Below are 111506 nucleotides of genomic sequence, written 5' to 3' on the forward strand. Positions count from 1 at the left end.
ATGAACTATTGTTTCACGCAATGCTCCCAAATGCAAAAAATATCGGCACGTGTGCAAAAAAAAAATTGCACGAGATGCATATGAAAAACCCAATATTCACGTGCAGCATTGTATGTGAGCCCTTTAAAAGCATGTTTTCAACTTAATGTGCAGTACATGAACTGTGAAACGTCAATCTGTCGTAATTTGTTGTTGGACGTGTGAAGGAATCGAGCTAGAGATGCCGAGACTTACTGAAAATCAACGGAATGAAGCCATGGGAATGTCCAGGGCTGGCATGTCTACACGTGCTATTGCCAGACACTTCAATTGTCATCAGTCCACTATTGTAAGGTTGGTGGAATGTGTTCGAGTTACTGGATCAACACGTGATCGTCAACGTCCTGGTCCACAACACGTTACAACCCAGGCTGAAGACCGCTACATCCGGGTCACTCATCTGCGTGACAGATTCCGCCCAGCGACTCGAACAGGTGCAGCAGTCGTCGGAAGACAAGGACCAGTAAGTGCCAACACTGTAAGACGTCGTCTAAGAGAAGTAGGACTCCGTGCACGACAACCTTATGTTGGAGCTATCCTCAGGGATCATCAACGTCAGCGGCATTTGATAGGGGCTCAAGGACACCAGACATGGAAAAGAGTAGACTGGCAAAGTGTGCTCTTCAGTGATGAGCGTCGCTTTCATCTTTATCACGCTGATGGCCGTCAACGTGTGTGGAGACGTCTTGGGGAACGTCTTGCAGACTGCTGCATCTTCGAAACAAATCGATGGGGTGAGGGAAGTGTAATGGTGTGGGGAGGCTTCACATTTCATCACCGTACCGCCCTACACATTTGCAGGGGTCGCGTTAATGCTGTAGCCTACAGTGATGATGGCCCGTGGAGGACACACGCGCTACTGACATCTGTGTCGTACTTTTGGTTTTGACCCCTCTGACTTTGTACCCTTGATTACAGATTAAACATCCATGAGTGTACAAATGTGTTGTTATTGATGTGTTCCCATTTGAATATTGTTCACAATAAGAAGCAAAATAAATAAGATATGTTTACAGGATCATTTTGTTATATGAAAAACTAAGTGATGCGTTTTCCATGGCGCTCAGTATATTAGGGTTTTGTTGGTCTTGTCTGTAGTCATATAGGCAGCATGTTAAAGATGACCCCTGGGGTCAGAGTAGGTCATAGTGCCAGAGTAGACCATAGTGCCACTGTCAGCACAAGATTTCCCTTATAGCCCACAGAATGGCATATGTCTGTTCACAATAACCAGGATTGAGCAGAAAAGTAGCACAAGGCTCTGTGTTGGGTCAAAAAAGTGCTAACACTCAAAGTAACAATGCAATAAATAGATTATATTCAAGTGTTTGTTTTATTGATTTTAGTGTTATTTTATGTTTCTGTTATTTTAGTGTCATTAACAACATCCAGTGATGTACCACCAACATCACTTGATCATTTTACAAACTTAGATCATGTTGAAAGATACTCAGTAAGTTTTCACCATTTTTTAAGAATGTGTTTCCCAACCTGGGATCCATGCAAAAATGTTTTGAGTGGCTGCGATGTCTAAAGTGGTCCTCAGTGGGAATGGGGGATCAGTGAAAATATGGTAGCCAATTTTGCAACATTCATCATCTTATGCGATATTAAAATCAAGCCGGGACATTATCAAACATTAATACTTTTGTTTTGTTTTCAAAATTAAAAGTTGAATAAACAATGGAAGAACATTATAGCATGGATTAAGTAGTGAAAAATTAAATATTGTCCAAAAAAGTCACGTTCATTGGTGGAAAAGCTGGATTTAATATCACTGCCTTGTGAACAAACTGTTGTTGTACTACTGTATTTATAGTGAGACTTGTATCTATAACATTATTATCTATATATACGCAGGAAACTGATGAAGACATGATTCTGGGATATCAACTATTGGTACCGTGTTCAGGAAATAATTCAGCCTACGTTTACAACAAGAAGACTATATTTATGGTGCAGTCTGATGGTACGTTTAACTAAATTAAAAATCAGTATTAAAACATATAAAAGTGGTAGAAGACTACAACAACTCTCGTAAAGTAGGTCTAAAGTAGCTGGAGGCTAGTAGTCGGAGGACATTTAAACAGGGATCTCAGCGATACACAAGGATTTAGTCCGAAACGTTTAGAATAAATTAGTTTATAATCTACCAGGAGTTCGTATATCTTCACTTTTTAAGGGGGTTGCCTTTCTACCTATTAAAACATATAATTGAAAGCAATGCTCTTGGTCAGTGGAACAGTACAACATTAAACCCCATTTCATTTCATTTTCTTGATCAGTAAAAAGGAGGTGTTGTGGAGTGGGGGGGGGGGGTAGTCTTGCACTTGAGGGGTTGGGTGGGAGAATGGTTAGCACATGCATGCTGTATCATAAGGTCTGTCATTGAGTCAACTGGCATGGTTTCAATTCCCCGCTGACAAGGAGTAGGGTCGCCTGTCAAACCTCGTGTGTTTTCTCTGGGTCCTCCGGTTTCCTCCCACTGCTGAAGACCTCTACACAGAAGCGAATTATGGAAATAAAATTGAACCATATGTTAGTCCCAAAAAGATCTAGTTTGTGTCGAGTGGACGTTAAACTCTCTCTCTCTCTCTCTCTCTCTCTCTCTCGTCTTGCACTTTAGATCCTAAGGTCTGTCATTGATTCAAGTGGCATGGTTTTGATCTCGATATTTTTGTTTTTCAAGAAGAGGGTTCAACTACAGATTGTAATGTGTTTTGTTTCTCTAGGGGAAGGTTCAACTACAGATTGTAATGTTGTTGTATTTTGTTTTTCTAGGAGAAGGTTCAACTGCAAACTTGAATGTTGTTGTACTTTGTTTTTCTAGGAGAAGGTTCAACTACAGATTGTAATGTTGTTGTATTTTGTTTTTCTAGGAGAAGGTTCAACTATAGATTGTAATGTTGTTGTATTTTGTTTTTCTAGAAGAATCTTCAACTACAGATTGTAATGTTGTTTTATTTTGTTTTTCTATGAGAAGGTTCAACTATAGATTGTAATGTTGTTGTATTTTGTTTTTCTAGAAGAATGTTCAACTATAGATTGTAATGTTGTTGTATTTTGTTTTTCTAGAAGGTTCAACTACAGATTGTAATGTTGTTTTATTTTGTTTTTCTAGGAGAAGGTTCTGCTACAGATAGAATGGAGTTACAAGGTGTACATGATTCTTATCTAGGAGCAGGTAAAAATACATTTAATTTAACAAGTAGATGTTAAAGATTTATTAATATCTGAATACATGTACATTTTATATCAAATCCAAATCTTTACAAGTGATATGGAGAGACATGGTGGCTCAGTACATATAGGGGGTTGGATGACTGAATGGTTAGCGCGTGCGTGTAGTATCATAAGGTCTGTCATTGTGACAACTGGCATGGTTTCGAAGCCCCGGTTGTACGTGATAAGGAGTAGGGTCGCATTCCAATCTGATTAAAATACAGATCTATATTTGTTTTTTTTATATACTTTTGATGGCCTACACTACATGAAGATCTGACAAGTTGTAGTTGGAGATCGCATCAGGGGTCATACAAGCTGCTTTTGACTGTATGACGTCAAGACATTGATTAATCAATCAGCGTTGATGTTTCTAATAGTGTACTCACAGTTCCGTGCACAGGACGCCAAAAACTCGCAGTAACAGACCGTTTCATTGGCTAATTCCTTACATCAACTAGAACACGAGTTAAATAACAACTCTTCCAGATCCTAGTGTTGTGAAGACAAGTAAAATGAAATTTTGAACTATTAAAAATGAAACGAAATAGGATCTTTGTCTTAATCAGATTGTGTAACTTTTGAACCGAAGTTAATCATTTGGGATTGATGTTTAAAAGTGTTTAAAAATCCCTCTAAAAACACTGAGATCCTTTACAGTTGGTGTTTCTCTATTTTTTCAGGTAGTACCGATGGCAAGGCCCTGTTTTTCTCCAATACACATGGTTTATTCTGTGTGTCACCTTTAAATCATGTTGATAACAGGTCAGTTGTAATTTTTAATGTCAGATATGTGTTCCATACGTACTACTAGTACTGTTTCTTATTGTAGTCAGGTGTAGTGCTTGTCAGGCTGACAAGGATAGTGTTACCTAGTCATTAGGATGGGAAGAAAAAAACAAACTCAAACCTTGTTATACATTGGAGATCACTAAAAAGAACCCTAGATTGTTAGACTATCATTTAATCTTGTGTATCTAGCACTAATTTCTTTCCCAGCCTGACAAGGAAAGTTTTACCTAGTCGTTAGGATGGGAAGAAAACCCAAACTCAAACCGTGTTATACAATGGAGTTCACGTCAACGAATCCTAGATTGTTGAAAATGAAATAAAATGGGGTTTACTGGACTAATGGAAACGGACATACGCCATACAGTGTGCTATGAGGGAAATTTTGCCCCGACAGCGGCACTACGGCCTACTCTTATATCAAATTACAACTGTCAAGGGATCTTTTATGTGCACGCCAATGTGTACACAGGACCTCTGTTTGTTGTCCCATCCAAAGGACTGTACTTGGTCCCATACCTGACCCTATGTCCTGTAGATTGTTGGACTTCAACAGAATGTTTTCTGTTCAAAATTCACCTCACTAGCATATGTGAGAAACCATATGTTAGTCTCAGAAATGACTTCTTTCTTTAAAGATACATTATGGAAGATTCGGTAACGAGTTGGCAGTTCTCACTATAATAGTTAAAAACTAGTTAATGTAAAGGCAATTTGGTGAAAATTTCATTCAAATTGATCCACTATGAACCGAGAACTAAGCAACTGAAATTCCCATAAGCCTCGGTCATCATTACTAAAGTCAGTACGATAAACAGCATAGTCTCGATTATCCATTTAATCATTTAATCGAGAAGGAAAGTTTTGCAGTAAATCGGCTTACAATCCACTAAAGATCGCAGGCTAGCACTGCCATCTAGAGTTGATTATGGTCTGGATAGGTTAATTAATGTCTAGTTAATAATTTAGATAAGATTTCAGGCCTAAAGAAAGACCTGAAATAGGCAGATTTAGCTCTTGCATAATGTATTTTTAACTTACCAGTCTGTTAACGGTTTAGCCGATAAATATCTCTGTGACTTATATGTACATCCTCTAGTGGTTTACCCAAAGTTCCGTGCGCCTCACGCCAAAAACTCTTCCAAATTCTAGTATAGTAAAGACAAATAAAAGGAAATTTTAAACTATAAAAAACAAAATAGGATCTGTGATTTAATCAGATTGGCTCTGTTCCTGCTTTGAGTCTAAAGACATACCTGTTTGAACTCTGTTATTAAATATTAGCATAAACTGTGGTGTCGTAACCCTTGAATAGGATGAGTCGGGCACTTCGAGCAGGCTTTCGGAATATATTGTTATAAATTCCATTCCTTTCAAAGATGAATTATAAATATTATAATATGATGTTTTTTTTATATTTTCAGTATATCAGAAGAATCAGGACATGATGTGTTTTCACAGAATGATGGGGTCAGTATTATCATGATTTATAGTAGACCTATTAAAACCGACGGGCCTTCAAATTTCCCCGGAGCTATTTCTTTAGTCTATTTCCCCATTTTGACTAACTAGGCTGGCAAGCTCATGTCGATGTTTCGCTACAAACAATCCTAGGGATTTATTTCTTCATAATTTAAGCAACGTTTCCACTTTAATTGGATTCAATCAAATTTAAAAAAGATCTATTAAAAGATTTTTTCCAACACTTATATGTGACGCTGGCTTGTTCATATCATCTACACAGAGATCGCTGAAAATGTTCAATTCTTCGTATCTTTGTATACTGAATGAATCTGAACTGTTTCCGGACTGGTATTTTTTCTAGGGATTCAACTTTTACAATATTGCAGTTGGTAAGGGATTCAAAATCCCTCAAATGACCTTCAGCTTCTTTTAATTTGTCAGTACATATATATAGAGTCAATACAGAAATGAAATGAAATGGGGTTTAACATCCTACTGTTCTGCTCCGACTGGGCTAATGAAGACGGACATATACCATACAGTGTGCTATGAGGGAAATTTGCCTGGACATCGGTGCTACAGCCTACTCTTATATCGAATTCCAACTGCTGAGGGATCTTTTATGTGCACGCCAATGTGTATATGGGACCTCGGTTTTTGCCCCATCCAAATGACTATACAGCTGTCCTTGTCGGGTCATCCGTCCTGCACCACTGACAATGGGAAACCACACCTGAAAATCCTGATGAACTTTCTCGACCTATACCAGGAGCGAACCTCCAGGATCTCCAGACCAGCGAGGCAGCATCTTACTCACTTAGCCACTGTTGTTCCACAGTCAATACAGAATGTTGTCTCTTTTTTCCAGTCTATTCTAGGAACTAATTTACCACAGGTTGTAGAGTTAAGTCAGAGTGAAGATAAATCGTCCAGACTGAAAGCAGCATTTCTTAGTTCTATCAGCGGAAACATGGTTGGTATTAAACAAATTGTCTTTGGGGCAGTTGTCCTGCTCCCAACGGAATCATATAGAAATGTCATGATGTTAATTCAGTTAAATACTTTTTAAAAGGCAGAGGTGTTTTAATGCCTATTTTTATTTCTTAAAAATGAAAAGGAAAGAAGTTTAATGTCAACACTCTACTTTGGACAGTTTAAGTCTTGCATATGTAGGGTACCCTACCATAAATAAATATCTCCAAATATCTCGACAATTACACCATAATATTTATATATATACCAATCCTTAAATCTGTTTGGCACATTTATAGTCCCTAAATAAACAGCCATGTTGTATTTAATAAGCTATGATCATTTAACCATCGATAAATAATAGACTGAATTAAAATCGTTCCGAGTGTCGTCCATAACAGTCAAGGGTACTTTTACATTCACACCAATGTGCAAATGGGTTCACCTCAGTTTTCGTCACCACTGCCCAACAACAGCAGCCTCTGACAAATTACAACTGGGCTTGAAAAATCCTTCAGTATCTTCTTGGCATATGCTAGTTGAGCTGCCCCATATGTGGACTGGATTCGTTCTAAACAAGAGTAGTCTTTCTGTAATTCTGTTTTTCATAATTAATGAATTGTTTTCCACAGCAACAAGCACAAGCCATATTAACAGATCTACTTCCTGCCGACACAGGAAGTGATGAAAGTAGAGGAAGTGAGGTGGATCAACTTGTTGTTGGTTTAAGTCGTGATGTCATAGATGATTATCCAGCTTCGGATCCAAGATGGGCCAAAAATCTCAGACATGGTAAATTTATCTCATTTTTAGGGAGAAGTCACCGGGGGGGGGGGGGGGGGGGGGTATTTTCTTTTTTGAATAATATGACAATTTTCATCTTATCCTAACCATAAAAATGTTTTTATATTTAAAATATATTTTTACATGATTATATATAAAATATATTTTTACATGTTTTTATATATTAAATATATTTTTGCATGTTTTTATATATTAAATATATTTTTCATATTTTTTATATATAAAATATATTATTACATGTTTTTATATTTATAAAAAAAAGTAAATTTAACTGTAGTCATTGTGTTCAAAGCTTAAATTCTTTGAACTTATAGTTTTATGCCATGTAAGTTCTTCAGCTGGTCAATTTCACTGTAGTTCAGACAAGAGGAAGAGCCACGCTGTCTAAGTGACTAAGACTCTGGCTCACTGGCCTGGAGGTCGTAGGTTCGCTCCCAGTGCTGAAAAAATTCATCAGGAATTTCCTGTGTGGTTTACCCGAGTCAGTGGTGCAGGACGAGGGCTTGACAAAGATAGTTGTCTAATCGTTCAAATGGGACAAAAATCATGGTCCTGTGTACACATTGGTGTGCACGTAAAAGGTCCCTTGGCAGTTGGAATTCGATATAAGAGTAGGTCGTAGCACTGCTGACTGGGCAAAATTTTCCCCGTAGCACACTATATGGCGTTTGTCCGTCTTTATTAGCTCAGTTGGAGCAGAACAGTAGGATGTTAAACCCTATTTCATTTCAATTCAAGACTGGTACGTGAAAGCAGGATTGAAAAGACAGGCCTTGATTTAACAACCAGTTTGAGGTCCATGCAATCCGATTAAAATACAGATCTATATGTCGATCTGACCGGTTATAGTGGAAGGTGGCGTCAGAGGAAATAATAGCGGCTTTTGACCCTATGACGTCAGACATTTGATTTATCAATTGGCGTCGATGTTTGAAGTGGGACATACCCGCAGTTCTGTGCACCTCAAGCCAATAACTTGCTGTAAAAAAACGTTTTATTGGCTAATCCCTCCCATCATCAAGAACTCAGGTTATATAACAACTCTTCCAGATCCTAGTGTAGTAAAGACAAGTAAAATGAAATTTTGACGTGTAGTAACTTTATTGTTAATTTTTAGGGGGGTTGGATGGCTGAATGGTTAGCGTGCGCGCGCTGTATCATAAAGTCTGTCATTGAGTCGACTGGCGTGGTTTCGAATCCCCGGTTGTACGTGACAAGGAGTAGGGTCGCCTCTCCAACCTCATGGGTTTTCTCCGGGTCCTCCGGTTTCCTCCCACTGCTAAAGACCCCTATGCACAACGAATTATTGAAATAAAATTAAACCATATGTTAGTCCTGAAATGACCTAGTTTGTGTCGAGTGGACGTTAAACCCCATTTCTCTCTCTGTTAATTTTGATTGTATTTTAGGGGAGATAACCGGTGGTTCAAGTTCACTGATTATAATACAACAATTAAAAGATAAAGAAAAAGCTCACAGTTATCTGATAGCATTCCTGAAAAAACTACATATATGGGAACGGGTAAGTTGTAATACTTTTCACAAACTTTATTATGTAAGGCAAGAGCTGAAAGTTATTCTTGAGCGGGTCTGCGATGTCAAGAGGCAACAGGTGAAAAATTGAGTCCATGAAGAATATATAACAAAAGTATAATTTTTTATGAAATTATTGGTATTCAGGCATTGAGTTTCAGCATGATATGTTAAAGGTCACGGAAAAGCTTCATAATTTTTTTAAAATGATGCAAGTATAGTACGAACCCAAATGTCAATATTACCTGCAACAGGTAAATTTCAACTTTGGTAATGGCGGAAATTACCAACGTTGAAATTTACCTTAGGCAGGTTACATTGACATTCGGGATCGTGCTGTACTTATGGAAAGGATATGTTGACATAATTACTTGCATTAATTACAGTTAACCCTATACATGATATATTTATTATTTACAGTTAACCCTAAACATGATTTATTTATTATTTATAGTTAACCCTAAACATGATATATTTATTATTTACAGTTAACCCAAAACATGATATATTTATTATTTACAGTTAACCCTAAACATGATATATTTATTATTTATCGTTATCCCTAAACATGATTTATTTATTATTTACAGTTAACCATTGTTCCAGAACATGGTAGTTATATGTCAACAACGTCTCTTCTGTGTGAACACGCTGAGAAATTAACAGCTGCCATCGCTCTTAGACAGCTACATAGCGAGTAAGTTAACAAACACTCCCTAAATGAACAGATTTGATTTGAGGACTGACAGATAATGTTAGAATCTTGATCTAGCTCAGAAGGGCTTCTCTCATAAAACTGATGAAAATATATCACTACCAAGAAAATTACCGGCAACTTGAATAGAGTTACTTCCCTTATGGCCATATCAAATTCGAAAAGGACAACGTAAAATAGAATGTTATCTCTTTAATCTTGTGATCTCTTATTTGATACACCTGTCTTGGTGACCATAAGATTAACATAAATTTATAGAGAGAGAGAGAGAGAGAGTAGAGAGAGAGAGAGAGGGCTTAATGTCCACTGGACAAAAACTATGTCATTTCGGGACTAACATTCAATTTTATTTCAACAATTAGCTTACTCGTAGGGGTCTTCAGCAGTGGGAGGAAACCGGAGAAAGCCATTGCTTTCATCTTTTTATTATAATGACTGCTTTTGGTGGTTGAGAAATATGTCTTTTGATTATCAATTTGATTACAAGCCTTAGATTTTGTAAAACAGAGTGGCTATTCTTACGACGAGTCTGAGCCAAGTTTAGAACAAATTCCAAAATGGCTGCCAATCTCCCCAACACCAGCTTTGAAAAAGGAGCAGTATTTTCAACATTTTCAGAACTGAAGGCAGCAATTAAGAGATGGTAAGGGTTAGGGTTAGAACTATTTTTACGACTATTCAGTTTTTAACTTCGCCGATGGAGGGCTGTGAAAGCATCGCCGTAACAATAGCCTGAGGACTATTTTTACGACTCGTCGTAACAATAGCCACTGCCTTTGTAAAAATACATTTCACTGCCCAATTTATGATCTGATTATCATGGAAAAATTAACCCACGTTTCTCTTTTAGTCATCATACAGATATTATAGATGAATGTATCGCCCATGTGTTTAAAATGAGGAGAGAGAGTATGGCTACTTTACCTGTTGGTCTTACACCTCAAGATGTCTTTTATAGACAGGTAGGTTTAAATGTTTATACTGTTGTTTAAATACAGGTAGGTTTATCACCCCAAGATGGCTTCTATAGACAGGTAGATTTTAATGGTAGTTGTCTTCAGTAATGCTACATGTTCTTAGTTTTTTTATATTTCTGTCCAACCTCATGAGTTTTCTCCGGGTCCTCCTGTCTCCTCCCACTGCTAAAGAACCCTACGCGCAAATGAAATATTGAAATAAAATTGAACCATAGGTTAGTCCCGAAATGACCTAGTTTGTGTCGTGGATGTTAAACTCTATCTCTCTCTCTGTCTCTCTCTCTCTCATATTTATTTGGAGCCATGGTGGCTCAGCGTGTAAGACGTTGGTTCACTAACTTGGATGTACCGTCTTCGTTCCCTGTGTTGACAGAGAAAGTTCATTGGAATTTTCCGGCGTTGTTCCCCCTGGTCATTGGTGCAGGATGGAGGGCCTGGCTAGGGACAACGTATAGTCCTTCGAATGGGATGAAAAACTGGGGTCCCGTGTACACATTTGCATGCACGTAAAAACAAACCTTTCACAGTTTAAATTCGATATAAGAGTAGTCTCCAGGGGTGGATCCAGGATTTTCAGAAAGGGGGGGAGCGTGGCTTTCTCGCGAGAATATATGGGGTAAAAAATTGTTCGCCACCGCAAAAAATAGTGGGGGGGGGGGCCCAAGTTTTGTGTTGATCAAGTTGATGTGAAACCCAGTTTCTCTCTTTTAAAATCGCAATGATTATTAAATGTTTGATTATATTATATTTAAGGTGTCTAAGATGATTTAATCCCCACGATTGTTAAATGGTTTATATTATATTGTTTTTAAGGTGTCTAAGATAGAAGATATAATAGAAGCTCTTGTGGAGCTTGAATCTGATACTTTAGAAAGAGAACAATCACCACATAAACGTGTTACTTTAATAACAGCCGTTAATGCTGTTATAGAGGTCAGAATTTATATTTTTATATCCACATGTCATGGTGGCTTAGACGTGTAGGACTGGTTTCGATACCAGCATTAGTCGATATACCTTGGAATTTGGGAGCCTTGCTTCCTCTTGTCATTGGTGCTGGACGAAGGGGCCTGGCAGCAGAGGTGGGAATTCGAGTCCGACTTAAAGCAGATCAATGACCCGAGGGTGCATAACTCTAACTTATCTTGTTTGCCATGAATTGCTGACTCATTTGATGAGGGGGGTTGGATGGCCAAATGGTTAGCACTTATATTTTTATATCCACATGTTATGTCGTGGGAGCCATGGTGGCTCAGTGTGTAGGACTGGGTGCGATACCAGAATTAGTTGAGATAGTACTGTAACCCAAGTATCATTTAATCTTGTGTATTTACCATTAATTTCTTTCAAATCATTGTTTAAAAACACCAAAAATCATTTAATTTGTACCTGTGTCCAGCAATTGTGCATAACTCTTACTTACCTTATTTGCTATGAATTGTGAACTCATTTGATGAACTGGGAACTTGAACGGGACGCAGGCTTTGTGAAGACTTGGGACTCGACTCGGATTCAAGGTGTGGCAACTTGTTCCGAACTCTGTCTGGCTTGTTAGCCTGGAGGTCGGGTGTTCGATCCCTGCATTGGCCGAGAAAGTTCATCCAGATTTTCCGGCTTGGTTCTCCCTTGTCAGTGATGCAGGACGAATGGCTAGACGTTCGGATGGGACAAAAAACTGAGGTTCCATGTACACATTGGTGTGTACGTAAAAGATCCCTTGACGGTTGGAATTCGATATAAGAGTAGGCCGTAGTGCCGCTGTCCGGGCAAAATTTCCCTCATAGCACACTGTATGGCGTATGCCCATCTTCATTAGCCCAGTTCGGAGCAGAATAGTAGGAGGAAGTTAAACCCCATTTCATTTCATTTCATAGGTAGATATAGGAATTTTCAAAGGGTGTGGTGGGGTCCATAGTTGGACCAGTTTGTGACATATTTCCATTTCAAAATTTGCGGTACAATGGTACAATATTTCTGACAAAGATGTAGGAATTTAGGACTTTTTGAAGCTTGTACCTTTTTATACACCCACATTGAAATGTGCGAACTTTCCTGTCATTAGAAGGGGGGTTGGATGGCTGAATGGTTAGCGTGTGCGCGCTGTATCATACAGTCTGTCATTGAGTCGACTGGCGTGGTTGCGAATCCCCGGTTGTACGTGGCAGGGAGCAGCTTCTAGTTATTTGAATGGGAAAATAACCCAAGGTCCTCCATGTAAAGAAAACCTTTGCAGCTGGAACTACAAGGAATCGCAGATTGTGCACATGAAGAAGACATTTAATCTCCATGGCATTTTTAAAAAAATGCAGTATTAAGGTTGGACCTAGACCTCACCCTGGGGGCTGATGAAATAGCTAGATATAACTCAATCATGTTCAAACTTACTAAAATACTTTATTCGTTAAAAGAACAATTGGATCAAAACCTTAGCACCATTCTACTCTAAAACTTGTGCAAATAAGAGACTGATAGTGTAATGTCGACCCTTCTGCATAAATTATGCAATTTAGGTAATTTGCATATTTTTGTAAAATATGTATTTTGATCTAATAAAGTATTGAACATGATTGAGTTTTTTTATAGACACCAGGCTTTGGTCTAACCTTAAAGCAGGTATAAATAACTGTTTGATTTTTTTACAGGGTATGTTAACATCGGCCTTACAGTATCGTCAATCTAAGGCTGAGACGTATACCTCACCCACTATGATAGGATTACAACAGGAATACATACCATGGACATCCACTGGTGGGGCTAGAGGATTACGTACTCTACTACTGAAACAGGTAACTTTGTCATGTTGATTAATGGGAGATTAGATAACGAGTTGGCAGTTCAGATGTATCGATTCTTGAATCCATCATGGGAAAAGAAATAAAATACAATTAAATTGGAGTTTAACGTTTTAGTTTACTATATGATTTGTTGAGATATTTTCTCATGCAGTCGGTGCATGCGTTCTAGCCCCAGGTTCCCATTTTTACTCGATTGTCACTATTTTTGGGTTTGACAGAATTCAATTCCGGAACGTTGTAAAGTTTGTAAAAATATAATAATCTCAGGTTTTCAGTTTCAACAATGGGCAAAAGAACACTTTAATGTGTGTCAATTGTATTACATTCTGATTAAAGCACAGATCCTATTTCATTTCAGTTTTATAGTTCAAACTTTTGTTTTACTTGTCTTTACTACACTAGGATCTGGAAGAGTTGTTATCATTGACGTGTTCTGAATGATGTGAGTGATTAGCCAATGAAACGATCTGTCATGGCGAGCTTTCGGCGTGTTTTTCACGGAACTGTGGGTAATCCACTAGTGACTTCAATGCTGATTGGTTAATCAAATGTCTGACGTCATAGGGTAAAAAACCGCTCGTATGACCTCTGGCACGAACTCCCACTACAACCGGTCAGATCTTTATGTAGTGTAGGCCATCGAAAGTATAAAAAAAACGAAACGAAATATAGATCTGTATTTTAATCAGATTGTTTGTATTATAGAAAATTGTTTGAACAAACATGGTGAGTTTCTATCATGAGTTATCTTCTCTTATCTAGATAAATCTAACATGAGTAATCTTCTCTTATCTAGATAAATCTAACGTGAGTTTTCTTATCTTGTCTAGATGAATCTAACATGAGTTATCTTCTCTTATCTAGATAAATCTAACATGAGTTATCTTCTCTTATCTAGATAAATCTAACTATGGGTGGCGCTGTACCTGAGATAAAGGATGATGATACAAGGATGGTTATATTTCAACAACTGTTAGTTTTATCAGATATTATACTAGATGGTTATAGTAATCAACTTGAGTCATTACGACGATCAGACGGACGAGAAGACGTATATCTTCTTCTAGATCAAAAATATCAACAGGAACGAACTAATCTCATCTCTCCTTTTGGTAAGAATACCATTATTTTGAGCGAGCTATATTCACGGTCAGAATGCAAAATGAAAAAATCCTTATTGAGTCGATTGTGGGTTTTCTCCGAGTCCTCCTGTTTCCTCCCACTGCCAAAAACACGTCAAGCAAATTAATTATTGAAATAAAATGAACCAAGTGGTGTGGTTTCGATTCCCAGCTTGTATGTGACAAGGAGTAATGTCGCCTGCCCAACCTCATGGGTATTCTCCGGGTCCTCCATTTCCTCCCACTGCTAAAGACCAATACTGCACGAACAAATTATTGAAGTAAAATTGAACCATGCGTTAGTCCCGAAAAGACCTAGTTTGTGTCGAGTGGACGTTCAACCCCATTCTCCCTCTCTCCCGTGTCATCTCCTTTAAACACCTGAAAAACTTGCATGAAACAGTAACTTGATCAATTATTTATTTCCTGGCAAACCTTTTAAAGGGGCATTATGGGAGATTAGATAAAGAGTTGACAGTTCTCGCTATAATAGTTATAAAATAGATAACGTAAAGAGAATATGCTGAAAATTTTAGTTAAATTTCTCCACTCTGAACCGAGATAATTTGAATTTTAGGCCTAGCATCGATCATCATAACTGAAGTCGGTACAATAAAAAACAAGTCTTGATTATCCATTTTAACATTTAATTATTTTTCAAAAAATGTATTCCAATCCGCTAAATATCGCAGACTAGCGATACTAAATGTCTAATTAATAGTTTAGATAACATTTCAGGCCTAATATCATTATTGCTGTTTATTATGAAGAATACGAAAGAGCGATGTCTTTTGCAGAGAAATATTACGATTTTGACTCGTTAATTTTAGTTAATTAATGTGTAATTAATAATTAAGATAACATTTCATCCCTAAAGAAAGACCTTCAATAGGCAGATTTTGCTCTTGTATAATGTTTGTTTAAAAATCATTATTGCAGTTGAGTATGAAGAATACGAAAGAGCGATGTCTTTTGCTGAGAAATATTACGATTTTGAATCGTTAATTTTGGTTTGTGAGAAGACTAATAATGACGAACGTCTGCAGAGATACGTTGATCAATTTTCTGAACAGGTACTTTCTTTAAATGGTTTCTATTTATGTGATGTTCGTAACACTCGATCATCCAAGTAATTTCTATTTCTATGTAAATTTAATCATTCTGTGGAATTATTGATGTCTCAACAGTTCGACTGAGTTATATAGTTTAGTTTATTACACGAAAGTAGATTTTGTATAGACTATATGTGATTGCTTTTATCAATCTGGGGATCCAGGGCAGTCATTGAGTCAAGTGGGGTGGTTTTGATCCCCAACTTCTACCTGACAGTGAGAGGGGTCGCTTTTCCAACCTCGTGGGTTTTTTCCTTGTCCGTCGGCTTTCTTCCACTACACCCAAGTGAATTATTGAAATACAATTGTACCATATATGGTAGTCGTGAAATGTTCTAGTTTGTATTGAGTGGATGTCAAACCCCATTTCTCTCACTGTTTATCTATGCTAATAAGGGAGTCCCAGTTCCGATTCCATTGTTGGCCTAGTTTCTCTTCTTCTTCTCCTGAGATGGGTTGGATGGCCGAATGGTTAGCATGTGCTCTTTTGATCATAAGGTCTGTCATTGAGTCAACTGGCGTTGGATCGATTCCCCGGTTGTACGTGACAAGGAGTAGGGTCACCTGCCCAACCTCGTGGATTGTCTCCAGGTACTTCGGTTTCCTCCCACTGCTAAAGACCCCTACACACAAGCAAATTATTGAAATAAAATTTAACCAGATGTTAGTCCTGAAATGACCTAGTTTGTGTTGAGTGGACGTTAAACCTCATCCCTCTCTTTTTTCTGATTCTAATTATTTATTTATTATTATTCAGGGTTTTTCCAACTTTCTGTTTGATTGGTATATGAAACATGGTAAGTCACGTCTCTTTCCTTTAAAATTGTAACTTAATTCAAATCATCCTTTTTATATTTTATGATGTCATGTTAGGATACTTTATGCTTCAAAATGTTTTTTTAAAATTCAAATAACTCAATTCGAATTCTGCTTTTTATACTTTTTTTAAATACACAAACAGAGTAAAGTTTGTATATTTTTGTGTAGCAGTATTTTGAGGTTTGACTGTGAAGGAGATTTATCTTTAGGTTTTTAAGTTTATGTTTAATATTTTACCCATTACTGCAGTAGATTATAGATACATTCATTAGTGCTGTACAATTAATAACATATATGATTTATTATATGCATAAAGTATTCAGTACAAATTAATCAATCAGCTTTAAACTGGACACAAGTACAAATTAGATGATTTTGGGTGATTTTAAATGATTTTTACCAGTTTTTAAACAAAGATTTGATATTAAATGAATGTGAAAGAAATTAGTGTTAGATACACAAGATTAAATGATATCCAGGTTACAGTGGAAGGACCTAGCTGCCAATAGTTTTCGAACAAATAAGGCCAAGCTGTTTGAAGGTGGTTCAAATATCAGTTGGGATTAATTTAAATCAATCGAGTACTGGAGAGAATGATTTTAATAATATATTTACAATCAGGGCTGCCGACAACCAGTATCGTAGCGCAATTTGCGATACATATTTTGTCCGTTGCTAACCAAGATTTTAATAATATCATTTACAATATGTCTTCCATTTATCAGGTCGTAGAGGTCGTCTTCTATCACAACCTGTCGGAGATTCAAGAGAATTGGGTCAGTTTTTAGAATCGGAGAATAATAAATATCTCAGCTGGTTACATGATATAAATAATCAGAACTTCACACAGGTAAAAAAAATAATATTTGGTATAATATTGTTGTCTGTTCAATCAGATTAAAATACCCATCTATATTTTGTTTTGTTTTTTTTATACTTTCGATGACCAGTTGTAGTGGGAGGTTGCGTCAGGGGTCAAACAAGCGGCTTTTGACCCTATGACGTCAGACATTTGATTATCGGCGTTGATGTTTCTAGTAGAATACCCACAGTTAGGTGCACTTCATGCCAAAATCTTGTTGTAACAGACCGCTTCATTGGCTAATCCCTCACAACATCCAGAATACGGGTTATATAACAACTCGTCCAGCTCCTAGTATAGTAAAGACAAGTAAAAAGAAATTTTGAATTATAAAAAACCGAAATAGGATCTGTGTTTTAATCAGATTAGTTTCAGTGTTGATGTAGCAAAATTCATCGGGGCCTGAAGTAAGGTTCATGTTTCAGTCTGTAGGGTGGGTGTGGTCCAGTGGTCTGATGCATGCACTTTAGATCATAAGGTTTGTCATTGAGTCAAGTGGTGTCGTTAAAGACCCTAACCCCAAGTGGATTATTTACTTGTTCATACCAGGGGGGTTGGATGGCCGAATGGTTAGCATGTGCATGCTGTATCATAAGACCTGTCATTGAGTCATCTGGCGTGGTTTCGAATCCCCGGTTGTACGTGACATGGAGTAGGGTCGCCTGTCCAACCTCGTGGGTTTTCTCCGGGTCCTCCAGTTTCCTCCCACTGCTAAAGACCCCTACGCGCAAGCGAATTATTGAAATAAAATTAAACCACACGTTAGTCCCGAAATGACTTAGTTTGTGTCGAGTGGACGTTAAACCCCATTTCTCTCTCTCTCTCTCTCACTTGTTCATACCAGTTTATGTATTTAGGATAGTTATATTATAAATTGGACATGCAGCGTTTTGATGATTATACATGACTTGTGCTTGATAGAGATGAGAGTATCATCAACGAAACATTGCATGTTAATAAACCAGTAATTGTTATTCCATAAATAGTGTTAGTTTTATATTGTTATTCCATAAATAGTGTTAGTTTTATATTGTTCAATTAATAAAGGCCACTTAAAGAAGATATCATATTTGATTTTCATACGTATTTTTTACAGGCTCATGTAACACTACTTGATCTAGCTAAAGTTGAAACAACATTTTTGTCGAAGAAAAAGGTGAATATAGAAATTCATTTACTTTTATAATTAATTTTGAATTTTATTTTTAAGTTTTGATGACATAGTATAGGCTTTCTTATGGACTTGCCAAATCGATTTGAATTTAGTGGAGATGTCATGTGACAGTATAGTCGATTTCAAAGTACTTTGGCGAGTTCGTTAAATGCTCCGATTAGCTGTAAACAATTGTTGTGGCTGGACACAGTTGAAAAAAACGTGATCACCCGATCAAATCGTCAAATCGCACCCTGAAGTGATTGTGCGATTTGATGTAATCGCTTCGGAAATTGGTGTCGATAAATTTGTTGATTAGGGTAACCAATTTGAATTAGACGGACCTTAAAGATGAAAATTTGATTGAATGCAAATCACTTTGACTAATCAGTGGTCGATAAAAACGCCTTTTATATTTCTTCGACATTTATATGATTTATGGATTATATACTAGATTATTATTTACTGTATTTGATCTCTTTCTTCCAGACACTTCTAAGTATTAGTAAATTAACTGCACTAGCCTCTGACAACAAGTCACCTGATATGCAGGAAAGATTACATGGTAAGTAGACATGTAACATACACACAGACCACATGTAAATGTGAAACTTGAAAAAATAAATGTGAAACTTGATAAAGTAACGAGGTCCTGTTTGACATTGACGTGCACCTAAAAGATACCTTGGCAGTTGGAATTTGATATGAAAGTAGGCCATGGTGCCACTGCCAAGGCAAAATTTCCCTCATAGTACACTGTATGGCATATGCCCGTCTTCATTAGCCCAGCATAGGAGCAGAACAGTAGGATGTTAAACCCCATTTCATTTCATTTTCTACATTCTGCATGCAGAACTGGATATTTTCCGATAGGGACTTGAAAATATCTTTTGATTCTATTATTGTCCTATGCATTTTACTGATAATATTCTGACGTGGTTCAATTAGATAAACAGTTGTGAATGATTTATATTGGTAGGAAATGGTTTGTTGTATCATAACAAGCTCATAGAAGCTCGTTAGTACTCATTAGTAACGGAATATTGATTCTCATTCTAATCAGCGAATAAATATTACATGTAACACAATAATAACGACGGCAAGTTAAAAAAAAAAAAAATGTTTTTATAGCTATTAAAGGAGATAAAACATCAAATTTAATATTTTCCATAATATAAAAATTTTTTAAAAAAATGATTTAGAATTCAATATTTGATCATTACAATCAATATTAATGTTGTTATCTTTCCATGAAAATATGGGATCTTAATATCCAATATTTAAGACACAATGAACATTTCATAATGAATACACGAGGAGTATTGTATGGTTTCAATCGCCATTTGTAATGAACTAAGAAATCCATATCTTACAAGAAAATGTGGAAGCAATTAGTAATAATAAGAATAAAAAACGTGTAGAATGGACTGAGCAGGCATAAGCAACTGTTGTTCAAGCATTCTATCGAACATAGTTGATTAGAAATTACAAAAATATTTTTAAAAATAGAAAATAAATCACTTATATGCATTCAAATTACGTTAATATGTGTTTAAGAGTTTCATCGCTTTAAGGGTTCCAAAGACTAGCGGTTGTACATGACAAGGAGTAGGGTTCCCTGTCCAACCTCATGGGTTTTATCCGGGTCCTCCTGTTACTTTCCACTGCTAAAGACCCCTACGCGGAAGTGGACATTAAACTCCATTTCCTTCTTTCCAGAGAATAGAGCCCTATGCCCTTTAACGGAGAGTACAAAGTGCAAACATAAAAAAATCAATTTAGATGATGGTAAAAGAAGTCGATAGACCGAAAAATAATATTTCCTGTGTGTCTTGAAATATTTATAATATAGTTTAATTAACATGTTTACTTTTTTGCTAATTATTTCAAATCAGTTATAATTTTTGATTAATAAAAAAACCAATGAAAATTGATGTATAAAGCAAGTAATTGGTTTTATTACATAAATAATTTATTGAATTTCTGATGGAAAAAACAAATGAGACCTATGCATGTTTTTGAAAGAAATTAAGGTTAATGGCTTCATTAAGAGAGAAAGAGAGGAGAAGAGAGAAAGAAAGAGAGAGAGTGTGTTTAACATTCACTGGACATAAACTAGGTCATTTCGGGACTGACATGGTTCAATTTTATTTCAATAATTCACTTATGTGTAAAGGTCTTTAGCAGTGGGATGAAACCGGAAGACCCTGAAAAAACACACGAGGTTAGACAGGCGACCCTACTCCTTGTCACATACAACAAGGGAATCGAAATCCAGGCAGTTGACACAATTAGAGACCTTATGATACAACATGCATGTGGTTAACATTCGGCCATGCCCCCCACCCCACCCCCAACCCCCATTAAAAAGCAAACGAAATTGAGGTTAATGCCATAATGATTCATTGTGTAAGATTTAGATAAAGAACTGGACGTTCTTGCTACATGTATAATATTTCAAAAATAGATAATGAAAAATGAATATATTGAAAATTTTATTCAAGTTACTTTATTCTGAGCAAAGTTATGAGTGTTTTAAGATGTAGCGTTGATTGTTTATTATCGTTACAACGGTACTTATTCATTTTATCATTAAATTTTGAAATCTTGCGAGTAGCTCGCTAGCCTGGAGGTCAGGTGTTTGATCCCTGCATTGGCCGAGAAAGTTCATCCAGATTTTCCAGTGTGGTTTCCCCTTGTCAGTGATGCAGGAGGGAGGGCCTGACAAGGAAAGCTGCCTAGTCGTTTGGATGGGACGAAAAATCGAGGTCCCGTGTACACATTGGTGTGCACGTAAAAGATCCCTTGGCAGTTGGAATTCGAAATATAAGAGTAGGCATAGTGACACTGCCTGGCAAAATTTCCCTAATAGCACACTGTATGGCTTATGACTGTCTTCATTAGCCCAGTTTAGGAGCTGAACCGTAGGAGGAAGTTAAACCCCATTTCATTTCATTTCACAGGTAGATATAGGAATTTTCAAAGGGTGTGGTGGGGTCCATAGTTGGACCAGTTCGTGACATATTTGTCCCCCGCCTTTCGAAGAAAGCAGGGGACTATTAAAATGGGTTCGTCCGTCTGTCTGTCCGTCACACTTTTTGGGACACAATAACTCTCTTCCTAATTGAGCTAGAATGTTCAAACTTGGTGTATGTGTTTATTAGGTCAATGCCTTGATGGAGTTCGAAGATGAGCATTTTCCGCTTAGGGTAAGCAGAGATAAGCAATTTGATTGGTTGATGCTTTGGGACACGATAACTCTCTTCCTAATTGGGCTAGAATGTTCAAACTTGGTGTATGTGTTGATTAGGTCAATGCCTTGATGGAGTTCGAAGATGAGCATTTTCCGCTTAGGGTAAGCAGAGATAAGCAATTTGATTGGTTGATGCTTTGGGACACGATAACTTTTAATTGAGCTAGAATGTTCAAACTTGGTGTATGTGTTGATTAGGTCAATGCCTTGATGGAGTTCGAAGATGAGCATTTTCCGCTTAGGGTAGGCAGAGATAAGCAATTTGATTGGTTGATGCTTTGGGACACGATAACTTTTAATTGAGCTAGAATGTTCAAACTTGGTGTATGTGTTTATTAGGTCAATGCCTTGATGGAGTTCGAAGATGAGCATTTTCCGCTTAGGGTAAGCAGAGATAAGCAATTTGATTGGTTGATACTTTGGGGCACGATAACTCTCTTCCTAATTGAGCTAGAATGTTCAAACTTGGTGTATGTGTTGATTAGGTCAATGCCTTGATGGAGTTCGAAGATGAGCATTTTCCGCTTAGGGTAAGCAGAGATAAGCAATTTGATTGGTTGATGCTTTGGGACACGATAACTTTAGTTCTAATTAAGTGAGATTGATGAAACTTGGTGTATAGTTTCATTACATCAATACCTTGACTAAGTTCGATAATGAGCATTTTCTGCTCAGGGTAAGCAGAGCGATACGCAATTTGATTGGTCGAGACTTTGGAAAACAATAACTCTCCTACTTTGATTGTTAGACTATAAGTAAAGATATACTGTTTGATTGTTCAATACTTTGTAAAAGATAATTTGTGATAAATTTATATGTGTCCTCTAATTATTTTCCTATTTCGGCGGGGAACATCAGCCTCACTGTTGGCTTGTTCTATTTCAAATTTGCGGTACAATATTTCTTACAAAGATGTAGGAATTTAGGACTTTTTGAAGCTTGATACCTTTTTTTACGCCCACATTGAAATGTGCGAACTTTCTGATAATTTCATTTGAAACTAATCTGATTAAAATACAGATCTATATTTCGTTTCTTTTTTTTTTTTGTACTTTCGATGGCCTACACTACAAGTTGTTGTGGAAGGTCGCGGCAGAGGTCATACGAGCAGCTTTTGACCCTATGACGTCAGACGTTTGATGAACCAATGTTTCTAGTGGGTTACCCAGATTTCTGTGCACCTGAAGCTAAAAACTCGCCGTAACAGACCATTTCATTGGCTAATCCCTCACATCATCCAGAACGAGGGTTTTATAACAACTCTTCCAGATCCTAGTGTAGTAAAGACAAGTGAAACAAAATTTTGAACTATAAAAAACGAAACGGAATAGGATCTGTGTTTTGATTAGATTGATTAGGATCAGGTAACACAAACAACGACCATAAATAAAATATATTTCCGTTCATTAGAAACAGCAACACCTCTTGACTAAGTGAAAATGATGTATTTGATATTATATTTTAAATGATATTATATTTCAGATATAAATGATGAATTAGATTTGATATTACATCAAGAACAGTTACCACTAGATGCCGTTCAGGTTAGACTTCTTGTATTAAATTGAGAGTCGCAGTAGGTAAGATGTTGGCTGGCTAACCTGGAGGTGCCGTGATCGGTCCCGGTGTTAGCCAAGAAAGTTCATAGGGATTTTCAGGCGTGTTCCCCCTTGTTGATGGTGTTGGAGGGGAGGGCCTGTCAAGGGATAACATATAGTCGTTCGACATGCCCTATCGCTTCTAACCGAAGAAAAAAAAAACACTGAAAGAAGACACATGTTGACATGGATAAAGGGGGAGGGGGTCACAGTGGCTAAGTGGGTAAGACGCTGGCTCGCTAGCCTGGAGGTCGGGTGTTCGATTTCTGCATTGACCGAGAAAGTTCATCCAGATTTTCCGGCATGGTTCCCCCTTAATTGTCAGTAATGCTGGTCGGAGGGTCGACAAGGACAATTGTCTAGTCGTTCGGATGGAATTAAAAACCGAGGTCCTGTGTACACGTTGACATGCATGTAAAAGAACCCATGACAGTTGGAATTAAAAATAAAAGTAGGCTGTAGTGCCGCTGTCCGGGTAAAATTTCCTTCATATATATAACATCCTTCATGGAGCAGAAAAGTAGGACGACGTCAAACCCCATTTCATTTGTATTGAATCAGATCATTCTGTTATAAGTGAATTACCATTGTTTTGTTAAATTCATATATAATTGCACTGGCTCGCTAACCAGGAGGGCCCATATTCAATCCTGCTGTCCGAGGAAAGTTACTCCACATTTTCTATCGGGTTTTCCCTTGTCATTTTTGCTGAACAAAGAGTGTCAGGCTTCTAGGACAAAAAATACAAATGCTGTGTATACCATTAAAAATCTCCTGGCAGTTAAAATTGAAATAAAAGTAGGTCATAGCGTAGCTGCCTGGGCAAAATCTTCCTAATAAATCATTCCATGGTGGTGGCCCGTCTTCATTAACCCAGATGATGCAGCAAAGTAACGTAGAACGTTAATCCCCATTTCATTATTCCCCATGGTATTTTGTTGTGTATACTTTTTTGTACTTGTGTATACTTTTTTGTACTTGTGTGTACGTTTTCCCATGATACTTGTTTTGTATACTTTTTGGTACTTGTGTATATTTTGTACCCATATATTACCCTACCAGCTTGGTTATTTTATTTTATTTCTTTTTTTTTTCAGAATTTAGGAATGAATGTTGCCAACATGAGTGTTATGACGCCACAAGAAATAGCTGAGGTAGACTTAAAGTTCTTAAAATTAAATCCTATAAATAAGCCGTGTTTGGGAAAAACCCAGCCATATAAGTTGACCTATCCAGCGTTAATTGTTATTAATGATTACTCAAAAAAAAATATTTTAATACATTATTTAATCCCCCACCCCCCCACACACACACACACTTTTGTTTACAATAATTTCAGCTTTGTACCCAGATCAAAGTGGGATATTGATAATGGTTAAACCCACATCGTTTTTATACGCCACTTTGAAATGTTGTATATTGTCATCGCTCCTGTCCGTCAGTCCAGCATCCACAATTACTTTTGGATGCTCTAGAGGCAAAAGTTAATATTCGATTAACTTTAAATTTATACACAGCAGTGTTTAAGGTCATGAGACGAAGAAGCCTCACTGTTGATCACTGTTCAAAAATTAATCATTATACATCATTAATCAATTAGGTTGTTTATTTTTTAACAATGATTGAGAAATTAAACACTTGTAAATTGGACACTCATTATCAAAATTGACTGGTCAGCTTTAAACTGGACAGAAGTACAAATTAAACAATTTATGGTGATTTAAAACAGTTTTTTACGAATTTTTAAACAAACATTTGATATTGAATGAATGTGAAAGAAATTTGTGCTAGATACACAAGATTAAACGATACCTGGGTTACAGTGTTATTAGCCCAGGGGGTGCAGAAATGTAGGATGCTGAACCCTACTTCATTTTTATTTACATATAAAAGTGAACTGACAGCAATATGGTTACATTGACAGCGTAGAGATCTCTCTCAAATACAAAATCGAGTAAGTTTTGCGGGTTGCCATTAAGACTAAGTGGTTGTTATAAGTTTTATGCTTTTTCATCCAGTTCACCGAATGTTGCAATATGAAATTTTTTTATTGTTTTGAAGTTTGAACTCACATTTGTATTTTTTTTTTTTAATTAAAAATAAAATGTTAGTTTCCAATGTCAGTTTGTGCTGTCATATAGAAAGAAATGATAAGGCCATACAAGCAAAATTTTCTGGTTTTCAGACAATCCTTACCAAAAATCTTATGAGGGAGATTTTTTTTTTATTTTTGTGTTTTTATTTTGTCAAAGGATCACTACTGGGCTAAATGACTTTTATATGCATCAAATTGTTGTTTATAGGAATGTATGATTATCCAGTATTATTCATTATTGTCAGTAACATTTATCTGGTGACTTGATAAATGAGCCTACATGTATGCATTCATTCAGATTTATTTATAGATTTACTTCCTGTTACTGGTGGGTGATGGGTGGGGATGGGGGGGGGTGAGGTGGATGGCCGAATGGTTAGCACGTGCGAGCTGTATCATAAGGTCTGTCAAGGAATCAACTGGTGTGTATTCCATTCCCTGGTTGTACGTGACAAGGAGTAGGGTCGCCTGTCCAACCTCACGAGTTTTCTCTGGGTCCTACGGTTTCCACCCACTGCTAAAGACGTCTACACTCAAGTTAATTATTGAAATAAAATTGAACCATGTGTTGGTCACGAAATGACCTAGTTTGTGTCGAGTGGACTTTAAAACACCATTTTGCTCTCGCTAGAAGCTAGATTATCTGAAAACCAGGATATTTTCTTTATGTTACCTTAGCCTTAGTTTGATATTTTACCTGGAGTGTATGTTACAAATCAATTATTTTTGTTGACATTTACTGGAAAGTAATGATATTTTAGAATTAAATGTAGATGGTTTTATTATTAATGAGTGTATTTTTTCAGCTTTATGTGGGGGGATATGAATGTAGTGGCAACACAATATGATTTTAAAATGTTGATTGTTTAATTATTAATGAGTGTATTTTTTTCAGCTTTATGTGGGGGATATGAATGTAGTGGCAACAGAATATGATTTTAAAATGGCTTTGGATTTGTTGAGTTATATTGTAAGTTTTATTTATATACAGTTTGGAGATTGGGTTGGGTGGTCGAGTGTTGTAATGCATGCCCTTTAGATCATTAGGTCTGTCATTGGGTCAAGTGGCTTGGGTTTGATCCCAAGCTTGTATATGACCAGGGAAACTGTTGCCTGCCTACCCTTGTGGCTTTTTCCCTTGGATCCTCCGGTTTCCTCCCACTCCTGAATAACCCAATGCACAATCAAATTATTGAAATAAAATTGAACCATAATGTTAGTCCTGAAATGACCTAGTTTGTGTCGAGTGGACGTTAAACACTGTAACCTGGGTATCATTTAATCTTGTGTATCTAGCACATTCATTTAATATCAAATCTTTGTTTAAAAATTCGGAAAAATCATTTAAAATCACCCAAAATCATCTGATTTGTACATGTGTCCAGTTTTAAGCTAATTAATTTTGATAATGACTGCGTTTAATTTCTCGATCACTTTTAAAAAATAAACAACCCAATTGATTAATGATGTATAATGATTAATTTTTGAACAGTGGTCAGGAAATTAAATACTTGTAAATTGTACACTCATTATCAAAATTAATCAGTCAGCTTTAAACTAGACACAAGTCCAAATTAGATTATTTGAGGTGATTTTAAATGATTTTTACACATTTTTAAACAAAGATTTGATATTAAATGAATGTGAAAGAAATTAGTGCTAGATACACAAGATTAAATGATACCTGGGATACAGTGTGTGTGTGTGCCAGAACAAGCCTCAAACGATTGGTAAACTCAAGGCAGCACTCACAGTAAAAATCAGGGAAATCCCCAAAGAGGGATGTGTTCAAGTAATTGAAAATTGTGCGTGGAGGCCATTTGGAGCATATTTTGCAAAGCAACCGAGATAACTGAATCCTTGAGGAATGATCATACACAGATTGAAAATTAAGTCCAGTAAATTTCTGGAATTTTCTTGAAATATACTAAACCTTTGTAGGATTTAATATAAATTTTATGGATTCTGGGTTTTTTGGGGGGTCACCCTGTATCTTACATATATTGTAATTATTATTTGTATGCAGTACTTACATAACAAGTCTAGTCGTTTGGATGGGATGAAAAACCGAGGTCCCGTGTACACATTGGTGTGCACGTAAAAGATCCATTGACAGATGGAATTCGATATAAGAGTAGGCTGTAGTGCCGTTGTCCGGGCAAAATTTATCTCATAGCACACTGTATGGTGTATGCCTGTTCGGAGCAGAACAGTAGAACGTTAAACCCCATTTCATTTCATTGCATCATCAGCTGTACATTATGTTTAGTTTATGTTTAGGACTTTTATCATACCTGTTTACTTTTATTTTTAACGCAATTTTTTCCGTAAGGCACCACAGAGAATTCAAATTCTTTGAATGTATAGAAAATGATTATTATTATTTTAATTATTTGTTGTGTATCTCAGATCTGTGTTTTATATTTTAGGATGACCCAGAAGTAGATAAAAATGAATTACGTTTGCATATTTGGAGTAGAGCTGTATTACGAGACAGGTTTGAACATTTTAATATGAGAGAGGGAGAGAGAGGGAGAGAGAGAGAGGGAGAGAGAGCCCAAACCTCCAGTTTAGTGAGCAAGGACTTATTCACTTAGCCACCGTGGATCCTCCTCATTATCCTTTGAAACTTTGCATACTTATTCCTTATATACCCTAAGGATGATCCCTATTGATTTTGGTAAATTAACGCCCTCCCCCCCCTTCGAATCCCACTCCAACCCCCACTCCCTATAGGCCGCAATTTTTAATGGATCGCTTCCAAAACTTTTCATACTTATTCCTTATACCCTAGGGATGACCTCTTTTAATTTTGGTGCATGTCCAACCCCATGTTAGTGTCTGTGAAACTTTGCATACCTATTCCTTTTACCCTAAGAATGTTTTTGGCGAATCGTATGCATGCCACAATTCTGACCCCCTCCAACCAATGATCTGTATGAAATTGTCTTGTAAATACCCCCAATTACCAACAAAAGAATAAATATGTGACAACCCTTATCGACTGCTCAGAGAATTTAGCTGCTGTGGGTGTGTGTTTCGTTGACTCTCAACCCATCTTTAACTTTATATTGTTTTTAAATTTGGTATGAAGCACTGGGATTATAGGAGGATGAACCCTATGGATATTCAGCCTTCTGTCTCAGAGTTATTCCCCTTTTCTGAAAACCCTGTGAACTCGATAGAGGGTATAGTTTTTAACTGATTCCTTTCAAATTTGGTGGAAAGCATAGGGATCATGATAGCATGAACCTATTGATATACAGCTATCTTTCATAGTCTGTTCCAGAGTTAGGACTCCCCTTTGCCAAAAAACTATAAAACCTATGCCGAAATATCAAATTAGGTATTCATCTAAGTTTTCCTTTCAAATAAGCTGGTGTATTTCCAGGCTTTGCATGGCTATCAAAGAGTGTTTCCCCCAAGAAGAGAAAGAATTTAGCATCCACTTGACACAAACTAGGTCATTTCGGGACTAACATGGATCCATTTTATTTCAATAATTCGCTTGCACGTAGGGGTCTTTAGCAGTGGGAGGAAACCGGAGGACCGGAGAAAACCCACGAGATTGGACAGGCGACCCTACTCCTTGTCTTGTACAACCGGAGAATCAAAACTACGCCAGTTGACACAAAGACAGACGTAATGATACAATGCGCATTAAGACGTTTGATGTATTTGTAGGTAAAAATTATTTCCTAGTGTAAATGGGTATTAAAATGAGTAAAAGACTCAATTCCGCCCAAAGCAGTAACGTCTTATGTAAACAATGTACGCGTCATTTAGCCAATGATTGATGCCGCGTGATGAGACATCATGTGTTGAAGGTAGTCATCTTTTACAGAAGACTTTCTTAATCCTATGTGAAACAGATTGCTATTAAGAGTGACTTGTTTGTCTCTTTTCAAACAACTTTAACAATACCAATATCTTTGATCATTAAGGTACCTGCTTTTAGTTGTATAAATGTCTCCTGCTGACAAACTTGAAAGCTTGAATTTTAGTCAGGTAAATCTACTAAGTTGGAAATCCCTGATTCTTAAGAGATTGTAATTAACCTGAGCAACATCAAAGACAGTCAACGCTAATAATCTGGGATGTATAGCTTTAATTAAGACAACCATAGTAGTGATAAATAAACACCAGTAACTATTGTTTAACACTTGATCAGTGAAGATTGTATCATAAAACCGAAAATATTTTAAACATACATTATGCAAGAGGTAAATCTGTCTATTGCAAGTCTTTCTTTAGGCCTGAAACGTTATTTAAATTATTAGACATTAAACATACATTATGCAAGAGCTATATATGCCTATTACAGATCTTTCTTTAGGCCTGAAATGTTATATAAATTATTAATTAGACATTTATTAACATGAACTCTCGATGCCATCTGATGGGTCCGATTTTCACTGGATTTGATGATAAAATGCAAAACCCCAACCCCCAGGGATAGAGCCACACCCAATGTTTGTGTTTATCGTATACATGCCACAATTCTGATTGGATTATCTTGTAACTTGGTAAGCTTGGACGGCAACTATTCATTTTGGTGCCTGAACCCGCCCTTCCCTCCCAAGCGGTGCCACACCCACCAATTGTTAATATTTTGTCTGTAAATAATCTACAATATACAGGTCACGATTCTATGGAATACAATTGCTGCTTATTACTGAGCGACGTTTCGACTAGGCTATTCTAGAATTGTGACCTGTATACTCTAGTTCAATTACTAAATGGGTGGTTGAATGGCCGAATGGTTAGCACGTGCGTGCTGTATCATAAAGTCTGTCATTGGGGCAACTGGTGGGGTTTCGAATCCCCGGTTGTACGTGACAAGGAGTAGGGTTGCCTGTCAAACCTCGTGGGTTTTCTCCGGGTCCTCCGGTTTCCTCCCACTGCTAAAGACCTCTAGGCGCAAGTGAATTATTGAAATAAAAAAAAATAAACCGTATGTTAGTCTCGAAATGACCTAGTTTGTGTCAAGTGGCCATTATACCCCATCTCTCTCTCTCTCTCTCTCTCTCTCTCTCAATTACTAAATGCCATTGAAACAGTTTAAATAATCCACAAGTTGCTATTATTAACTGATTAGGATCCAATTTAGAATGATCCATCATAGGGTTGTATCTATTTATATTGGTCCAGGTCAAACCCCCAGGGGCAGAGCCACGCCCAATTCTTGTGGGGTTTTTTTTTGTCTATTGGCTGGAATTCTGAATGGATCATCTTGGAACTTTGCATATTTATTTTTTTCAATCCTTATACTGTAAGGGTAGCAACCATTTATTTTGGTACATGTCCTGATCCCCCAGGGGTGGTGTCACACCCACTTTTTAGTCTGTAAATACTCAACAGGTTGCAATTATGAACAGATTTTGTTCAAATTCAGCATATCAATCATTTCAATAACAGGGTGGTCGGTGGTACCTATTTATATTGTTCCATATCCAATCGCCAGGGGCAGAGTCACGCCCAATTTTTGTGTTTATCGTCTACAGATCGTTTTTAGTGTGCCGTGAAATTTTAAACAGCACACTAAGAAAATGTGAGAAAAAAAACATGTGATCCCAATTGAGTATCCACTGATAAGTTCATAGCTTTGTTTTTCTTTATTTAGTCTATGTGTCTATGACTAGTCTCTGTCTACGGCTGTATGTCGTCTGACTTACCATGTTTTTATTTTGCAAAATTCAGATATTTTCATATATATTTAGCCAGGTGTGCGGATATTTCTCAGGTTCCAAGGTGTGGCGTTGGCCAAAAAAGGTTGAGAACCACTGGTCTACAGACTGCAATTCTGAATGTATCATCTTGTCTTTAGACCGTAAAGACAGCAACTATTATTTTGGGTGCATGTCCTGACCCCCAGGGGCGGTGTCATACCCACGTTTTTGTTAATAATTAGTCTCTAAATTTTGGCAAAACAAACCCAACACCTAGCCTTCTTTGCCTCTTGTCATATTACAGTTGAGTTATTGCAGCTATTTCATATTTCATTCTCTTCATTTTAAAAAATACCAGGTCAAACAAAGCAGGAATTTGGACGAATATTGCAGCGGTAGCTTTGCTCTTGTTTTAGATTGTGTTGTCTATATTAAATATGAAGATAAATTGCTATTAAACATACATTATGCAAGAGCTAAATCTGCCTATTGCAGGTCTTTCTTTAGGCCTGAAGTGTTATTAATTAGACATTAATTAACTTATCCAGACCATAATCAACTCTCGATTTCACCGCTAGCCAGCGATATTTACTGGATTGGAATTTGACCTGCTGCGCAACGCTCATTAATGATTAAATCAAAAAGTGGATGATCGAGACTGTGTTTTATCGAACCGACTTTAGTAATGATGATCGAGGCTAGGCCTAAAATTAAATCGCTAAATTCTCGGTTCAGAGTGAATCAATTTGACTGAAATTTTCAGCAAATTCTCTTTACATTATCTAGTTTTTAACTATTATAGTGAGAATTGCCAGCTCTTTATCTAATCTCCCATAATGTATCTTTAATTGATATGTGTCATTTTGTTTTGGGATTAAGTTGGTGGGGGGGACATACCTCACTGTTGACTTGTTTAATAATAATTTTGTGTTTTTATTTTTTAACAGTTGGGATAGTAATACAACCAGTGATCCACTAGATACCAATAAAGATACAATCTTCTTTAAAACAGTTGATCTTGCTTATACACAAGGTAAACAATCTCTCTCTCTCTCTCTCTCTCTCTCTGTCTCTCTCTCTCTCTCATTAAAACAGTTAATCTTGCTTACACACAAGGTAAATGGTTTATGTCTTACAAAGGTCTTCCTAAATGGGTAAGATGCTGGCTCGCTAGCCTGGAGGTCGGGTGTTCGATCCCTGCATTGGCCGAGAAAGTGCATCCAGATTTTCCGGTGTGGTTCTCCATTGTCAGTGATGCAAGATGACGGGCCTGACAAGGACAGCTGTCTAGTTGTTCAGATGGGACAAAAAAAAAACGTGGTCCTGTGTACACAATGGACGTAAAAGATCCATTGGCAGTTGGAATTCGATATAAGAGTATGCCGTAGTGCCGCTGTCCTGGCAAAATTTCCCTCATAGCACACTGTATGGCGTATATGTCTGTCTTCATTAGCCCTGTTCGGAGCAGAACAGTAGGACATTAAATTTCATTTCATTTCATTTCACAAAGGTCTTCTGTTCCCATGACAAGTGCACTTAAAAGCAGTTCTTCACGTTTAAGGTTAGCTTTAGCTCCTGTCCCTGCTCCTCTAGATGCACTGCAACATTCCTTCCCACCTCGACTTTCCTTAGAGGAGTCATTAAAGACTCCTGCAAATTAACTAAATAGCTCTCCTAAATATTGAGATTAATAAACTACTTTCAGTTTTTGTTTATTTTTAAACTGCATACATTCGAGCTATCAGTTTCTATGATGATAATTGTGACACTACCATATTCACCAAACATATTTATCAAATATTAAGCAAGACTAAAGCATAAATACAATTTAGCTCTCCTTCATTCAAGAAAATGTAGAATTACTCTTGCAATATCATTAAGAAGAGTTTTTTTTACAGGAGCTTTTTTCTTATTTTTGAAATTGGCAGGAGCTTTTCATGGCTCCCGCTCAATTTTATAAATGTGAAGGATTGTAAAAGGCATATGGCTCTATTCTTTGGAACCTTCAAATAGATGAAAATGGTTCAATTATGATTTTCACGATTGTGTTGCAGTCCAGGGGCCTGTTTCATAAGATTTTAACTAAGATAAAATCCAAATTTTAGTAATTTGATTCGATGATATTAGATTGAATTTAGGTCTTGGCCAATCAAAATTGAAGTATCTACTAAAATTTGGATTTTATCTTTAGTTAAGATTTGAGAAACAGGACCTAAGTTGTTTATTTGTGTATTTTTAGGTGAAGATTTAAACGAGTGTTTACCAAGTGTAGAAGAGTTACTAGAATCCAAGGAATTAGGGGATTTAAGACACAATCCTAATTTTCAATTCTTAATAAAAGCTGGTTATGAACATTTACAGTCAGTTATGTGACCTCATGATAGTTTTGAACATTTACAATCTGTTATGTGACCTGCTATAAAGTTATTATGAACATTTACAATCTGTTATGTGACATGCTATAAAGTTATTATGAACATTTACAATCTGTTATGTGCTATAAAGTCATTAAGAACATTTACAGTCTGTTATGTGACCTGCTATAAAGTCATTAAGAACATTTACAATCTGCTATGTGCTATAAAGTCATTAAGAACATTTACAATCTGTTATGTGACCTGCTATAAAGTCATTAAGAACATTTACAATCTGCTATGTGACATGTTATGAAGTCTTTAAGAACATTTACAATCTGTTGTGTGGCATGCTATAAAGTCATTATGAACATTTACAATATGTTATGTAACATGCCATCAAGTCATTATGAACATTTACAATCTGTTATGTAACATGCTATAAAGTCATTATGAACATTTACAATCTGTTATGTGACATGTTATGAAGTCATGAAGAACATTTACAATCTGTGTTGTGACATGCTATGAAGTCATTATGAACATTTACAATCTTTTGTGTGCTATAAAGTCATTAAGAACATTTACAGTCTGTTATGTGACCTGCTATAAGGTCTTGATGAACATTTACAGTCTGTTATATAACATGCTATAACAGGTCTTAAGAACATTTACAATCTGTTATGTGGCATGCTATTGTCGTTATGAAGATTTGTGACCTTGACATGCTGTGCTATATGAACATTTACAATGTGTTACGTGATCGGCTATAGAATGGTTATGAACATTTACATATTTACAACCATTACAGCCGCATCAAATAATGATAATATTCCAGTCCACTATTAAATCATCACAACATCATCAGATATTCTGTTTTAATAAAATATGGTGTTAAACACGCCTCTTGTTTCAGTTATATTTACTAGTCTTGACTGACTCACCAGTGAAATCGACTGACTACATGTTACCCGTCAGTCATTAAACATGTCAGTTACAGTTGTTAGTCTTGACTGACTAGCCAGTGAAAGTGACTGCCTGGAGAACTTGAAATGGGGTTTAACGTCCTACTGTTCAGCTCCTGTACTAGGCTAATGAAGATGGGCATACGCCATACAGTGTGCAATGAGGGAATTTTGCCCGGGCAGCGGCACTGTAGCCTATTCTTCAGATATAGTTGTTTGTCTTGACTGACTAGCCAGTGAAAGTGACTGCCTGGAGAATTTGAAATGAAATGGGGTTTAACGTCCTACTGTTCAGCTCCTATACTAGGCTAATGAAGACGGGCATACACCATACAGTATGCTATGAGGGAAATGGCCTTCTCTTATATCGAATTCCAACTGCCAAGGGGTCTTTTATGTGCACGCCAATGACAAGGAGAAACCATATTGGAATATCTCGGAAGAAGTTCCTCGGCCAATGCAGGGATCGAACACGCGACCTCTAGGCTAGCGAGCCAGCATCTTATCCACTTAACCACCGTCCATGGCTCCGCCTGAAGAACCTACCTGTCAGTTAATTAACAAGCCATAAAATGAGAAGTCCAAACAATTTAACCTTAAACACAATAGTTACAGGTGTGTGGGGGTCGGGGTTACATAGTATACTCTGCATAAGTGGGAAGTGTTAGTTGTGCTTTTGGACCGCTGGACTCACAACTTGGTTGTCCTGAAATCAAATCCCGATGTTGCCCGAGAGAAACCTTTATGATTTTTAAAGCTAAACTTGTGTAGAATGCGCATCTTAACAGGAATATGAAAACAATGGATCGAGGGATCCGATACGGAAATGTTCTTCACCAGATAAATATTGAAGTACATAAACAAAAGAGACACTAACACTGTTTTTTTGAACCAACGTTTCGAAGCGGTACCCTCTTTTTCTTCAAGGTAATAAATAAAGCATTTGAAAATAATCTCTGTTATTTCACTTTCCAACTGTCGGAAGATCATTATCATACTGCTAATGGTATATTTGGGACTTCTGTTTTATTGACCCATCCGAACGACCATATACTTTTCCTTGTCAGACCCACCTTCCTGCATCACTACCAATGGGAAACATGGATGGAAATCTAAAATAAATATGAACATTTATTTAAAAATATTTTATGAATAATCATAAAAAGGGATAAAGATAGCCAATCAGTTTTTTTTAAACAATAAATATTTTGAGTTCCTGTGTACACTTTGGCGTGCACGTAAAAGATCTCTTGACAGTTGTAATTCGATATAAGAGTAGGCCTAGTGTCGCTGTTTTGGCAAAATTTCAGTGTTTTTGAAGAGAAAATCACCTGTACCAAGAGAAGTTTTTATTGATAAGAACCCCAAATTAATCACTCCCGATCAACCAATCCTGAAAAGCAAATTCGAACTTAATGTCTTCAAGAAAGAAAATGAAGCCACTCCTTACAGAATATCATTACAGATTTAAATTTAAGGAGCAGCGATCTTTTAAGTACTAATAGTTTAAGAGTCTTAGGAAACTCCGTTTTCCATAAATTTACAAGAGAATGAAGGGTTAGGCTACATGTTGGTAATAAATTACGAACAGCGTATATAAAATGGTATAAAAAGAAAATGAATGTTAAGGGGGCTTATGTCGACTAGTTCCAGTCAGTTGCAAGTGTGCTTGTGCCGATCATATAACTGACTCGGAACTGATAGCGATCACTCTTTAAAATTAACACGTGACTGTTAATTATTCATCACGTGATCAACAAACTGGAGAATACCTTAGAAGAAGCCCCCCCCCCCCAAGGCATGGTCGGTCTTCCCACAATTTTATTAATACATTATTGTCGACATTTGAAAAGTGGGTGTCTTCGTTCGATTCCATTTTGCTTATTTATAGTCACATGACACATGTCTCTTACCACGTGATGTTATTTTCATGGAAACCAGTTGACGCCAGTTGTAAGAACGCTCATGTTGACGGCAACTAGTTGTCGCTAGTTGAAGCGAGTTGCAGAAAGTTAGACATGGCCAACCGACTTCAACTGACTGGAACTAGTTGCTCTGAGTAGAGTTGTAACTGATCTTTTTCAGTTGAAGCCAGTTACTCCCAGTTCGCCCTAAGTTCACAAAGCATTCTCAGACTTAAGTTAAGAATTTACTCAACTTTCAATCACTGTTTATGAGAAATATCTTTGATCCAGAAACACAAAACTTTGCACATAGTTTCTTATTGATGTATTTGATACATTAAAACAACAAAAGTTTTATAATGGGCTATATTTTAGTTAAAATAAGGCAAACAATTTTGAGTAAATTCTTAACTTAAGTCTGAGAATGCTTTGTGATTTAAGTTAGCACCTCGACTATTATATAGAATTTTATATTACAAAGAACAATGTTGCGTTCAATGGCTGCGAAGTTACAATTAAATTTATTAAGATTTTCAATACTCTTTTTTTATATCCTAAATTCTTGAAATCTCAATTTTGTAAAAAAATAAATTAAAAGAATTGAAAGCAATCTTGTAATGGTATTTCTATTTTACAAAGTAATTGACAAACATGATTTATAGGTTTTATTATATGTATCGATAGCTTGTAAAAGGAGCTAAATCGCTAATATTTGGGACCTAGAAATTGACACAAATGGGTCGCAACGCATAAAATAATGTAATCATCCATCATAAAATGTATTCAAATCCAGTAAATATACGCAGGCTAGCGGTGGCATCGAGATTTGATTATGGTCTGAATACGTTAATTAATGTCTAATTAATAATTTAGATAACATTTCAGCCCTAAAAAAGACTTGCAATAGTCAGATTTAGCTCTTGCATAATGTATGTTTAATAGATTTACACATGATGGAAAGCGAACCTAATTTAAATCATGTTATATTTTGTTGATTAAATCGATGGCCGAGAAGTATTTGCAAATCAAACAATACACAGCATCATTGCGACACAGTAAACAGGTGTACACAAAACTTATCTTATTTTCTGAACAGTAATTGTAAATGTCTCATTTGTCTCATGGCATTTAGTAGACTGATTTAGATAATTGTAATATCCATAAAATCTGGTTTTGTTTATCCTTCATTAAAGATACATTATGTAAGATTTAGATAAAGAGCTAGCCATTCTTACTATAACAGTTCGAAAATAGATAATGTAAAAAGAATAATTTAAAAATTCATTCAAATTACACTATTGCGAGCGAAGATATTAGCCTTTCAAGGTTTGACAAGACGTGTGCAATAATTTCAACCGCCGTACTGGTTGTTCGAAGCTAAGTCTCGCTCCTCCATTTTTAGCTTAAATCAAAATATGGCTGAACTTTTCTAATCTATTTAATATCGGATAAATCCGATGCCATCGAGAGTTGATTATGGTCTGGATAAATTAATTAAAGTCTAATTAATAATTTAGATAACATTTCAGGCCTAAAGAAAGGCCTGCAATAGACAGATTTAGCTATTGCATAATGTATGTTTAAATAGGTATATCTATTTTAATAATTGCATTTTTCGGAAAAGATCAAATATCTCACGACTGAATCCACGCTAATGTGAAAATTTAACATTTAATTAAGAATACAAAATACCAATGCTAGAAGGCTTGGTCTCGCTTTAACTATAACGTACATCTTTATATCTTATCAAGCCCTTCACGTAATACCCTGCATATTTCGGTACTAATTTCATTTGGGTACAAGCCCAATTTGTGAGCCTAACAGATTCCTCGATCGGCGCGAATACCAAGTCTCGCGCCTTGAAGCTAAAATGTCTACCTGTGATAATCGAGTTGCAAAGTTCAAGGTTCGTTCAATGTCAACCTCTGATTGGACGCTACTATTCATGTGTCTTTAGATAACGTTGCTGTAAGTTCGGGAATTGTGAAGTAATCTAGCAACGTCCAGATGTAAAACTCACAGTCGTTGCTTCAAGAACATCCAGATGTTCTAAAAAAAACTCGTAGTCGTTGCTTCAGGAACATGTCTCCCGGTATGGATTCAATCGGATCAAACAACCGGCTCATCAATTGGTTCAAGAAAAAAGACAACTGTCCTGTTATATAAGGCCATAACTTTGTATATACCGAACGGAATTGAACCATTTTTTGAATTGGTATCTTAATCGAGATTCACCTTTTTCACAATTACAGGTGATTCTGTAGTGTTAGGTCTATTTGATAAGGCCAACTTCACGTTTGGTCTAAGGTCAGGTACTGAATTTTCATCATCCTAGGTCAGTGCTTATGTGGAGACTCAACCCCTCCCCCAAATTCTTAAAACTAACCCTGGATCTAGCCCTAATGCTTACCCTAACCCTAACCTACAATCTCACCCAACAATCACATGCCCTAAGCGATCTTGAAGAAAATTGAACCGACCTTAACAAATAGATCTAGCCGATTCTGTTGTGAGAAGCACACTCAGAGTATTATATAAATATAACCAACGTCTTTTCTACGGCAGACGGTTGGGTCAAAATAGCCAGGGTAGATATCTTGGGTTTAAATGTGTTTAGTTAAATCTTATAAGTAAGTTACTGTATTATTGTGGTAGAATTCAGTATCACATACAAGTGAAGAGTCAAGGGGAAGAACGATCTCAGTCACATTTTTGTATTTTCGCATAAAAGGCAAAACAGTCTGTTGGACGAGAATGCTTGATTACAACTTCAAAATGATGTTTAATACGAATCATAATTACCAGTACAACAACTTACTTCCACTTATCAGCCAAATTAAGGTCAAATAAAGGGTACGATGGACGTATTTGTCCGGGAGACCATTTCAGAAGGGCCTTGATTCGATATGACTCCGATCGTTTTTACCGGAAATTGATTGTTCCTGAGAAAACTTATACAATTTCCTAACAAATGGCGCCATAAACTGGGGTTCGTTGAAAAATTGACTTAGATTGTTCTTCCCCGGGGCTCTTAAAGTAGTTTTGCTATCATCTGAACTTTGTCTGTCATTATATCTACAACGTGAAGTACTGCTGTGACACAGGACAGTGTCACATATTGTATTTACTGAACGGTCAAGAGTGCCACCAACACCCACACATCCACACCCACGACACTGGTATTATATTTTAGGGCCTAAATATAGATTTCAGATAACCGTTAAATAAAAAAAATATGTCTGTGGTAGTCGATATAACACATTTTAAATGTATATATTTAAAACAAAATGCTTGTATTATAGAAAAAAAACAACAGATTAAATACGTGTAATTGAATCGAATACTGTTATTACATGGAAATATACCAATATAAATATTTAGTTTCCACTGATATAGCCTATATAAGTCTAGACTAACAAATCTGTATCTATGAACCGTGAGACTGATTGTGATTAAATCCAACTAAATTGTTGAATGGTAGTCCTGGGTCAGTCTATTTAATTCATTTCTTATAATAACCTTGAGGTCAAAACATATAAATCTTTATGTAGAAGGGTTAGCGTTCTCATATAATAATTATAAGAAATGAAATTGGAAATGAAATGAAATGTAGTTTTATGGCACGTCAGCTCCAACCGGGCTATATTGCGCCAAACATATGGTGAATATTACGAGACAGGCTAAATTATATCACAGAAAAACGTTATATGCATAAATAAAAACAATATCACAGTTAATACAATTAAAAATAAAATATCACTTTTATGCATATAAATATTAAATACAAAAATGATATGATATATATATATACAATTAAAATTTATGATAAAATCCTGTCTCTTTTAAAAAGTCTAACGCTTTACCATATAAACCCGGTTGGGTAAACATCTGATGTAATGACTGACAACGGTAAAAATTTGATCTAATATCCTTGAAATGCTTGCACTCAATCAAAATGTGCTTAACTGTCAAAGGAACATGACAGTGTTCACATTCTGGTTGAATGAAATTGGAGAGAGAGAGAGAGAGAGAGAGAGAGAGAGAGTAGGTCATTTTGAGACTAACATGTGATTCAATTTGTATTTCAACAATTCTTTAGCAGTGGGAGGAAACCGGGGGACCCGGAGAAAACCCATGAGGTTGGACAGGCGACCCTACTCCTTGTTACGTACAACCGGGGAATCGAAACCACACCAGTTGACTCAATGACCAAAATTTTCTTCGGGGGTCCATACAAGGTCAGTTCTGCTTCTTCACCTCTCGAAGAAAACCGGCGCCGCTGTCTGTAAACCTGAAATTTTTTCGGGCATTTCTAGTTTTTCTTCCCTAACTGTCATTGAGCCCTAATAAAACACTAATTTTACTTTTCTTTTAATTGAATACCACAAATTTGTACTTAGTTGGCTATGGATTAAAACATTTTGTCTGGAGCCACTCTACTTTGTGCGACATTTTTCGAGCAATACAATACAAGGGGAGCTCTGCTTCTTCGCCTCTCGAGGAATATCGGCGCCGCTGTCTGTACACCCGAAATTATTTCGGGCATTTGGGGTTCTGCCCCCCTAACTGTCATCGAGCCCGTACGCCTATGTCAATGACAGACTTTGGGAAACAGCGCGCACATGCTAACCATTTAGCCATCCAACCCCCCGAAATGAAATGAAATGAGATTTAGGGTTCTACGTCTCTGCAGCAATCGGTTTATTTAAAAGTGGCAAACGCTGAGAAGGAAATTTTGCGCTGACAGTGTTCACGCAGCCAGCTCTTATTTCTTCCCCTTGTCAGTGGTGCAGAACGGATGGCCTGACTAGAACAGTTGTCTAGTCGTTCGGATGGGACGAAAAAACCGAGGACCCGTGTATATATTGGCGTGTACGTAAAAGATCCCTTGGTAGTTTGAATTCGATATAAGAGTAGGCCGTAGTGCCGCTGCCTGGGCAAAATTACCCTTATAGCAAACTGTATGGCGTATGCTCGCCTTCATTAGCGCAGTAGGAACAGAACTGTAGGTCGTTAAACTGTAGGACGTTTAATTTCTACTCTTTTTTCGATATCCAGTCTTCATGGGATTGTTAACGTGTGGTTATAGCTATACAAGGCAGCCGAAAGACTAGGCGTTGGCCCTCCATCCCCCTTTCCTGCAACTCTGATAATAAGGGGAAACCGAAACCAGACAGGGAAATATCAAGGAAATTATATGGCCATCAGTGACGTCAAACCCAGCCCCACACCCACTGAACAATCGTGGCTCTCTGAACCCCAAAAAGAGATAAATATGATCCCCACTGGGCATGTCGTGTAAATACATAAAGTCTCTTTAGGGTAATTAGTATCGGGATCTTTCAAGTCTGGTCAGTAATTCTTTGTTTCAGTTCATCAAATACGCTCATCAAAGGGATGATTTCCATGCACACGTGGGGCTCTAGAGTAGATAATTTCACGATGCTATAAACATAAGCATATCCATTAGCTCTTTTCATTGGTAATACATTGTAAACAAACGCTTCTTAGTTGATAGAATCAAAGAAGCTTGTGTACCCTATAGAGGTCATAATTTTTATCCGATTTAAAAAATCGTTTAATTATATCACATTTACACCCTAAGGTCGGCTGAGTTCGAATTTCGTGAAAATCGGCCCAAAACTGACAGATAAAATGGCCGCCCTTCGTTCTCAAATAGCTTAAAAAATATGGTATATCAAGGTTGTGGACCCTATAGAGGTCACAATTTCTATCCGATTTTGTTGAAACTTGAAATGTAAGTTTATAACCAAGAGATCTCGGTTACTTTCGATATTCGCGCATATCGGACCGTAACTTCCTGAATTATGGCCCCTGATTGTTCGAAAAATCGCGTTTTTAACTTGTGGACCCTATAGAGGTCATAATTTTTATCCGATTTAAAAAAAACGTATTATTATGTCACCGTTGCACCCTAAGGTCGGCTGAGTTCGAATTTCGTGAAAATCGGCCCAAAACTGACAGACAAAATGGCCACCCCTCGTTCTCAAATTGCGTAAAAATATGGTATATCAAGGTTGTGGACCCTATAGAGGTCACAATTTTTATCCAATTTTGTTGAAACTTGAAATGTAAGTTTATAACCCAAAGATTTTGGTTCCTTTCGATATTTGCGCATATTGAATTATAATTTCCGGAATTATGGCCCTTGATTGTAGGAAAAATCACTTTCGTTTTAGCTTGTTTTCTATCCATCTCTCGAAAATGTTGGCGTATCCTGCCTGGCAGTCGCTGGTTATATAAGAATTCGTTCTTGCACTAGGGTTTTAGCAGTAGGAGGAAATCAGAGGACTCGGAGAAAACCCACGAGATTGGACAGGCGACCCTATACCTTGTCACGCACAACTGGGGAATCGAAACCACGCCAGTTGACTCAATAACAGATACAAGCAAACGCGTCAACCATTCGGCCTTCCACCCCACCCCTCTTTTCTTGACAAGCACCTCTACCCTGCACAACGGACACGGAGGAAGCCAGACAGAAAATTCCCGAGGAACTTTCACGACCAACACCGGGATCAAACCCCGGGCCCCAAGTTCACAAAGCATTCTCAGACTTTACTCAAAATTGATCGCCTTATTTTAACTAAAATATAGCCCTTTATAAAACTTTTGTTGTTTTATTGTATCAAATAAATCAATAAGAAATGATGTGTAAAGTTTTGTGTTTCTTCATCAAAGATATTTCTCATAAACAGTGATTAAAAATTGAGTAAATTCTTAACTTAAGTCTGAGAATACTTCGTGAACTCGATACCGGAATTCTTTGTTAATTAGCTAGCTCCACGCCCACCGAACCATCATTGCTGTCTGAACCCCCAAAAGAGATGGATAAATAATAACAATAAAAAAAAAATCTTTGATCTATTATAATATATGAATTTGAAACAGTTAAATCCCAAGAGGTTATTGGTGTCTATGCGCGAAGAGGGGTTGGATGGCTGAATGGTTAGCGTGTGCGCGCTGTGTCATAAATTCTGTCATTGAGTCAACTGGCATGGTTTCGATTCCCCGGTTGTACGTGACAAGGAGTAGTGTTGCCTTTCCAACCGCGTGGGTTTTCTCCGGGTCCCCCCGGTTTCCTCCCACTGCTAAAGACCCCTACGCGCAAGCGAATTATTGAAATAAAATTGAACCATATGTTAGTCCCGAAATGACCTAGTTTGTGTCGAGTGGACGCTAAACCCCATTTCTCTCTCTCTCTCTCTCTCTCTCTCTAGCTCTATGCGCGAACTCCAACTTTTACGCAAGATTGAATTGCCCTGGTTGATAGTGTCTATAGAATTGACATCATTAATGAAATGATTCTATTTAAACCCGCACAGGACGTGAACCAGTAAATTAAATATCTACCATCCCAGTATATTGTCTGAACGTGATGGATTAGATTATTAGCCTACTAGATTTCTAGTTAGTGATGTCACTGACGAAGTCGTCCAATATCTCATCTATGACATTTATCTTTCACTCTTCCTTTTATTGACCACTGTCACGTGATTGGTCAGTAAATGGACGGACTAAACTCGTTGAACCATTCCGTCGTCCCTGTTCTTGTCTGGTACAACTAACAAACTTTGTTTTCTCTCGAATACTGGATTAAGCATAGGCGTATGAGAGATGGGGTTTAACGTCCACTCGACACAAACTAGGTCATTTCGGGACTAACGTATGTTTTAATTTTATTTCAATAATTCGCTTGCGCGTAGGGGTCTTTAGCAGTTGGAGGAAACCGGAGGACCCGGAGAAAACACACGAGGTTGGACAGGCGACCCTCCGTATACACGTAAAAGATCCGTTGGCAGTTGGAATTCGATATAAAAGTAGGCCATTGCACACTGTATGGCCATTGCCCGCATTCATTAGCCCAGTTCGGAGCAGAACAGTAGGACGTTAAACCCCATTTAATTTTATATTATTTCCAATCGGGTAATGAAGAAGGGCATACATTATGTAGTGTGCTATGAGGGAAACTTTGCCCTAACAGTGGCACCTACAGCCAGCTATTATTTCTACTGTCTATAACGTTCTGTTAACGTTGCGTCATAGCATACTCACTGAGCCACCGTGGTCCCGTTGGTGTATACGTAAAAGAACATTGCCCGGTATTAAATATAAAGTATTAATTATATTACATAAAAGATGGCCCAGTATTATATAATATAATAAAGTATTAAATAACATTACAAGATGGCCCAGTATTAGATATACCGTATTAAATAATACGAGACGGCCCGGTATTAGATATAAAGTATTAAATATATTACAAGATGGCCCGGTATTAGATATAAAGTATTAAATATATTACAAGATGGCCCGGTATTAGATATAAAGTATTAAATATATTACAAGATGGTCCGGTATTAGATATAAAGTATTAAATATATTACAAGATGGTCCGGCATTAGGTATAACGTATTAAATAACATTACAAGATGGCTCGGTATTAGATATACCGTATTAAATAATATATTACGAGACGGCCCGGTATTAGATATAAAGTATTAAATATATTACAAGATGGCCCGGTATTAGATATAAAGTATTAAATATATTACAAGATGGTCCGGTATTAGATATAAAGTATTAAATATATTACAAGATGGTCCGGCATTAGGTATAACGTATTAAATAACATTACAAGATGGCTCGGTATTAGATATACCGTATTAAATAATATATTACGAGACGGCCCGGTATTAGATATAAAGTATTAAATATATTACAAGATGGTCCGGCATTAGGTATAACGTATTAAATATATTACAAGATGGCCCGGTATTAGATATAAAGTATTAAATATGTAACAAGATGGCCCGGTATTAGATATAAAGTATTAAATATATAACAAGATGGCCCGGTATTAGGTATAACGTATCTCCCCCGAAATGACAGTATAAAAAATTCATTTATTATTCTGTTCCTACGAAACGTTTCAATTTGAGCTTTTTATCAATTTGATTAAAACACAGATCCTATTTCGTTTCGTTTTTTATAATTCAAAATTTAGTTTAACTTGTCTGTACTACACTAGAATTTGGAATATAACCCGCGTTCTGGATGATGTGAAACATTGGCCAATGAAACGGTCTGTTACGGCAAGTTTTTGACGTGAGGTGCACGGAACTGTGGGTAACATCAACGCTGATTAATCAAATGTCTGACGTCATAGGGTCAAAAGCCGCTCGTAATGTATGACCTCTGAGGCGACCTTCCACTACAACCGGTCAGATCTTCATGTAGTTTAGGCCATCGAAAGTATAAAAAAGCGAAACGAAATATAGATCTGTATTTTAATCAGATTGGTTTTTTGTTGATGTAGTTGATGAAATTGAATGTTATATTCGGGTACAGCTAGATATGCTAGACATCATTAAAATCCCGATTAATTCCAAATTTAGTCGGAGGACCCCTGAGCCCTCTCTGACCAAATACCTTCGTTCTCCATTGTTTCGAATAGGGTGGTATGGACCGTGGTGAAATCTCCGTACAACAATAAGTTATTGATATTTTGCTCCTCAACTTGGTCGCTGACTATATTGACCTTTTTTGTACATATATAAACTGAATATTTTTCAATATTTATGATCTAGTACAGTGATTCTCAACCAGTGTGCCACGACACACAGGTGTGCAGCCAAATCTTCCTGAGTGTGCTGTGAAATTTTGAACGGCACACTAAGAAAATGCGAAAAACCACGTGATCCCAATTGAGAATTGACTGGTGTCTACTGATAAGTTCATAGCTATGTTTTTCTTTATGTAGTCTGAGTCTATGCAATGAAATGATATGAAATGGGGTTTAACGTCCTACTGTTCTGCTCCTAAACTGGGCTAATGAAGACGGGCATACGCCATACGGTGTGCTATGAGGGAAATTTTGCCCGGGCAGCGGCGCTACGGCCTACTCTTATATCGAATTCCAACTGCCAAGGGATCTTTTACGTGCACGCCAATGTGTACATGGGACCTCGATTTTTCGTCCTATCCGAACGACTAGACAGCTGTCCTTGTCAGGCCCTCTGTGTGTTCGGTTATATGCCGACTTGCCATGTTTTTATTTGGCAAAATTCACAAATTTTTTATACATATTTATCCAGGTGTGCCGCTATTTTTTCATGTGTTCCAAGGTGTGCGGTTGCCATAAAAAGGTTGAGAACCACTGATCTAAACAGCGAAACATTGATTCACCGAGTCAGAATCCATATTGAGAAAAAACAAACTTATCGCAAAATATTTGGACTATTTTAAACAAATGAGATTTTAATGAATTTTTTAATTATTAATTAGCTAATTGCTCAGATTGACAGTGAACCAGTAGCGAAAATAGGTTTGTCTCTAGCTTGTCCACCACTAATGGGTTTTTTTTCGGCGTGGTTCCCCATGTTGTCGCTTCCGGTGTCGTCTGAGACAGTTCATCGGGATTCTCCGGCGTGGTTTCACTTTGTCAGTGGTGCAGGACGGAAAGCCTGGCAAGGACAGCTGTCTAGTCGTTTGAATGGAACGAAAAACCGAAGTCCCGTGTATACATTGGCGTGCACGTAAAAGATCCCCTAGCAGCTACAATCCGATGTAAGAGTAGGCTGTCGCGCCGCTGTCCGGGCAAAATTTCCCTCATAGCACACTGTATGATGTATATCCGTCTTCATTAGCCCAGTCGAAGCAAAACAGTAGGACGACCCCATTTCATTTCATTTCATTACTACCGCTGTTACGGATATTTCATCCACAACAAAACGTATTCAAATCCACTAAATATCGCAGGCTGACGATGGCACCGAGAGTTAATTGTGGTCTTGATAAGTTAAGTAATGTCTAATTAATAATTTAGATAAAGGCGTAAAGAAAGGCATGCAATAGGCAGATTTAGCTCTTGCATAATGTATATTTTACGTCCGTTTCCATTGATGGTGATACCGAAGACAAACCATTTCATTATGAAGTAGCTTACATTTTTTGTTCTTATTCTGGTTTAAACATCTGGTTCAATTTCATTTCATTAATTCGCTTGTGCGCAGAGTCTTTAGCATCGGAGAAAACTGGAGGACCCGGAGAAAGGCCATGAGGTTGGACAGGCGACCCTACGCCATTGTCACCTATACAAGTGGGGAACCGATACCATGCCACTTTACTCAGTGCCAGACCTTGCTATTAAACGCACACGCCTTGTCACCTATACAAGTGGCGAACCGATACCACGCCACTTTACTCAATGTCAGACCTTGCTATCAAACGCGCACGCATTAAACTATTCACCCCCATCCCTACAATTTTATAAAAAGAACCATTCATGATAGCCTATATTATGTGTTTTTAGAATGTAGCCTTTTGTAGCTAACTTCTGAAGTAGGCCTGGAAAATGTTTTGAGAGAGAGAGAGGGGGGGGGAGGGAGCGAGAAATGGGGTTTTACGTCCACTCGACACAAACTAGGTCATTTCGTGACTAACATAATATGGTTAAATTTCATTTCAATACTTTACAAGTGGGAGGAAACCGGAGAACCCGGAGAAAACCTACGAGGTTGGACAGGTGACCATACTCCTTGTCACGTACACAACACCAGGGAATAGAAACCCTGCCAGTTGACTCAATGACAGACCTTATGATGCATCCAGAGGCGTAGCCGTGAAATATGTATTGGGGGGACGTCCGCAACCCTAACGCCTAACCCTAACCCTAACCCATTTTTTAAAACCCCTAAAAAATATAAACAAATATAATGAGGCCATGCTGTCTGCCAAGACACCGCGTGCAAAAGCATTATGGTTACGTTGCTGGCTGAGCGGGCGATAAATATTTGGTTTAGGCGGTTATGTTTTTGGGTACCTATAAGTGGCAGAAAAAAAATTAACAAAATATTACTGACAGGCTAACTAGACAAAATTTTATGGAACACGGGTACTTTTCACTTCACACATGTTTCCAGGATGATTATCTCGGTGTTTTATTTTAACAGTATAATCCATATTGGGATATGTACAGGTTTTATACAGACAGAAACTTGACTAATCCTAATATCCTAATAATTGTTGGGCCTACTATGTAAATTTTTTGGGGGGTCCAAGAAAAACAATTGGGGGGTCGGATCCCCCCACCCCATATGTGTGACGCCCATGGATGCATCGCGCACGCGCTAACCATTCGATCATCCCCCCCCCCCCCAAATGTTTTAAAGTTACATAGATGGATTGACTGGATAAACGTCTGAATTCATGAATGTTACAAAGAATACTACAAAAACCACCCCACGTCTAGTCTAACAATTTGACTACATCTAATTTTAGAATAGAAGATATCGAGGGGGCCTTCTACGACCAACCAAATTACGATGTCGTTAAAAATAGGCTGAAGTTGGGCGAATGATTGAAGTCGTGACGTTTGTTGTGATGAGATTCTAAGTTTGTTTTATTAGATAGATGTAAAAACAATATTTAACTAAAGAACCTTAACTCTCCTTCACACGACGATCAATAGGACTGTCGCTACAACACGTGCTTACAGCTCGTTACCCCTACGCGCCAAATATCCGCTTTATTGATTGGTCCAAATGATCAATCAGGCAAGCCAATCAAATGGAGTTATTGCGTTTAGACCAGTGAATATTGAATTTTGATAGTAGGTTGCCTACGTTGGTATATATATATTACTCTTGCAGATAAAAGCACCGTTTCTGGGAAAACTCTTAGACTAACTAAGATTTCAAGTGCCCTGACATCCTCTCCACGGAACAAACTGGAATTTATTAGACTTTAATTTCTCTCTGCAAATATTCATCTGGACTCAAAACTACCGATTGGATTCTGTCCGTGAAAGTTTGTTTTTTTTTTTACAAAAAAAAAAGTTTTTAAAAATGATTCGCTGTTTACAATTTGTGTTTGTTTTCGCCATGTTAGAACTGGCCTTAGCGTGGATGGGGCGATATGAAGAGAAACCCTGGGCTCCTTCCAGACGAAGTTCTTATGTAAGTATTTGTTTGTCTTTTATTAATATAGAAACTCACATAGCAACCGAACATTGTAACATTAATACGCTTCATACCATCTTCAAGCGCCTTATGGAGTGAGAGAAATGGGGTTTAACGTCCACTCGACACAGCTAGGTCATTTCGGGACTAACATATGGTTTAATTTTATTTCAATAGTTCGCTTGCGCATAGGGGTCTTTAGCAGTGGGAGGAAACCGGAGGACCCGGAGTAAACCCACGAGGTTGGACAGGCGACCCTACTCCTTGTCACGTACAACCGGGGATTCGAAACCACGCCAGTCGACAAGCGCCTTATGGATAAGCTGCACTATACAAAAACTCACTATTAAACAACAATTTTCGTACTCGTGTCCTCTACGTGGTGGTATTAGGGATGGGGCTAGGAAGGCGGTGCAGGCTACTTAATTATATATATTGTGACAAAAGTTTTGTACATCGCTACGCTCGACAATTTTCGTACTCGTGTCCTCTGCGTGGTGGTATTAGGGATGGGGCTAGGAAGGCGGTGCAGGCTACTTAATTCTATATATTGTGACAAAAATTGTGTACATCGCTACGCTCGACAATTTTTCTTTTAAGCACCTACGTTTGTTTTTTAATGATTACATTGGCGTGCACGTAAAAGATCCCTTGGCAGTTGGAATTCGATATAAGGGTAAGCCGTAGTGTCGCTGCCCGGGCAAAATTACCCTCATAGCACACTGTAAGGCGTATGCCCGTCTTCATTAGCCCAGTCAGGAGCAGAACAGTAGGAAGTTAAACCTCATTTCATTTCATTCTTTAATGATTATTCAACAATATGAAATGCGCCTTTTATAAAACGTTGATGCAGGACGGAGGGCCTGACAAGGAAAGCTGTCTAGTCATTCGGATGGGACGAAAAACCGAGGTCCCGTGTACTCATTGGCGTGCACGTAAAAGATCCCTTGGCAGTTGGAATTCGATATAAGAGTAGGCCGTAGTGCCGCTGTCCGGGCAAAATTTCCCTCATAGCACACTGTAAGGCGTATGCCCGTCTTCATTAGCCCAGGTTAGGAGCAGAACAGTAGGACGTTAAACCCCATTTCATTTCATTTCATTTTTTATAAAACGTAATATTTCATTCTATTTTTTGTTTGTTTTTTTGTTTGTTTATTTTTTTTATCACAGGTAACTGTATAGAATTACTAATTTGATTTCTAACACCTCACAATAACAAGAACAGGTTTTAGATTTATTTTGTAAAATTACAGAATTTTTGCTGATTTTTCCAAAATGAATTCAATATGATTGAAGCGATAGTTCTTTACGCTGTATTCCTGTTACAGGAAGAGCATACAGATGTTGCCTTGGTCGCAGCCGATTAGGGCGGTAGTTAGCCTTTGTGATGTACTCCTGTACTGCCTGGGTGGCACCCCGGATCCACAATCACAAACAAAATAACGAAATGAAAAGTGGTATCAAGGGTCTTAGAAAACGATAGCATACTCTACCTTGAATACGGCACATGTCACTACTTGTAAGTTTATTAGAACGATAGTTGTTTTTATGTCTGTACTGGTTTAATGGCACTGGATCGACATTCGCAAACAAAACAAGTAAATTACCATCATTAGTTAGACGCTATATTATTACATTGAACATATTAGTTTCATCAATCCGATTTAATATCGATCAACCAGTCTTCCGAAACTATTGTAATTTACCCTGTACGATCTAATATCGATCAACCAGTCTTCAGAGGTATTAGCTATTGTTTACCCTTGGGAGTTCGTAACCTACCCTGTACGCATTGGTCTATTTACACTTGGAATGGGGTTTAACGTCCCAGTTTGTCTGCAGCAACCGGACATACGCCATACAATGTGTTTTGTGATATAATGTGGGCAATCCGATTAAAATACAGATCAATATGTCGTTTCGTTTTTTTTTATACTTTCGATGGCCTCTACTACTTGGAAATCTGACCGGTTGTAGCGATTGTTCGCGTCAGAGGTCATACGAGAGACTTTTGACCTTATGACGTCAGACATTTGATTAACCAATCGCAATTGATGTTACTAGTGTATTACTCACAGTTCCGTGCAAAACACGCCTAAAGCTCGCCGTAACAGAATGTTTCATTGGCTAATCCCTCACATCATCCAGAACTCGTCCATGATATTGTCTCTTCCAGATCCTAGTGTAGTAAAGACAAGTAAAACGAAATTTTGAACTATAAAATGAAACGAAATAGGATCTGTGTTTTAACCATATTGAAATGTGGGCGGATAACTGCGTTCCCGCCCAACCTTCACCGAATTCAAACCACCAAGCTTACTTACGTTCCTGGAAATCCGCTATAAATACGTAATTTAAATCGTAAAACGCCTGTATCTCGGCAATGACACGTTTTGGGTTTGTTTTGTTTGTTTTTTTTAATTTACAAAATCAAATTTTCAAAAACATCCGCCAAACAATACCACAAAACTCGGACCAAAACAAGAACAAACAAAAAAACGAAAACCAGGAAAAAAGACAACCTTTTTTGAACAAACTTCTATAATCTTTAAACCACAAAACGCCAATACAAATACTGGTCTATTTCAAAATAATAAACAGCGATACTATTCGACAAAATGAAGAATAAAACAAGATAAATCATTCCTAGCCATTTCTTTCCGGCGTGGTTTCCCCTTGTTAGTGGTGTAGGATGGATGGCCTGACAAGGACCCGTGTTCGATTCCTGCTTTGGACGAGAAAGTTTATTGTGATTTGTCATAGTGTTTACGTCTTGTCAGTGATGCAGGACGGAGGGCCTGGCAAGGGACAAAGTATAGTCATTCGGGTGGGATAAAAAAAACCCTGAGGTCCCGTGTACACATAGGCGTGCACGTAAAAGATCCCTTGTCAGTTGGAATTCAATATAAGAGTAGGCCTTAGCGCCGCTGTTCAGGCAAAATTTCCCTCATAGCACACTGTATGGCGTACGCCCGTCTCCATTAACCTAGTCGGAGCAAAACAGTAGGACGTTAAACCCCATTCCATTTTTTCTAGCCATCCCCTTTATCACAACTATCTTCTTGTCTTCTAATTTATTTCTTTTTATGGTCGGTATAGTTTTGCTATAATTATTATTGTTCACATTGGGAGACTGCTATATCCTAGATCATGTTCCCCAGGGAGTCATCGACAAAACTTATCGGCCTTCCCGATCAACGTTTAAATTGAAAATAAAACGGTAGAAAGCAGAACTTATAGGAAATCCACTTATTGGCAGACGATAAAATATTGATCAAGATATTTTATGGTTTTACAAGAACCACTTGAAATTGATTCTCTTGCTTCTTCTGGCTTTTGATCGTTAGTTAAAGATTCTCAATTTTACCGATAACCCATTTTCAATAAATTGACCAACAACTTCTTACTGCAAAATGTTTCGAAAAACTATATATTACACAAAGGCACATCATGAATAGTTCTTTTTATAAACTTTTATCGATACATGTTAGCATATTAAACATACATTATGCAAAAGCTAAATCTGCCTATTGCAATTCTTTATTTAGACTTCAGATGTTAAAGAAATTATTAATTAGATCTTTATTTACACGACAAGCTCAAAATCAACTCTGTAGACCCACGGATGGCTTGGATACAGTTTGGATTTAAACAGTCGTTCATTTAAAATTAAATCAATAAAATGACAGACGAAGCTAACGTTTACCGTTAGTCGCTGATGTCACTACCGGAAACTGGTGATGAAAGGCCTGCCAAGCGAGGCTACCATAGCCATTGAGCATGTTACTTGATAATCGAGAATATGTGGGCGGAATTATCGTCTGTCAATCAAACGATCGCCAATTCTCACAGACGGTGCAGACACAATTGATGCCTATTTCTAGTCCAAACTTCCAATAGTGACAATTCCGTTCAGAACAAAGTAATTTGACTGAAATTTTCAACATTTTCTTTTTTTATCATCTATTTTTGAATTATTATAGCAAGAATGGCCGACTCTTTATAAAACTCTTAACTAATGTATCTTTAACTTTTTTGTTAGTTTTATAAATTACGAATAAAATGTTATTAAAACCAGCGCTTCTGAATGAAATGGTTTGTCTGCGATATCACCTTTGGTGGAAACGGACGATAATTCCTACGAACGAACGAGCGAATCAATGAAATGGCGCTTAACGTCTAGTCTCTTTCATCCAGAAAAATATTCTACGAATATTAGTCTAGATGGGTTGTCAACATTTGAGAATAATAGGTCGGTCATTGGCTAGATTATCCAGGCTTTTTACATTGTTATAGTCTAATGGAGGTAACTGATCCTAAAACGAGATGTCGACGCCCATTAAATCAATCTAAGAATTGCCATTTCAGAAAATCCATCTGCATTGCCAGTTCAATATCCAACACTCTTAAAACATTTATTGTAAAATTTCTTTCTTCATGGGCCATATTTATGTTTTTTTAATAAATCCTAATTCGTCGTCGCGATTTATGTTTATTTAAAAAATAATGCATGAATTATGAGATTTATTTCGGGACAGGGCGCCAAATATTACTGAATAATCAACCACAAAAAAAACCCCCCAAAAAAACCCTCCCGGTCACGCATGGGCAATGGAACTTTTCGTCAAATATTGATAACGGTCAAAGACGACTATGAAGTTCTAGGTGACCGAGACTACTTAACGTCTTACTACGTTTCTACGTCAACCGGACTTATTAATTTTGGTATAGGATTGTTGGGCTGGAGAGTTATATTTTTGTGTAGGATGGTTGAGTTCGAGCATTATATTTTGGTATAGGGTTGAGTTCGAGCGTTATATTTTGGTATAGGATGGTTAGATTGAGATAGGACCCATGGATTGACTTTTTTTTTGAAAAACTGATGGTCAACGGTGCTTTATAGAGTATATCGTACCAAACCTCCTGAGACGGCTTTGTTTACCAATTTTTTTTATTTAAATCCTAATTCGTTGTCGCGATTTATGTTTATTTAAAAAATAATGCATGAATTATGAGATTTATTTCGGGACAGGGCGCCAAATATTACTGAATAATCAACCACAAAAAAACCCCCAAAAAACTCCTCCCGGTCACGCATGGGCAATGGAACTTTTCGTCAAATATTGATAACGGTCAAAGACCCTCCGTACGTCTTACTACGTTTCTACGTCAACCGGACTTATTAATTTTGGTATAGGATTGTTGGGCTGGAGAGTTATATTTTGGTGTAGGATGGTTGAGTTCGAGCATTATATTTTGGTATAGGGTTGAGTTCGAGCGTTATATTTTGGTATAGGATGGTTAGATTGAGATAGGACCCATGGATTGACTTTTTTTTTTGAAAAACTGATGGTCAACGGTGCTTTATAGAGTATATCGTACCAAACCTCCTGAGACGGCTTTGTTTACCAATTCATCAACAACGAACGTAATAAAGACCGCCTCCACCCACTACATGGATCCCCAAGCTTTGCTTCATCAATAACGGCTTTAAACACCCCCTTCCCCCCCTTAACGGCATGAGTACATTCAATTCTTTAGAGTTCCCTGAGTCTCCCCGGTTGTACGTGACAAGGAGTAGGGTCGCCTGTCCAACCTCGTGGGTTTTCCCCGGGCCCTTTGGTTTCCTCCCACTGCTAAAGACCCCTACGCGCAAGCGAATTATTGAAATAGAATTGAACCATATGTTAGTCCTGAAATGACCAAGTTTGTGTTGAGTGGACGTTAACCCCCCCCCCGCCCTCTCTCTCTCTCTCTCTTTCTCTCTCTCTCTCTCTCTCTCTCTGAGTCTACCATATTCGCCTGTTGCTTCCCAGTCCATCTCTTGTAGGACTGCGTGAATTCCCCTCATTTAGCTCCATACTTCAAATCGTCTGTCAAATTCAGATCACCATCAGGTTGTAATAAGATCATTAACGGAGAGTCTCGATGATTAATGAGTCGACGGTTCGTTACTAGTAAAGTTCCACCCGGTCTTTTAATTAAATAATCTTCTTAATTAATCTCCCCGTTCTGTCTTCAAATCAAATCAAAGATGGCGCAGTGGGGACATATTACCCGTTTGAATTCTAATCATTCTTCCTCTAAGATTTCCCTACGCCCACCCATCGCTAGTTTTGGAGGGGCGGATCTTCATTCGGGGTCGGGGGATTAGCTGTCTACTGGAGAGAGAGAGAGAGATAGAGAGAGAGAGAGAGAGAGAGAGAGAGAGATATGGGGTTTAACGTCCACAAACTAGGTCATTTCAGGACTAACATATGGTTCAATTTTATTTCAATAAATCACTTGCGTGTAGGGGTCTTTAGCAGTGGAAGGAAACCGGAGGACCCGGAGAAAACCCACGAGGTTGGACAGGCGACACCACCCCTTGTCACGTACAACCGGGGAATCGAAACCACGTCAGTTGACTCAATGACAGACCTTATGATACAGCGCGCACGCACTAACCACCCCATCCCCGCCCACTGTAGAAGGGATATCAGACTAAAAATGGTTAAATTCCGATCAGTATCTACTGTGATAAAATGTATCGAAAATTTCGCAATCTTCGCCTTCCTCTTCAGGCGATAGAACAAGGCTAGTTCAAGGTGCTAAATCGTAATATTTGGTACCTAGAAATGGACACAAATGGGTAACAATGCATATAATAATGTAATCTGAGTGTATATAAACTGATTTACATTTAATCGTTTCTGTTTTTACTGTAAATTCTAATCAGTCATGTTCGGGGAAATACGCCAGAAGTCTCAGTCGAATGTCAATCTCTAGCATCTGGTTATTCCAGTCTACACTGATAGCATTTTTTGCGCATGCTCTACAGATAAGAATATGTCTAGCATCGTTCTTCGAGTCCCTTGTTACAAATGGTGCTGAAACGCATTTGGTACACGATTCGTGTACCAATGTTAAAATGTTTATTTTGTTTTAAATATTGGATATCAGAAGCCCATCTTTTCCTGGTAAGATCACAACATCAATGTTGATTTAAATTGACAAATAATTTGTTTTTTTCAATTTTGAAGACTTTGGATGATATTGACTTAAAGACTTAGCTACTTTAACGTCGCCTAAAAGTGGTTGATGGGCCTGTGTAATATTTAGGTTTCATATTAAAATGTTAAAGGGCAAAGTTGGTTTCCATCGATATTGAGGCTGGAACCACCTACAAGAACTGCTGCATTATTTGTAAATCATTAGGTTGTGTTTCAGTTTCACGGAACCCTATATCGTTACAGGCCCGGGACTGTACAGCACAGTGGGCGCTTACGGCTGGTCCCCGGATCCATTCACTTGATTTGATATTTGTTGTAGTTTGTCACATCCGCGGGTTAGTCTTTATGGTTTTGTTTGTGTGTAGTGCGGGCCTCCTGCACAAACTATATCTGATAGAACTGGTTAAACATTCCAAATATAATTTTAACACAGATCTCTGCTGCAGTTGATCAGTGACAAAGATGTAAAGAACCAGGAAGTGACGTAAGAAAGGAAAGCAGTTAATGTTACGTGACAAGGAGTAGCTCGTCCCCCTGTTTCCTTCCTCTGCTAAAAATCTCTAAGCACAATATATTTACGGAACAAAAATGTACCACATGTTAGACTCGAAACGATCTGCTTTGTGTCGAGTTGATGCCCCTCTCTCTCTCTCTCTCTCTCTCTCACCCAGAATCCGGAAACACAATTGATGTTCGTAATTGATTCAGAAAGAACCTTGAACATCGTCCATCAATGTACTGGCTGTACCATTATTTTGAAAAGAAAATGACCATTGTATAATTGAAGATAATGAATGATTGATTCTAAAAGTCAATATTTATGTATATTTGGCTTTCTAGGCCTATAATTTATCTTGATTGATGTTCTTTCGTTGATGGAATTCCGTCTCCTACTGTTGGACGAGGATATCAGGTGATGAATCGGGTAATCTCGGTGTTGCCGCCATCACAATAAACACAATATTCATGGCTATTTTCATAATGGATTTTTTTTTTATAAATACCGTCAGACAATGTTGTATTCTGATGTAGGGGTTGGGTGCCGAATGGTTTAACGCATCGCTTTAGATCATAAGTTCGAGCATTGAATCAACTGGCGTGGATTCGATTCCCCACTTGTACGTCACAGGAGTATAAGGGTCGCCTGTCCAACCTCGTGGGTTTTATCCGGGTCCCAAGGTTTCCAAGACCTAAACGGATCAATTTACATAGTAACTACAGTAGGACCACGTCACAGCGAGAAAACAAACCTGGGGACACGGCCACTACACTGACATTGTAATAAGCAATAAACAACAAATGAATATCAGATTAAGTGCATGGAATCATTCTAAGGCAATCAGAAGATAGGTTGATTACAAGTCGCTCTCAAATCGTATGCAAGTCGCTGTGTATGCGGCAGAAAGCGCGCGCGAGAGCGAGAGAGAGAGAGAGAGAGAGACTAACACATGGTTCAATTTTATTTCAATAATTCGCTTGCATGTAGGGATCTTTAGCCCAGTAGGAGGAAACTGGAGGTAGGACAGGCGATCCTACTACTCCTTGTCACGTACAATAGGGGAATCGGAACCACGCCAGTTGACTCAATGACAGACCTTGTGATACAGCGCGCACCTGCTAACCATTCGGCCACCCAACCCTCCTCAGCAGGAGGCAATCTGTCGTGAAGCGATTGGTTTGTTTGGCCAATCAACGCAACATAAAATATCATTTGATATGACAAAATGGCGACCACAAGTTCTGCTGTGGAAATCACCGAACCCGTCGCCAACAAATTGCTTGTACGCATACATGTTTAACCGTGATTTCGACGGGGATCGCTGGCTGCCTACATATTGATTGTGGCTTCAACAAGCGAAATAAAATCTCCCGTGTGCCCTAGGCTTTAGTAAAATATTGTTAAATAAAGGCCCTGTGTACTCTACAGCATAATAATACAAATCAATCAATAATCAATTATATCGATCTTTATTATCTTAAAGAGAGTTAGATATATCCATTTATAATCTTAATGAATTGTTATTTAAACATATCGATCTCATGTCTGCTTTATCAATAATATTCTACTGACGGTACTCTAATTTAACCCTTTTGACCTTCAGAAATGCCTATTCAAATTTGGGGGATCACGGTGGCTAAGTAGGTATGACACTGGCTCGCTAGTCTGGAGGTCTGGTGTTCGATCCCCGCATTGGCCGAGAAAGTTCATCCAGATTTTCTGGCGTGGTTCCCCCTTGTCAGTGATGCAGGACGGAGGGCCTGACAAAGACAGCTGCCTAGTCGTTCAGATGTGACGAAAAACCCAGCGTCCGTGTACACATTAGCGTGCACGTAAAAGATCCCTTGATAGTTGGAATTCGATATAAGGCAAAATTTCCCTCATAGCACACTGTATGGCGTACGCCCGTCTTCATTAGCCTAGTCGGAGCAGAACAGTAGGACGTTAAACCCCATTTCATTTGTTCTAGCCATTCCCTTTATCACACATATCTTCTAGTCTTCTAATTTATTTTGAGGTAGTTGGCTTCTCATAGTGGTTGGGCGGTTGGGCGGAACACGCTTCTCAAAATGTTTCAATATTAAAGTCATGCAATATTATATTAAACAGAGAGAGAGAGAGAGAGAGAGAGGGAGAGAGAGAGAGAGAGGGAGAGGGAGAGAGAGAGAGAGAGAGAGAGGGGAGGGGCAGGGAGAGAGAACGTTCAATCGACACAAACTAGGTACAGTGTGGAAATAGGAACCATGCCACGTGACTCAATGACAGACCTTATTGATCCATGAGCATGCGCTAGACCACTCGGCCACTCACCTCCATCACGCCCCCGCCCACCCAAGCCATAAGTACTGAAAAATAAATTGATGTTGTCTAATGGCCATGTTTTTTTTTAGAATCTTAATGAATAGTTATTGTAAGAATAGGATGAAATCAATGAGTTGTATTAATATCATCTCTCTAATTACCATCTTTATTCCGTGTGATCAATACACCAATTTAACAAAACATTGTCTTAAAATATTCACATGGTATCGTATAAATATTGTTAATCAATACTTCCATACAACTCTTCGTATTTCATTAATATTTTACAATAATAGAAATAAGAGTAGACCGTAATGTCGATGCCGTGTCAAAATCAACTAAACAGATGTAGTGTAGTACACTACTCGGAATAATGTCGAAATAAGAATAGGTCGTAATGTCGCTGCCGTGTCAAAATCCCCTGAACACATGTAGTGTAATACACTGCTCGGCATAATGTTCGGCTTGATGTCGTATTACATTAATATTTTACAATAATAGAAATAAGAGTAGGCCGTAATGTCGCTGCCGTGTCAAAATCCCCTAAACACATATAATACACTGCTCGGCATATTGTCCGGCTTGATGTGGTATTTCATTAATATTTTACAATAATAGAAATAAGAGTAGGTCGTAATGTCGCTGCCGTGTCAAAATCCCCTAAACACATGTAGTACACTGCTCAGCATAATGTCCGGCTTGATGTGGACAAGTGAGACGTTAAAGGGCACATAAGGTGGACGACATTACTTTTCGGTACGTATAGCCAATGGTCACTATATCCACTTTAAGGCAAGTTTACACCAATCCGATTAAAATTAATAAAAGAGACCTCCCGTAAAAACGGCTTTGCCAATTATCGAAAACTCCTCAGACGCCAGTGACGTCACAGTGACCGACGAATGTGGGACCTCGCGATTGCGGCCCTCTCACCTAGCCCCTGCCCCGTGGGCTCTCGAGGTCCGCGGGTTAAAGCCCAGCCGTCCCTGAAAGTAACGCAGTATTATATCGACGAAATGTTCTCAACAAAACTTTTAAAAAATAAATCTTTATGTGTTTAAAATGTTCTCGGGATGAATTGGTTGTTTTTATGGCTAATATATAGCAAGGACATAACAAAATAAAACTTAACAAGAATCGAAGATATCGCCATAAAGAGATTCTGTGAAAAGAACGCGAATCTGTAATTCTTCCACTGTATTAACGACACCCTTCCTTTCATCTCTGAGTCCATCAATTCCACAAACTTTAATTTCTCGGTTTTAACTTAGCAATGAAATTGGAAGCATGGATTTTATCAGGCAGGGCTATATTTATTGCAGGGATAAATCTTGTAGTATTTTATTATCCAGTCTCTTTAATCATAACATCCACGATTCACAAGGTCGGGCCCCGGTTTCACGGTTAGTGCTAAATGATAAGGCCAGCTCAATTTTTCATCATAGGTCACGAGATTTTAACAGGTCTAACGCTAATCCCAACCTTAATCTCAGCCCCAATGCTTACCCTAACCCTAACCTACAATCTTGCCAACAATCACGTACGCTAACCTTATTTACATCTCAGCGATCAAGACAAAAATTGAGCTGGCCTTAACAAATAGATTTAGCCGGGGGTCTTGCCCCGGTTTCACAAAGCATCATATCACGACGATAACACATAAGAATGATGTTTCCCGATCACAGATTTATGCTCCCAAAAACACAAAAAAAGAAATTTGAAATCGACAGAATGGGAATGTTGAAATTGACGATATTATAGTGCAGATATTAGGTATAAAATGTGCCATAAAAGAAACTAAACCGCTAATATTTGGGACCTAGAAATTGACTCAAATGGGTCTCAACGCATATAATAATGTAATATGAACGTATATAAACTGATTTAAATTCAATCGTTTCTGTTTTTACTGTAATTTTTAATCAGTTATATTCGCCGAAATATGCCAGAAGTCTCAATCGAATGGCAATCTCTAGCGTCTGGTTATTCCAATCTACACCGATAGTATTTATTGCGCATGCTCTCCAGATAACAAAATGGCGTCACCGGTTGACATGAATTGTGGAATATGTCTAGCCTCGTTCTTCGAGCCCCTTCTTACAAATGGCGACGAAACGCATTATGGTACACGATTCGTGTACCAATGATAAAATATTTATTTTGTCCTAAATATTGGATACCAGAAGCCCATCTTTTCCCGGTAAGATCACAACATCAATGTTGATTTAAATTGTCAAATAATTAATTGGATGATATTGAGTTAGAGACTTAGCTACTTTAAAAAATCCCAGGACAACTAATCACCCACAAGAGCGATTTTTGTCAATATGTTGTAGATATTCATATACATTTTATAATATTCAAAATGTAAATGATTTCATAAATAATTGAAAATATTATGGACATTTAAAATTTGGACCCCACAATTTCATTTACCCGGTCACTTTTTACAATACTTTGGGCGCTAGTGACAAATGAAACGCCCTTGTCTGTTCTGGTTGATGATTAATATCATTGAATATCTGTCTCCTTTTCTCAAAGAAAATCTCGTTTTTCATTACAAACAAACTTTATTGTGTTCAAAGACAACCTTGACACTATGTAGACTCGTTTATTTAATATGACAGGGGTTAAAGGTTACGGTTATTATGGCGCCGTTCACAGCTTTGGGGCGTCTATAAAAGTCAGTTCCTTTCACTGAATCATAAATCGCATTTAACCGGCGTCCAAAATAACTTATCATTGTTGATCTGGTTGAACTAGACTACAGATCTTGTTTAACCAGTGTCCAAAATAGCGTATGGTTGTTGGTCCGTTTGAACGAGACTACAGCTCCAGATGCAGCCATGTTTTAATATGTAATTTTCTCTAAGTATAGAGTTATTGCTACAGCCGTAACATTTATTTCAAGCTTCAGAGAATTCTGATTTCAGATCCCGATCAATATTATTTAATCTCTCAGTTGTAGGCACTCGTTAGCCCCGCTGTTCAGCTTAATACATGTCGAATTTGATTGCGATTAGAGATCAGACCATGTTGGATTGATTGGTGCCTGGTGGAATTGGCCTCTTGAGACTTCCAGGAATTTCCCAGTTCTTTCTTTAATCAGGATTCGTTCCAATCTACACGATCCCATAAAACAATAGACATGAGGAATATATTTTATTTGTACACTTGTTAAATCTGTAGCCATGTCAATCACCATTGTTTGGCTTTGACAGTGGGTGTTGGGTGGCTGAATGATTAGCGTAGGCGCGTTGTATCATAAGATCTGTCATTGAGTCAACTAGCGTAGTTTCGATTCCCCGATTGTACGTGACAAGGAGTAAGGTTGCCTGTCCAACCTCGTGGGTTTTCTCCGGGTGCCCCGGTTTCCACCCACTGCTAAAGACCCATACACGCAAGCGAATTATTGAAATAAAATTAAACCATGTGATAATCCCGAAATGACCTGGTCTGTGTCTAGTGGACGTTAAACCACATATCTCACTCTGTCTCTTTGCGAGTGAGGCCGGGGTGGGTCAGAGGTAGGTGATAAGGTCTGTCTTTTAGTCAAGTGGGGTGTTGTCGACTCCATGCTTTTATGTGGCAAGGGTAAGTTCGCCTTCCCGACCCCATGGGTCCTGTGGAATTATTGAAATAAAATCGTTCTTTGTACCATTATTCGTGCCCTAATACCCCCCCCCCCCCCCTCTCTCTCTATTTTGTTATACGTACTGCTGTATAGTTCAGTGTCTTGAAAAATAAAATCGGTTATGGTCTCTTTAAATGTGGAAATTATTTGCCTGGTAACAAAAATACAATAAAAGCAGGCGAATTTCAGATCATCTGCTATAAGGTTTGTTTTCTAATAATGAAATGTTTAAACAAGTTGAAGCAATCTATCACTGTTATTGTTTTAATGGTCGGAGATTGAGCGTAGAGGAAATAAACATTGAATTCATCCATCTTAACACGTCACAAAAACACGGAACAAGCATCACCAATGTGTAGCTTTACTTTTGTTTTGTAATAAATGGACAGAAATGGGGTTTAACGTCCCGTCCACTCAATACTTTTATCATTTTAAAACTAATTCAGATATATTGAAATATATCAAAGGAAATAAAGTTTAGCCATGATGGACATTTTGTCTAGAAAGCGTTGTTTCGATCAAATATTCGTCGATTTCCACACTGTTAAGGGTTCTCTTACATAGACGCCATCATTATTTCCATGAAAAGAAGAGTAAGGGCCTACTGTGAGGTCATGAGATTTTATCTAACAAAAACACAACCTTTCAGAACAAATAGACACATAGAGGGGGGAACTACTTGGAGATTTTTTAAAAAAAAAACAAAAGAAAACCCTTTAGGACAAATAACTTCTGAAATGAAATGAAATGAAATGGAGTTTAACGTCCTACTGTTCTGCTCCTTACCTGGGCTAATGAAGACGGGCATACGCCATACAGTGTGCTATGAGGGAAATTTTGCCCGGACAGCGGCACTACGGCCTACTCTTATATCGAATTCCAACTGCCAAGGGATCTTTTACGTGCACGCCAATGTGTACACGGGACCTCGGTTTTTCGTCCCATCCGAACGACTAGACAGCTTTCCTTGTCAGCCCCTCCGTCCTGCATCACTGACAAGGGAGAACCACGCCGGAAAATCTGGATGAACTTTCTCGGCCAATGCACAAATAACTTCTGAAGTAATTGACTTGAAAGTTTATACTACATATAATATAATGTTTAAAAAGAAAAACAAAACCAAAAAAACAACATTGATAAAGGTAGGGCTGTCACGGCAAATGGGAGATCACCAGGCTTTTAATATACAAAAGAAAAAAAAAACAAAATAAATATCCCACAAAATTAAAAATAAAAAACCCCACCAAACCCCCAAAATACAATTTTGAATATGTAATACCTAGAACTCCTTCGCATGAAAATGAAATGAAATGGAGTTTAATGTTCTATTGTTCTGCTCCGACTGCTGGGCTAATGAAGACGGGAATCTCGCTTGAACTCTAATATTATATAGGAGTGGTGGTGGCTCTCTGTTCTTGAGGTCCCGTGTTCGATCCCGGTGTTGACCTAGAAAGTTTATCTGGATATTACGGCGTGCCTCCCCCCCTACCCACGTGTTGCAGAGCGGAGGGCCTGACAAGGGACAACATATAGTCGTTCGGATGGGACGAAAAATCGAGGTCCCCTGTACACATTGGCATTTGGAATTCGATATAGGTCATAGCGCCGTTATCCACGAAAAATCCCCCGAATAGTTATTTGTGTGACTGATGCCCGTCTTCATTACCCCAGTCGGAGCAGAACAATAGGACGTTAAACCCCATTTCATTTCACTTCTGATATTACATTGCGGTGTTGATTTAAACCAAATATCATGTTTCCCAGTTACAGTAATATGTTCTAATCCAGATTAAAAACTTTTTCTGGCGTTCTGCCTTTTAATTTACTAAAAGTCTGTTTCCAAGATTTATGGCCGTCTTGGGTCTGACTTCTCCTACAAATTTACTGTCGGCCATATCTATCACACGCAATGGACGTGTTTAAAAACCGCAACTATCAGCAGGAATCGATCTGAAACGCTGGTTAGAAATTAGGTTTACTCGCTAAATGGATGTTGGGGTGATGGGGGGTCAGAATGTTTTCAAATAACAGAGAAGTGACATAAATCACATAATCCCGAGAATATTGGCACCACTTAAAGATGGAGTTTTGACAGTTTATTTAGTTATTGATTGAGTAGCAGGAATCATTCCATTCACAGCATATATCAAATAACCTTCACGGTAGATCAGCACCCCTTCCTCTTCTGTCAATAAAATTACCAATCGTAGAAAAGGTAAAATAAATTACACAACTTTTCGCATTCTTTCTTTTAAAGGGGTGGGGGGGGGAACCGAATGGTTAGCACGTGCGCGCTGTATCATACCGTCTGTCATTGAGTCAACTGGCAGGGTTTCGAATCCCCGGTTGTACGTGACAAGGAGTAGGGTCACCTGTCCAACCTCGTGGGTTTTCTCCGGGCCCTCCGGTTTCCTCCCCTGCGCGAAGCGAATTATTAAAATAAAATTGAACCATATGTTAGTACCGAACTGACACCTAGTTTGTGTCGAGCTGATGTTACCCCCCCCCCCCTCCCGCCCCGCCCTCTCCTCTCTCTCACTCTCTCCCTCTCTGAAAATGGGACGTTAAATGTGTGTTAACAGTGTATATACTGATGTTTCTCGCACATGAGTCACGTACAGTCATCTACACCTAAAGGGAACGCCTTATATCATGCCGCCCCCCCCCCCCACACACACACAAACAACACACACACACCCCACCACCACCACCGTGTAAAGAACGGTGGTTATTTCTAACCTAGATTTGATATTATAGTCTGATTAAAGATACATTATGTAAGATTTAGATAAAGAGCTGGCCATTCTTGCCATAATAGTTCCAAAATAGTTAATGTAAAATGAATAATTTGAAAATTTCATTCAAATTACTCTATTGCGAGCGAAGATATTAACCTTTGACGGTTTGACAAGACGTACAATAATTTCAACCACCGTACTGGTTGCTCGAAGCTAACTCTCGCTCCTCCATTTTTAGCTTAAATCCAAATATGGTTGAACTGTTCTAATCTATTTAATATCGGAGAAATCCGATACTATCGAGTGTTGATTATGGCCTGGATCAGTTACTTAATGTCTAATTAATAATTTAGATAACATTTAAGGCCTAAAGAAAGACCTGCAATTGGCAGATTTACCTCTTGCATAATGTATGTTTAATATGATTAATACAATGACGTCATTATTAATGTGACGTCATAATGTATGTTTAATGTTAATATTACTCACACTGTAACATAAGCTATAATCTAGACTATTAAATATTGCGCAATCTGGAAATATTTGAACAAATTGGCTACATTGCAACACTGCTTATTGGAGAGCTCGACTATAAATATTAAAGGTCGAATATTGACTTCCCTGAAAAAAAAGAAACTTTGAGAAGAAATTGTTTTGATTGGTTTGGAATGTTTCACGGTGTTTCGCAATAAATCCCATTCCTTGCAATTTCTTTTTAGTTTCAAGCCTACTTGACTTCCACTTGTATAAACAAATTGCTTCAATCAGGTTTACTTTTTTTCTCGAGTGATATTGACCGGCACTTAATGGTCCCGTGTGGTCAAATTAGCTGAGATTCTGAAAAGGCGCACGAATTGATTCCACACACTTGAAAATAACGTAATCAAGTAATCCGTAAGTTTATAATAATAATAAAAAAAAATCATCTTGAAAATATAATAAATGAAGTATCAGCTAATTTATTTTTAAAATTCTGACATATTTTCCCAAAATCATCTACAAGACGTTTGCACACCTTTCAGGATTCCTTGGTATGTTTATACCTTCACTGATATGAGCAGCATGATGTCCGAAATGACTGTCTTTTTGGTTTTAATCGTGGAGTAATCGTGGTGATCCTACTAGGTCTTATCACAAATTGAGAGAGAGAGAGAGAGAGAAATGGGGTTTAACGTCCACTCGACACAAACTAAGTCATTTCGGGACTAACATATGGTTTAATTTTATTTCATTAATTCGCTTGCCCATATAGGGGTCTTTAGCAGTGGGAGGAAACCGGAGGACCCGGAGAAAACCCACGAGGTTGGACAGTCGACCCTACTCCTTGTCACGTACAACCGGGGATTCGAAACCACGCCAGTAGACTCAATGACAGACTTTATGATACAGCGCGCACGCTAACCATTCAGCCATCCAACCCCGCTATCACAAATTGAGATCAGTCTTTTGATACGTTTTTGATCGTATCCAAACGTAACCGAACGTATCTGCACGCACCAGATCGTGAACTCAATAAGGACAATCATATTGTAACACATCGCACGACAGTGGGGACCTAGCATTAACGAAAACAAAATAAGTCTCGATCTCTTTCTTTAAAAACACCTGAAGTCAAAATTAATATGAAGTTATCTGTAACTACAGTATTTAGAGATAGGCTTAGGATAACAAGTCTCTGAAAACACGCGATCTTCAAAATTAATAAAAAGTTATCCGTAACCACAGTATTTAGAGATAAGCTTTGGATACCTGTATATGGATTACCAGGAGAATTTAGAGAACGTGTATGACGCAATCGTTGTATTATTGTTGATTTCGTTTCCCAAACAGATAACAAAATTTAAACTTTTGGCCCGTTTGATGATTACCCCCGGATTATCACATTCTTCACAATCAGATTTAAACACAGATCCTTTTTCGTTTCGTTTCTTATAATTCAAAATTTCGTTTTACGTGTCTTTACTACACTAGGATCTGGAAAAGTTGTTATCATTGACGAGTTCTGGATGATGTGAGGGATTAGCCAATGAAACGGTATGTTACGGCAAGTTTTTTGGCGTGAGGCGCAAGGAACTGTGCGTAACCGACTAGAAACACCAACGCTGATAGGTTAATCAAATGTCTGACGTCATAGGGTCAAAAGCCTCTCTGAATGACACCTGACGCGACCTTCCACTACAACCAGTCAGCGACCTTCCACTCCATGTAGTGTAGGCCATCGGAAAGTATAAAAAAACGAAACGAAATATAGATATGTATTTTAATGAGATTGGATAAATTCAGATTGCATTCTTCACAGAATCAGGAGAATTGTTTTATCCCCACCCCCCTCTTCCCCTCATATTACCTAGTTTGGTGCTGAAAGTTTAAACCTACTTTAATTATATTTAACTTTTTTCTTGATAAAAATGACAACGTCGCTTTAAATTCAATTTGTACCAGAATCAGAGATTGAACCGTACACACTCCATTCTAACTTCTTTACAAAGATTACCATTCTTTTGGTAGAAGCCATAAATTGACAATTTCAACATCGACAGAATTAGATTTATTTGGGCCGAGAGTAAAGGACAAACACCAGAAAAAAAAACTCGTGTTTAATATCGGTTTCTCGGTGTGTAAGTATTTTAAAGCGAGATATAATAAGCAATTTACCGTGAGTTATGAGTTAAAAAACGGAGTTGGAATCGATATTAGAGTATTAATCTTCCAATCTCCGCAGTTCTTGCGATCTACATTTCAAAATCTCTGTAATCATAGACTTTAAACATCGTAATGAATCGTCATTAAACGAGATTGTCAAAGACAAGATTTAAATTTATTTCGTAACAAAACTCGAGGTAATCATAGACTTTGAATTTCGAAAATAAACAGGTATACCCAAGGACAATTTAATTTGTTTCATTATTATATTGAAAACATGAGATTTGTAATTCAGTTCCAAGGATCATGAAATAAAGCTGCCATTGGAAGTCAAATTACAATATTGTGAAGGCGAATCTATAAAAGAGAGAGAGAGGGGGAGAGAGAGGGAGAGAGAGAGATTAACGCCCACTCGACACTAATTAGGTCATCTCGGGACTAACATATTATGGTTAAATTTTATTTCAATAATTCGCTTGTACGTAGGGGTCTTTAGCAGTTGGGTTTACAGTGTAATTAATTTCATGAATTGAAATGGGGTTTAACGTTCTATTTTTCTATACATATCTATATTTCATCTCGTTTTTTTATACTTTCGATGGTCTCTATTATATGAAGATCTGATCAATTGTAGTGGGAGGTCGCATCACATGTCATACGAATGGCTTTTTACCCTATAACGACAGACACAGGGTTAACCAATCAGAGTTGATGTTTCTATTGGGTTACCCACAGTTCCGTGCATCTCACGCCCCCAAACTCGCTGTAACAGACCTTTTCATTGGCTAATCTCTCACATCATCCAGAACGCGGGTTATATAACAACTCTTCCAGATCCTAGTGTAGTTAGGACAAGTAAAACAAAATTTTGAACTATAAAAAACGAAACGAAATAGGGTCTGTATTTTAATCAGATTGCTATTTATCAATGGTTGTTTCAACAACGGCCACATGGCGCACTTATTTGATTAAAAACGGTATTCGTATTAAAAACGAATATGTTGGTTATCAAAATAAAAACGTATTAATTTTATTAAATCCAAACGCCCCATTTCATTAATTGAATCTGTATACAACTTACTGACAATATAACATGTTGATGTTTTTGGGGGGTTATAAAATAAAATGATTTCTCGACGTTTGATGGAGATTTTTTTTGTTAGGAGTTATCGTGTTGAAAGGCATTATTCATGTTATTACAGTAGAGAATACAAAAAAAACAGCGCCATATTAATTTAATGATCATTCAACAGGATTTGAATAAATATTGAATTCTTTTTTTTCCGATCTAAAATGAATCAGTTTATAATTGTTGTCTAAATTAATATTGATTTTTCAAGGTTTTTTTTCATGAAATTCTATCACGACAATGTTTTACATAAAAGAGTTTTCTTATCAGATATTTTTTTATCGAATAAATACTATTTCAAATTGTGTGGATATGGTCTACTGTCGTTTTTTGTTTTAGAAAGTCAAAACAATATAAACCATTAAATTAATATAAGAGTTCTACGTGACTGAACACGACAATAGAATCGTTGTATAGAAAGATAGCGCCGATAAAAATACATTCAATGTTTTCTATAGAACTCGTGTGATAATTTAATGTATTCAATTATTAAACCTACATTATGCAAGAGCTAAATCTGCCTATTGCAGGACATTCTTTGGGCCTTAAACTGTATCTAAATTATTAATTAGACATTAATTAACTTATCCAGAATATAATCAACCCTCGATGCCATCGCTAGCCTGCGATATTTATTGGATTTGAATACATTTTATGATGGATGACTTAACGTCAAAATGGATAATCGAGACTTGTTTTTTATCGTACCGACTTAATGATCGAGGCTAGGCCTAAAATTCAATAGTTAATATCTCGGTTCAGAGTGGATCAATTTGACTGAAGTTTTCAGCATATTCCCGTTACATTATTTAGTTTTAACTATTATAGTAAGAACTGCCAGCTCTTTATCTAATCTCCCATAATACTCCTTTAAATGTCATTTAAACAGAATAGTATAAACCATGGAAGCGGAACATTTATTATTTTATGATTCTCCATCATGTAAATATTAATTACATTAATGTTTCACAGTTTTACATAAAAGGAAAAAGGTTGTTTTTTGTTATTTTTTGTAAATGGATATGATTTTAAAAAATTATTTTTGGGAATTCCAGATATTGAGCGAACTGGATCTTAATTATTTACGGTCAAACACGTACAGAACCAATCTTAATGATTTTTTTATTCAACAATTTCAACAAAATAAAAAGGGAACCGTTGTGGCACAGCGAGTAAAACGCTGGCTCACGAACCTGTAGGTCTTGGGGTTCGCTCTAGGTGTTGTCCGACAACTCTCTTCGGGTATTTGCCCTTGTCAGTGGTTCATGACAGTAATCTAGCGGGCTAAATCTATTTGTTAAGGTCAGCTCAATTTTCGTCAAGGTCGCTGAGATGTAAATAAGGTTAGGGAATGTGATTCTTCGCGAGATTGTAGGTCAGGTTTAAGAATTTGGTGGAGAGGTTAAGTCTCCACATAAGCACTGACCAAGGATGATGAAAAATTAGTCCGTGATATTTCCTACAATACATTAGAATTATATACAAAGGCGATATAAAATAGATCTAACCAGGGTCTAGCAAGGATCAGCGTGTAGTTGTTCGGGTGGGATAAGGTCTCTTGTAGACGTTGGTGTAAAGTGAATTCGTAATAAATGAAATGAAATGAAATGGGGTTGAACGTCCTACTGTTCTGCTCCGAACTGGGTTAATGAAGACGGGCATACGCCACACTGTGATGGGAAATTTTGCCCGGGCAGTGGCACTATCGCCTACTCTTATATCGAATTCCAACTGTCAAGGGATCTTTTACGTGCACACCAATGTGTACACGGCACCTCGGTTTTTCATCTCATCCGAATGACTAGACAGCTGTCCTTGGCAGGCCTTCCATCCTGCATCACTGACAAGGGGGAAACCACGCCGGAAAATCTGGATGAACTTTCTCGGCCGATGCAAGGATCGAACACCTGACCTCTAGGCTAGCGAGCCAGCGTCTTACTCACTTAGCCAGCGAGATCCCCAAATTCGGAATAATAGTGGGTCGTAGCACACATTCCCCCAGCACACCGCTTTAGCATACTCCCGTCTTGGATATCACGATTTATGCAGAAAAGCAGGGTGTTAAACCCCATTTCATTTTATTTCATGTAATTTTACGTTAATGAAACCAGGGGGTTTGGATGGCCGAATGGTTAGCACGTGCGCACTGTATCATACGGTCTGTCATTGAGTCAACTGCCGTGGTTTCGATTCCCCAATTGTACGTGACAAGGAGTAGTGTCTCCTATCCTCCAGTTTCCCCCCACTGCTAAAGACCCCTACGCGCAAGCGAATTATTGAAATAAAATTGAATCATGTGTTAATCCCGAAATGACCTAGTTTGTGTCGAGTGGACGTCAAACCTCATTTCTCTCTCTCTCTCTCTCTCTCTCTTTTTCTCTCGTGTTAATGATACCGGTCACACAAATCTAAAATTAAAATCGATTCTGGAACATAATGGAAAAAAAAACGTTCTTTAAATATTCTAGTTTTTTTTTTAAATGAATGATGTTTGAACACGATATTCTACAATTCAACAGGAAGTAGCCACATATAAAACACCCATTAGCAATGGAAAACACCAACAGTATTGAATGCCTTGACCAATTTTCCGATACATTAACCCTCTTGAGTTTCCCATAACTGGACCGCCAAATGGCCGTTTACGTGAGTGATATTTCGTGCTGCAAAGGAATTTAGAAGACGATGTTCAATAAATATCGTTATTTATTAAACGTGCTGGAAAAATCCATTCCTGAACCCTTCTGTATCAGTGAACACTTAAGGTTATTTATTTCAGGCGAATAATTTCCACACATAAAGACAAGATAACAGATTGAATTTTTCAAGTCACTGAACGACTCAGTACTACGTATAAAACATAAATTGCAACAACTCGATGCAGGCGTCTTTAAATGAGCTAAATCGTTAATATTTGCAATCTAGGAATTGACACAAATAGGTCGTAACGCATATAGTAATGTAATATGAATATATATAAACTGATTTACAGTCAATCGTTTCTGTTTTTACTGTAATTTCTAATCAGTTATGTTCGGCGACATACGCCAAAAGTCTCAATCGAATGACAATCTCTAGCGTCTGGTTATACCAGTCTACATCGATAGTATTTATTGTGCATGCTTTCCAGATATAAATATGGCGTTACCGTTTGACATGGCTCGTGGAATATGTCAAGCCTTGTTCTTCGAATCCCTTGTTACAAATGGCGCTGAAACGCATTCGTGTATCAATGGTAAAATGTTTATTTTGTCTTAAATATTGGATATAAGATCACAACAAATAATTCGTGTTTTTAATGTCGAAGACTTTGAATGGGGTCCCAGCTTTGATCCCGGTGTGCTTCTGCAAACTTTACGTCGTAGCCTCCTCTTGTCACTGGTGCAGGACGCAAGGGCTGGCAAGAAACAGCGTCTAGCCGTTCGAATGAAACGAAACAACTCGTACACATTGGCGTACACGTAAAGAACCCGTGATAGTTGAAATTCGAAATAAGAGTAGGCCGTAGTGCCGCTTTACGGGCAAAATTTCCCATATAGCCGCATGACGTATACCCGTCTTCATTAGCATGAATACCGATGGTGATAATTGTGTTAAACATCAAATAATGTTGTCGAGTTACCACGAAAACAACACGAAAACCGATGATCATATTTGTTGTAAACATCAAATAATGTTATCGAGGTATTAAACATCATATAATGTTATCGAGTTACCACGAAAACAACTTATATTCAAACGGTTTTTAATAAAATTTCTGTGATGTTGAATGATTTTCTAAAATATTTACTGATTTCTTTCTATACAAAAAATGAAATATTGCAACTGAAATCTTCCTTGAGAGATATTTTGACAGTGAATTAGTATTTATTGAACGAATTTGTTTTTCTGAGTTTGATCTATGCGAAGCAATTTTAAATCTTTGACCTTGGAAAGTCCTTTTTATATGAAAGATATGAAAATGTTATTTTTGAACCAGAGAATTCTCTAGGAAAATATTGAAATCGATGAGTTTTTGGCACAACTTGAGTACATGATTCATGTTATTTTATCCATGAAAACACAATTTGATAAAGATATCATCTTCGTGAACTATAAACGTCGAATATAAATTAGCCGTTTAAAGAACATGTTAATATTAACTTCCCTGGATATTTGAAGGCAATTAGAAAAAAGTGATTATATTCCGTAACGGTATAGCCCTGGACAGTCTGAAACCTTTAGACTGTTTGTTACACCGACTTCATTCACCTGAGCTAATGTCCACTATCAATGGATTTTAAAAAGATTTTTCTTAATTATACAATCTGATTAAAACACAGGTCCTAAAAACATCAACGTTGATTGGTTAATCAAATGTCTGACATCATAGGGTCAAAAGCCGCTCGTATGACCTCTGACGCGACCCTCCACTACAACTTGTAAAATCTTCATGTAGTGTAGACCATCGAAAGTATAAAATACGAAACGAAATATATATCTGTATTTTACTCAGATTGTTAACTATATAATCTCACCATTTGTGTGATTTTGAATTCCTTGCTAGTTACACTATTCTGATAGTTGAATCTTTAAATACAATATCAGTTTACATATGATTCAATTCCACTCTCTCTCTCTCTCTCTCTCTCTCTCTCTCTCTCTCTCTCCGAAATATAAAATTCACGACCAACAATTTTTATTGGTTTATCGTTCTATTTATTGAAGAGAGAGAGAGAGAGAGAGAGAGAGAGAGAGAGGGGGGGGGGTGTTTCGTGCATATGGATTTTCTTAATATTCTGTGAGAAAATCTGAAGTGTTGGGTGATTATTCATATAATTGGTATGGATATTTCTGCACTATTTATTGTAATTAGTTAAATGACATCGATCTGGTCAAGGACTTTCTACTGTCTATCTAATTATCCTTACAAAATCAATTAACGAGCCCAAAATTTGCTTTTACCCGATTGATCAGAAGTCTGGCTACACCCTAAGAAAATTAAAAAAAACCATGATTGACACTAAGAGAATAAGTGTGACTAGCTAAATTTATGATGAATAGAACATCAATATATATATATATATATATATATATATATATATATATATATATATCAATAACACATGAAGAGTCCAGGGGAAGAACGATTTCAGTCACATTTTTGTCTTTTCGCATAAAAGGCATTACAATCTTTTGAACGAGAATGCTTGACGCGATCAGAACAACGCGTGGGTTTAATTACAACTTCAAAGTGATGTTTAATACGAATCATAATTACCAGTACAACTCACTTCCATTTTTCAGTCAAATTAAGGTCAAATAAAGGGTACGGATGGACATATTTGTCCGGGAGACCATTTCAGAAGGGCCTTGATTCGATGTGACTCCGATCGTTTTTACCGGAAATTGATTGTTCCTCCGAAAACTGGGGTTCGTTGAAAAATTGACTTAGATTGTTCTTCCCCGGGGCTCTTCACATTGCAAGCACCACAATTCTTTAAAATGAAATGAAATGCAATGGGTTTTAACGTCCTACTGTTCTGCTCCGACTGGGCTAGTGAAGATGAGCATACGCTATACAGTGTGCTATAAGGTGAATTTTGCTCGAACCTCGATTTTTAGTCCATATTTCAGTCCCGAAATGACCTGGTTTGTGTCTAGTGGACGTTAAACTCCATTTCCCTCTTCTCCCCGCAGATTTTTGTTTTGGGTGTAGTGCGGTCCTCCGGCACTTACAATTAGAGCCAGTGACTTACTTGGCCAGCGCGTTACTCACTGAGCCACAATGGCTCCCATTGCTGGAATATCCTCAAATTAAATATACAGACGAAAGCCCTATTGCTAGAATAGTTAATATATTTATGTTGTCATAAGTTCTGCTCTGTTATCATATCAAACGATCGCGTGCTTATAATATCATAAAAAAATCTTCGCATGGCTGGCTGTCTCTGGGTTCCGAACGGTTGCTCAATTATCTGAAATCTATCTCTTTAGCAACCATAATAAATGTCCATCAAAATATAAACATTGATTTGATTTTGTGGAACGGTGGCTGCGTTTCCACTTTCAACACAAAACAAAGGTTGGATTGGATTATGTTTGATTATGGTATGGAGTGTAGATTATTAACAGAAAGTAGTTTAAGAAACATTATGAGAGATGAGATAAAGAGCTGGCAGTTCCCACTATAATAGTTAGATACTGTATGCAAGGGGGATTTGCTGAAAATTTCAGTCAAATTGGTCCATTCTGAACCGAGATTTTAGCGATTGACTTTTCGGCCTAGCCTCGATTAGTATTACTAAAGTCAGTACGATAAAAACATAGTCTCGATTATCCAATTCATGATTAAATTATGAATGGAAGTCGAACAGCAAATCGGAACCTAATCCAATAAACATCGCGGGCTAGCGATGCCATCTAGAATTGATTATGATCTGGATAAGTTAATTAATGTCTAATGAATAATTCAGTTAACATTTCAGGCCTAAAGAAAGACCTGCAATAGGCAGATTTAACTCTTGTATAATGTATGTTTAATAAGATTAATACAATGACGTCATTATTAATGTGACGTCATAATGTATGTTTAATTGTCTATATACAATCTGATTAAAATACAGATCAATATTTCATTTCGTTTTTTTTATACTTTCGATGGCCTTTACTACGTGAAAATCTGACCGGTTATAATGGAAGGTCACGTCAGGGGTCATACGAGCAGTTTTTGACCCTATGACGTCAGACATTTGATTAAGCAATCATCGTTGATGTTTCTAGTGGGTTACCAACAGTTTCGTGCACCTCACGTCAAAAACTCGCCGTAACAGGCCGGTTTATTGGCTAATTCCTCACATCAACCAGAACAAGAGTTATATAACAACTCTTCCAGGTCCTAGTGTTGTGAAGACAAGAAAAACGATATTTTGAACTTTGATTTTACCAATTAGCGTTTATCCAGAAGCGGGTTATATAACAACTCTTCCAGATTTTAGTGTAGTAAAGACAAGTATTTTGCGCGCAGTGAGAGGCCCCGTGAGTAAGGCACTGGCTCACTAACCAGGTGGTAGTGGGTTCGATCCCGGTGTTGGCCGATAAAGTTTCTATGGATTTTAAGCGGGGCTTATGTCGACTTTGCAACCCAACGCAACTAGTTGCAGTCATTTGCAAGAGTGCTTAGGTCGATCATATCAGCAACTGAGGACAACTGGGAGCAACTGAATTCGGAGCGCTTATGTCGACTCGGAACTGATAGCGATCACACTGAACACGTGACTGTTAATTTATTCACCACGTGATCATCAAAATGGCGAATCACTTAAAAGAACGAACCCAAAGGCATGGTCGGTCTTGCTACAATTCTATTAGTATATTATTGTCGACATCATCAAAACTTGAAAAGTGGGGGTCTTCGTTCGTTTCCATTTGCTCATTTATAAAGTCACATGACACGTATCTCTTATCACGCGATGTTATTTCCATGGAAACGAGTTGACTCCAGTTGCAAGAACGCTCATGTCGACTGCAAATAGTTGCCGCTAGTTGCAGCCAGTTGCAGAAAGTTGAACATGTGAAAGTTGTAAGAGGCGCTCAGGTTGACTTTTTTCAGTTGCATTCAGTTGCTTTCAGTTGCTCCCAGTTGCCGAAACGCCAGTTGCTTTCAGCTGCAAGGTCGACATAAGCCCCCCTTTACAGCCTAGTTTCTCCCTTGTCAGTGCTGGCAAGGAAAGGCGTCTAGTCTTTCGGATGGCACAAACAATCGAGGTCCCGTATAGAGATTGGCGTATACGTAAAATAACCATTGACAGCTGAAATTCGTTGAAGGGGTGGGAGAAATGGGATTTAACGTTCTACTGTTCTCCTCCGACTGGGCTAATGAAAACGGACATACGCCATACAGTGTGCTATGAGATAGATTTTACCCCCCGACAGCGGCACTACGGCCTACCCGTATATGGAATTTCAACTGTCAAAAGTTCTTTTACGTGCTCGCCAATGTGTACACGGGACCTCGGTTTTACGTCTTCGTTGAACAACTGTTTAAAGGAGCTAAATCGCTAAAATTTTGGACCTAGAAATTGGCCCAAATGAGTCGCAACACACATAATAATGTAATATGAATTTATATAAACTGTTTTACATTCAATCGTGTCCGTTTTACTGTGAATTGTCATCAGTTATGTTTGGCGAAACGCCAGAGGTCTCAACCGCAAGTCAAGTTTCTAGCGTCTGGTTATTCCAGTCAACACCGATATTATTTATAGCGCACGCTCTCCAAAATAGAAAATGATATCACCGTTTGACATGACTTGTGGAATATGTCTAACCTCATTCTTTGAGCACCTTGTTACAAATGGCGCTGAAACGCATTATGGTACACGATTCGTGTACCAATGGTAAAATGTTTATTTTGTCTTAAATATTGGATATCAGACGCCCATCTTTTCCAGGTAAGATCACAACACCAATGCTGATGTAAATTGCAAAAAAAATCGTGTTTTCAATGTCGAAGATTTGGGATGATATTGAGTTACGGACTTAGCTACTTTAAAATAGTGCTCTTCGGCTTTTGTACTCGTAAGACCAGACTGATACCGCTAATAAAATATTGATATTCAACTACTAATATTAACTATTTCCTCGTCAGACTATAAACGGTCGGGATATCCGTCTACATCCGGTTGTGTATTGACGTTTAGTAGGAGACATGTTCAATTAGTGTGGCAACCTTCCACGACAGATGTTTAGCAGGAGATATGTTCAATTAGCGGCGCTAGAACGACTCATAGAGTTATTAATAGATCGTAGTAGACTACACACTGCTAGACGACCAATAATATTCTGTATATCCCTTTAAATGAAATGAAATGGGGTTTAACGTCCTACTGTTCTGTTCCTATACTGGGCTAATGAATAAATGAAATGAAATGAAATGGGGTTTAACGTCCTACTGTTCTGTTCCTATACTGGGCTAATGAATAAATGAAATGAAATGAAATGGGGTTTAACGTCCTACTGTTCTGAAGGGGGGTTGGATGGCTGAATGGTTAGCACGCGCGCTCTGTATCATACGGTCTGTCATTGAGTCAACTGGCGGGGTTTCGATTCCCCGGTTGTACGTGACAAGGAGTAGGGTTGCCTGTCCAACCTCGTGGGTTGTCTCCGGGTCCTCGGGTTTCCTCCCACTGCTAACGACCCCTACTCGCCTACGAATTATTGAAATAAAATTGAACCATGTGTTAGTCCCGAAATGACCTAGTTTGTGTCGAGTGGACGTTAAACCCCATTCTCTTTTTCCTACTGTTCTACACTCATACAGTGTGCTATTAGGGAAATTTTTCCCGGGCAACGGCGCTACGGCCTACTCTTATATCGAATTCCAACTGCCAAGGGATCTTTTACTTGCACGCCAATGTGTATACGGGACCGCGGATTTTCGTCCCATCGGAACGGCTAGACAGCTGTCCTTGTCAGGGCCCTCCGTCCTGCATCACTGACAAGGGGAAACCACGGTAAACAACAAAGAACAGAGTAGGTAAAGGGCTAACTTCGAGCGTCATTTCCCCATATCAGTGATGCAGAGCGGAGAACCTGGCAAGGAACGGTTTCTTGTCGTTCGGATGCGACAGAAAAAAAACCCCGAAACCCGTGGACACGTTGACGTGCACGTAAAAGACCGATTGACAATAGAAATGCAAATTAACAGCAGACTGCTATCTGGACAAAGCGTTTTTCGTAGCATACTGCATGGCGTGTACCGGTCTTCATTACTCCAGTCGGTACTGAAAATTAAATTACGTTACACCGCTTTTTCATTTCGGTAATGAAAGATGTCGTGATATGTCCAAATCAATCTGGTTTTTCCGACGCCTAATAATTAGTTGTTAGTTAATCAGTTCTCCTTTTCTCTTTGATGTATAATAATAGTTACTTGGATTAGTTTATTTTATGTGATGCTTTGTAAGAAGGAATTTTTTTCACTCAGACACAAACAAGTGAAGCATGGGGTCAACATGAAAAACTGTTATTTAGTTTAAGGCCCGTGTTCCATGTACAGCGACATTCAATTACTTTTTTAAATTATAAGATATCCTCTCACAGCCTCACATAACAACTTTTGGTCTTCGAAGGAATTATTAGTGAGCAGAAATTCGCCCGTGTATCTGCTGTCACTCGTCATTTAAGTCAGTTATATAGAAGGATAACTCGTGTTTTCCTTTTAGCGTTCGTCAGTTCCCTTTCTCGAAGGCTTCATAACGCCCACTCGACACAAACTAGGTCATTTCGGGACTAACATATAGTTCAATTTTATTTCAATACTTCGCGTAGGGGTCTTTAGGATTGGGGGGGGGGGGGGCAGCAGTGTGCTGAAAGCGGGTGACCTGGAAAAAAAACCCACGAGGTTGAGCAGGCGACCCTACTCCTACAACCATGCCAGTTAACTCAATGACAGGCCTTATGATAAACGCACACACGCTAATCATTCGCCCCACCCCCTTTCCCTAATTTAATAAGACCAGAAATAACGTGGTTACAATATTGGAACGATAAATGTACGAAAGATTAATTTCCTGGTATAAATGGCGTATCTATACATATCTCTGAGTATAATCAGAGCAAACCGTTTAAGATATCACAATCTCTGAATAGTGGAAGATATTGAAACGAAAAACATAATCGGAACAAACCGTTTAAGATATCACAATCTCTGAATAGTGTAAGATATTGAAACGATAAACGTAGGAAAGTTTAATTTCCGTGTATAAATGAAGTATTAATTTTAAGTGTAGAGAATATATGTATTATTACTTCTCCAGACGAACACGAATCAATATCAGCATCGCTAGAATAACATACATCAAATATTAAAATCTAAATGGCGAGGATTTTAATTTCCCTGTATAAATCACAAGATTATAGGGGTATACTTTCAACAACAGGCTATACCAGACATGTAAATCATCATAATCTCTACAATAACAACATTACGTGGAATTATTAATATTTTCAATAATTCATAATAACTACTTACCGGCCATCTTGTCACGTGACTACATGTTTCACGTATACAATAAATAGGCTACACTAGACATGTAAATAATCACAACATCTAAAATACCAACATTACGTGGAATTATTAATATTTTCAATAATTCATAATAACTACTTATAAGCCATCTTAGGGGGTGGATGGCCGAATGGTTAGCATGTGTGCGCTGTAGCAGACGGTCTGTCATTGAGTCAACTGACGTAGTTTCGATTCCCTGGTTGTACGCGACAAGGAGTAGGGTCGCCTGGTCAACCTCGTGGGTTTTCTCCGGGTTCTCCGGTTTCCTATCACTGCTAAATACCACTACGCGCAAGCGAATTATTGAAATAAAATCAAACCATATGTTAGTCCCGAAATGACCTAGTCTGTGTCGAGTGGACGTTAAACCCCATTTATCTCTCAACAGCCATCTTGTTTCCAGCCATCTTGTTTCTTGTTTCACTTATACAATAAATAAGATCTCTCTTAATATCTGAGTTAAATGTCTGGATATTGCCCGGTCTGGGTTTTCGTATTTTGAAAATCAGAGTCACTGTCTCTCGGAACACCTGACTCCACTTCTCAAAACTAACAATTTATGTTTAACTTCTACCACGGAGCCCCCGTCTCTGAAATGAAAGTTAGAAAATGGAAAGGAAATAGGGCATTGAATGTACGTTAAAGGGACAATAACACTCTTGCAAGCTTGAAAGCTCCAGAAAATAAATAATATACTATTCAAAAAAAGTAGGGGATATTTGATTTTTAAGTGTTATTAAAGTCACCTAATGAAACTGACGAAGAAACAAATGACAAAATGAAATGAAGTTCACATTCATCGATTTATTCCAAATGATCGTTAGACTAAGTAAGGCACAGACTGACCATTATAAGGGTAAAATGATACCCGGGGTCAAACAGCAAAGTTACCACAGCATCACAACCAAGTCAGTAACGGGTAAATCCTCCTCTGTTTGCCAAACAAGCATTGATCCGACGTGGCATACTCCTAATGAGACGTCTAAGGTCATTTTGGTCCAAATTGTCCCATTCCTGTTGCAACGCAGCAGCAAGTTCTTGGACATTGGCAGGACGTTGTTGACGTTGACGTAACCTCTGTCCAAGCATGTCCCAGACATGCTCGATGGGGGAGAGGTCGGGACTCAGTGCTGGCCAAGGTAATGTGGTGATGTTCTGTTGTTGGAGGTAACCAGTAACGATCCTGGACCTGTGACATCTTGTGTTGTCATCCTGGAAGATGAAACGGCGGCCATGACGTCGTGCGAACGGCACAACCTGGACTGCCATGATGTTGTCCCGGTAGTACTGGCCTGTAACACGCCCTGCAACAACATGTAAAGCCGTTCTTCCAGCAACAGTGATGCCTCCCCACACCATAACAGAACCACCCCCAAATCGATCATGTCTGATGACGTTAACGTCTTGGAAGCGCTCGTTTCGACGACGCCACACCCTCCTACGTCTGTCCAAAAAATCAACAGTGAACCTTGACTCATCTGAAAACATCACATTGCTCCAGCGTCGATTATCCCAGTGTTGACGATCCCTACACCAACGACGTCTTGCCTGAATGTGATGATCTCTCAAACAAGGGATCACGCGAGGACGTCGGGCGCGAAGGTGACCCCTATGCAGTCGATTCCGAATCGTCTGGCCACTCACTCTCACACCAGTGTCTGTTTGAAGACGAGCGCTGATCTGATTTGCTGTGATGACACAATTTCTCAAGGCCAAGGTACGGATAAATCGATCCTGGGCTTGAGTTGTCGCCCTTGGTCGACCTGAGCGTGGTCTGTCCTGTACAGATTGTGTATCACGGTATCTGGACCATAGCCTGCTTATGACAGACTGAGAAACATTCATCGTCCGCGCCACAACCGCCTGTGTTGTGCCGATCTGTAGCATGCCAAGGGCACGTAACCTTTCATTTTGGGTAAGCCGACGCATATCAAAATTTGTTTTCTGGTCACTAAAACAATTAAACTGATGTTTCCACCCTGGAATTCAATGCCACAATGACTGTAACATTCAAAGTCAGAGTCGTGCAAATCTTCGGTTGGACCCCCATGATGATCCCAAGCATCACCTGCATTCCATGCGGTAGCTATTGGTGCGTTTGGGCGTCACATGTAACTGGAAATGTTTCTTCTGTTAGGTTCTATAGTCACTTTTTTCGTAGTCATTTGCATATTTTAGTATTATGCCCCCAAAATCAAATATCCCCTACTTTTTTTGAATAGTATATCTCTATCTAAGTACTAGATGTTTAAGTGTCCTACCTGTTGTGTAAATTATCCATTACATCCTATTTTACTTGTCCAGAGGGTTCGGAAATATTTTTAAATCGAAGTTTCATTTGAAAAGGTTTACGTTAGACGTTTCAAACCATTATGTTGAATTTTTCAAAATTTTTAAATAAGGTGTATTAAGATGAAATTTGTATCATCAATTAATTGAAATAATGTAAAATAGTACAATTTGTTGACCAGAATAAAGATTGGGACATATTATTCAGTTACAACAAGAGTAGTATTGAGCCTTTAAAGACTCCCCTTTAAACATCTGATGCCATTTCTCATAGCTTGTCTGGTCTACATAATATTATATCGTATGAATCTATAATAATATTTGTGACTGTCGTTTGTTTGTTTGTCTGTCTGTCTGTTCAGGGTTGATGGCTACACTAGAGCTGTCCTGAGGCTGAAACTTGGTGTATAGGGATAACTCGGACGGGGAGTAACATAGACCACTTCCGCTTCCTGGCTAAACCCGTGCTACGCCGGAAAAACCGCTAGTATATCATCAGTTTGTTTCGTATTTTTGTATACTTTCGATGGCCTCTGCGACTTCATATAGTTAACAATCTGATTAAAATGCAGATCTATATTTCGTTTCATTTTTTTTATACTTTGATGGCCTCTACTACATGAAGACAAGTAAAACGAAATTTTAAACTAAAAAATACGAAACGAAATAGGATCTGTGTTTTAATCAGATTGTTATAATATAAACGGGTTGGACAAACGTTACAAGAATATAAAAATTATATTTTCTTAAACATACATTATGCAAGAGCAAAATCGGCCTATTGCAGGTCTTTCTTTGGGCCTGAAATGTTATAAAAACTCTTAATTAGACATTAATTAACTTATCCAGACCAAAAGCAGCTCTCGATGTCAAGTCTTGCCTGCGATATTTGTTGGATTGCAGTCCGATTTGCTGCAAAACTTTCCTTCGTGATTAACGATTAAATGGATAATCAAGACTATTAGTTTTGTCTTATCGACTTCAGTAATGATGATCGAGGCTAAGCGGAACTTTCATCCGCTCGGTTCTCGGCTCATAGTGGATCAATTTGACTGAAATTTTTAAGCATGTTGCCTTTACATTATGTAGTTTTTAACTATTATAGTGAGAACTGCCAACTCGTTATCTAATCTCCCATAATGTATCTTTAATAAATACAGCTAGCTATTCGCGATAACAAACTATGGAACTGAGCACGGGCGGTGGGGGGAGCCACGGTGGCTATGTGAGTAAGACGATGGCCAATGTATACACGGGACATCGGATTTTCGTCCCATCCGATCGACTAGACAGTTGTCCTTGTCAGGCCCTCCGTCCTGCACCACTGACAAGGGGAAACCACGTCGGAAAATTCCGATGAACTTTCTCGGCCAATGCAGGGATCGAACACGCGACCTCCAGTCTAGCGTGCCAGCGTCTTACCCACTTAGTCACAGTGGCTCCTAGGTTAGAACAACTGGTTAGGTTCACTGTCCAGGTTAGTTAGACAGTGCCTTAATCCCTGAGGTAACATTAATGTCATATGTAAACATACGCCCACTTTAATATTACAGCAAGTGCGACATGACAATCGAGTTGAAGAAGTTCCGCAAAAAAGTTGTAGATTTCAGATTGATACTGTCATAGATGTAAATATAAAACCACTGGGATTTGAAGATCGAGAAAGGTTAATACACGTCAACTAGTCGTTTAAGATTATAAAAACACAGAGTAGAAGCAATAAGCCGATCAGGTCAACAAATAAAGCTAATAAAGAGATAGGAAGAGGGTTTTTTTTTCAATCCAGGGGCAGATAATTAGCATTGCATTGCCTCCAGCATTCAAATTAGATGGAACCTTCCGAATAAAATGTTTAAATCATGCTAATGATTGTGGAATGGAAGAATCCTAAAAAGTATTTTTTGTGTTTTAGAAAATATGAAATAATGAAAAAAGAGAATTGATGAGATTAATTACAAAAATATTTTGGGTTTATTGAATTTTTCTGTGAAAATAACAAACGTGGACGTTTTTTTTATCCCGAAAGAAACAAATGAAATGAATTGGGGTTTAACGTCCGACTTCTCTGTAGATACCGGGCTGATGTGGTGCAGGACATATGGCCTGGCAAGGGACAACGTATAGTCTTTCGGATGGGACGAAAAAACGAGGTTCCGTGTACACGTAAAAGAGGCCTTAACAGTAGGAATTCGAAAGAAGAGTAGACCATAGCACCGCTGTCCATGCAAAATGTATAGCGCTATAGCCCGTCTTCATTCGCCCAGTTGGAGCAGAACAGTAGGACGTTAAACCCCAGTTCATTTTATTTGGCTAATGAAGACAAGCATGGTATAGAGGGAAAACCTTTGTCAGTACAGGGCTGTTTGCTCCTAATCGTTGATCGAATGCAATTGGCAAGGGTTCTTTTACACGGGACATCGGTTTTGGGTTCTGCCCGAACAACTAGTCCTTGCCTGACCCTCCAGTCCGCATCACTGACAAGGGTAACATCGATGGAAAATCATAAGCAACTTTCCCGGCCATCACAGGGTCCGAACCCTGGTTAGTGGACCAGTGCCTTACTCGCTGGGTCACCGTGGTTCCCTGCTAATGGTAAATCATTCAATTAAAAATAATATATCCATATATAATTATTCTGGCATCGCACATTGCCAACATATTTTGTAGCTTTGGGTTTTGTCCACATATTTTGTATATTTATCTGCAAAAGCTAGAAATGAGTTACAAATTTGAATTATTGCCAGGCGAAGAAAGGTGTCGTGGTCCTGGTTCCGTACTTCTATGAATTGGCCACAGATCACTAATGATTTCCCCATTGACATTAACGTTAATTCTCGTCTCTTAGACCAGCTCTAACCTTTTCCCAAATTTCCGTTGGGTAGAACGCTTTCCGCCACTGATGGAGCAACATGTGGCAACCTCTTGCCCAAAAGCACGTTCTTGATGAAAAACTTGAGATACACAAGCTGGAAGTAGAGATAACGAGGCATGCAATTTTCGGCCCTACATTTCAACCTAACCAACTTCTCAACTCTTGTATCCTTCCGCCTCAAAATCATAAATATTCACCAAAACCTGACAAAAAATGTATTTTCAAACCCTTTTCTTCGATTCTACACCAAACAGGAAAAAGGCGGAAAAAGAGACGGCGTAGGAATATTTGGTGAGCTTTGTCCAATTAGATAGGTTAATTATCTCCCCTTTCTTCATGCAAATATTTAGTAAGAGTACCTCTAGTTAAAGATAGACACCTTATTGATTAACTTTATGTCGGATCTAGAAGAGACGACGTCGTAATCAAAGCCAGAGTAATTTGTCTGTAGATCAGATCTACCCTATATAAATACTGTTCAGAATGATACACCCCGACCAATCATCGTCAAAGATAGCCAGCCGTCTGTCACTGTATCAAGATCTGAAATGGAGTGTAACGTCATGCCGTGTCAAGATCTAACTGGAATCATACCACTACTTCGCTCCACCATTGACCTCCATTGGCGGGAGAATGATCCAGACTTGTAAATCTCGTTTCTTGCGAGAAGCTCCCAAAAATGAAATGAAATAGGGTTTAACGTCCTACTCTTCTGCCCCGACTGGGCTAATGAAGGCGGGCATACGCAATACAGAGTTGATATGAGGGAAATTTTGACTGGACAGTAGCACTACGGTCTACTCTTATTTCGAATTCCAACTGCCAGGGGATATTTTACGTGCACATTAATATCCCATCCGCCCTGCGCCACTGAAAAGGGGGACCACACCCGGAAAATCCCGATCAACCTTCTCGCTCAACACAGGGATCGAACACGGGGCCTTACTCACTGAGCCACCGCGGCTCCTCCTATGTGTCAAGACCTAGCTTAATTCTCTCCCCATTGACTTCACTGTTAAATCCATGACATTTCTTGGCCTGTCGTGAGCCACGGTGGTTAAGTGGGTTAGACGCTGGGTCGCTAGCCTGGAGGTCGGGTGTTCGATCCCTGCATTGGCCGAGAAAGTTCATCCTGATTTTTCGACGTGGTTTTCCCTTGTCAGTGGTGCAGAACGGAGGGCCTGACAAGGCAGCTGTCTAGTCCTCCGGATGATACGAAAATCCGAAGTCCCGGGTATACATTAGAATGCACGTAAAAGATCCCTTGGCAGTTGGAATTCGATATAAGAGTAGGCGATAGTGCGGCTGCCCGGGCAAAATTTCCCTCATAGCACACTGTATAGCGTATGCCCATCTTCATTAGCCCAGTATAGGAGCAGAACAGTAGGACGTTAAACCCCATTTCATTTCATTTCATTTCTTGGCCTATAGAAGAACCGCAGCCCGGTCAGCCCCACTTCCCCCGTTTAATCTGACCTTGCAACCACGCTGTCTCGTGTACATTATTAAATGTTTATCTTAATAAAATCAACGCCACTGATAGTCCACTAATCAACAAACCTCATAATTTTCGGAATTTTGAATAATAATGAATGTAATCACCGCCATTAACGACCATGTTAATGATAGAGGCAACAGGTCGTCATTCATATTATAGATACAACCAATCAATTGGGGTTGAAAAGCGGCCATTAAGCTACATCACTAGATTTAGTTGAGTTAATTAATCAGTCGGTTGGCATTTCATATATTGATATATCTTGATGTATCTACTATCTTAGTCGTATACGAAAAACATCTGATAGAATAGATACCAGGGGCCTGTTTCACGAAATTTTAACTAAGATAAAATCCAAATTTTACTAATGTAATTGGATAATATTAGATTGATTTTTGTGCTTAGCCAATCAAATTGAAGCATCTACTAAAATTTGGATTTTACCTTTAGTTAAGATTTCAAGAAACAACAAATTGTGATTTGCATTTTTCGGAAAATATCAAATTTGTATCAGCCTAGACATTATACACGAGCTAAATCTGCATATTGCAGGTCTTTCTTTAGTCCTGAAATGTTATCTAAATTATTAATTAGACATTAATTAACCTATCCAGACCATAATCAACTCTAGATGGCATCGCTAGCCTGCGATATTTAGCGGATTGGAATTCATTTTTTGAAAAATAATTAAACGTAAAAATAGATAATCGAGACTTTGTTTTTTTTTATTGTACCGACATTAGTAATGATGATCGAGGCTAACCTAAAATTCAAAAGGTAATATCTCGGTTCAGAATGGAGCAATGTGACTGAAATTTTCAGCATATTCTATTTAGATTATTTATTTTTTTAACTATTATAACGAGAACAGTCAATTCGTTAATCCACGTTAATATCTATTCAGATTGATTTCTTAACATTTAGAAAACAAAATCAGGTTATCAACGCTAGATTATCCCGCGGCTTGGATTCAGTCGGATTTAAAACATGCCCACCAATTTGGTTCACAGCAAATAAAGATGGCGGTCGTCTTGATTTACATAGGGACTACAAAATGGGGTTTAACGTTCTCCCAAAACACTCGAGGTCCTTTGTTTTTTTCGGGACTAACATGGCACTACTAGCCGTGGAATACGCTGATGTACACGTAAAAGGTCCCTTGGCAGTTGGAATTCGATATAAGAGTAGGCCATAGTGCAAAAGTTCCCTCATATCACACTGTATGCCCGTCTTCATTTGCCCAGTCAGAGCAGAACAGTGGAACGTTAAACCCCACTTCATTTCATTTCATTTACTAGCTGTGGGACGAAACCGGAGTGTCTAGAGAAATCCCTAAAGGTTGAGCAGACGACCCTTTTCATAGTCACATACAAGCTTGTGGCGACACCACATCTTACGACAATACTGATGGGAAATAACTCTTTTAATTTTATTTTTTTCAGTGTGTAAAGACGGGTGGCCAATGTCTACAGAGCAGTCAGTGTTGTAGTTTTTCAGACGTGTGTCTAACCAACTCCAAGTATACAAAATATGCAAGTAAGTTTCATCCATTTAATAATGATAATACCACCCATTCGCTTAATTCAGTGCATTTCCATATCACTACGTTACAGCGGTCCTACCGACACAATCAGATTCCCCGGTTGTACGTCACAAGGAGTAGGGTCGTCTGTCCAACCTCGTGGGTTTTCTCCGGGTACTCCGGTTTCCTCCCACTGCTAAAGACCCCTACGCGCAAGCGAATTATTGAAATAAAATTAAACCATATGTTAGTCCCGAAATGACCTAGTTTGTGTCGAGTGGACGTTAAACCCCATTTTTTTTTTCTCTCTCTCTCTCTCTCTCTCTCTCTTTTATATGTCACCAATTAGTGTACAGTAATTAATGTCAATCTGTTTGTTGTGTTTCAAGAACGGAATCTTCAAATTGCCCCACACAAGTTTAGATCAATATAGTTACAATTTACAAGAGACCTTGTTGAGCAAAATTTATACATTTATCAAAAACAATTTGAATAGATTTCCTCTTGCCTGGTATCTGAAGGACACTTAAGACTGTTCAAGATCAAAACATCGTCGTTTTCGCCTTAAATAGGCCTGACGATGGTCGTTGACACCATACAAAGCAGAACCGATAGAAGTTTTAACCATTATTTGAAAAGGGCAAACAGTTAATTCAATGAATAGAATGATAAACCAATTAAACTTTCTGGTCGTTAGTTGCATTTTTCGGAGAGAGAGAGAGAGAGAGAGAGAGAGAGAGAGAGGGGTAACTAGCTCAGAGCAACGAGGGAGGCGGGAAGTTTTCTCCGGGGTATTTACAGCAGAGAGAGAGAGAGAGAGAAAGGGGGGGGGGGCGTAAGTAGCTCAGAGCAACGAGGGGGTGCGGGAAGTGTTCTCATGGGTGCTGTAAAATTGACGGACACTGTATATATAGGGTTTTTTCTGGTCGACAATTTGTTCACAGGGTGGGGGGCGAAACCTAGTCAAGGGCCTGGAGAAGAGAGAGGAGAGAGGGGTTTAACGTCCACTCAGTACATTTTTGACTGAACGGAATTGAAGCATTAGTCAACTGATTCAACTATTGGTGAGGAATTCAAAATCACTCTAACAATGATCAGCACCGTTATATAATTAACAATCTGGTTAAAATACAGATCTATATTTCGTTTCGTTTTTTATACTTTCGATGACCTACACTACATGGAGATCTAGACTGGTTGTAGAGGAAGGACGTGTCTGTGGTCATGCGAGCGGTTTTTGACCCTATGAAGCCAGACCTTTGATTAACCATCAGCGTTGATGTTTCTAGTGGGTTACCCACAGTTACGTGTACCTCACACCAAATACTCGCTGTAACAGATTGTTTCATTGGTTATCCCTCTCATCAACCAGAACGCTGGTAAAATAACAAATTTTTCAGACCCTAGTGTAGTAAAGACAACTAAAGAGAAATTTTGAACTATAAAAAACGAAACGAAGTATGTTATATCGGAAGTCGCCGTAACAGATGGTTTCATTGGCTAATCCTTCACATCATCCAGAACGCAGGTTATATAACTACTCTTTTAGATCCTAAAACGTAATTCTGAACTAAAAAACGAAACGAAATATGATCTATGTTTTAAAACGATTGTATAATTAAGAACAATCTTATTAAAATTCGTTGATAGTGGACGTTAGCCCAGGTGGATTAAGTCGGTCTAATAAACATGTTCTTAAAACGGCTAATCTATTCGACGCACACAGTTCACGAAGATGACATCTTTATCAAATTGTGTTTTCATGGATAAAATAACATGCATCATGTACGCAGGCTGTGCCAAAAACTCATCGATTTCAATATTTTTCTAGAGAATTCCCTGGTTCAAAAATAACATTTTCATATCTTTCATATAAAAAGGACTTTCTAAGGTCAAAGATTTAAAATTGCTTCGCATAGATCAAACTGAGAAAAACAAATTTGTTCAATAAATACTAATTCACTGTCAAAATATCTCTAAAGGAAGATTTCAGTTGCAATATTTCATTTTTTTTTATAGAAAGAAATTAGTAAACATTAGAAAATCATTCAACATCACATAAATTTTATTAAAAACCGTTTGAATATAAGTTGTTTTCGTGTAATTAAATAACATTATTTGATGTTTAACACAATTATTACCATCCGTATTTGGGTTCAAATTAATGTTAATTCTATTATCTATAATAAAGAACTCAGAAACGTGCCAAAAGGATGTTTACAATGTTTTCTTTAAAAGCATAAAAGGCATGAAATGGGGTTTAACGTCTTACTTTTCTGCACCGACTGGGCTCATGAAGACGGACATACGGGACATATGGGACATTTTGCCCGGGCTGCGACATTACGGCCTACTCTTTACTTCGAATTTCAACTATCACGGGTTCTTTACGTGTACGCCTTTGTTTACGCGGGACTTCGTTTTTTCGTCCCATTCGAACGACTAGACGCTGTTTCTTGCCAGGCCTCGCGTCCTGCACCAGTGACAAGGGGAAGCTACGACGTAAACTTTGAGCAAGAACACCGGGGTCGAACCTGGGACTCCATTAAAGAGAGAGACATAAATGGGGTTTAAAGACTATGTTTTTTTTATCGTACCGACTTTAGTAATGATGATCGAGGCTAGGCCTAAAATTAAAATGCTTGCATCTCGGGTCAGAGTGGAGCAATTGGCTGAAATGTTCAGCAAATTCCCTTTACAATATCTAGTTTTTAACTATTATACTGAGAACTGCCAGCTCTTTATCTTATCTTTCATAATTCCGTTTTAATTAAATGAATGTTTACCACAAAAACATCTAACTCCATCACGTAATGTGTAATTTATAATTTAAACGATAAAAACAACATTTCTTTGCCAATTTTTGCAGCCATTTTTGACCATAATTAGACATTTATATTTGTTAGTTGAATCGATTAGATAAACACGTACCAGACTGGATGTGTTTTTATTCTGAACACACAGAACCATTTACTTCATTCCTTGAGAATAGATCTCTGTCCTAAATGGCCGCCATATCCAAAGATTAGATATGCAGTTGTACTCCGTTTCACATCTATCATACACACGAAGACTAAATAAACTTTTTCAATTTTATTAAATGGAAGCCGAATGCATACAAAATACTAATATGCTTAGTGTTTTTGACTAAAATCGTCGGTTTAGGACCTAAAATGTCGGTCAACTAGCTTAGTGTCTGTCCTCAAGCGAAGCTAACTGTAGACAGACAGACGTAAGTTTAGTATGGGAAGATTATTAAATGGTTTGGGGTACCGAAACATGCAATCTGAACTTTATCTATTCTGACAAATGTTTCCGCGTTTCGGGCGAGTAACAACTGTCGATATCCTCGGATCGGTTTTATACATGGTGTTAAAGGAGTTTGTAAGTTTTTGATATTAAATGAAAAGCGGGTTAACGTTCTAGGTGTCTGCACCAGTCAGACTACTGAAGACAAAAGTCAAGCAGTGCTCTATGGCTGATGGAGATATTGTCCGATAGTGGGACTACGGCCTATTCTTATTTAGGTTGTTTTACTGGCATGCCAACATATACACGCGTTTTAGTCCCATACGAACAGCTAGACCCTTCTGCTTGCCGGGGGGGGGGGGCTGAATGGTTAGCACGTGCGCGCTGTATCATAAAGCCTGTTATTGAGTCAACTGGCGTGGTTTTGAATCCCCGGTTGTACGTGACAAGGAGTAGGGTCGCCTGTAAACCTCGTGGGTTTTCTCCGGGTCCTCCGGTTTCCTCCCACTGCTAAAGACCCCTAAGCACAAGCGAATTATTGAATTAAATTAAACCATATGTTAGTCCCGAAAATGACCTAGTTGGTGTCGAGTGGACGTTAAACCCCCTCTCTCTCTCTCTCTCCCTCTCTCTCTTCTCTCTCTCTCACTCCCTCTCTCTCTCTCTCTCTCTCTCTCTCTCTCTTTGTTTGCCAGAAGTTCCTGGGAGGGATAGGATAATCATTAGTGTAAGGTTTAAAAATTTGGGGGAGAGGTTAAGTCTCCACATAAGCACTGACCTAGGATGATGAAAAATTAGTTCGTGATATTTCCCAGTTTTATTAAAAATACATACAATACATTAGATTTATATACAAAGGCGATTTCACTGGGGTTGTTTTGGTGTTGGTGGCGCTGATGGTGGAATTAGGGTCAGCCCTGTTTACATCTCGTGACCTTTGACCAATCTTGAAGTTGGCCTTATCAAATAGATCTAACCATGTAACTTATCCATTTCCTGTTTCTTTATGTGTTCGTTAGGTGCATTGAACCTTTTTATTTCGCATTTCTTTGGCTATTCTTCAGGTGAATGAAATCGTTTCATCTCGCGTTTCTTTAGTCTATATTCAAGTTTTTAATATTAAGCCTCAAGTCCAAATAAATCACGAAGAAATCACGTAGGTGTTAAAACCCACCATAAATACATGACGTACGTTTTTCAATATGTACTTAACATTTAAAACACATTTTTAATTTTTTTTTTATAACCATATGAAGTATACTTCGTTACTATAAGCTTTCGATTATTCTTTTGTTTAACTTCCCATTTCTAAACAATTTTAGCGCTGCAACCTTTCTGTTTAGACATCTTTAATGCAATGTTCTTTTTTAATGGCCATTACTGTTGTATAGATATAAACGTGTAATGTCAAATCAGCGAGATTAAAATACCCGATAAATAATTGTGTGTTGTCAGTGTGTTTAAAGCTATTACGATTTATAACTTAATCCTAATAGAAGATGGTTAATATGTCGACATTTGTCTGGGATTTTATTCCTAAAAGTAACGTTTAAATCTATATCAAAACAAGAGTAAAGATGGCTCTCTGATTAAAAACATAGATATAATTTCGTCTTCATTTTATTTACTGTTCAAATTTCGTTAATTGCGTTTCTTAGCTGAGCTTTGTGCGAAATGAGAACGGAATTCTGAGAGAGTGGGAGTGAGAGAGATGAACATATTATGACACAATGGTAAAATTTTATATTAATAAGAGAGAGAGAGAGATGGTGAGAGGGAGAGAGAGAGGGGGGGGGGGAGAGAGGGAGAGGGAGAGAGAGAGAGAGAGAGAGAGAGGGAGAGAGAGCGGGGTGTTTTAGCAGTGAGAGGAAACACGGGGACAAGCTACCCGTACTCGTGACTAACATATGGTTCAATTTTATTTCAATAATTCGCTTGCGAGTAGGGGTTTTTAGCAGTGGGCGGAAACCGAAGGACCCGGAGAAAACCCACGAGGTTGTACAGGTGACCCTACTCCTTGTCATGTTGAAAGGCGCTACCCCCCCCCCCCCCACCACACACACACACACCTCTAATAGATGATTAGTAGAATATTTACTATCGTTTCATTCTGTGTTACCCCCCCACCCCCCCACACACACGCCTCTAATAGATATAGAGTAGAATATATATTATCGTCTCATTCTGTGTTACCCCCCCCCCCCCCACACACACACACGCCTCTAATAGATATAGAGTAGAATATATATTATCGTCTCATTCTGTGTTACACCCCCCCCCCCCCCACACACACACACGCCTCTAATAGATATAGAGTAGAATATATATTATCGTCTCATTCTGTGTTACACCCCCACCCCCCCCACACACACCTCTAATAGATAATTAGTAGAATATTTACTATCGTTTCATTTTGAGATTCTTTTTAGAATCACACCCCAGTACCTGATTATATAACACGGGTGCACTAATCCATTTCATATCACAGTCACTCGATGGTACAGCGAGTTGATTAAGGCCATGACATGTATTGAGCCGTGGACGCTTACGCATCCATTCACTTTATTTGATATTTGTTATTTATTTCTAGCAATGTCTGTGTCCGCAGGTTTGTCGTGTCCGCAGGTTTGTCTTGTGTAATTGTTAGTGTGTGAAACAGCCACCCCGACTCACTTACTAATAAAGTCAATCTGATTGAAATACAGATCTATATTTCGTTTCGTTTTTTTATACATTCAATGGTCTACACCACATGAAGATCTGACCAGTTGTACTGGGGGTTCGCGTCAGGGGTCATACGAGCGGCATTTGACCCTATGACGTCAGACATTGATTAATCAATCAGCATTGACGTTTATAGGGGTTTACCCACAGTTCCGCGAAGAGCACGCCAAGAACATACCGTTTCATTGGCTAATTCCTCACATCAACTAGATCCTAGTGTTGTGAAGACAAGTAAAACGAAATTTTGAATTATAAAAAAAGAAACGAAATAGGATCTGTGTTTTAATCGGATTGTAATAGAGTACACCTTTAATTCTTTAATGGGTTGTTTTTATCTTTGTAGAATCACGCAACTAGATCCTAGTGTTGTGAAGACAAGTAAAACGAAATTTTGAATTATAAAAAAACGAAACGAAATATGATCTGTGTTTTAATCAGATTGTAATAAAGTACACCTTTAATTGTTTAATGGTTTTTTTATCTTTGTAGAATCACGCTACAGTACCTGTGAGAATGTCAAGGCTCTAGCACTAACCAAATCAATCCAACCATTTAAAAAAGCAGGTAAATAGATTTCAGTATTTAAATAAAAACAAATAGTTGGGGGTTTAACATCCTAGTGAAGGCGGGCAGTGTGCTATCAGGGGAATAGATGGGGTTCAACATCCCACTGAAGACGGGCATACGCCGTACAATGTGCTATTAGGGGAATTTTGCCCGCACAGTGGCATTACAAAAGAATAATAAGGGGTTTAACGTCCCACTGTTCTGCATCAACCGGGATAATGACCAAAGACTATATTTTCCACAAAGGTATTTATCGGGTGGTTATTTCCAATAAAAATATGGCAGTTTTGGTATAAAGTAGAGACACCCAATCTTACTAGAAAAATACTGGATTCCGTGAAAAACACACATGGAGCGTGCATAGGACAAAAATAAGATGGTGTCACTAATTGACAACCCGACGATTAAGGGCTGTCTGCTCGAGTGACGTCAAAGATTACACGTGTAGATTGTCTGATCTCTTTGCGTTAGAGACGTCTTGATGAATATGTTGATAAACTTGATGTGCGGACGTGGAAAAAGTTTCTGAGATAAAAACCACAGAAAAGACGTGGGCAGGGGATAATCCGAGAATTTTCTTAGGATTCGATATTTATGGTAAATGTACAGCGGTTAAAGACAAAACTCTCCCCCGGCTCGGCACCTGTTGCTAGTTACCGCGACTACCAAATCACTTGACACATGACTTCTTTTTATAGATTATTTTTCTAGCTTGGGGTATTTCCACGCGAATACAATGTTTTGAGAGGGTTTTGAAGCAAATTTTTGATAGATTAATTAGTTTGAATATGTTTTTTGTCTAAATAAATATATCATCAAATCACCAAGTTTTTACATGGGAAGGTATCTTTAAAGCAAATGAAATGAAGACGGGCTTACGTCATACAATGTGCTACATGAATTGTGCAATTAAAGTTCAACTATCAAGGGTTCTTTTACGTGCACGTCAACGTGTACACGGGGACCTTGATTTTTCGGTCCACCCGAACGACTAGACGCTTTTACGTGCACGTCAACGTGTACACGGGGACCTTAGTTTGTCCTCCCACCCGAACGACGAGACTCTTTTGTGGGTCAATGTGGTAGATAGATAGATTTATTTGGCACATAAATATACTTTATGTTACCGTAACCAAATCTATTTTAGAACTACTCACTTTAATATTGGAGATCCCTGGCTGCAGCCAAGCCAAGTCCCCCCTCCTCCCCGACATTTTAATCCAGGCCTGTTATTTTGTGTTGAGTCGGTGTTAAACTCCCACTGATCTTTCTATCTACCTCCAGGAACCCATAACATTAATAACATGCGCTCAACTCCCACTGATTTTTCTGTCTCCCTTCAGGAATTAAATACATTAATAAAATACGTTAAATTTCCCCCTACTCTATCTGTCTCTCCAGGAAGCCATTAGATTGATAAAATGGCGACGGAGACATCACGTCTACCTCCACCTGCTCCCCATCCTATTGAGATTTTATTGTAAATTATCATTTTAATATGTTTTCTGTCCTTTGAGGGAATCTAAAACATTAATGCAATTTATTATCATTTGTTTCATTTGTTTGCGATCATTTGTCCTTCTGTTTAAAACAGAAACCTCCCTCTATATATTAGCTACGGATTTTGTAATCAATTTAATGCCTGTTTCCCCAACAGTCATGCGATGCTTTTCGATAGAATTGTTCCGATTGAGCCCACGATCTGGTACGTGCAGATACGATCGGATACATTTCGATACGATCAACACGATTGTTACGACTGACTACAATATATGATAAGAAAAGGGGCCTGTTTCACGAAATTTTAACTAAGATAGAATCCAAATTTTAGTAATTTGATTGGATAAAATTAGATTGATTTTAGTGCTTAGCCAATCAAAATTGAAGTATCTATTAAAATTGGATTTCATCTTTAGTTAAAATTTCGAGAAACAGGGCCCTGGTAGGATCACCACGATTACTCTACGATTAAAACCACGACTTCAATCGCAGCACGAATCGTGATAGTTGAAACGTAGCATAAGATAGTGTTCACGCATGTGTGTTTGTTTTCGATTCAAGAAATCGCTTTTAAATTTCTCTTCTGTTACACGAAGATAAGATATCGGTATTCACAATTCCAGTGAAATTTCATGTTTCTTGTCGGAAAATCAATACCATAGTTATGAAAGGTAGTTTGAGGGAGGAATCAATTTCTTTATTAAAATAATAACAGGGTGTGTACGCCGCTCAAGGGTTTGATTAGCGAACGTAGTAGGTAATCACCACGCACCTGTGAGCACGTGCTGAGAGTGTATGGATAATTAAGCCTAGTACTAGGCCCCGGTAAGGGAGGTAATTATGTATCATTACAAGAGTAATTTTCGACAAGGGAGATAATTTTTGACAAGTACATATTTAAATATGAATTACATTGGAAATAAATTGGTAGTTGTATATTGATGAAGTGTACTTTAATTAGACAAATTGCATGTCGATGATGTTTATATTTAATGCAACGGGGATAGCTTAATCGCATCTCTGCTTAAAATAAAAAACAGCTTCAAAACTAACGATATTTGTGTAGGCCTACGGAGATTAATTTCTTTAGTTCTAACATTTTATAATCCTTATTAATACTTCTCGACCTTGTAAAATTATGATTATAGTTAATCTGCAGGTCGGTTGTTGACAACCAAACTGTTCTCTTGCGGTAATGCGAAAGCTTTCTTTTAACACAGTACAAGATGTCTGACCTTCACGTATCCTGGAGGTCGGATGTTCAATCCCTCCATTGACCGAGAAAGTTCATCCAGATTTTCCGGCGTGGTTCCCCCTTGTCAGTGATGCAGGACGGAGGGCCTGACAAGGACAGCTGTCTACTCTAGTCGTTCGGGTGGGGATGAAAAACCGAGGTCCCGTGTACACATTGGCGTGCACGTGAAATATCCCCTGACAGTTGGAATTCGATATAAGTGTAGGCCGTAGTGCCGCTGTCCGGGCAAAATTTCCCTCATAGCACACTGTATGGCGTATGCCCGTCTTCATTAGTTCAGTTCTTTAGAACAGTAGGACGTTAAACCCCATTTCATTTAATTTTCATTTTTAATTTCATGTGCAGTATTGGTAGGTCTACGACGTGTGACATCACATCATACGGCGTCGATAGCACGTGCGTTGTTTACATCGCACCTAGTAACACAAACTGGTCCGGGCAGAATTGGCTCCTTTTTCTAATTTGCCTTGGAGTATTATTTTAAGAACCTATTTACGCTACATAGGAACTTTTTTTTTATCCAGATATACTTCCAACACCATTATATTTTCTCTTTATAATTTAAAAAATTCTTTTAGAAATTAATTTGCTGAAGAAAAAATATAAATATTGAAAGCTAATTAACTCGCTTCGATAGCATCCCCCACAGAGATAGTAGCTGCCAAGCGAATATTTATTGTTGACCACGTGATATTTTCGGCCAATAAGAGCCCATTTTTCAAAAGTGGTTAAATTCAAATCTGCAGTTTTCCCAATCAGCTAGTTCAAACCAAGCGCACATTTATATTTAGAATTTGTATGTCCGATCTGGAAGAGAGGGTGAGAGTGTGCGAGAGAGAGAAAGAAATGAGGTTTAACGTCCACTCGACACAAACTAGGTCATTTCGGGACTAACACATGGTTCAATTTTAATTCCATAATTCGCATGTGCTTAGGGGTCTTTAGCAATGGGAGGAAACCGGAGGACCCGGAGAAAACACACGATGTTGGACAGGCGGCCCTACTAATGGTCACGTACAACCGGGGATTCGAAACTACGCCAGTTGACTCATTGGCAGATCTTATGATACAGCACGCACGTGCTAACCATTCGACCATTCAACCTCGCTTATTATTTTAAAACTCGATAAAAGAACAAATGGTAGATTATTTCTCAGTTTAGAGGCCGACGTTGTAAACGGTCGTTCACGCTTTTTAGTAGGGGTATATATATTTAAATGTGTATGATAAAGTCCTCGACTTTGGTTATGCTAGCGGCCTTGATTTTTCTTTCGAAGGTTTTTTCTGAAGTCTTTCTTCCCCAGCATAACCGAAGTCCAGGACTTTATCTTGCTTATAAACAAACCGTCTATATTTACATGTACATACAATGAGAATATCCCGGAATATAATGTTTTTTATCGAAAAATAAACCCTTTCCCAGGAAGAACCCGTAACAGGTTTAAAGAAAAACTCTATATTCAAAGACTGCAAGTTATTCCTGGCATAGAATATACCTCAAAGATCACAGAAATTTACCGTTATAGATTTATAAGAGATGATATGCGAGGCAATAAGATTGAAACATTATAAAAGTTAAAGGAATAACCTGATATTGAATACTAAAAAAAGTTTGATTAAAACAGGGGTGATATATGGTGATGATATATATTTCTGATAATGAGTCTGGCTGTCGAGTTCTGAACCTTTTGCTATTTATCGAGTAGATGAGTTGGTAAAACAATAAACAAAGAATTACATTGATCTAATCGTGACGTAACCAGGATGAACAGTTGTATGGACACCATTAATTTTACTAATATTTCTCTACAAACATTGCCAATCTGTTACTCCGCTGATATTTTACTGTTATATATTTTTATATACCCTGACCTCTTGGACCTGTTGTTGTTCCTTATATACCCTGACCTATTGGACCTATTGTTTTTCCTTATATACCCCACTCTCTTGTTCTTTATATACCCTACTCTCTTGTTGCTTATATATCCCCAACCCCTTGGCCTTGTTGCTTACATTTCCCCAACGCTTTGTTCCTTATATTTCCCCTACCTCTTGGTCCTGTTGCTTATATGTCCCCTACCCTTTGGCCTGATGCTTACACTTTCCCTACCCCTTGGCTCCTCCTTGGCCTTGTTCCACATCCCCTACCCCTTGACCCTGTTGCTTATATTTCCCCCGCCGCTTGGCATTGTTCCTTATATTTCCTCTACCCCTTGACCCTGTCTCTTATATAGCCCCTACCCCTTGACCCTGTCTCTTATAAATGTCACACCCATTGTCGTTTTTGGTTCTTTCTTTTCAAGAAAAGGATTTTAAGTACTGTATATGAAATCAGAAATCCACATCCGCACGGTACACGTCACAAAAGGAAGTGATGACTGTTTTCTACAATAATATACGTCATAAAATAACAATGACAAGCTCGTGTACGTTTAGATATCCCGTGGAGGAACAAAAATCCCAGGGGCCTGTTTCACGAAATTTTAACTAAGATAAAATCCAAATTTTAGTAATTTGATTGGATAATATTAGATGGATTTTAGTGTTTAGCCAATTAAAATTGAAGTATCTACTAAAATTTGAATTTTATCTTTAGTTAAAATTTCGAGAAACATGGCCCTGATAATGAAGAAGGTTAAGGAATGTAATGGCGTTCGATTTTTAGAAATCTTAACAATTGAAGTATTACTGGAATAGAATCATAATCTCTTTTGACTAGAGTCAAATGTATTAATACAATAACAAGACGTCACGTAAAATGGTAATTTAATTAGAATGTCCATGTTTAAATATTTCTCGGATCGTGTCAGAAAAAATGGCTATGATGTTTAAATGGCACTCCATCGGATCATTATTTTAAAGTTTTTGTTTAGAAACGACACATGCTTCTTAGAAATAACAATGATAATTGTGTAGTTATGTTTACGTGATCTAGGGTAATCTATAGTCAGACCTCCTAGCTAAATCGACAATACTATCAAAACACATTACATTGCGGCCTTCATGATCACAGACATCTTAAAAGAGAGAGAGAGAGAGAGAGAGAGAGAGAGCGAGCTATTGTAACTGAAATCTTCCTTGAGAGATATTTTGACAGTGAATTAGTATTTATTGTACGAATTTGTTTTTCTCAGTTTGATCTATGCGAAGCAATTTTAAATCTTTGACCTCAGAAAGTCCTTTTTATATGAAAGATATGAAAATGTTATTTTAATAAAGATGTCATCTTCGTGCACTATTTGCTTCGGGAGAGAGAGAGAGAGAAAGGGAGGGAGAGAGAGAGAGAGAGCGAAATGGGGTTTAATGTTCACTCGACAAAAACTAGGTCATTTCGGGACTAACATATGGTTCAATTGTAGTGGGAGGAAACCGATAGACCCGGAAAAAACTCACGAAGTTCGACATGTGACCCTACTTCTTGTCACATACAACCTCGGAATCGAAACTACGCCAGTTTACTCAATGGCAGACCTTATGATGCAACGCGCACGCGTTAACCATTCGGCTATCCAACCCCCAGACGGAAATGGATCTAACAGCACAATTAATCTAACATAAATGTAACATACAATGTTTATAAAAAAAATATTGTAATTTTAGTCAGTTTTGTTCGGTGAAATTGGACGACGTATAATGTAGATATAGTGATTTATATTCAATTTTGTTAAAAAAGAATATTGTAATTTCTAATCCGTTTTGTTCGGTGAAGTACGTGAACAGTTCAAATTGATCGGCAGTCGTCAACACAGAATACACGACTCGTGTACTGATTATAAAATGTTCATTATGTCACAGATTTGGATCCCATATTTTCACGACACGATAACACCTTCAATATTGATTGAAATGGACCAATATTGGATTCTAATTCGTGTTTTTAATTTCGAATATTATGGAAAATATGGAGTTAGAAGTTAAGATCTTAATCGTGTACGTGACAACGACTGGGGTCGCCTGTCCAACCTCGTGAGTTTTCTCTGGGTCCCCCGGGTTCCTTCCACAGCTAAAGACCCCTACGCGCAAGCGAATTATTTTATTTGAATCAAGTTTAAATGCACACCAAGTTCCATCACGCCCCCTCAGTTAAAATTAAAATCATCATGTCCCAAACCATCGTCGGTATTCCTAATGCTGTCGTTCCGTTCTACAGGAACCCCATTGGGAATGCCGATGATGATGACAAAGGATCGACCGATGAAATCAGATAGCTCCGCCTACACTATTTAAATCAATGATTAATTTGAATTAGAGAATTATTAGTTACTAAGAGAAGAGGACGACAGTCTGAATTAAAGCAAGAGAAACGAGCTATTAAATTGATCCTTAATCAATCCCTTTAAAATCTGTTTGTTTCTGTCTTCTTAATTAAGGATAATTACCACGAGTGCTTAGACAATTACAGTGAATGCTCTGTTACGATAATTAGTGTGGGGGGGGGGATAATTTTTGTTTTGGTCTTTCTATGTGACAGGTAGCAATTGGAAACGAGTGTTTTCTTAAAGGGGCGCTACCACCGATGGTTAGTGCTAAATGATAAGGCCAGCTCAATTTTGCGTCATAGGCCACGAGATGTAAACAGGGTAGCGCTAATCCCAACCCTAACCCTAACCCTGTACCTAGCCGCAATGCGTACCTTAACCCTAACCTACAATCTCGCGAACAATCACGTGCCCTAACCTTATTTACATCTAGGCGACCTTGACAAAAATTGAGCTGGCCTTAAACATACATTAAGCAAAAGCTAAATCTGCCTATTGCAGGTCTTTCTTTAGGCCTGAAATGTTTTCTAAATTATTAATTAGACATTAATTAACTTATCCAGGCCATAAACAACTCTCGATGGCAGCGGATTTCTAGGATATTAAATAGATTAGAACAGTTCAGCCATATTTTAATTTAAGCTAAAAATGGAGGAGCGAGACTTAGCTTCAAACAACCAGTACGGTGGTTGAAATTATTGCACACGTCTTGTCAAACCTTCAAAGGCTAACATCTTCGCTCGCAATAGAGTAATTTGAATGAAATATTAAAATTATTCATTTTACATTATCTATTTTCGAACTATTATAACAAGAATGGCTAGCTCTTTATCTAAATCTTACATAATGTATCTTTAACAAATAGATTTAGTCTACCTCCGATCGGGAAATATATCAACATCGAGTTGCGATTATTCTGCCAATTCTGTGAAACAGCCATTTTTTGTAAAGTTTAAATTCGAATCTATCTCTCGATGGATGTCTAAAACTCCACGTCGGTCTGAAATCTAGATTTTCTATTACACCACATAGACATACGCCATTAGCAAATTTTCTGGTAAAACGTGACTTGATTCTCGATTAATAAGTCAATCTAAACCATTACACTTTGTCTTATAGAATAAACCCTCGAGGGATACACGACTAGTGTCACGTGATCCCATTCATTTACACCTCGATTATCACGTTACTAAATTCGACATTTTAAAATACCCCCTAGCGGTGTGTTTGGACGGCACGAACAAAATACATTCAAATCTCCACATTTTAACTAATTCCATAAACATCACCGGTGGGGATTTAACCATGGGTGAATTCGCGATAAATGACCACTTTGGAAGAAATGAAGTGGCTTATATTCCCTCAAGGCTAGTAAAATCATGGCGTCTATTTCTCTGACAAATTAGTCGTACATAAAGAAAGAGAAATGAAACGCGACATAAAAAAAGATCAAATTCCTTGGATAATTAAACTATGCTATTCGTCTCCCTGCCAACCGACCAACATGTAATGATTTCTTTTTTTTGTAAAATGGACGTTACGAATCCTATTTTTAAATGCCGCTATTATTCGTCTGATTTATGATCGAGATAAAAACACAAATAAAGCGCAAATCTTGAAGGAAATTAAAACTTTTCAGTATCTGCAACATTGATTTTTTTTTTTTAAGGAGCAAGGCAGAATCAATTTCGGAAATAAATAGATAATTTTCAGCATTGCTAGACTTATTTTGAGATAACGACTATAGATCTTTCCTCTAATATTAATTGATTTTGTGTTAATATGTCCATGTATAAAACATAAAGGCACATGGGAACCACGGTGGCTAAGACGCTGGTCATATGTTCGATCCCTGCATTGGTCGAGAAAGTTCATTGTGGTTTTTCCGACGTGGTTTCCTCTTGTCAGTGGTGCAGGACGGAGGGTGTGACAAGCATAGTCAGTCGTTTGGATGGGACGAAAAACCGAGGTCCCGTGTATACATTGGCGTGTACGTACAAGATCCCTTGGCAGTTGGAATTCGGTATAAGAGTAGGCGATAGTGCCGTTGCCCGGGCAAAATTTCCCTTCATAGCACACTGTATGGCGTATGCCCATCTTCATTAGCCCAGTCGGAGCAGAACAGCAGAACAGTAGGACGTAAAACCCCATTTCATTTCATTTCATTTCACAAAGGCACCTGCTTAATGAAACAAGTCGTATAGCCTTCTGAGAACACTAGTTCACTGTTAATGTTACATCCCATGGTAGTCTTGTCTACAAATACCATTCATCTAGCGTCATCAGACATAAAAACCGAACTATGTGAACGTACAGCTTTTATCTACGACTGTAGTTTGTGTTTAATAAAGTAAATTAATTGCTGTAGAGGATTGATATGCCCGGATACGGTCTCTATTCACTTATAAATGTCCCTTTATAATTTTGTTTCAAACAGGGAGGCAGTCAACGATAGCGCTTATAAATTTGATTTCTAGATAAAAGCTTGATTTGCCCGGATATGCATTCAACGATAGCGACGTTTTTTTTTTGTTTTGTTTTTTATTTTTTTTAAAAACCAGGCCTGGAAAAGAGAGAGAGAGAGAGAGAGAGATAGAGAGATGGGGTCTCTCTCTCTCTCTCGGGGGGGGGGGGCATAAAGGTTAGCGCCTGCACGCTGTATCAGTAAGTCGGTCATTGAGTCAACTGGTGTGGTTTTGATTCCCGGGTTGTACGTGACAGGGAGCAGGATCGCCTGTCCAGCCTCGTGGGTTTCCTCAAGATACTCTGGTTTCCTCCCACTGCTTAAAAGAAACCTACGCGCAAGCGAATTATTGAAATAAAATTGAACCATGTGTTTGTCCCGAGTACGGGTAGCACCCCCCCCCCTGTTTCCCCTCACTGCTAAAAACCTCTAAGCACAATCCTTTTACTGAACAAAAATATACCACGTTAAACTCGAAATGACTTAGTTTGTGTCTAGTGGACGCCCCCCCCCCCCTCTCTCTCTCTCTCTTAAGATGTCTGTGATCATGAAGGCCGTCATGTAATGTGTTTTGATAGTATTGTCGATTTAGCTAGGAGGTCTGACTATAGATTACCCTAGATCACGTAAACATAACTGCACAATTATCATTGTTATTTCTAAGAAGCATGTGTCGTTTCTAAACAAAAACTTTAAAATAACGATCCGATGGCGTGCCATTTAAACATCATAGCCATTTTTTCTGACACGATCCGAGGAATATTTAAACATGGACATTCTAATTAAATTACCGTTTTACGTGACGTCTTGTTATTGTATTAATACATTTGGCTCTAGTCAAAAGAGATTATGATTCTATTCCAGTAATACTTCAATTGTTAAGATTTCTAAAAATTGAACGCCATTACATTCCTTAACCTTTATTATGAGAGTTTTTTGTTCCACCGCGTGATATCTAAACGTACTCGAGCGCGTCAGTTATTTTATGAGTATATTATTATAGAAAACCGTCATCACTTCCTTTTGTGACGTGTACGGCGCGGATGTAGATTTATGATATCATATACTTGTCACCAATCTGTTTCACAGAGGATTACGAAAGTCTTCTAATATCTATGTAAAAGGTGACTACCTTCAGCAGCGTCAATCACTGGCTCAATGGCGCGTGCATTGTTTACATAAGACCTTACTGGTTCGGGCAGAATGGAATCTTTTACTCATTTAAATACCCATTTACACTAAATAGGAAATAATTTTTACCTACAAATACCCCAAACGTCTTTATTTATTTTTCTAATACATAAAAAAAAGTTTTAGAATTTAATTTGTCGGAGGAAAAAAGTAAATATTTGTGGCTCATTAAGTCGCATCGATGTAACCCTTATCAGTTATTGTAGCGGCCTAGCAAATATTCACTGCTGATCAGTGTGACTGGTCACCTACAACCGGGAAACCGAAACCACGCCAGTTGACTCTATGATAGACCTTATGATACAACGCTCACGCGCTAACCATTCGGCCATCTAATCCCCCTTGTTCTTCAGAGGCCTATAGGTCAGTGGTTCTCAACCTTTTTTTGCCAACGGCACACCTTGGAACACATGTAAAAATAGCGGCACACCTGACTAAATATGAAAAATATCTGAATTTTGCAAAATAAAAACATGGTTAAGTCAGACGACATACAACCCGTAGACAGAGACTAGTCATAGACACTTAGAATGACTCAAACTAAATGAAGAAAAACACAGCTATGAACTTTTCAGTGAATATTCAATTGGGATCACGTGTTTTTTTCACATTTTCTTAGTGTGCCGTTCAAAATTTCGCGGCAAACTTACGAAGATGCCGCGGCACACTGGTTGCGAATCACTGCTATAGACCTTCATTGGCTTCCAATTGTACAAAGATGTCGCTTTAAAATTTTATGTTTAGCCTTTAAATGAATTTTCGACCCTTCCGCACCTGTGTATTTAAAAGAACTTATCTGCATACCGACACCGAAACGTTTAACAAGATCATCAGAAGTTATCAGACTCAACTTGCCAACTATGAAGTCCAACAAAACATATGGGGATAGAGCATTTATGCAGAGTGCACCAAAGGCTTGGAATGAATTAACTGTTACAATTAGAAATATTGAAAAATATCACTCCTTTAAATCGTCGTTGAAAACATTCTTGTTTAAAGAATATTACAATCAATTCTAAATGTTTAGCAATGTTGAAATAATTTACTTCAACTTCTACCCACAACATTGTAAAGCGCGTTGAGATATTATTTGTATATTGTAATGCTCTATATAAGAATAAATTATTATTATTATTATTATTATTATTATTAATGGCTATAAATGCTATATTTGCAGGTTCATCGTGTACTGATAGCTTAGAATGTGTTGATTTGTGTTGTCGGGAAATTCGAGGCCACAGATATCACTACAACAGATGTGGAAAACCGGAAGATGACTTCACTTCCTACACATGCGTGATGGCACAACGAAGCGGAAATGACGTATTGGACGATATTGGATTATAAACAGGAATTACTTCAAAGATTTACATTTTCAATTTTCTGAAAAATCATATTTACCTCTTTTTTTTTTTTTTTTTTATCTGATATTTAAATATTAGAATCACCAAATTCCATCAATGTCCCTTTTTTTTCTAAATTTGTAAATTATGGAAATTGACATAATAGACCGTTTTGGTCCAGTGTTCTGTACCATGTTGTAAGTTTCAAGACATTTCACGGAACCACGTGCCCGATTATCTACCATATCTGATAATGTTCCATGTCAAGAACAACTATTATCAAAACAATTTGCGACTAGACCAAAATAAGCTGGTATCCATGTAAAATTAATTACCCAGTCATTGAGTCTCATTATGATGTCAATATCCAATTATCGACAACTGGACAAAAAAAACGAAAAAAAAAAAACAGCAAAAATTCTCGACAAACGCGACGGGAACAGGAAACATTGTCACACATTTTATTTGATTGAAAAATAAAGAAGACCATTTCGGTAGTTCTTTTTTTTTGAAAAATATTAAGAACTTCTGTTTTTCATTTATTAATTATTGTGTAAAATATCAAACATTTCCATGTTATTCTGGCACCATTTCGTAGAATGAGTACCTAGATTTTAAAATAGGACAATGTCCATGGTTTTGTAAATATGTTTTCTGCTCAATTTATTGTACCAGTTCTAGAATGTATTACTAAGAAAGCAAAGGTAATAAAATTTATCAAAGAATAAAGTTAGTTTTATTTCACAGGTGACAATTCTGTGGAATACAATTACTGTTTATTACTAAGCGACGTTTCGACCAGGCTGTTGTAATTCTCTGGTAAAACTCGCCGGCCATTAATCAGCGTGAAATCGGTTCCTAAGCTCCGCCCCCAATGGCTACTGATTGTGGCAGGATTTGTTAGAATAAAACTCGCCGGTCATTAATCAGCGTGAAATCGGTTCCTAAGCTGCGCCCCCAATGGCTACTGATTGGCAGGATTTGTTAGAATGAAATACTGCCGATTTTTCGACAATTAGGCATCGATTCGTTACATAAATTACACATTAATGATCCTTGGAACATTTTCCACATCTTGACATCATCAAAAATGCATTCGAAAACTGGCGATTTGATGATCAACCGGGAACTATTTTCAGCTCACAATGTGGGTGATTCGGCTGAATACGTGAAATTTCGGAAGAAACACGAGTTTGAGCCGCCATCTTGGATCTTTGTGAAGCGACCGATGGAAGGATACATCACGTGACATTCAAAATGGCTGACGGGTTTTACCAGAGATAAACAAGTGGAAAACGTATCTCTGGGACTGAGATAGCTGTAATCCCTGAGTGACATTTAGCGATTTGTCATCACAAAAAAAAACACAATACAATTTATATGGGAAACAATCACTGCTGGAACCTCGGTTATCTGTTTCCTCTGCTGGAAACTCGGCTATCAGTTTACCCTATGGAACCGAACCCCAACTATCAGTTTCCGCTGCTGGAACCTCGGCTATCAGTTTACTCTATTGGAACCTCGGCTATCAGCCAACCCTGATGGAACCCGGCTATCGGTTTACCCTGATCGAACCCGGCTACCAATTTACCCTGCTGGAACCTCGGCGATCAGTTACCCTATTGGAATGAATACAGTAATTTATTCAGGAATATTACTGACATGAATTTCAAGCCGGTACGTGAATTAAATATGGAAAATTTCCCGTACGGTGTACCTGTTTGTCGTTATTTTTGTGGTAATTACATACAGTAAAATACGATATTCCTCATAAAAAATTACCAAGAATTATTTTTGTTGAAGTCTGGTTATATTAAAGGGAATGGAAGCTTAAAATTTTATAACCCTCATTTGACCCAATTCTGGCCGATTCGTTTCAAAATGGATTAAGAACCCTGGTACCCTATTGGAACCGAACCCCGGTTATCAGTTTACTCTATTGGAACCACGGCTATCAGTTTCCTCTGTTGGAACCCCGGCTATCAGTTTACCTTATTGGAACCTCGGCTATCAGTTTACCCTATTGGAACCTCGGCTATCAGTTTACCCTGTTGGAACCCCAAATCCAGTGTCCGCGATATCACTACTATGGAAGCAGACATGAAACCACCAGCTACTACCCCAACTATACATTCCACGTTCCAACCAGAAATTTCCGAGAGACATTTGACTCTAAGGTCGGGAGGCGGGGTGAATGATGAAATGATGGTGGTGGGGGGTGTGGGGGGGGGGGGGTACGACAATGCACGCTTTAGGCCTACAGTCGATACATTCGGTAGTTCCTGATACTAGTGATTTGAATACACAGTTGAATAGATTTCTGTTCTTAAAAACAAGATCACGCCAGACTCAATGGCAGACCTTATGATCTAAAGCGCAGACGTAAAGATAATATATCGGATTAAAATTAGGTCCACCAAAAGATTTCAACACAGATGACACTGGTTTGTGTTGACTATATCGTCTTCAGAAGATGACGAATGAAACCCCCCTCACCCCTCGCCAGCCATTTGTATAAATTTATTGTAGCTGGACTAAGACTAGTAATTATTTCCCCTTATTTCATTATGGACGAGTGTAGTGCGAGTTATAAATAGACAATTTTTCCCTTAATTTTTTTCTCCCCTCTTCCTGCATTTTTGGGTTGACATTTTGGTCTAGAATTGGAGAAAAGGGATCAAATTTGCAATTTCATAGCAGTTTTGGGTAATACTGATGATATTACAGCGGAGGGATAGGGGGTGTAAAGCGTCTGTCTGCAGAGCAATCATTGTGTCGGAAGTGAGATTTTCACCCCAGTCAACTTCAAATCCCCGTAGCAAAAAATCTAAATGGTCAACCCCCTACAAATTTATTATGAGGGTATTGCTAAATGTGGTCCCCATTGTGCCTATAAAGATTGGAACCAACGGATTGTTGAGCAAAAAGCTACAGCCTTTGATGTTACAGCCATTTAACATTGAATCCAATGGGCAAATAATTGCCAGTCGGAGTCCAGCTCAAATTATGTGACATATTTCTCGGTGTTACGTCCTAGACATCTTACAAGTGTTGTCAGTAGTATACACGCGGTACCTAGGACAACAATTCTATGGTCCATTAGCTTTTCCTTGGCAGATCACTTCCTCCGTCTGTCCTTTGGCCCATCCGCATGACCTTTGCTTTTCCTAGGCTAGTCACACAGAGAGAGGGGGAGAGAGATATGGGGTTTAACGTCCACTCGACAAAATTTAGTTCATTTCGGGACTGAAACATGGTCCAATTTTATTTCAATAATTCGCACGTAGGGGACTTTTAGCAGTGGGAGGGAATCGGAGGACCCGGAGAAAACCCACGAGGTTGGACAGGCGACCCTACCCCTTGTCACGTACAACCGGGGAATCGAAACCCCGCCAGCCGACTCAATGACAGACCTTATAATACAGCTCGCACGTGCTAACGATTCGGCCATCCAAACCCCTGTTAGAGAATGGATATTGTCATAACTGAGTGGTGTGAAGACAAAAGAAGACGCAAACTTCTCTGATAAAGCAAGGTGTAAATTTTCCTGGAATCCCCCCCGCCCCCAACAACATTAAACCTAACAATTCGAGGTGTTGATTTGTTTTGTCAGTTGCAGGTCACCCATAGAATCAATAACAGACATTATGAATGTAACAATTCAAAACTACATGATCACTCAAACCCTATGATCTGTGTTTTAATCAGATTGGATACAGTTTATAAAAAACGAAACGAAAACAGATATATGTATTTGGATCAGATTGCATACACACAGAACTAGTTTTGAATGTTACGGTTGAGGCATCTACGCCATCTATGTAAGTGTGGCGTCATATCAAACTCGTAGTCAGTCAATTCCCAATGAAGATCATGCCAAGTAACAAGACCATCGTACTTGAATTGTCGCCCCATAAAGAAGATATTCTGGTGCATTATTAATATATTAAAAATATTTACGATTGAGTCACGCTTGCCCAGCTTATTGGTTTGGAGATAATACACATACAGCTAGTCCGAAATAAGCCACTCTTTCCCAGCTAGGTGTCATGCAAAGAATGGGGCAGAGGAAGCGTCTTACCCGAGCATCTGTTTCGGGGAGAGTGGGCCGGTCAAAGAGTGAACGTAAATTAAGTATTTTAAAAATTTGAAATTTTCACTGGCAACATTGTTGTACAAGGTTTCCTACTTTACTTAATTTACTTATTTTATTTTATTTCTGAGTACTGAGTCCTGTCCTAAATGAGTCTCGGGTGCGTACAATCACGGATTTGACCTCGGACATTATCATGGCAACCGCTTGTTCTGATCTGTTATTAAGTTAACTTGATGACAGGTCAGAAAAACAATCAGAAAAGTTTGGAGTAAACAATCACCCATCAACCCCAGCTAACTTGCTAATAGATTAGAACAAGCGGTTGCCATGCAAGTTACGCCCACATTTAGCAAGAGGTGGACAGAGAACAACCTAAAAAAAGAAAACAATAAAGGGCCATAATCCAGGATATTACGGCCCGACACGCGTCAATATCGCCAGGAGCCGAGATCTTTGCGATATGAACTTTCATCATAGGGTTTTTTTTTTTATC

General features: G+C 38.1%; 1 protein-coding gene and 1 long non-coding RNA gene across 2 annotated transcripts; both read left to right on the forward strand.

Moving 5' to 3' along the window:
- The first annotated feature begins 5491 nt into the window (after nt 1-5491).
- On the forward strand, nt 5492-34248 carry LOC126822427 (nuclear pore complex protein Nup133). The gene is made up of 21 exons (XM_056101307.1): nt 5492-5520; nt 6383-6487; nt 7119-7278; nt 8700-8812; nt 9414-9520; nt 10389-10500; nt 11329-11448; nt 13158-13301; nt 14209-14422; nt 15371-15504; nt 16301-16340; nt 17088-17212; nt 18321-18380; nt 18867-18942; nt 23113-23174; nt 24326-24382; nt 26219-26293; nt 27753-27820; nt 31940-32025; nt 33232-33405; nt 33449-34248. Exons 2-20 carry the CDS (start codon nt 6485-6487, stop codon nt 33363-33365), a joined length of 1890 nt encoding a protein of 629 aa, XP_055957282.1. The 5' UTR covers nt 5492-5520; nt 6383-6484; the 3' UTR covers nt 33366-33405; nt 33449-34248.
- Nucleotides 34249-48868: 14620 nt separating this feature from the next.
- Nucleotides 48869-107646, forward strand: LOC126822464 (uncharacterized). Its single transcript, XR_007680827.2, has 4 exons — nt 48869-49195; nt 88286-88379; nt 94828-94902; nt 106752-107646. It is a non-coding gene; the product is annotated as an uncharacterized LOC126822464 (long non-coding RNA).
- Nucleotides 107647-111506: the final 3860 nt, after the last annotated feature.

Source organism: Patella vulgata, chromosome 5 (genome assembly GCF_932274485.2).
Source record: "Patella vulgata chromosome 5, xgPatVulg1.2, whole genome shotgun sequence".
Classification (NCBI taxonomy): Eukaryota; Metazoa; Mollusca; class Gastropoda; family Patellidae; genus Patella; species Patella vulgata.

What these genes read in the sequence shown, in the direction of transcription:
- LOC126822427 (XM_056101307.1), top strand. An exon ending in GTACTCTACTACTGAAACAG is followed by an intron (nt 13,302 to 14,208) that starts GTAACTTTGTCA and finishes TCTCTTATCTAG; the next exon opens with ATAAATCTAACTATGGGTGG. An exon ending in TTGATCAATTTTCTGAACAG is followed by an intron (nt 15,505 to 16,300) that starts GTACTTTCTTTA and finishes ATTATTATTCAG; the next exon opens with GGTTTTTCCAACTTTCTGTT.